Source organism: Chelonia mydas, chromosome 14 (genome assembly GCF_015237465.2).
Source record: "Chelonia mydas isolate rCheMyd1 chromosome 14, rCheMyd1.pri.v2, whole genome shotgun sequence".
Classification (NCBI taxonomy): domain Eukaryota; kingdom Metazoa; phylum Chordata; order Testudines; family Cheloniidae; genus Chelonia; species Chelonia mydas.
In genome coordinates, this window is record NC_051254.2 from 39,211,429 (window position 1) to 39,346,648 (window position 135,220).

Genomic DNA, 135,220 nt, shown 5'->3' on the forward strand with positions numbered 1-135,220 from the left:
GGGTCGGGAGTGAGGGGCACCGGGAGAGCGGGGGGTCAGGGCTGGGCTGGCAGGGGGCTGCGGGTCGGGAGTGAGGGGCACCGGGAGGGCGGGGGGCTGGGCTGGCAGGGGGCTGCGGGTCGGGAGTGAGGGGCACCAGGAGAGCTGGGGGGGAGGGGTCAGGGCTGGGCTGGCAGGGGGCTGCAGGTCGGGAGTGAGGGGCACCGGGAGAGCGGGGGGGGGAGGGGGGATGGGCTGGCAGGGGCTGCGGGTCGGGAGTGAGGGGCACCAGGAGAGCTGGGGGGGAGGGGTCAGGGCTGGGCTGGCAGGGGCTGCGGGTCGGGAGTGAGAGGCACCGGGAGAGCCGCGGGGGGGGGGGGGGGGGATGGGCTGGCAGGGGCTGCAGGTCGGGAGTGAGGGGCACCGGGAGAGCCGCGGGGGGGGGGAGGGGGGATGGGCTGGCAGGGGGCTGCGGGTCGGGAGTGAGGGGCACCGGGAGGGCGGGGGCTGGGCTGGCAGGGGGCTGCGGGTCGGGAGTGAGAGGCACCGGGAGAGCGGGGGGTGGGAGGGGGGATGGGCTGGCAGGGGCTGCGGGTCGGGAGTGAGAGGCACCAGGAGAGTGGGGGGGGAGGGGTCAGGGCTGGGCTGGCAGGGGGCTGCGGGTCGGGAGTGAGGGGCACCGGGAGAGCCGGGGGGGGGGGCTGGGCTGGCAGGGGGCTGCGGGTCGGGAGTGAGGGGCACCGGGAGAGCGGGGGGGGGGGGCTGGGCTGGCAGGGGGCTGCGGGTCGGGAGTGAGGGGCACCAGGAGAGCGGGGGGGGGGGGGCTGGGCTGGCAGGGGGCTGCGGGTCGGGAGTGAGGGGCACCGGGAGAGCCGCGGGGGGGGAGGGGGGATGGGCTGGCAGGGGGCTGCGGGTCGGGAGTGAGGGGCACCGGGAGGGCGGGGGCTGGGCTGGCAGGGGGCTGCGGGTCGGGAGTGAGAGGCACCGGGAGAGCGGGGGGTGGGAGGGGGGATGGGCTGGCAGGGGCTGCGGGTCGGGAGTGAGAGGCACCGGGAGAGCGGGGGGTGGGAGGGGGGATGGGCTGGCAGGGGGCTGCGGGTCGGGAGTGAGGGGCACCAGGAGAGCTGGGGGGGGAGGGGTCAGGGCTGGGCTGGCAGGGGGCTGCGGGTCGGGAGTGAGGGGCACCGGGAGAGCCGGGGGGGGGGGGCTGGGCTGGCAGGGGGCTGCGGGTCGGGAGTGAGGGGCACCGGGAGAGCGGGGGGGGGGGGGGCTGGGCTGGCAGGGGGCTGCGGGTCGGGAGTGAGGGGCACCAGGAGAGTGGGGGGGGAGGGGTCAGGGCTGGGCTGGCAGGGGGCTGCGGGTCGGGAGTGAGGGGCACCAGGAGAGTGGGGGGGGAGGGGTCAGGGCTGGGCTGGCAGGGGGCTGCGGGTCGGGAGTGAGGGGCACCAGGAGAGTGGGGGGGGAGGGGTCAGGGCTGGGCTGGCAGGGGGCTGCGGGTCGGGAGTGAGGGGCACCAGGAGACCTGGGGGGGGAGGGGTCAGGGCTGGGCTGGCAGGGGGCTGCGGGTCGGGAGTGAGGGGCACCAGGAGACCTGGGAGGGGGGGAGGTCAGGGCTGGGCTGGCAGGGGGCTGCGGGTCGGGAGTGAGGGGCACCGGGAGAGCCGGGGGGGGGGGGATGGGCAGGGGCTGGGCTGGCAGGGGGCTGCGGGTCGGGAGTGAGGGGCACCGGGAGAGCGGGGGGGGGGGGCTGGGCTGGCAGGGGGCTGCGGGTCGGGAGTGAGGGGCACCGGGAGAGCGGGGGGGGGGGGGGCTGGGCTGGCAGGGGGCTGCGGGTCGGGAGTGAGGGGCACCGGGAGAGCGGGGGCTGGGGGCTGGGCTGGCAGGGGGCTGCGGGTCGGGAGTGAGGGGCACCAGGAGAGTGGGGGGGGGAGGGGTCAGGGCTGGGCTGGCAGGGGGCTGCGGGTCGGGAGTGAGGGGCACCAGGAGAGCGGGGGGGGGGCTGGGCTGGCAGGGGGCTGCGGGTCGGGAGTGAGGGGCACCAGGAGAGTGGGGGGGGAGGGGTCAGGGCTGGGCTGGCAGGGGGCTGCGGGTCGGGAGTGAGGGGCACCGGGAGAGCGGGGGGGGGGGGGCTGGGCTGGCAGGGGGCTGCGGGTCGGGAGTGAGGGGCACCAGGAGAGCTGGGGGGGGAGGGGTCAGGGCTGGGCTGGCAGGGGGCTGCGGGTCGGGAGTGAGGGGCACCGGGAGAGCGGGGGCGGGGGGGCTGGACTGGCAGGGGGCTGCGGGTCGGGAGTGAGGGGCACCGGGAGAGCGGGGGGGGGGGGGGGATGGGCTGGCAGGGGCTGCGGGTCGGGAGTGAGGGGCACCGGGAGAGCTGGGGGGGGAGGGGTCAGGGCTGGGCTGGCAGGGGCTGCGGGTCGGGAGTGAGGGGCACCGGGAGGGCGGGGGCTGGGCTGGCAGGGGGCTGCGGGTCTCGAGTGAGGGGCACCGGGAGAGCGGGGGGGGGGGATGGGCGGGGGCTGGGCTGGCAGGGGGCTGCGGGTCGGGAGTGAGGGGCACCGGGAGAGCGGGGGGGGGGGATGGGCGGGGGCTGGGCTGGCAGGGGGCTGCGGTTCGGGAGTGAGGGGCACCAGGAGACCTGGGGGGGGAGGGGTCAGGGCTGGGCTGGCAGGGGGCTGCGGGTCGGGAGTGAGGGGCACCGGGAGAGCCGGGGGGGGGGGGCTGGGCTGGCAGGGGGCTGCGGGTCGGGAGTGAGGGGCACCAGGAGACCTGGGGGGGGGAGGGGTCAGGGCTGGGCTGGCAGGGGGCTGCGGGTCGGGAGTGAGGGGCACCGGGAGAGCAGGGGGGGGGGGCTGGGCTGGCAGGGGGCTGCGGTTCGGGAGTGAGGGGCACCAGGAGACCTGGGGGGGGAGGGGTCAGGGCTGGGCTGGCAGGGGGCTGCGGGTCGGGAGTGAGGGGCACCGGGAGAGCGGGGGGGGGGGGCTGGGCTGGCAGGGGGCTGCGGGTCGGGAGTGAGGGGCACCGGGAGAGCTGGGGGGGGAGGGGTCAGGGCTGGGCTGGCAGGGGGCTGCGGGTCGGGAGTGAGGGGCACCGGGAGAGCTGGAGGGGGGGAGGTCAGGGCTGGGCTGGCAGGGGGCTGCGGGTCGGGAGTGAGGGGCACCGGGAGAGCGGGGGGGGGGCTGGGCTGGCAGGGGGCTGCGGGTCGGGAGTGAGGGGCACCGGGAGGGTGGGGGCTGGGCTGGCAGGGGGCTGCGGGTCGGGAGTGAGGGGCACCGGGAGAGCGGGGGGGGGGGGCTGGGCTGGCAGGGGGCTGCGGGTCGGGAGTGAGGGGCACCGGGAGAGCGGGGGGGGGGCTGGGCTAGCAGGGGGCTGCGGGTCGGGAGTGAGGGGCACCGGGAGAGCGGGGGCGGGAGGGCAGAGGCTGGACTGGCGACACTCTGCCTCCCGCTTCCCCTCTACTCCTCTGGAGGACTAGAAGACGCTCTATCCCCCGCCGGGCCGCAGTTGTCTGCTCCGAACGCTCGCACACGTGGGGGGCCGGGGCGGAGGGGAAGCCGCGCAGCTGTGGGGTGAGGGGGGCACAAGGAGACTTGATTAAGGGACAGGGATCAGCCCTTTTTAAGGAGGCACCGGGGGTGGGGGATGCTGGGGGAGGGGAATAATCAGGAGTGGATGATTTATTGAGGAGTCCCCTGGAGGGCTGAGGGGGCATGGATGGGGTGGTGGGGGCAGGGGCAGGGTTGGGGTGAGAGGGGGCTGGGTGGGAGGAGGGTTGCGGGTGTGGTTATGGGAGGCGCTGGGGCACCGGGGGGGGGGGTAGGAGTTATCGGTACTGGGGGTTGTAAATTGATGGAAGTAAAGGTGCCCCCCACCCGTCCCGGTGCCGGAGGGGCTTGGGGGCCTGGCTGAGACCTGTGGTAGCTCAGAGCAGCGCTGGTCAGGGTGCCGCGGGCCACCCAGCTAATCCGGTGGTTTTTCTCGCAGGCAGCCATGGAGCTGGGCACCTCCTGCTTCCAGTCGGACCTGGACTTCTGCCCGGAGTGTGGGACCATCCTGCCCCTGCCAGGCGTCCAGGACAAGGTGACGTGCGTGCGCTGCTCCTTCTCCATTGACGTACGAGGTGAGGGCGGCAGCATCACCCCCCACACACGTACTGGCATTTATCTAGGGGGGCTGAATTCCCCTCTGTCCCCTAGTGAAATCCCTCAGGGAAAGGATGGGGGGGGCAATGGGTTAGAGCAGGGCAGGCTGGAAGTCAGGACTCCTGGGTTCTGTCCCCAGCTCTGGGAGGGGAGTGGGGTCGAGTGCTGGCCCTCTGAGAGACAAGTCTCTGAAGTGCATTAGTTCCTCTGTCTGACGCTCACATCCCTCAATAACGCTCTTCCTCTCCCTGCACAGATTTCGAAGGGAAGGTGGTCCAGTCGTGTGTCGAGTTCAACCGGCTGGGCTCTGTGGCTCTGATGATCATGGACGACGGGCAGGAGGTCAAGGGACCCATGGTGAGTGGGGATTTCTGTGGGTGGGCGGGAAGGAAAACACACGTCAAGAGTCTCCTAACATCCTGCAGCAGGAAGTCCCACTGGTACATTATCACCTGACCTTGACTTATTTCCCTTTTATCCCAGTGGAGGAGTTTTTTGTGGGAGTGGGAGGGAATCTTCATTCCATGGATTTGACTCTGCCTTGGTGATCCTTTCAGATCGACAGGAAGTGCCCCCAGTGTGGTCACGAGGGCATGGTCTATCACACCCGGCAGATGAGATCAGCGGATGAAGGACAGACCGTCTTCTACACCTGTGGCCAGTGCAAGTAAGGCACCGTCCCTTCCCTACTGCCCTCGTGAGAGGGGAAAAATGGGAAAGTTATTGCCCACAGGGGAAGAGACCCGTCCCCAGGTGACCTAGATCTCAGTTGTATTTCCTCATCAGCTAAACCGATCCAGGTTGTTCCCTTAAAATGAGACCTCACGGTTAGCTCAACCCCCCCAAAAAACCAAAGGGAACACCCAGAAAAATAATAATTAACTGTGGTTTCTTGTTGTACAAGGTGTACACAACGTGCTCCCAAGCATTTCAGCTAGTCATATTTATAGGATGATTTTATACGTTACAAAACTCTTCACTAAAATCCAACCCACCCGTTTGTCCCAGTTCCTTTTGTTCTGTACCTTTCCTTATCTTTGTTGTGGATACTGGCATTCCAGGTACCGGTCCATGAAGGGGCCTCCCTGGCTTGCACACAAGGCGTGTATTTTGCGTTTAGCATCAGCAGATAGGAAAATCTAGGTGATGTTACTGCAGGGTATTGTGGGATGTAGCTTAGATTTTTCCCAGAGTGCTGTTCACTCATGCTAAGCCAGGCCTTGGTATAATGTGGTGCACGCTCACCTAACATCTGTGCGTTGGCTGACGTCGGACTGGGTGTGTACAGGGCAACCGAGATTTACTGATTAAAAACCAAAGTGGCCTAAGAACTTGGACAGAGGCTTCTTGTGTGGTCTGGATTTCTTCACGAAGTGCAGAGGGAAATGCAAGAACTCCCCCACACAGCCCTGCCTAGCTGAGTCCCACCTCTGTGCAGGGTTCTTCGCCCTGTCCCGGCTAAGGCTTCCCTCTGGCAGACACGCCCTTCACGCTCCAACCTTCCTAGCTGGCTGCTGCTCCCTGCAGCCTTTCCACCCCTGGGAGCTTGGGGGAGTCTTTGGACTTGTCTACACTTGAAACGCCTACGCTGCAGGAGGGGTTCTCCCATTGGCACGGGGAATCCACCTCCCAGAGAGGCGGTAGCTAGTTGAAGGGAAGAATTTGTCCATCAGTGAAGCGCTGTCTACGCTGGGACTTAGGTCGGCTTAACCATGCTGCTCAGGGGGGATATTTTTCACACCTCTGGGCGACGTAGCTGAGTCGATCTAATTTTCCAGTGTGGGGCAGTTCGTGCATTCCTGCTGCCCACCTTTGAGTCTCTCCTGGCTTCCTTCCTGGAGTGGCCCTTCTTAGCCACATGCCCTGCCTGTCGTGTGACGTAACTCATCAACCTAAGTGGAGAAAAGGAATAAAGTGGGTCGGGATGGGGCTGGCATCCTCTATCTCCTCTTAAATGGAACCCCCGGTCACGCCCAAAGAGCAGCTTATGGGGGGATCTCCATCCCCAGAGGGATTAGGGATACTGGAGGGGAGGAAAGCTTTCCCACAGCAGGTGTGTGGTCTCCCTGTGGCTTTAGCAGCATCCTGCAGCAGGCAGTTCCACAGATCAAAAAAGAAATAAAAAAGTAAAAGCTTCTGCAAAGGATTGACGCTTGGCTTTTGTTGTGCACAGGTTCCAGGAGAAGGAAGACTCATGAATGGAGCAGCACGGGGGCAGGGGGCCATGGACAAGAGAAGACTAGGTGTAACACCCACCCCTCCTTTACCCAGAACAACTTGGCTCACCTCCTAACAAGATCCTTTTCTTGGCTCAGGCCCGGGTCGACCTATTCACTGCCACTGGTGTCTGCAGCACAATGAAGCAAAGGAGGGGCCTGAACACAACCCCGGCCCTGCGGAGGTGACTCCCAAGGGTGTAACCATTGGGGATACCCCATCCCCCTTCCACACCCCCTAGGGGAACCCCAAGTCATGAGCCCCAGGGGATGTATATCCATTTGTGGAGAACTCAAGACTATTTAAGGCTGCTCTGGCAGTTCTGATGCCGGACCCCAGCTGCTGCGTTCTCCGGGGAGAGCCTGTTGGTGTATTGTGCTTTGGGGGGGACGACAAGGGGGGTTTTCTCCCCTCTTTCAGGATCATGGGCTCTGGAGGACAGACCAGCTGGGGAGTCCTGGGTGCATATTTCCAGCCAAGGCAACAACCCCCTCCTCCTAGGAGAAGTAAATAAAACCCTATTTTGTACATGAACTCTGCGTGTGTCACTCTCCTCCTGGGTCTAGAATCACAGATATAGGGGCCCCGTTGTGCCGGGCGCTGCCCAGACACACAGGGAGAGACAGTCCCTGCCCCAGCTGAGATCAGGGCCCCGTTGTGCCGGGCGCTGCACAGACACACAGGGAGAGACAGTCCCTGCCCCAAATAGCAGCCAGTTGGTGGGGGGGGGGGCGGGCACAGAAAAGTAAAAGGACTTGCCTTAAAAGGACATAGAGTCAGGGGCAGAGGCATGAATTGAACCCAGGTGTCCTGAGTTCCCTGTTAAAATATTGACTGCACTTTCCTGCTTCCCCCAATGCTGCCCCCTGTCCCTGCTACTGTCCCTGGTGCTGAGGCTGGCAGAGCCTAGCCCTTCAGGACTAGCCCCCGACTCAGTCCTTCCTCCCGCCACCCCGTCCATTCAGGACTGTCTAGAAAGGGCTGGAGACGGTGGGCAACAGCTGCCTCTCCCGCCCATATGCTGGCTGGGGGCACCCGTTCCCTCCACGCTGCTCCACATCAGAGATCCTCAGGGATTCCCCCCCAGCCCTCCCCCATTCACACTCCCTCACATGGCTCCCCGCTTTCCCCTCCACACCCCTTGCCCCCACTTTTCCCCTCAGCCCCCCATGGCCTTCCCCTCCCGTATCCCCTCTTCACTTAACTCCCCCCCCACAGCTCCCCATTTTCCATCTCCCTGTTCCCACTGAAACCCCCCATCCCCCCAAATATCCCCTTCCCCCTCCTCAGCCCCCCCTTTTGTCCCACACAGGCCTTGTTCCACCTCACAGCTGCCAAGTGCACCCCTCTCCTCCCATGTGCCCCTCTCCTGAATCTCTCCTCCTTCTGCCCCCTCCCCAGCCTTTCTCCACATGATCGCACCTCTCAGCCCATGGTCTTCCACTGCATTGGACCCCTCTTTTTCCCTCCCCGTGACCGCCCCAGAGCCTCCCTTCCCCACATAGTCCTACTTAGCCATGCCCCCTGTATCTCCCCCTCTGAGCCTGCCCACTTCCCCCTTTTGCTCCCGCAAGACCCCCAACTGTATGCCCCTCCCCTTATGCCCACCACTCAGTCCTCCCCTCAGAGTCCCGCTCTCTCTGTGATCCGTCTGTGTTCCCCCTACTGTATTTCCCATACTGCCCCCTCATGAATTCCTCCTTTCCCTATGGCTGCCCCACTGAGCCCCCCCATGGCCTCTCAAGCCCTGCCCCCAGCTGTATTTACACTTCCCCCATGCCCCTCAGTCACTGTCCTCTCACAACCCCTATAGAGCCCCACCCTTTTCGCTCTCTCCACTGTCCCTCTTTCCCCCCTAGCTTCCCCCATGGCTGCCCCACTCAGTTCCTCCCCCCCAGCTGTATCCCCTTGCCCCCCCCTCAAGCTTGGTGCCCCCTCACTAAGCCCCCCTTTCCCTAAGTGCCCCCCCACAGAGGCCTGGCCCCATTGAGTCCCTCTTCCCTTTTTGATCCGCCATGGCCTCCCCACTCAGTACCTGCCCCCCAACTGCATCCCCCTTCCTCCTGTGCCCATCTCAGTCTTTTCCCCCCCCTGAGCCCCCCCCCCTTTCCACATATGTCCCCCCCACTCAGCCCTGGTCCCTCCATTGGGCCCACAGTCTCACTGACCCCCCCGGTATCCCTCTTCCCCCCCCCATGTGCTCCCAATGGTTCCACTGAGCCCCCCACTTCCCCTATGCCACCCACATGTGCCCCTATAGTGCCACTGACCCCCGCAGTGTGTTTCCCTTCCCCTATACCGCACAGACCCACAGAGCCCCCCACTGCATTCCCCTGTGCCCCCAAGTGCCCCCATAGTCCCACTGAGCCCCCCCACTGCATCCCCCTTCCCCTGTGCCCCCATGTGTCCCCCATAATCCCACAGAGCCCCCCACTGCATCCCCCTTCCGCTGTACCCCGCACATGCGCCCCCCATAGTCCCACTGACACCCCCCCCTTGCTGACCCATCACGTGACAGCTCAGGCTGCCGCCCCGAGGGGCCTCCCACCAGCCCCTCCCTGCCTTGGACATGACTCAGGCTAGAATTCTCTCCCGCCCCCTTTTTCTGGCCGCGCATGCGCGCCGCGCCCCCGTACGGCGGAAGCGCGGCGGGGAGAATTCCCTTCCAGAGCCAGAGGAGCGGGGGCGGGGGACAGTGTTCCGGGAACTCGCACCCGGAAGCGGGAAGTAGCGAGCCGCTGGCCGGAAGTGGCGCGCGGCTGGGGGTGGGAGCCCGGCGGTCGCTCGCCGCTGGCTGCTGGGAGAGCAGGGGGCAGCCGCAGCAGCAGCCGGCGGGAGCGAGGCAGGGGCGGTGCGCGGCGCAGACTCTTCCGCCCGGCAACCGGGGCCGCGGCGGGCGGGGGCCGGGTAGCGCCATGGCGGAGGCGACGGCGACACCGGCGGCCGGTGGGGGGGCCCCCAGCACCACCGTCACCGAGACCGTGACCGTCGAGCCGGTGAGCGGGGCCGGGATCGGGGCCCGGGGGGCGGGGGTCAAGATAAAATCCCCGGATTTGGGGGGGAGGCTACAATAATTGGGGGCGGGGGTCAATATAAAATCCCCGGATTTGGGGGGGGGGGGGCTACAGTAATTGGGGGCGGGGGTCAATATCAAATCCCCGGATTTGGGGGGGGGGCTACAGTAATTGGGGGCGGGGGTCAATATCAAATCCCCGGATTTGGGGGGGGGCTACAGTAATTGGGGGCGGGGGTCAATATCAAATCCCCGGATTTGGGGGGGGGCTACAGTAATTGGGGGCGGGGGTCAATATCAAATCCCCGGATTTGGGGGGGGGGCTACAGTAATTGGGGGCGCGGGGGTCAATATAAAATCCCCGGATTTGGGGGGGCTGGTTAATGAAAGATCCCAGGATTTTGGGATGGGGGGGCTGGTTAATGAAAGATCCTAGGATTGGGGGGGCGAGGGGGGCTGGTTAATGAAAGATCCCAGGTTTTGGGGTTGCAAATTTCGCAGCAGTTAATATAAAATCCCAGGGGTTTGGGGCAGGTTTATAAAAAAAAAAAAATTGGGGTGGGGGATGTAAAATCCCAGGGATTGGGGTGTTTGTATATATTTGGGGGGCGTTAATATAAAACCCCAGAGATTTGGTGGGGGGCAATATAAAATACTGGGGTTTGGAAGGGTTTATAACATGCGGGGAGGGTAAATATAAAATCTCAGGGATTTGAGGCTTTTGTAAATTTGGGTTTTTAAAAAATGTAAAATCCCCGGATTTGGGGTTTGTTTGGGTTTTTTTTTTTTTTGATAATTTTAGGGTTATGAAATCTCAGGGATTTGGGGGGTTGTAAATTTTGGGGAGAATTTAATAAATAATCCCAAGTATTTGGGGGTTTTATAAATATTTTTGGAAAGCTTAACATAAAAAACTGAAGGTTTTGTAAAGGGGGGGAATTACACAAAAACCACAGGAATTTTTTTTTTTTAAATAATAATAAAGTAAAATCCTGAAGGCTTGAAAAGTGGGGGTTGCCTGTCCATTTGTTTTAATTTTGGGGAGTGGGGTGATTGTAAAATCACAGCAATTTGAGAGATTAAACATTTGTGGGGCTAATAGAAAATCATGGGGATTTAGAGGTTCTATAAATTTGGGGGGGTTAACACACAATCACTGGGCTGTGTGCGTTTTATTTACATTTGGGGGTGCTTAGTATAAAATCATGGGGATGAGTGGCTTTTTTTTTTTTAGTTTTGGGGATTTCATATAAAATCACACGGATATGGGGGTTTATTTTGGAGGTTAAAATCATGGGAAATTGGGTGTTTTAATTTGAGGGTTTTTTAAAAGATAGAATCAGAGGGATGTGGGTTTTTTTATATTTTATTTTGGGGGGTTAAATATTAAATCACAAGAACGTGGGGAGACTTAATATAAAATCATGGGGATTTGAGCTTGGAGACTTTGCAAGTCTGTGGGATCACAGGGTGGGGGGACTGTGGAGGAAAAATGAGGATTTGAGGGGAAACCACGCATTTTCGTGTGGCTTGGATTTTCACCATTAAAATCAAATCTGGTTTTGATTAAGCAGCCCCCCGGTTCTCTCTTTTAGATGCCAGGTGTTAACTAGCAGTGGGGAGCGTTAGTTAAAAAATTCATTCAGAGGCCCCCAAACTGGCCCCCTGTCCCCACCCGCATGTGCCCCCGCTGGGCGCTTCCATGAGCTCTGTACCCATCGTGGGCGCCACGGTATTGGTTGTCACAGCGACCATGATGCCAGGGAAGCCACGGTAACTGCAGGGTGTGGGAGTCACAGCAACGGTTGCTGTGAAAGGGGGGTTGGCGGTTGCCACGGCAACCATCCCAGCAACAAGAGGGCATGGTACCCAGGGTGACACGGCCATCGTTATGGCGACTGCAGGAAGTGGGAGTGGGGCAACCATCCTAGTAGGAATGGGGCGTGGTGCCCATGGTGACGCTCGTGGTGGCCGTCACAGCGATGACCGTCTGTTGTAGCTATGGCAGCAGCAGCGGGGTGTGGCACTTGTGGTGCCCATCAGACAGCACAGGGCGAGGGACACAGGGAACATGTCTGTCCTGGCAGCCACGGAACATGGTAACCCTGGTGACCGCCACAGCTGGAACAGGGCACAGTAGCCGCGGAAACAGCAGGGCGTGGGAGCCACGGTGCCCCCAAGGCGGTGGTGGAAGGGACACGCTGTGGAGCCGGGCAGCAGCCGGAGGCATTGTGAGAGGGTTTGCCTGAGTGTCATAGAAGAGCGCCCCCTACTGTGCCCCTGTCCCGCTCCCTGCAGCACAGCGCCCCCTAGTGCCGCACTGGGGCCAGCTCCGCCTGCCAGGGGAGAGCGCCCCCTTACTGAGCTCCCCACCCCGTTCCCTGAAGCATAGCGCCCCCGGCTGTCCCAGGTCTCGCCGTACTAATCCAGCCAAGCCATCCGAGGTCTTTCTCCCTGGGTCATCTGTGACCGGCCGTGGTCTGATCCCCCACTCTCGCTCCACCCCCCCACCCCACGGCCCGCAGGAGAACCGCAGCCTGACCATCAAGCTGAGGAAGCGAAAGCCAGATAAGAAGGTGGAATGGTCGAGCGACACTGTGGACAACGAGCACTTGGGCCGTAGGTCGTCCAAATGTGAGTAGTCGGCTCTCCCCTTCCGAGACTCCCCCCCGCCCCCCATCCAGGTACAGAGCCGTTCGCCACATCATTCAGAATGGGGAGCGGAGTGGGGGCTAGTGGTTAGAGCGGGGGAGGCTGGGAGTCAGGACTCCTCGGTTCTCCATCCCTCCGCTTCCTGATTCCACATGCTCAACGCCAAACTCTTCGCCTCAGCATTGCTGATGGATCCCACTCTCTGGGCCAGCCAGTCCCCGGCCCTGGGGCTGAATTGGAGCCCGCGCCCCCCAGAGGGGAAAGGCCCCGTGCCCTCTCCTCACCCCCCTCCCCCCTCCTGAGCCAGCCAGTCCCCACCCTGGGGCCCGATGGGAAGAGAAAAGCCCCATTCCGACTGATCCTCTCGAATCCCCCAAAAGCCAGAATTACACTGTCAGCGGCTCCTGCTAACGGGGTGACGACGTCCCCTCCCCGAGGAATGGAGCCCGCGACTTGCAGGGCTCAGCTGTTTTGCGGAGGGACATGGCCACCTGGGACTTAACGGGGGGGGTGGCGCGGCTCAGGCGCGGGAGAGGTCAGTAAAGGACCCCCAGGTCTCCCAGCCTCCGCTCTGAGAGCCCCAGGCAAATGGTGGAGACACTGACAGCCTGGGCTGGCCCCCACCCCGCCCCCCAGGCCGGGCCACGGGGCTGGGTGCAGGCTGACAGCTGGGGGGCTTCTGACTCCCTCTGTCTCTCTCCACCTCCCCCCCTCCTGCCCCGGTATCACGCCCCTCGCTCTCCCCTCCCCCACCCCCTTGTTCCTCCCCTGTGTCCCCCCACATCCCCCTCTAACCTCCCCTCTCCCCATGGCCCTCCCCTTCTAATCCCCGTGCCCCCCCACATCCCCTTCTAACCTCCCCTTCCCCCATGGTCCCCCCCACATCCCCTTCTAACCCCCCCCCCGTGGCCCTCCTCACATCCCCTTCTAACCTCCCCTCCCCCCATCGCACCCACCCCCATGTAACCTCCCTGCCCCGCCCAGGCTGCTGCATCTACGAGAAGCCGCGGGCCTTCGGCGAGAGCTCCACAGAGAGCGAGGACGAGGAGGACGAGGGCTGCGGCAATGCCCACTGCATCCGGGGCCACAGGAAGGGGGAGCACGGGGGCCGGGGGGGCGGCAGCTCCGGGGGGGGCAAGGGCAGCCCCCGCAAGGCCGAGGCGCCGGACCAGGACCACGCTGCAGCCATGCAGCACTGAGCCCCTCCACCCCGCCGGACTGACCGGGGGACGCGGGCCTGTCCGTCTGTCCGTGAGCCTGCTGGCCTGCGAGCTGCTGTCGTCGGCCATCCCGCCCAGTGCCCCGGCGTGGAATGTACCGAGCCACGGGCCGGCTGCGTCTCTGTGCTTCTCCATTAAACGTCTGTGTCGGTGACCACGAGCGGCCGCGGCCTGCTGCTTTCTGCTGGGGGGCGGGCGGGCGCAGCTCTGCCGGTGCCCCCTGCTCCTGACGCGCTGCCCCCGGCCAGCCCAGCCCTGGGCTCCCCCCCCGAGCTCTGCCGGTGCCCATCACTCCTGACCCACAGCCCCCAGCCAGCCCAGCCCTGGGCTCCACTCCCCCCGAGCTCTGCCGGTGCCCATCGCTCCTGACGCACAGCCCCCTGTCAGCCCTGCCCTTCCCTCCCCCAGCCCTGCTGGTGCCCCTCACTCCTGACCCACAGCCTCGCCCCTCCTTCCCCCAGCCCTGCCGGCGCCCCTCCCTCCCGACCCACAGTCCCGCCCCTCCCTCCCCCAGCTCTGCCGGTGCCTATCACTCCTGACCCACAGCCCCCAGCCAGCCCAGCCCTGGGCTCCACTCCCCCTGAGCTCTGCCGGTGCCCATCGTTCCTGACCCACAGCCCCCTGTCAGCCCTGCCCTTCCCTCCCCCAGCCCTGCTGGTGCCCCTCACTCCCGACCCATGGCCTCGCCCCTCCTTCCCCCAGCCCTGCCGGCGCCCCTCCCTCCCGACCCACAGTCCCGCCCCTCCCTCCCCCAGCTCTGCCGGTGCCTATCACTCCTGACCCACAGCCCCCAGCCAGCCCAGCCCTGGGCACCACTCCCCCCAGGCTCTGCCGGTGCCCATCGCTCTTGACCCACAGCCCCCTGTGAGCCCCGCCCCTCCCTCCCCCAGCCCTGCCGGCGCCCCTCCCTCCCGACCCACAGTCCCGCCCCTCCCTCCCCCAGCCCTGCCGGCGCCCCTCCCTCCCGACCCACAGTCCCGCCCCTCCCTCCCCCAGCCCTGCCGGTGCCCCTCCCTCCCGACCCACAGCCCCGCCCCTCCCTCCCCCAGCGCTGCCAGTGCCCCTCCCTCCCGACCCACAGCCCCGCCCCTCCCTCCCCCAGCCCTGCCAGTGCCCCACGCTCCCGACCCGCAGCCCCCTGCTAGCCCAGCCCTCGGTTTCTCTTCCCTCCCCACAGCTCTGCCAGTGCCCCTCAATCCTCACCTACTGCTATTCCCCCCCCCTCCATCGCAGACACAGCTCTGCCAAGGCCCTGAAATAGAAGCTTTAATCACCCTTATTTTCCCTTTCATAGCTGCAAATGGTGTTGATCATAAAACGTTTACAGTGTCCTGGTAAGAGGACAAACAATCTTTGGCTGTGGCCTTGTTTCCTTCCATGCTTCTTCCTGATGTATAAAGGAGGCTTGTCGGATTTTACCTGGAAAAGGTGTTTTTTTTTCCTGCTTGATTTTTTTATCACTAGAAATCTAAGTGTCGTCTGTCCTGGAAGTCTCTCTAGGTGACTAAAGAACTGGGGTGTTTACAGCAATGCAGATTCCCCGGAAGACAAATGTGCTACATTGATTTGTGTTCAAGTGAACGCTCTTTCTTCGCATTTATCTCAAACACCCCCTAAACAGCTGAGAGAAAAACAGTCATCGTGAAAGAGTCCCTGTTTCTGAATCCCCTTACCTTATCACCTCTCCTGAGCTGCCTCCTGGTTCCTTCGAGGTAACCTCCAGCAAAACCGGGAGGACAAGATGTGGACATCCTGTTATTTTCTAAATTAATAAGAAAAATTATCACCTGTCCCGCGCCAAATAAACCCCTCACCTCGAAAGCTTTCTGTGTACCTCATAATGGGCATGAACTTGACGCTTGATTTCCACATACCCACGCTCTGTGGTTTACCTTCAATAAATATCCGTCCCAGTGAAACAGTCCTGCAGCAGTGAGTTACGCAGTTCCACTGTGTGTCATATGTGGTGGTATTTCCTTTCCTTAGATGCTGCTGTCATGTGTGCAGTGACTCTGGGTGTAATCTCCCAGAGCCGGGAGTGAGGTCTTGTGGTTAGAGCATAGAGGTTGGGATCTAGCACTCCTGGGTTCTTTACCCAGTTCTGGGAGGGGAGTGGGTCTCGGAGTAAGAGCAGCATGTTTTCATTTAGCCCTTTTTGTGCTTGTAAATGCCTCACTTAACCCTCCCCTCTCTGCATCTCTTCTTTCCCGGATCAGTTGGTGTTGGGGCTGCCTCTACCTGATCTTTCTGCTAGCTCTGACAGTTAGACACTGTGTCCCCCAAAGGTGGAATGTCACTGCTAATATGCCTCTATTCTCAATCCAAAGGCCTCCAGCAGATCATACATCTGCAGTGGAAATGCAGCCACCTCTGGAGTGGAGCACAGCCGCGCTGTAGCAGCAACACTGTGCAGGGGTCGCGGGCCAATGTGGAAATGCGGCCCACTCTGGGGTGGGGGATGGCAGCTGGGTGACAGCCAGGCAGCAGTACACAAGAGGAATTGATCACCCTGCCCTGAAAGGCAGCTGGCTCACGCTGCCTCTTTGCAACAGCGAGGAGAGTCAGATGCCATGGCCCAAGCTGATAGTGGGCCGAGGCCCTGATGTGGGGCTTTTGTCACAGGCGCTAAGGGCCGTGGTTTTGCTTCATTAAATAACTACAGCCTGAAGCAGAACAGCGCCCCCTCCAGGCAGAGTGGGGGGTTGCGGGCAGTGTTGAACGGGAGTGTTTGGTCAGCTCTTTCTTCAGTGGCTGGGTGGGGGGCCTGGGAGGCAGGACTCCTGGGTTCTATCCTCAGCTCCAGAAAGGGAGTGGGGTCTAGTAGATTAGAGCAGAGCGGGCTGGGTGTCAGGACTCCTGGGTTCTCTTTCATACCAGAGTCTGCTGCTGAAATCTCAGCCGGCACACAGGGATGGCCGCACCCAACCCACTGGCGATCCCAGAAAGACCAGGGCAGCGCGGGCCTGGGTGCCCCCACTCCGTCCCTTTGGCAGTCCCCTCTGTGTGGCTGGTGGGCAGCTGAATGAGGGCTGCCGGGCCCCACCTGGGGACGCCGTGCTCCCAGGATCTGACTCCTTGCTTGGGAAGTGGAAAGGCGCAAAGAGGAAGACACTGGTATGCAGTGTCTGGGCCAGGGCTGGAGCTGTCGGGCGCTCCCAGGTGCCCACCGACCCGCAGAGCTGTTGTGTCCAGCCTTGGGGCAGAAGGGGATAACAGAGGCAGGATCGCACAGTGCACTGGGGCAGGGGTAGCTCTCCTCCACATCAGCTTTGTCACCCTCTGGTGCCTGCCCCATATACCAGCTTCTTGGAGCTGGGTCAGCGGCTTGGGCGTTGGGGGGAGTGCGAATGAGCGGCCGCTTTCCTCCCGGAGCAGCAGAGGCTCCCAGATCGTTGTTCCGCACCCGGGACGCGGAGGGGAATCCCAACACTAGCTGGAAGGAGCTGGAGCCCTGCCCCAGACCTGGCTTCGTCCCAGCCCCTCTCACCTCAGCTCCTGCTGATACAGGCCCAAGCCTGGGGTAACAGGAACAAGCCAGGTGGGGCTGCCCATCTGCCCGCAGCCAGGCTGATGGGAACTCCCAGGAAAAACAGCCTGGAAGAGGGAAGCTGTCATTATCCTGGCATGAGCCGGCCCCCAGGGACGGGATTCTGTGCGTGCAGCAAAGAGTTGCCTTTTATGGAGGAATTCCCCGAGAGTTTGATTTGCCAAGCGGTTGGGGAGGTCGGAGAGACTCAGGACTCCTGGGTTCTCTCCCCGGCTCGGGGAGGGGAATGGGGTCTAGTACGTTAGAGCGGGCGGAGCTGGGAGCCAGGATGCCTGGGTTCTATTCCTGGCTCTGGGAGGGGAGTGGGGTCTAGTGGGTTAGAGCAGGGGGGCTGAGAGCCAGGATGCCTGGGTTCCATTTACTGTTAGTCATTTCCTCTCTCTCAGCCTCAGTTGACTCTCTTGTTAGTGACTCACCCCTAGCTGTAAATACTTAGGCCCAGAGCTTCAAGGGTTTGGGGCCACTCTCTCCCACTGAAACCAATGAGAGTTAGGGGCCATGCTCGTTGCCATGTTCCCGTGCAGCTGCTGACCGCTTGCAGCAATCCCAGGCCCGCTGTCTCCGTCTGGGGACAGCGCAGGCACCAGCTTGTCCGATTAGACTCCAGCACGCAACTCCGTACCGCGGCACCGAGGGGTGTTGATAGTGAAAACAGCCGGTTGTACGAGATCCAAGAGCCAGCGAGTACAGCGAATGGATCTGCCCGGCTGCATATTCAACAAAATCATAACCATGCTGTCTAGCGACCAAACTTAACAGACCAACCACGTTTCCCTTGCCCCAAAGGGCTTTTGCCCAAGTTTCAGGATGATCCTGTTTTTTCATGACGAATCACACTGCTCCGTTATTTCCTAGGTGCACGGTAAAGGGGTGGCATCCCCTAATATCCCCCAAAGTTCAATGTCGGCCCCTAGTCGGGATCCCCCCTTCCCCGTCCATTCTCCAGTGCCACCTCTCCCTGTGGCCTTTGTGTGTAAGTGGAGCCCTCATTGTGTGGGCTGACCGCAGAGAGGTGATTTTGCCGGCATTGAGCTTGTGAGCTCTGCTTTGCCACCGACGGTCAGGACAGATTGTCAGCAGCCATCCGAAACGCCTCGGCAAGTGTCTGTGCCAATACCTCACGCCGCTATTCATGACCAGCGTGGCCCGCGTTTTCATTTAACACCTCCCATGACAGTCTTGGGTGAGCCAGGTGGCACATGCCAGGCGTGGGAAATTCTCTTGCCCGCTGGCATAGAGGGGTTTCGGGGGCACACCACAGTCTTCAAAAGAAAACCTAAGAGCGAAGGACTGGTTGGCTCATGTTTCCCGGAAGACTTTATTTTTTCCCCTTGTGCTCAATAATAATAATAATTAATAATAATTCATCACAATAGAGGCCTCCACTGGACTAAATACAAAGTTAGCAAAACAAACTCCAGGGGCAGCCACACAAGAATACAACACAGCTGCGGCGGGGAGCAGCAGGGAAAACTCTGGTGAGACGAGAGAGCAGACGGCATGAAAATACTCAGTGGGGTAGGGGATCGGGATACGGGCCGACCTCATTTGGCCCCAAGCTGCGGCAGGGGGGACTGGCTGGTTCGGGGACTAGGATACAGGGCCTTTCCCCTCTATGGGACACTGGCTCAGATCTGGACCAGGGCTGGCTGGCTCAGGGGGGCAGGGAGTGGGACATGGAACCTTTCCCCTCTAATCTTGTCCCAGGATCTGATCCGGCCCAGGACAGGGAGACCAGCTGGCTCGGGGGGTTGGTGGGGAATGGGACATGGGGCCTTTCCCCTGTGTGGGGCGCCGGCTCCGATCGTTAGCCCCAGACTGTTCCTCCCAGCTGTGCTCCGTAAGATGGGCCAGTGGGTCCCATTTCTTCTGCATCTGTCCCCAGGGCTGATCCACCAACATTCAGCTTGTCCCAGTCCCCCAGAGGGGGGACCCCTCCAGGCGCGGGACTGAGGCCTATCCACAGGGAGCCACTGTATGGGCCTAGCTCTGCTACCTGTGGCTGGAGGAGACACCCTAGCTGCCCGGCATGACCTGGGAGCACGTTGAATCTCTCAGGGGTGGTCCGGGAGCCAGGGCTGCTCTCCAAGGCCCAGGTGGACGGTCCTGATATTGTCCGAGAGGCTCAGGTCAGAGTGGACGGTTTGGGGAGGGTCCGGCGTCACGTTAGCTGCAGAGAGAGAGGGAGGGTATGGACGATAATCACCCCAAAGGGACCTATAGGCTTGTTATGCTAGGGACACTTGCCCAGTGCTGAGATGCAGCCACCTCTGGGGTGGGAGAGCTGGGGAACAGCCCCACAGCAATGCTGCACAGGGACTGTGCCCCCAGCGCTGAGCTGCAGCCACCCCTGGGTGGGTGGGTGGGAACAGCCGCACAGAAATGCTTCCTTGGGGTCATTCACCAGCACGGAGATGCAGCCATCTCTGGGGTGGGAGGTAGCTGCAGCATGACACTCCACAGGGATCACTCACCCAAAGCTGAGATGCAGCTACTTCTGGGGTTGGGGAGGTAGCTGCCCCGTGACAATCCACAGGGGGATCGCTCCCTTACAGCTGAGATGCAGCTACTTCTGGGTGGGGGCGCTGCCGCTGGTTAAGCGTGGCGCGGCAGTTGAGGACAGGGAGCGCAGAAGGATCTTGTATGTCACGGCAACAGCTGGGAGAATTCATGGCGGTGGAATTAAATCGGCTGGAATCCAGTATCAGTGGCCCGGCTTTGAGGGGAAAGCAGCTTTAATAACCCTGAGCGGCTTTATGGCCGAACGGCGTCAGGGCGCCCCCTAGCGTCGCACTGCGGAATTGGGGTCTGCACTGAGTGGGAGAGGAAAGCGCCCCCTACTGGGCTTCTGTCCACTCCCCGTGGCACAGGCTTGTGCCACTCTCACCACGCTCCATCACTGGCCCTGGGACCATCAGCTGTTGGCACTGCCTCCCCTATTAAGCTCCCTTCCGCATTCTCTAGGGCCGGAGGTCCCCCCATGGAGGGTGTGCTTGGATTGTGGCCATTCCTCCCTGTCACGCTCACACCTGGGGGAAATCATAGATCGGGGCCTTGGGGGCAGGTGAATGGTGGCCAGTGATAGAGCCATCTGTGCCAGGCCCTGTGCCCTGCCAACTTACACCATGCAGGAGAAGAAAGGGGCAGTCACTATCTGCAGATTTTCCCGACACCCTGGTGGAGAGAAAACAGAGAGAGACGTCATTAGACTCAGGGTAGAGTGGGCCATCGGCCATGGGACAGGAGCTGTTGGACAGAGCTGGGGGATATTTTTCGGTAGAAACTTTTTTGGGGGGAAAAAATGCAGATTTGGCAAAACTACCGCGTCGTGGATTTGCAAGTGTTTCGCCGAATTCTTCATTTTGGAAACTAAAGTCAAAATTCACGTCAATTTCTCTGAATTGTTTGTGTCGAAAGAAAAACAAGCAATTCCCTCCCCCCCCCCCAAATTGTGTCAGTTTAGCTGGACTGTTTATTTTGGGGGGAGAGGGGGAGAAACAAATTTCAAAAAAAAGTGTCCATTTTTTGGTAGGAAATAACTTTTCACTTCTTACGTTTCTTTCCTTTTAGTTTTAATAAAATTCAAGAATAGTTTTAAAAGGGTCATAATTGAAACATAATGTTTTGCTTTCCTCAGAATGATCCCCCCCCCCACTTTTGGCTTCACTGAACATTTCAAAAACTTTTGGTTTCCACGCCACCCGAAACAAATGGTTTTTAACTTTTCAAAAGGGCTAAAAGGGGTGCCAATTTAGCTGAATTGTTCACTTCCGAATTTCAAAAACCAAATACAAAAAAAGAAACAAATCCACACGAAAAAGCCATAAACTCCACGTTTCAGCGTTTGGGTTGGAAACGATGTTTCATTTAATCCGTTCCTTTCTTTTTCTTTTTTTAAAAAAAAATTCCAAACCAAGGTTTAAAAAGGTCAAGATGAAAACAAAATGGTTTGCTCAAAATGAATTTCCGTCCCCTCCCCTCAAACACACTTTTTGCTTCACCGAACATTTAAAAAACTTTCGGTTTCCACTTGCCCTGAAACCATTTTTTGGTGGACTGTTTGAATTTGCTCATGAATTGCAAACTCCATTATTCGCCCAGCTCTGCCATTGGATCCCGGCCTGTTAGCCAAGAATGTTTCCTACGGTTTATTCTCCAGGACCTCATCCACTCGAGGGACGAGCCTGAGGCAGGACAACTCCACCAGGGCTAGGGCTGGCTTGTCCCCTCCTGTCTATTCTCCATTTCTGTTGCTGGGATGCCACGTCCCCCAGGGATGCTGCACACGCACACACCCCGTGAATCCGCAGGAGCTCAGAGCCCCAGACCAGCAGCCCCTGGAGACTGGAGGTCTCTGTATTGACCCAGAGGGGGCACAGCCTAGGCGCCCACAGAGAAAGCACCTAGCACAACCCCCAGATGGGTCTCGACTCTGAACCAGCTCAGTGATGAAGTCTCATAACCGCTCTGGAGAAACTGAGGCACAGAAAGGGGAAGTGAAGGAAGAGAATCTCCCCTTCCCCCTCCCACTCTAACCACTAGACCCCACTCCCCTCCCACAGCTGGGGATAGACCCCAAGACTCCTGACTCCCAGCTCGTCTGCTATAACCCACTAGACCCCAGTCCCCTCCCACAGCTGAGGATAGAACCCAGGAGTTCTGGCTCCCCAGCCAAAGGCTAGAGCCAAGCAAGGGCCATGCCCCATTAATTCCTCTTTCTGGGGCTGCCAGTTGGGGCATATTGGTGGATCCTAGGATACCAGCTCTAGTCCCCCTAGGAAAGGCACCCAGGGGAAAAGCCAATGGGACGGGGCTGAGGGCTGAGGAAGAGCTGAGCCCAAAGGAGGCTGCCTAGATATTTTACAGCTCAGATCCTCAGCTGCAGGAGAATCCCCTCTTCACTCCCAGCTGTACGGGGAGTATGCAACACAGCTCCAGTTCCACCCACCTGGAGGCAGTGTTCAGGCATATAAGCAACTTCCAGGCTAAGGGAGGTTGTGTGGTAGTCCAGGGCCTACCCAGAGCCCCCTTTTTGCCCATAGAGCAAGTGGAGGGGTGGAGAGACCATAGCTTCCCTCCTCCACCCAGGGCCTTATACACAAAAACCAAATCCACCCATGGGACTGAGCCCCTGAGACCTGCAGATAAAGACAAGCAGCAAGCGGGCCACCCTCAAAGATGCCAGGAGGGCTTGGAGGCCAGCTTCAAGCTATGCAGGTCACAGTGGTGTCTGCCCAGGAGGCCATCAAGAACAAGCCATGGTGTCATCCTACCTCCGTGCTAGGGACTGAGGTTTCATGGACAGCAGGTATAATAGGCCAGGGGGCCAGAAGCGGCGGGGTAGGGGTGGGGCCTTGGGTGGAAGAGGAGGGGCTGGGGGGCTAGCCTCCCCAAAGGGGAGGTTCACGTGTAGCCCATGGGGGCTTTGTCTTCTACAGGCACCCATTACCCCCTACCCCCCGTCCTTATTTTTCACACTTGCTATCTGGACGCCACAGACCCAGGCGGTAACAGTGTGTGGGGCTGGGTCCAGTCAGGCTCCGTGCCCCAGAACAGGGTCAGGAAGACGGCAGAGGGGAAATGAGCCCGCAAGGGAAGGGGGTGAGGGGAAAGCTTGGCCAGGGAAGAGGAGCTGGGCTTGCTGGGCCCGGCCCAAGCCGCCCAGGGCACGTGGTTGAGGCTGACGTGCCCAGGTTGGCTGGTGCCAGGAGGAGATATTGACGTGGCCGGCTCGTAAATTCCAGGAGGCTGAGTGGGGCTGGAATGGCTCGTGCGTGCGGTGAGCCGAGGTCTGTGATGAGCCGGGGAAGGATGCGGTGGGACGAGCCTGGACAGTTGCGTAGGCGGGTCGCGGTGGCTGAGGACAGGATTCCCACATGCCCCGGGGGCTGCTGATTAATTCACGAGGACAGGGCCCCACGGCGTGGCGTGTGTTTACAGTCAGCGCCTTGGCCTGGCCCGCTGCCATTGCCAGGTGAACAGCACGTGGGCACCGAGCCCAGCTGCATGTGCAGTCACGTGCTTACAGCAGGGGAGGGCTGGGAGCCAGGACTCCTGGGTTCTAGCCCCAGCTCTGGGAGAGAAGCAGGGGTGAGCGGGTTGGCATGAGTGGGGCCAGGAGCCAGGACTCCTGGGTTCTAGCCCCAGCTCTGGGAGAGGAGCAGGGGTGACTGGGTTGGCATGAGTGGGGCCGGGAGCCAGGACTCCTGGGTTCTAGCCCCAGCTCTGGGAGAGGAGCAGGGGTGAGCGGGTTGGCATAAGTGGGGCCGGGAGCCAGGACTCCTGGGTTCTAGCCCCAGCTCTGGGAGAGGAGCAGGGGTGAGCGGGTTGGCATGAGTGGGGCCGGGAGCCAGGACTCCTGGGTTCTAGCCCCAGCTCTGGGAGAGGAGCAGGGGTGAGCGGGTTGGCATGAGTGGGGCCGGGAGCCAGGACTCCTGGGTTCTAGCCCCAGCTCTGGGAGAGGAGCAGGGGTGAGCAGGTTGGCATGAGTGGGGCCGGGAGCCAGGACTCCTGGGTTCTAGCCCCAGCTCTGGGAGAGGAGTAGGGGTGAGCGGGTTGGCATGAGTGGGGCCGGGAGCCAGGACTCCTGGGTTCTAGCCCCAGCTCTGGGAGAGGAGCAGGGGTGAGCGGGTTGGCATGAGTGGGGCCGGGAGCCAGGACTCCTGGGTTCTAGCCCCAGCCCTGGGTGGGCAGTGAGGCCTAGTGGTGTGGCGCTGTCCCATCACCTTTAAGGCTGGATGGCTGGGGGGGAGCCCCAGTACCCAAAAGGAAACCACAGCTAGAGACTTGTTCACTAGCCCAGTGGCTCTCAACCTTTCCAGGCGACTGTTCCCCTTTCAGGAGGCTGATTTGTCTGGCGTACCCCCAAGTCTCCCCTCACTTCAAAACGACGTGGTCACAAAATCAGAAGTAAAAATACAAATGTCACAGCCACTGTGAGTGCTGATGCTCTCATTTTTACCATAAGAAATCAACGGGAATAGAAACGTTTCAGTGTATCGTCTATAGAGCAGGATAAACCAGTCACTGTCTGTATGACACTTTCGTTTGTCCTGACTTCACTAGTGTTTTTTATGCAGCCTGTTGTCAAACTAGGTTTATATCTAGAGGAGCTGATGTACCCCCTGGAAGACCTCGGCGTACCCCGAGGGGTACGCATACCCCTGGTTGAGAGCCACTGGGTGAGTGAATTAGAAATGAAGGGGGTCGGGCTGGGCAGTCAGGATCTTGGATGGGTCGGTCCCCCCTGACTATATTTCCATTTCCCCAGGGACCGGGGTGGCTGCTGGGCTACTCTGGGAGGCAGTGAGAGGGGTCCTGTGTGTAGGGAGCACTGAAATAACAGACCCGTAACCTTCCCAGCCTGCCCGCCACATAATGGACACCCTGCATGGGAATCGGCCTATCGTATGGGGCCCATCTAGCCCGGTATCCCGCCTCCCTGCCATCCACATCAGACCAACGGGGCCCATTCAGCATCCGTTAGCGGCCCTGCGGTGGGTGCCTCCGAGGGAGCTGTCGAAACCTCCCCCAACCCCCCAGTGCACCTCCCAGCGCAAGACCAGCCCCTGGGGAACCTGGGAGCCGCTATTTGCTTTGTGCAGCGCCTGGCGCGATGCGGGGGGATGGGTGAGACCTCCAGGCAGAACCACAGCACGGGGGCGGGGACGGGTGGAACTGGAGGACGGACACGAGCTGGAGCCAAGCCAGCCCCACTGCTTAGAGTGGGACGGAGCCCCCTTGCTTCCCAAGCCAGGGGGGTGGGGCGGGGCGGTAACTGTTACAGCCCTCACAGGGGACCCAGCTGTAACAGCTCCTACCTTTAGCCCTGAAGCTTCTTGGTTCAATCCCCAGCATTTGCCCGTTGCACGCGGATCAGCCCCCAGGCAGGGGCTCCTAGCCTTCCCCCCACCCGCCCCCAGAACCTCTGTCTTCCCCCTCCCAGGGTCTCTGGGTGCCTCCTCTTCTTCCATATCAGCATATCAGCAACCACCATGGAGGGGAGCTCTACGCTCCCTCTCCCCACAGCAAGGTTCCCAGTTGCCCCCCCGCAGGGTACTGGTGGCTCTGGGGGCACCTGTTCCCTCATTTCCCACCCCCATGGCAAGGGCTTTTATGCCCCCAGTTCTCCCCCACATGGTTGGAGCTCTGTGTGTCCCCATACCAGATGCTTCCAATCCCCCCCCCCCGCCCCCGAAAACAGAAGTTCTTGGCACCCTCTTCTTCCCCCCCCGCCCATGGCAAGGGTGTTGTGTGCCCTCCATTCTCCTCTCCCTGCCCCTCAGACCAGGAGCCGCTCTAGGAATTATTGGGGGGCAGTTCTCCGGCCTGTGCTCTACAGAAGCTCAAACCAGCTCATCACAATGACCCCTTCTGACCTTGGAATCAAAGAGTCACGTCTCCCCCCAGCCTCCCCCCGCCCACACCAGGAGTTCTGCGTGCCCCCCCTTCCCCCATGCCAGAGTCTCCAATTCTCCCCCCACCCTCCATAGCAGGGTCTCTGTGGACCCCTCTTACCCACCATCCCAGGGTCCCCCACTCTCTCCATGCCTGTATTATTAAAGAAAACAACACAGCAACCCTACCAAAACAAGACACTGCCCTGCACAAACGTCTCCCCTGTTGGGGGGGCGGGGCGGTGGCTGGGAGAATGAACAGCCGGTGACAGATGTGTCGGTGCGTTGAGTCATGCACGACGGTTAGGTGCTCCGCTCCCCAGCAATGAGAGCTATACTGGACCCTATATTATAATCCTAATAGCCCCTCGCACGTGTGCTTTTCATCTTCAGAGCTCAAAGCGCTTCGCAAAGGAGGTCAGGATCATTAGCTCCATTTTAGAGCTGGGGAAACTGAGGTTCGGGAGAGGGGCATGCCCAAGGCCACTGGCAGAGCCAGAAAAAAAGCCCAGGGGTCCTGTGGCCCAGCCCAGTGCTTTGTCTCCCAGGCCACCCTCCCGTGCACAGATTAGAATCCTGCAGCAGGGCGTCCCGCGGGTTAACCAGCCACCTACCTGCCCCTCTGGCATGACAGACACTGGGATCCAGCCGCCGCGCTGCCGGCGGCGCTTGGGCACCAGGGCCTCCTGGGCCGTCTTGGCTTTGAGGTTCTGGGCGATCTTGACCTCCACGGCCAGTTTGACGTGGGTGCGCAGGCTGCGCCGCTCGAAGACCTGCTGGCACTGGGGGCAGGACAGCACCCCCGCCCTCTCCCGTTCCCACTGGCCCGTGATGCAGGCTCGGCAGTAGCTGTGGTCACAGTCCAACAGCACCGGGTCCTTGAAGGGACCCCTGCAGATCGGGCAGATGGTGGAGCGCTGCAACTCTGCCACCGGTCCCCGGCCTTCCATGGCTCCTTTCCCTTCGCTCGGGCGAATCCTTCCCCTTTATGCAGGGTGTGGGCGGAGAGGGAGGAGCGTCCCCCCGGGGAAGGAGAGGCTCCAGGTAAACATCCCCTTGCGTAACCGGCTGGTTCTTCCACTCCGCCAGCTTCTCTCCCTGGCAGGAATGTGCCACCGGTAGAATGTGGGCTTGACTGGTTCTGCAAAGGTGTTTTGATCTTGGGGGGAGGGGGGGAGGCTGGAAGCCAGGATTCTTGGGTTCAGTCCCCAGCTCGGGGAGCAGAGGGGAGTGGAGTGGGGTCTAGTGGGTTAGAGCAGGGGAGGCTGGGAGTTAGGACTCCTGGGTTCTGTGTCCAGCCCTGAGAAGGGAGTGCAATCTAATGGGATAGATGAGAAACTGAGTCACAGGTGCCTAGATGCTTGGTAAACAGTGAGAAGGGGAAGTAGAACCCAAGGGTCCTGACTCCCATGTGCCACCATGCTCTAACCACTAGACCAGCTTGCCCCTGCTAGAACTGGGGATAGACACCCAGCCCCCCACCAGCTCTAGTCATGAGACCCCCACCGGCAGGCAACTGGGAGCCAGGACTCCTGGGTTCTGTCCCCAGCACTAAGAAGGGCGTGCAAGCTAGTGGGATAGAACTGGCAGGGGGTTGAGAGTCAGGATTCCTGGGTTCTATCTTTGGCTGTGCTGCTAACTCGCTGAGTGACTTTAGGCAAGTTCCGGTGCCTCAGTTTCCCCAGTGAAAAGAGGCTTATCATGATGCTGCCCCGCGTAGTGGGGAGACGCTGCACTGATCTTGGGGACAGGCTAGGCCCGGCCCAAATGTACAATGGCTGTCTGGGGCACAGGCAGGGCAAAGAGCCCGGAGGTCACCACTGTAACTAGTGAAAGGGCCAAGCCTTCAGGGCAGGAAATGCCAAGCCGGGCAAAGAGCTGGGGAGAATCCAGCAAGCTCCAGCCAACCCTGGAGAGGAAGAGACAGATCAAAGCTTGACAGCAAGGCGGAGCTCATGAAAGGCACCTCATCTCTGCTCTGGGCAGATGCTTGTTAATTACATTCCCCAAGAGGGAGGGGAATGTTTGCCCCACTGTACCAAAGGAGAAACTGAGTCACAGATGTCTAGCTGCTTGTTAAACAGTGAGGAGGGGAAGTAGAACCCAAGGATCCTGATGCCCATCATGCTCTCTAACCACTAGACCAGCTTGCCCCTGCTAGAACTGAGGATAGAACCCAGGAGTCCTGACTCCCAGCCCCCACCAGCTCTAGTAGCGAGACCCCCACACCCGTGCCAGAGCTGGGGACAGAACCCAGGAGTCCTGACATCCAGGCCTTGCCCCCTTGCTACAACCATTGTCTGTTCTTCATAAGCCAGTCTTGGGAGACAAATTTTAAAGAGGCGCAGGCACAGAGAGCTACGTTATTACCCTAATTTCAATATGCTATTTCAATATGGTGATGAATATGTGATTTATGAAAGCACTGTTGGGGCCCCGGCTGAGATCAGGGCCCCGTTGGGCCAGGCACTGCACAGACACACAGGGAGAGACAGTCCCTGCCCCGGCTGAGATCAGGGCCCCATTGTGCCGGGCACTGCCCAGATACACAGGGAGAGACAGTCCCTGCCCCGGTTGAGATCAGGGCCCCATTGTGCCAGGCGCTGCACAGACACACAGCGAGAGACAGTCCCTGCCCCAGCTGAGATCAGGGCCCCGTTGCGCCAGGCGCTGCAGAGATGACAAAGATCTTCCCATCTATAGCGAGCAACTGAAGTTGAGGGAGTGACTTGGAGGGCGTCCAGAAAGCAGGGAGATGTGGGAAGAGAAACACACCCACCCTCTGACAGAGGGGCTATTGCCCTCCCCTGATCCCAACGCTCTTAGATGATATCGTATTCAAAACACGCAGGAAAAAAAGTCCCCTCCTTCGAGCCGGAATCGAACCAGCGACCTAAGGATGACTCTGTTCACACTCTACAGTCCTCCGCTCTACCAGCTGAGCTATCGAAGGAATAGGAATATTTCTTTCTGTCACTCTTCTTCATGGTGTCTGCCTGTCCACCTAGGCACTAACTTTTTTGCCTGGCTTTTGGTTCCGATCCTGCTCCCCTTCCTCCTCATCTGTCTCTCTTCCTTCCCTCCATCCCTTGCGAGACACAGAGGCAGAAAGCAAATGATCACGGTTTTCAAGTACATAAAAGGTTGTTACAAGGAGGAGGGCGAAGCATTGTTCTTCTTAACCTCTGAGGATAGGACAAGAAGCAATGGGCTTAAATTGCAGCAAGGGGGGTTTAGGTTGGACATTAGGAAAAACGCCCTAAGTGTCAGGGTGGTTAAGCACTGGAATAAATTGCCCCGGGAGGTTGTGGAATCTCCATCATTGGAGGTTTTAAGAGCAGGTTAGACAAACCCCTCTCATGGATGGTCTAGATAATAGTTAGTCCTGCCTTGAGCGCAGGGTACTGGACTAGATGACCCCTCGAGGTCCCTTCCAGATGTCCCATGACTGTATAAAAAGACCATCTTTCCCAGAGCGAGATGTGACAAACAAACACCCTCCTTCCCCATCGAATCCCGTCGAACACACTCCCAGCGGCACGCTTTAGAAACGATCCATTTGCAACCCGTCGTCCGTGGACCCCGGTGATGTCTAAGGGCTCTGCGAATGGTTGTCATAACCATACTACTGTGGTGGGTAATCGGCCGCCTGTGGGCTATGTCTAAGGTTCCCAAAGGGGTCCCCGCCCCTTTATTCGAAACGATTGAGGGGGTCTGCGACGGAAACCGCACACCCCGAAAGGATGAACTCAACGGAGAAACACACTGGGCTCACCGCAGCCAATTCCGGCAACTCCACCTCCGGGCGGATGCACCGCGGGCCACACAGCGGAGCCAGATTACAAAGCACGGTGTCCGGTCCCCTCAGTGGGCGGAAGATGGTGAAAGAGGAGAGTAGGGTGCCCAGATGTCCCCCATATCAGGGCTTTGTGTTATATTTGCAACTATACCCCCCCCCCACACACACACTGAAAAAAGTGCCCTGATTTTTCACACTTGCTCTCTGGTCACCCTAGAGATGGAAGGACGGAGGAAATAGAGAAAGAGAGGGAAGGGGGCAGACCGGATGAGAGAAACAGACGGTGACACGCACACCCAGGCGCCCCTTCTGATCTGCGGTTTGCTAGGCAGGTGGAGTGAAGGGCTGGGGCTCTCTTACACCGGCAGACCTTGGACCCAGACACACCCTCTCCCGGCCAGCCCTGCCAGGTGTACACACTAAGAGGTGCCATTCACAGCCCCAAGCAACTCCCTTCGATAGCTCAGCTGGTAGAGCGGAGGACTGTAGGGCGCAGGCAGAGTCATCCTTAGGTCGCTGGTTCGATTCCGGCTCGAAGGAAAGAGAAGTCCTGTTTTGCCGGAGGGGATTTGGGGGCTGAAGCTGCTGCAGGGAGAAGGGGACGGCGGGGGGGGCGTGGTGAGGCGGGGGGGCTGGAGGCGAGCACACGCGGAGCAATAGGGGCCCCGCGTCGCAGCCGGAGCGGCGCAGGCGCAGACGCTGGCAGGGAGATGGCAACACACCCGGTCTCGCTGCGGCAGACGCCGCTAGACACACGCCGAGACGTTGGCACGGAGAGCTGGCAGTCCTCACACACGCACGAGCAACGCACATGCTGAGGAATGTACGCACTGACACATACATGGCAATTTACACGCACACACGCACTGAGCAACGCACACACCGACATACAGAGCAACGCACACACTGACACACACACAGAGCAATACACAGATTGACACACAACAACGTGCACACAGAGCTATGCACACATTGACAAACACAAGGAGTGACACACTGACACACACACTGAAAAACAAACGGAGCAATGCACACACATACGCACATACAGCTGTGCACACACAGACACACACAGAGAGCAATGCACACACTGACACACACACAGGAACACATACACTGACACACACAGAGCAATGCAATGCACACACTAACACACACAAAGAGCAATTCACACACAGCGATGCACACACTGACACACAGACAGAGCACCACACACACTGACACACACACAGACACTGACACACACACAGAGTAACGCACACACTGACACACACACACTGACATACACACAGCAATGCACACACTGACACATACGCACTGATGCACACACTGACACACACACAGCAACACACACATTAACACATACACACTGACACACACAGAGCAACGCATACACTGACACACACAGAACAATGCACCTACTGACACACATATTGACACACACACAGAGCAATGCACACACTGACACACACATGCATTGACACACACACAGAGCAATGCACACACTGACACACACACGCATTGACACACACATAGAGCAATGCACACACTGACACACATATAGCAATGCACATACTGACATACATAGAGCAACCCACACACTGACACACACAGAGCAACGCACACACTGACACACACACACACTGACGCGCACACACAGCGACGTATACACTGACAAACACACACAGAGAGCAATACACACTGACACACACAGAAAGAGCAATGCACAAACTGACACACACACAGAGCAATGCACACACGGACACACACACACAAATAGCAACACACATGGGCACAGAGATGGCAATACGCAGCCACGCTGGTGCACACACAAACACACATTTCCACAGAGAGACGGAGCATGCTAGCCACACACACTGGGCACGGATCTGGCAGTACACACTCGGGCAGCAATGCACACACACAGAGTAATGCAAATTCTCACACACACACAGATCTGGCACTGCACATAGACATGCTGGCACAGACACAATGACCCACACAGCCACCATAATACACACACACAGAGACACCCGCAGTGATTGTGTCAGTGTGTGTGAACATGAGCGTGCAAGACAGCAACACACACACATTTGCTGATACAGATAGAGCCAGTGCCCCCTAGAAGGGAAAGGCCCCCATCCCATCTCCCTCCCGCCCAGCCAGCCAGTTGCCCGGCTCTGGGGCCAGAACAGAGCCAGCGCCCCCTAGAGGGGAAAGCTGCCCCCCTCGACCCAACCCTGTCGTTCCTCGTTAGCAGCATCCAGCACCAGGCATCCAGCGGGGATGTTGTAACACGCTAGGCGGTGCCAGGGCCGATTTCGTAATCAGCCCCGGAGCGTGACGAAGGTCGCGGGGGCGTCTGGTCCAGGACATTCCATCCGGACAGTGCCAGCTCCCCACGCGTTCCTTGAATTCTTCCTCCCGACCGACCGGTGGGGCAAGGCCAGGAAAAACACGCAGAGCGGCTTTGAGACGTGACCAGCCCAGGCCAACCAGTTTAGAGGGGGCCCCCGCCTGGGACAGGTCCCCATCCCTCTTTGCCCTGCTCTGGGGAGATTCCCCCCACCTCCCCGTGACCTGGCATCCCGATATTACTAGGACCATCCCAATATTAGGGGCTTTGTCTTATATACACACCTATACCCCCCTCCTCAAAGTGTCCCAATTTGTCACATTCGCTATCTGGCCTGCTCACCCTCCCCTTGCCCCCCACCATCCGCAGCTGCACACCCAGTTTGCATCACGGAGCTACCCCAAGGCTGATCCCATCTCAGTGAAGTAATACAGTGACAAATCAGACCCCGCCCTGAGACCAAGGCCCTCTGGCTAGCTCCCCGCTCCAGAAGGGGTGCACAGCCTTCCCCGGGCTTGCCCGTTTGCCATCAGGACGGGAGTCGCATGACCAATGCCAGGTCGTACCTGAGAGCAGGGTCATGGCTGCCGAAGAGCAGGTTGAAAACAGGGGTGGGGAGAAAGGGGGGGCAGTTTGACACACAGGAGGGAAATGCCGGATTTCATCGAAATGTCAAAATTGCAAACCCAAATGGCAACCGTTGTTCAGCTTTCCGGCAATTGAAAACAAAATATTTGTTTTGGCTGAAAAGTTGTGGGTTTTGTTGGTGGTGGTGGTGGTTTTTGGGGGGGGAGGGTTAATTTGTTTGGTTCTGTGTGTGATGAAAACAAAAGGTTTGGGGGCTGCTGATTTCAGCCAAGGTCTGTGTAGCACTTGGCCCAATGGGGACCCCAATCTCGGTTGGGGTCAGTGCAGTGCCTGGCCCAACGGGGGCCCCGATCTCAGTCGGGGTCCGGGCAGTGCTGAGCCCAATGGGGGCCCCCATCTCGGTCGGGGTCCATGCAATGCCCAGCCCAGCGGCAACCCCGATCTTGGTCAGGGTCTGTGGAGTGCCCTGAGGATAGAACCCCGAGTCCTGACTCCCAGCCCCCCAACCACTAGACCCCACTCCCATGCATAGCCCAGTCCAAGTGCTAACATAACACACATATCACTAGACCAGTACGTGGACCATGGGCCAAATCCAGACCCCTCAGATGCTTTAGAACGGGCGTCAAAATGTTTTTATTTCGTCTTACTACCATTTTTATTGTTATTTTTTGTATTATTTTCTCTGGAGCCTGGCTCTTGCCTGGACCTTGACCAAAACATTTGGACCTTGACAAAAAATAATGGACTATCCACGCACTGGACCCTAAACACGGAAGGTACGTAAATTACCCCAAGCCTCCTTCTAACAATAACAGGCCTGGGGCCATCTGGACTCGTTCCCACTTGAGCATCTGGTGGTTTTTATTCTCTTCAGCCCCCCTTCCCCGCCCAGCGCCATCTTCCGTAAAGGAACCGGAAAGAGGGGCCCGACAGACCGCGACGGCCCTGGGTGCTCGGGACTGCACGTCCATCCTGGCTTCGCGTCCCGGGCTGCCAGGTGTCCCACGCCCCAGACGCTCATGCTGTTCAGGGAGCAATTATGCTGATTAATAATAACATCTTGCGCTGCTACAGGACCTTTTAGTCTCGGGACCGCCCATAGTTTTACAAATGCTCATTAAGCCAATTAGCACGGTGCAGCCTTACCAGGGAGGAAAGGGCTCAGGATGGGGAAACTGAGATGTTAATTGAATGACAGCTTTGGGAATATGACCCAGGAGTCCTGCCTCCTACCCCACCCCCGCTCTAACCCATTAGACTCCACTCCCCTCCCAGAGCTGGAGCGAGAACCCTACTCAAGATTTCTTTGTTTACGCATCCTAGGTTCGCATTACCCCTTTTGGCCATTGTGTCGCACCAGGAGCTTGTGTTCAACGGGTTATCCACCACGACCTGCTTCCCAGGTTCGAGTCCCCCATCCTGTAAGTACGGCCTGCACCCCTGTTTCTAGATGTTTACATTTTGCTGTATTAAAATATACGTTGTTTGCTTGGGCCCAGTCTACAAAATCGCTCCGTATCAGTAACCGGTCCTCTTCATTATTTACCACACCCCTAATGTTTGTGTCATTTGTAAACCTGACCCATGATGATTTTATGTTTTCTTCCAGCTCATTGATAAAAGTCTTAAATTAGAGCAGGCCCAAGAACCAATCCCAGCAGAACCCCATTGGAAACACCCCCGCACGATGATCATTCCGTTTACAGTTACATTTGGGGAATGTGGGTTCAATTTCTGCTCCACCACAGATGACCTTGGGCAAGTCACTTAAGCCTCTCTGTGTTTCACTTCTGGATAATGGCACTGCCCGACCTCCCAGGGGTGCTCAGATAGCAGGAAAAGGGGGTACGTCAGAGACCCGGAGAATGGGGCAGCACTGTGTTGTATAATGGGACGAAGGCGTTGCATCTCTCAGAGCCTCGTAGAACAGCTCCACGGATGATTTCCCTCACTTGGAGAGTCGCACAGGATAGGCCAGAACGTCCGGGTTCCTCTCCACTTCGCTGACCCTTGCCTGGATGTTATTCACCAGGTACCGGGCCTCGCCATTTCTGTCGGAGTAACGGTTCAATGCCAGGACAAGTTTTCTGACATACTTCTGAACGATTCTGTAGGTAGAGGAGGGAGAAATGGGGGTGGGTGGGTTCACCAGACAGAATTTCCAGTGTAAGACATTGTCAAAAACACACTTATGCTGCATCCCTCTCCGCTAGTGATGGCTACACATACAGGATAACAACCTATTACTACTACCACCTAATGGAGCCCAGCCTTTAGCTGGAGTGGCAGAGGTCGGTGCCGCATTGCTAATTATCGTAGGTTCAAGCACGCTGTGGGATTTCTTAGAAAAGGAATCTCTCATACGCTGATCAGAGCTCATCAGAACTGACCCAAACCCAGTGCCCAACTTGGGTGGTGGCTGGGGGGAGGGGAGGGGGAGATTTCCATCCCAATTTCTTCCCAAATTCCTTCATCTCTGTGATTCACTGGTAACTACATGTGAAAGCGGCACCCCCTAGTGGCTGCAGTGCATAATGCAATAGAAGGGGCTGCCTGATGAATAAAGCTAGGTGGGAATCCAATTTACCGTTTCAGGGGAAATGCCGTGAGTTTGAAATTTGTTGCTGTTCTGAAATGAAAACAACCAAAAAAATTTCAACATTTCCTGCCAAATGGAAAAACTGTTTCAGGCCAATAAAAACATTCTGTTCATTTATATTATTAATTAAATTAAATTATAAAATTATAATTATATTATATTAACATAAGAACGGCCACACTGGGTCAGACCAAAGGTCCATCTAGCCCAGTGTCCTGTCTTCCAGCTTCAGAGGGAATGAACAGAACAGGGACTCCTCAAGTGATCCTTCCCCTGTCGTCCATTCCCAGTTTATGGCAAACAGAGGCTAGGGACACCATCCCTGCCCATCCTGGCTAATAGCCATCAACGGACCTATCCTCCATAACCTTATCTAGTTCTTTTTCTAACCCTGTTATAGTCTTGGCCTTCACAACGTCCCCTGGCAAAGAGTTCCACAGATTGACTGTGCGTTGTGTGAAGAAATACTTCCTTTTGTTTGTTTTAAACCTGTTTTAAAACACAGGACCTTGACAGATGAGAGAATTGGCCTGAAATCAGCAAGATGAAATTCAATAAAGACAAGGGCAAAATGCTTAGGAAGGAAAAATCAAATGCACCACTACAAAGTGGGGACGGCTGACAAGGGCCTGGGATTTCCAGTGGATCGCACATTGCATATGAGCCAGCAGTGTGACGGCAGCTGTGAGGAAGGCTAATATCGTTCTGGGGTGTATTAACAGGAGTGCGTACGTAAGACACGGGAGGTCGTTGTCCCGCTCTGCTCCGCACTGGGGAGGCCTCAGCTGGAATCCGGTGTCCAGTTCTGGGCACCGTGCTTTAAGAAAGATCTGGGGAAATTGGAGAGGATCCAGACGAGAGCAACAAACAGGATCAGAGGTTTAGAAAACCTGACCTAGAAGGAAAGGTTAAAAAAAACCTGGGTGTTTTTACAGCTTTCCAATGCAGGGGTTCTCAACCTGTTCCCTTCTGGCTTCGGCTTCAGCCCGGGTGGCGGGGCTCGGGGCCCCAGGCTTCAGTCCTGAGGCAGGGCCAGATTCACTTTTTGTGGGCCCGGCGCCAAATATGGGCACCCCTGGGGGCAATGGAGCTGGTGCAGAGAGGTCGGTCCCCGGAACGAGGGGCCAGCCGGGAGCGATGGGGCATAGCATGGCGGGGGCGTCCCCGCTCCGTCCAGCCCAGCCCAGTGCGAGGGCAAACTGGCAGTTGCCAGATGCACAGTGGCCTGCCCGGCCCTGTGCTGCCAGTGTGCCCCTTGGCCTTGGAGGTGGGCCCATGCTGTGCCACACATCCCCCCCCCCTCGCAACACCCCACCCCCGACTCCCTAAGGCCAGAGCCCCCCCCGACCCAATATGCCCAGCGCCCCCCTCACACCCTCCCACAAATGCACAGCACCCTGCACAACACCACCCCTGCCCAGTGCCCCCCTGCCCAGAGTGGCCTCACCGCAACTGCCCAGCACCCCACACAGAACCCCCATTCCCTAGTGGCCCGACACACACAGATCTTCCCCGCCCCCTCACAGCCCAGCACCCCCCTCCCCAGTCTCCTCCAAGCCCCACGTCCCCACCCCCTGCCTCCCCGCCGCACTCACCAGCCCTGCTGGGGGGCGACTGTGTCTGTCGGCCTCAGCCGGCAGCGTGGCCAGGTCTGGTCTGGTTCCCGGGCCGGGAATCGCTGCGGCCCCTCGGGAGTGGTGAGAACAGCCAGGCCAGGGCTTGCCCCGGCCGGGCTCCCTCAGGACCCACTTGCCTGGAGGGGCCCAGCCAAGCCCCCCTCACTGCTCCCCCCCAAACTGCCCGAGGCTGGCCAGGCTTCTGCACCAGTCCCAGGTGGCTCAGCTCTGGGAAGACGGGGGGGGCTCCACAGGTGGTGGGAAGCAGAGACTGCCCGGAGCCGGAGGTGCACTGGGGTCCGGCCAGGGGGCAGAGAGGAGCCGGCGGGTGGGGCCAGGGAGCGGAGCCCTTGGCGGGCCGGCCAAGAGGAGCAAGCGGGGGGCAGGTGGGGAGCCAGGGGGTTGGCGGGGTTTCGGGGCGCAGTGCAAGCAGAGCAGGCCGGGGCCCCTTCCAAGCATGGGCCCGGCTCCATGTCGCCATTGTGAACCCGGCACTGGCCCCAGGCGGTGGGGTTTCGGCTTCCTGCCCTGGGCCCAGGCGAGTCTAATGCCGGCCTTGCTTGGCGGCCCCCCTGAAACCTGCTCACACCCCCCAAGGGGGCCCCAGACCCCTGGTTGAGGACTATTCCAACGTATTCAGGCCCGACTTCTCCCGGCCCTGCGTTTCTCTGACGCTATAAGCTCCGAGCGAGCCCTGGCGTGCGTCTCCCCTCTTCCCGTTTCGGGGGCAGGCGGGACCCTCTGGGCGGGCGGGGAAGCCCTCCAACGAAGCCCCAGAGCGGGCGCAAAGATTGGCCGGCGTGGCGCAGCGCTCGGCTCGCCCTTCCGGCCGGGACCCCAGGGGGAGCGGCTGCCCTTCTCCCCCCTGATCGCTCTCCACCTCGAAGGGGACCCCGACCGACGGGGCCGTGGCCCCGGGGGGAGGCTGGGGGGTAGGGTGGGCCCAACCCTTGCAGGATGGCCCTGGAGCCGCCGGGAACGAAAGGTTCGTGGTTCACCCAGGATCATGTCCTGTGGGGAAAGCTCCTCCAGGGACTGGGCTCCTGCCTGGCTCGCGGCTCTGTCCCCGGGGTTGGGGAGCCTGGGGATGGGGTGTCCCCCCCCCCCTTGGCTGTCCCCACTAGAGGGCCCTGGTTATTGCACGAGCTGCAGCGTTTCTTCCTTGCACTCGCTGCTACCTCCGGGGGTTGAGTTTCCTGGGCGAGACGGATGCAGCCGCAGTTCCGGGAGCCAGCCCGGGGTTGAGCCGCTGCTGGCCGGGGTGGGGGGAGCCCCCTCCGCGCCCAGCCCTGGGGTGGGGGGGCTTTCTCCGGGCTCTGCCCGCACCAGCCCCTGAGCCGGAGCCTGCAGGTGATGGGGAGACCTGGGGGCGGGCGGGCGGGGGGGGAAGCGCTGGGGCCGGGGGCAGCAAACCCGCCCAGGAATCAGAGGCCAAGTCTCCCAGGCAGAGGGGGAAGGAGACAAAAAAGCGGGGGGGGAGGCAGAAAAAAAAAGGGGGGGCGGAGTCAGAAGGGGGGAAAGATACGCCCAGTCCCCCCCAAATCTGCCCCGGCCCATTGGCATCACCCTGGACAGACTGACTGTCCTGGGGACAAGCTGAAGAGCTGAGAGAGGAAAAGCCAGTTCCTGCCCCCAGCCCGATCTAGGGGATTGGAGGGGGGGGATGCGCTGCTTTGTGGGGGACAGTGCCAGGGAAAATCCCCCAGAACCGCCCCTTTGATTCGGCCCTTTTCTAGCGTTTGCCTCGGAGACACTGTTCCTTGGCACGGGGTCCCCGGTGGGTTTCGTCCTGCTGGGAGGGGCCGGGTCTGCGCTGGAAGAAAGAGACCCGGCGTTGGGGTCTTAAAAACGTCCAGCAAGGAACAGACAAGGAATTGCCAGGCTGAGCCGGAGCAGGGGCCTTTGTGGCGCCACCAGCCGCTCCAGAAAACCGCCTAGCGCAGTGGGTGCTCGACCCTTTTCCTCATTTGCGGACCCCCTAAAAAATTTCAAATGCAGGTGTGGATCCCTTTGGAAATCTTAGACGTAGTCTGCAGTACCCCTGGGGGTCTGCAGAGCACAGGTTGAGAACCAGTGGTCTATGGTAACGACAACCTTTCGCAGACCCCTTAGACATAGTCTGTGGAGCCCCAGGGATCTGCGGACCACCGGTTGAGAACCACTGGCCTACCAGACAATGGTGGACTCAGGTGCCTCCCTATCCCTCTTAGCCAGGGGTTAGTGCAAGTCCTGAAGGATTCGGGGTTAGATCCCGTCCCAACCACCGGCTTATGTCGGTCATCCTTCCACACTGTATAAAAATGCGCGTATAGTATTACGAAGATTGAAGTCTGGACAGCTGGATCTGACGGCATAAACCTAAAGACCCAGCTTCCGTAGCTCATAATCTGTGGCTGACAGGGTGAAGCCAATTAGGGGGATGGGGCAAAATCACTGTTGTTAGCCTGCAATATATACTGTTTGAGGCATTGGCTGTTGCACAGTGCAGTCCCTAGAGGGAGACAAAAACACATATGGTATTAACCTTGGGAACAGAGGAATTGGCTGTTGCACCGTGCAGCCACTAGATGGAGACAAAAAACTTACGTGGTGTTAGCCTTGGGTACACTGAGGCACTGGCTGTTGCACGGTGCAGCCACTAGAGGGAGACAGAAACCCCACCTCGTGTTCTCCTGGGTTAGACATCCCAGAGTGGGAGGATGGGAACAGAGTAGTTCCAAAAAAATTTCCAAGAGAACATTTTCCCACTGGAAAATGCCATTTCTTCGACATCAAAACATTCTGCGGGAACTTGTCGGTTTCTGCAGAAATTTCATTTCGGAACGACTGGTTTTTTCCCACGTTTATTTGGTTTTCTGTTCTATTATAAAGAACAATAGAACACACCATTTAAAAAAGCCCAAATCAAATTGAAACATTTCAGTTTTATTGAAATAAGACATTTTGGTTGCCCCGACAGAAGGCGATTTTTGTTTTGTTTTTTTTTTAAACAGGACATGTGGACATTTTTCTCCTTGCGGAATGAAAGCCAGATTTCAAAATCCCAGGATTTCCCTTGAAACGGAAATTCTGGTGCCCACCCAGCTCGAGTTGGGATGCCCACCTAGTCCCCCCCAAAACAGGGGAATTGCTGATTTCAGGAACCGCCACCAGATTCCAGAGCAAAGCAGCCAGCCTGCCACCCTGAGCTGGTGGGATTTTCCAGGGAGCAGCTGGTACTGAGTGGGGGGTGCTTCTTTTTTCCCCCAGGAGCTGGTAGCTTTCCATGAGGAGTCAGCGCCTCTCTGCAGGGTGCAGCAGGCTGGCGGAGAGCCCTCCGCAGGGACGCCATGCAGGAGAATTATGAGACGCTGATATCTCTGGGTAAGGATTCACTCTCCCTCGCTTAGTGGTTTGTCTGATAGGCCTGAAGGAACGTGAGCGCCTTGGATTTCTGCAGGGAGAAGATCAGCCCCTAGAGATCCCATGAGAGACAGAGAGAGAGAGACCGTTTTCCACACCACACACCCCTCTTCTCCCTGAGGGACATTCAGAAACAGCCAAGTTGCTAACCTCCCCAGAGACTTCAGTGGGGGCAGAAGGGCTGTAGGTACTTGTGCTTCACAGTGGCTAGCAGGTTTGCACCTCTGGCTAGCAAGTATCCGCTCAGTTTTCCCCAGCCCTGCCTCCTTACAGATTTCCCCTTGTCTCTGCACCTGGAGAATCCAAGCCAGAGATCTTTCCCCTGCAGAGTTCTTTTAGGGTGCGTCTACACTGCGCATTGAGCCCGGGCTCTGACTCTGGTTTCAGCCCAAGCCCCTCTTCTGTCTGCACACAAATCATTCTGACTCGGGTCGGTGAGCACGCAGGACCGAGGACCCTACTTAGATGGGTGAGAGGCCGAGTCCCGCTGTGGCCCGAGGCCAAGCCCTGTCGTTTTGCAGTGTGGACACAGCTCAAGCCGCAGACCTGAGCGCAGTGTGGACGTGTTGCCCCGGCTCTGAGACCCGGGGCTAGCAACTGTAAGCCCAGATTTACAATGCAGTGCAGACACTCAAGCGCCGACTTGGAAACACCACGTTCAGAAGGCAGGATCCAGATTGACAGTGTGATGTGGATATGCCGTGAGCACTTGCTGTTTGAGCAAGCCTGGTGCAGTGGTGAGGGTCTTCGCGTTGGGTGGGGGAAACCAGCCTTCGATTCCCTGCTCTGCCATGGACTGTGTGTGCGTGATCTTGGGTAAGTCACTTAGGGAACGTCTACATGGCCAACGACAGCCCGCCCCCGTCCCTAAGCTTCAGAGCCGAAGCTCCGACCTGAACGTCTACATGGCTATTTTCAGCGCCGGAGTGGAGTCTGTCAGCCTGGGCTCTGGGACTCACTGCCGCGGACTGCTGCTTGCAGTGTAGACGCACCCTTAGTGTTTCTGGACCTCAGGTTCTGGTCTGTAACACGGGGATAACAGCTCTGCCCTATATTTAGGGCCCGACCAAATTCACAGCCGTGAAAAATATGTCACGGACCATGAAATCTGGACTTCTGTGCGCTTTTACTCTATGCTGTTTGGTGAAAGTATACAAAAGTACACAATGTTTCTCAAACTGGGGGTCCCCACCCAAAAGGCTATTATGTGGGGGGGGTCACGGTATTGCCACCCTTCCTTCTGTGCTGCTGCTGACAGCAGTGCTGCCTTCAGAGCTGAGTACCCAGCCAACAGCTGCTGCTCTCCGGCCCCCCAGCTCTGACAACAGCACAGAAGGAAGGGTGGCAATACCGTGACCCCCCTACAATAGATTTGCGACCCCCTTTTGGGTCGGGACCCCCAGTTTGAGAAACGCTGAGCCTGAAGGGCTTGGCGTGTTTCTATTTTGCCGTTTTTAACTACCTAGTCATGTTTGGTTACAGCACCGTGAAATTTAAGATTTAAATATCTGAAACTGTGACATGCAAGATTTTTAAAATGTTATGGCTGTGAAATTTACGCAAATGGGCCATGAATTTGGCAGGGCCCTACCGATATAGAGGACAATACGTTATTCACCGACAGCAGTCAAATCCTGTCTGTGTCGGAAAACATCAATTTCATCGCACATGCACAAAGCAAGGAAAATCTATTTCATAAGAACATAAGAACGGCCCTACTGGGTCAGACCGAAGGTCCATCTAGCCCAGTGTCCTGTCTTCCCACAGTGGCCAATGCCAGGTGCCCCAGAGGGAATGAACAGAACAGGTCATCATCAAATGATCCATCCCCTGTCACCCATTCCCAGCTTCTGGCAAACAGAGGATTTCCAGTGATAATCATCAAAATTCGCGGCTGGACAAAGCAAGGAAAATGCCGCTGGAGAACTTAGTAGAGTTTGATTTAAGGCAATTTACTTGGTAGATTCCTAGGCCAGACGAGACCACTGTAAACATTTCGTCTGACCTCCTGTCTAATACAAGCCAGAGAACTCCCCGAAATAATTCCTAGAGCAAGATCTGATGTGAGGTTGACCATTTGTGTGTTAACCATTATAAAACTTTAACTTTCTGAATCGCAATGTCTACTGTCATTAGAGAATTATTGTCGGGGGTCGCCCCCCATAATTTCCCACAACCGTGGGCACTGAAATTGGTGATAATTTTTAAAAATGCTTAAAAATAAACCTGGGTGTTCTCCATCAAAATGATACCAAAATAAAAATTGAATTCTCCCAAAGCCAATTAGAGACTGAAAGGAGCTCAGATGCTGTGGCAATAAGGAGCCACGTAAGAGAGATCTGAAGTCCATGGAAAGTCAGTGGTCATGCAGCAGACCCTGCACTGTTGATCTATCTTCTTTCGCCTTGCGCTGCTTTTGCTAAGGGAGGGGGAGCTGGGCTGGTGGTTGTCCCAAGCAAGACCGTCCCGGCCTGCGGTGCGTCTAATCGCCGTCTCATCCGTTTCTTGTTAGCAGAAGAGATGGCCATCAGCATGCCGCGGATCACCGCGATGGCCGAATCCCACCGCAGGGAGCTGGTGTCGGGTAAGTCCCTGCAAGTCAGAGATGACGAGAGATTTGCAAAAGTTGTTAGTGACTTAGGAGGGTGGGGGCCCCAATTTGAGCCACCTCTCAAGGAGGCCTGAAAGCCCCGAGCAGAGCTGGATTAAATGTCTCGGATTAACTTTTTGTGGAGGAAAACTACAGCGGCAGCGACCCCAAAGCGTTGTGCGAATTGGTGCCTGTTGCGGCCGAAAAAAGATAAAAAAAATTCTGGAAAATTGAAGTGTTTTGACTTTTTCCCAAACGAAACTGTTCAATTTTCCGCTTCGAGAGGACATTTTGTTTCAAACGTCTCCTTTTCCTTAAGCGAACAAACAAGTCAGCAAAACCGTTCCAGAACGGTCAAAATCCAAACCCAAGGGTTGGCGTTTGGTCAAAAGGAAATGTTGCGTTCGACCCCAAATGAATGGGGTTTTTACCGTTTTGGTTTCCCCAAAATTCAAAAAAAAAAAAGTAAATCATTTTTGGTTCGACCCGAGACGATGTTTTCCCCCCTCAATTTCTTTGGAACAGCCGGTGAACCAAAAGATCTGTATTCACCCAGCCGCCCTCTGCCCTTTAAGGGATGTCAGGTTCTGGTTGTCCCAGTAATGACGAGTGGCTCTTGCTACTTAAAGCCAACGGGATTTTGTACTTGATCTGTTGGCTGAGGGGCTTCCATGGGGAAGGCTTTCGCCCAGCTGAATAATTCAGCCTGGAATTTCCAAAAAATCCTGACGGATTCCTGTGTCCAGATCCCACAGGATTTGGGCCCACAATGGCCATCTGCTGCCTTGGGCTTTGAAAGGGAGTTAGGGAAAAGATACTGGATTTGTATCATTTTCCCTTTGCGTCTTTCTGATCCGTCTACCTAGGTCAAGGTGTCAAATGCATGTCGTGGAGATGGTCCAATCCCCTTCTAATCATGGACCATGTGCTGGAGTCAATCCATGTCTCTCACTGTGTCTCTGTGCAGTGCCTGGCACGATGGGGCCCTGATCCCAGCTGGGGCAGGGACTGTCTCCCGCTGTTTGTCTGTGCAGCGCCCGGCACAACGGGGCCCTGATCTCAGTTAGAGCCTCTATGTACTGCTGTAAAACAATCAACCCAGCCTGATTAGTATCCCATCAAAACTTAATCTGTCCTCTTCTCTCCTCCTGCCAGCGGGATTTCCGATTTCTAAACCTGACCTGCTCTCCTGGATGGAACGAGGGGAAGAACCATGGGTCCCAGATCTCCAGGCCTCTGAGGACAGGGAGATCCCGAGAAGTAGCAGCCCAGGTGAGCAGGAGTAAAGCCAAGGAGAAAACCACATACGAGTGAAATATTTAGACTGTGAGCTTTTGGGGGCAGGGGCAGTCTCTTGCTGTGTGTCTGTGCAACACCGGGCCCAACGGGGCCCTGATCTCAGCTGGGGCAGGGACTGTCTCTCCCTGTGTGTCTGGGCAGTGCCCGGCCCAACGGGGCCCTGATCTCAGCTGGGGCAGGGACTGTCTCTCGCTGCGTGTCTGTGCAGCGTCCGGCACAACGGGGCCCTGATCTCACTCAGTTTCTCTAGGTTCTGCAGTGGGGAGATCCTCCTCCCTCGTGACTCACATCTGGATTCTCTTTCCCTGTAGGCGAAGGGTCAGCGAGCGAAGAGGAGGAGGAGGAAGAGGAAGAGGAGGAGCAGCCACCAGGATCTCCTGGGAAAACAGAGCCGCAGGGGACATCCCCGGACAAAGAGGAGGTGGAGAATCCCAGCCCGGGGCCGGATGGGAAGCTCCAGAACTTGGATGGGAAGAATCAGGACAAACCTGCAGGCCAGACGGTAGTCCCCAAGCAGCCGCCGGCACCCGCGGGGGTGGACAAGGCATTTCGCTGCGCCGAGTGCGGGAAGACCTTCAGCCAGCGGTCCAACCTGGTCCGGCACCAGCGCCTCCACGCCACAGACAAGCCCCACAAGTGCCCCGAGTGCGAGAAGAGCTTCAGCGAGCCGGCGGCGCTGGCCCGGCACCAGAAGTCCCACGCGGCCGGGAAGCCCTTCCAGTGCGGGGACTGCGGGAAGGGCTTCAACTGGAGCTCCCACCTGGAGCGGCACCGGCGCATCCACACCGGCGAGCGGCCCTACGAGTGCGAGGACTGCGGGAAGGGCTTCAGCGTCAGCTCCCACCTGGAGCGGCACCGCCGGGTCCACACCGGCGAGCGGCCCTACAAATGCGAGGAGTGCGGCAAGCGCTTCACCGTCAGCTCCACCCTGACCCAGCACCGCCGGGTCCACGCCGCCGACAAGCCTCACCGGTGCCAGGACTGCGGCAAAGCCTTCGGGCTGGGCGCTGCCCTCCTGGCCCACCAGCGGAAGCACCGGGGGGAGAAACCTTTCCAGTGCCCCGAGTGCGGCAAAGCCTTCAGCTTCACCTCCCACCTGGAGCGGCACCGGCGTGTCCACACCGGGGAGCGGCCCTTCCAGTGCGACGACTGCGGGAAGAGCTTCAGCCGCAGCTCCCACCTTTACCGGCACCGGCGCGTCCACACCGGGGAGAAGCCGCGGAAATGCGCCGACTGCGGGAAGAGCTACCACCTCAGCGCCGCCACCGTGGCCCAGCTCCAGGCCGCGCCTGCCGGCAGCGGGAGGGATCCCACCAAGTGTGCCGACTGCGGGCGCCGGCGCGTGCCGCCGCCGGTCACCGTGCCAGAGCCCCCCCCGGCGCCTTTGGGCTGCGCAAATAAGCCCCACAAGTGCCCCGAGTGCGGGAAGGGCTTCGGACAGAGCTCCTCGCTGGTGAAGCACCAGCGGATCCACACCGGCGAGCGGCCCTTCCAGTGCGGCGAGTGTGGCAAACGCTTCGGCTGGTGCTCGGCCCTCATCAAGCACCGGCGCATCCATACCGGGGAGCGGCCGTACCGCTGCGGTGACTGCGGGAAGGCTTTCAGTGTCAGCTCCCACCTCGACCGGCACCAGCGCGTCCACGCCGGCGACAAGCCACACCGCTGCCCTGAGTGTGGGAAAGGCTATGGCGAGCCGGCGGCGCTGGCCAAGCACCAGAAATCCCACGCCGCCGGGAAGCCCTTCCAGTGCGGGGACTGTGGGAAGGGCTTCGCTTGGAGCTCCCACCTGGAGCGGCACCGGCGCATCCACACCGGGGAGCGGCCCTACGAGTGCGGGGACTGCGGGAAAGGCTTCAGCGTCAGCTCCCACCTGGAGCGGCACCGCCGGGTCCACACCGGCGAGCGGCCCTACAAATGCGACGAGTGCGGCAAGGCCTTTGCCGTCAGTTCCACCCTGGCCCAACACCAGAGGGTCCACTCCGGCGGCCGGCCCCACCGCTGCAAGGACTGCGGGAAGCGGTTCGCGGCGGGGGCCCAGCTGCTGGCCCACCAGCGGGCCCACCGGGGCGAAAAGCCCTACCCCTGTGGTGTCTGCGGCAAGAGCTTCGGCTTCATCTCCCACCTGGAGCGGCACCGGCGCGTCCACACCGGCGAGAAGCCGTACAAGTGCCCCGACTGCGGCAAGGCCTTCAGCCGCAGCTCCCACCGCAACCGCCACCAGCGCGCCCACGCCACCACCGCCCAACACCGGCCCTTTAAGGGAGGGGGCGTGGCTGAGGCCGAGAAAGGCTCCGCCCCCTCTGTCCCGACCAAACCACAGAGAGGCCCGGCCGCCGCCACCGGTGCCGAGGCTGCCCTCTCCCTCCTGCCAACCTGGTGGGCGGAAGGGGAGAGAAGGAGCAGCCAGCCCCCGGCCTGGGCGGAGGACGCCACAGCAGCATCCGTGCCCTTCCCCCACGCTGCCGGGGGGCTGCGGGGATGGGGCATGAAAGCCTTCCCTGCCCCGGACGTGGCTCCCACCCCATGGCGGCTGGGGGATGGCAGCTCAGGCTGGGCGTCCGCCCTGCCCCAGGAGGCCTGGCCCCAGCTGCCGCCCACTTCCTAACCAGCCTCCCGTCCTTCTCCGGAGCTGTTTACCGGGGCCAGTGGCTTCCCGCCCCCTTCCCAAAACGGGGGGACGGGCAGCAGGCCCTCCTCTCTAGACTGGCAGGCCCCCAGGAAGGGGACAGACAGTGGGTGCTCCTGGCAGCTGTTGGGCGCTAACCCAGCCACCCCACAGGGCAGGGAGACAGCCTGACCAACGAGAGGTGGTCTCCCGCCACGCACGCACCCACCCACTCCCTGTCCCATGGCCGCCCCTGGCCTGAGGATGCGTCACCCCAGAGAGCCCAGGCTCACCCCCGGATCCCATGCCTGAGGGGGATGGGAACCAGAGCCAGAGGGGAGGAGGTCACTTGAGTAGTGGGGAGGCGTGGGGGGTGAGAATTTGCAGGGGAGGGGGGTGAATTAAGCACCTGGAGCACAAAGGAGGAGGTGAGGACGAGGTGCTGGGAGGAGGCTGCATTGTGCGTTTTGGGGGGTAGGGTTGCCACCAGTCCGGTTTTCACCCAGACAGTCTGGCTTTTGGCTTGCGTGTCTGGGTGCCATTTGACAGGCCCTGATGGCCGTTTTTTTTAATGGTGGGGGGAAGAGGCGGAGCAGGGGTGTGGGACATCAAGGAAAGAGGTGAAGAAGTGGGCGGGGCCTTGGGGGAAGAGACGGAGAAAGGGGAGGGGCCTTGGGGGAAGAGGCAGAGAAGGGGGCAGGACCTTGGGGAAGAAGCCAAGCAAGGGGTGGGGCTTCAGGGGTCCAGTTACCAGCCATTAGAAAGGTGGTCAACTTATTGGGGGGGCTGGCAGAGGTGCGGACTTGTATTTGGGGAACTGGGTGGGGATGGTTGATGAGGGGTGCAGGCGGCTGGGGTGCTAGCAGGGCCAAGGAGAGCCTGCCTCTTGACTGAGCATTGTGGGAAGGAAGAATCTCATCTCCACACTCAGCTCAGCGTCACATTTGTACCATTCCCCCCCCCCCCCCTGCAACCTGAGTGCCCCTTTTATATGATTCCCCAAAATCCTGAGTGGTACATTTATACTGTTCCCCAATAGCCCCCCACACTGTCACATTTGTACCGTTAGGCGGGTGATCATTCACATTTCTGATTCAGGGGACGTTTCACAGGAGGCTCCAGGATTTTCGCCGGCACCAACACTGACAATTGAGCATGGGAGGCAGAGACCCCCACGGGGGAAGCAAGTGAGACCCCGATCTCATTACCAACATGAGAGACAGTCAGGAGTGAAAGGAGGAGAGGTAGGGAGGCTGGATCTGGGACAAGTCCAGGTTTGCTCTTTGGAAGTCAGTGTCTGAGCACTCGTTGCACGGGTGAGAAGCCAGAAATATCTGGGGTGGCAGGTGCTGATCTCTGTGTCTACAAATGATGCTGCAGAAGGACTAAAGGGGGGTGTCTCCCCCCAGTTCCTCAAGAGGGCAAATCTGACCTGAGAAGGAAGCCAGAAGAGAGAATAGTCCAGGCCGCATCAGAACCCAGGCCAATCCCCTCCACTGAAGCCGCAGAAAGGCCTGACAGCCCAGCTGTTGTCCAGGTGGGGACAACAGAGACCCTGTCTGTCACACTCACCCCCACAGGTACACTCGCACCAAGGGGCTAGAACTGGGATTGGAGACAGAGACTCTGCTGGAACCTGTCCCCTGTCTGGGAGAGCGGCTGCCAGCAGAGAAGGAGTTAACATTACAATGTCCTGTAACTGTAACAACTGATTCCTTACCTCTCACTAAACCCAGATCCTGGGATTTCCTGGGGCTGGGTCATTTGGTTTTAGAACTCGATTCATTTGTCTGTCTGTTTGCTTGTCATTCCTTTTAACTTAGTAAGGCTCTTTACTGTTTGGGGTGACGGGACCTAGGATCAGCCATGGACTCTGATATCTTTCCCCTGTAAATGCAGCCCGCCTGGATCGGGATCAGTGCATTCGGCTTGGGCAGAAGGGTTCTTTAATTTTATTTCTTGCTTTTCACTAGCTGTAATAAAGTAGCACTTACATTTCCAACATTCCCAGAGTCCGGAGTCCTCTGTTCTGAAAAAACTTGAGTCACAATGGGCCTTAGATGGGGTGCAGGAGTCTCCCAAAAAGTCAAGACTTTATACTTAGATTGTAAACTCCTTGAGGCAGGGACTATCTGGTCTCTGTTTTGTACAGCGCCTGGCACAGCGGGGTCGTGGTCCGTGACTGAGGTTCACAGGCACTGTAATAATATAAATAATCAATGATAGTATTAATTTGATTTCAATTAGAGAATGAGAAAAGTTTCATATGGAAAAACAAATCCTTAACTCATTTGAGTTAAGGTTCTATTTTTTTTCCTCCTCTTGGACATTCTGAGGCCAGAGTTAAGGTTCTTTTTCTTTTCTCCCCTTTGGAGTTACTAAGATCAGAGTTAATTTTTCTCCTGCCGAAGTCAGGGTTAAGGTGGCTTGCTAGTTTCAATGTGCAATACGCAATATTTGATTTGAGTGACTCTCTGAGCCATGTGGATATTTCACTATTTAGATGCTCTTCTTTTCATCCTTCCATGCCATTGTTTTAAATCTCTAGGGGTTTAATTGACTGCCGAGGTTTTTTTTTTTTTTTAACAGGAAGGAGCAACTTTAATTTGATGTTAACTCAGATTTTTGATTCTTGATGAGAATAAAATGCCATCATAGGGTATCAACCTACGATATCAAGTATAGATGTGAGATGTGTAAATCTATACCTGTGTGTATTCCCCTACAAATAAATACGATTCATAGTTTCTCTGGCCAGAAGGGACCATTGGGATAATCTAATCTAACCTCCTTTTATACCACAGGCCAGAGTATTCTGCCAGAATAATTCCTAGAGCATATTTGGTGGAATAATTTAGGGTATTAATTTTGGGTACCTCATGCTCCTTTCCTACCAATGCCCTCAATAAAGATGAAGCGACTCAGCAAATAAGGTTACCTGAATTTCCTGTAGGTTTGCTGGTTGGCAAGGGGAAACTAAACGGGCCCAGGTAGGTTTGTTTGTTTGTTTGTTTGTTTGTTTGTTTGTTTGTTCTGGGAGCAGAGCAAGAGAAGTTTGTGAGCAGATGAGCTGCCTGAAAAGGGAACTACTTATATTGGGCTAAAACCGCAAGGCTGAGGCGGAAACAGGTGGATGAGAACAGAACTGATGAAGCTGGACTAGACGAGGCTATTAAAGTGGGGGGGGTGGGGGTTCGAATGTTAGTTGGAGCGGACCTGTGTGAAAACTGCTCCGGTGAGGTCTGGCGGAGAGCAGGTTGATTCGGTGGCGTCCGGCTCTGCTTTACATAAAGCCCCGGCGGGCGGGAGAGCGAGTGCAGTAGTGAGAATGAGCGGGGAGCGGCGGGGTGGTTTGGCCGCGGTAGGGGAGCGGCTGGCGGCTATTGCCCGCAGCGCGGTGGCGGCGGGAGTGGAGCTGCGAGCCGCGTTGCAGGAGGAAGGACCGGTGGCGGTAGCTGTAGCGGCGGAGCCCGAAGGCGGCCAGGCGCTGCAGCCGGAGAAGATTGAGGCGAGCTCGTCCGTATTGGTTAGGCTGGGTGAGCTCAGGCTGAAACCGCTGAGGAGTGGGGGCGCAGAGCGGGAACCAGGTACTTAAAGGGGGTTGGGGAAAACTCGGGGGTTTCTGCTGGGGATCAGGGTACAGTGAAGTACACAGTAGAGGCAGTTTAGTAGGGTAGGGCTCTCTAGATTGCTAGGGGAGTTTTAAAGAGAACGTGGTTTGGTAAGCGTTACTCCTCTATGGAGCTTGTCAGTACAGTTCTGAATAGATTGTCATCTTCGGTTTAGTTTGTTTTATTTATCTTAGGTTCATTTTTTTGCAGTTAGGATCAGCCCTTCACCAAACACCTATGATCTTAATTCTGTGTGTTTTTTCTTTTACTCTTTTTTTTGGGGGGGGGGGGGGGGGGGATAGAAGTGGGTTGTTTTTTCTGTTCTTTAACATTGCTTTGTAAAGAAACGTCCTATCTTTCTGCTCCTAGGGATTTACTGCCTAGGTGGGGTTTCGTGATAGTATTTTTCAGGTACTAAATAAAAACATATTGAAAGTAGACTGGGGATTCTCAAACCTCACTGCACCACAACCCCCTTCTGACAACAAAAATTTCTGTGTGACCCACAGGAGAGGGGACTGAAGCCTGAGCCCACCCAAGCTCTGCTGCCGTGGGGGAGGGGACAGAGTCCCAGAGGTTCAGCCCCAGGGTGCCTATAAGCTGAGCCCCACGGCCTAGGGCGGCTTCTGCTTTGGCCCTGGGCAGTGGATAGGGTTGCCAACCCACCAGGAGTAGCCTGGAGTCTCCCGGAATTAAAGATAAATCTTTAATTAAAGATTGTCATGTGATGACATCTCCAGGAATATATCCAACTGAAATTGGTAACCCTAGTGGTGGGGATTGGCCTTCGACCCTGTACCCCAGCAAGCCTAAGTCAGCTCTGGTGACCCCATTAAAATGGGGTCCTGACCAACAGTTTGAGAACCACTGAGGTAGACAATCCGGGACTGTTGGTTCTGAGCTGTGGGGTGGAGATTCTGCAACAAGAGCTGTTCCAGCTTTGTGGATTAGTATGGTTGGTGTTCAGGAGTTTAGTACCTTATTCCTGTCTCCCGTTTTTGCTTTGCACACGTTTCTGTTTGTTTGTAATAGAAGCATATAGTGCTGTAAGTCGCACTTTTGATTAAAATGGGCCTTGAGGGAGTCTTCTTAAATAGATTTTGTTTCCACATACAAAAAATTCTGTATTCTAAGTTTGTTTCAGCCCAGGAGAACTAGGAGGAATTAGCAGCTCAGCATCCGATCAGTGAGAGTCCGGGGTACTCGAAGGTACAATACTCTTCAGTATGTGATTTGCTCTGTAGTGATTGCTCCCTGAAAAAAAATAGTTTTGGCTGCTGTAGGAGCCTTGTTTTAACTGCTGTGGATTCTCTAACAAGTGTCTCAGCTTGGGTTTCCTTGCAGCCCGCAGATCTGCTAAGCAGGAAGATGATAAAAGCAAGTCCCAAGAGGAACTTATCCCAGCAACCACTCCTGCACCCGGGCAGTGGGAGGAGGTGTTTGCCTTGGAGGCTCCCTCTACCATCCAGCAAGATGTGAACCAAGAGATGGGCATGTTGGCACTAGGTGAGCTGTGCAAAAAACTGAATTTATGCTGTTTAAAGGGGTTCAGATTAATGGAAGGAGGGCGAGGAAGTGCAGCTACTCCTCTCTGCTGAAAGCAAAGTGAGAATACTCACTCTGTAGTCCAGGAGTCCCTAGACTAGAGGTGCTGATTATGACTCTCCTTTTCTAGTTGCTATAATCAGCAAAAAGATGATTCATGCCTCTAGGTGCTTTCAAATTAAGTAGAAGATAAGATTGGTGGTGGGGCAAAAAGGACTGGTAAGAAGTGACTACAAGCTGAGAAGATTATGGTCCGTGTGGGCCCGGATCTCTGGCCAAACTGCTTTTTCCCACGATGCACTAGTCTTCCATCATGGGAGTCCTGTGCTGTGGTGCATCCTGGGAAAAGTAGCTTGACTCGTAGAGGAGAATGGGGATATGCGAAAACTGAAGTACAACTCTCATGACGCACTGCCAGCATTTCTAAATCAAAGTAGTTTGGTTCTTGACTTTTTGTCAAAAATTTCAGGGAGGGCGGAGACCATTTTCCAATGAGCTCTACAAGGGGTGTGTATATTCTACTAGATTTTCTTTGGCAAAGGGGAAACTTGTGTTCTATTAGATATGGGTATTCTTCCTTTTGTTTAGAAACTATTGTGAAAAACCAGGAGGCAATGAGGTCGCTGATGGCTGAGCTGGTGCAAAGCATGGGCGCTGTGGAGCAGAGGATCCGTAACATAGAGCAAGAGATGGGGCTGATCACTAGATTCACCCAGGAGCTAAATGAATTGGGTGAAGACAACTGGACTTGAAGGTGCTCATGACTTGCCCCGGGTCAGGTGCAAAACTAACTGCCCTGTTCCACATTTCACTACAGCCCCCATGGCCGTTGATCTGGGCTATAATAGTTCTTTATTGACTCTTCAATCTGCGTGTTAGGGATGAGTTTTTGTGAAGCATCTAGAGAAGTTGTTAACCAGTTCTTATGGGAGTGAGGCAGCTAAGATGCAGAGTGATTTTGCAAAAGCACTTACCTTAACAAATTAATCGGTTCTTTTGTAAGATGTGTGCAGGTTTCGAAAATGCTGAAATCTCCATTCGCTGCATTGGTAGACTTAGAAGCCTCCAAGTTGTAGAGCTTCGGAGTCAGTTGCTTCTCCTTTTCCCTAGTTGCCAAGATATTGATGGGTTCCCTAACAAAGGTTGTTGTCCCCAAAGCAAAACCATTCCCTCACTGGGTAGATTATTCTTCCTCTCACATAGGCATCAACTGATCTGGTCTCTTGGAATCCTGCCTCGGTCTAAATATCCTGATGCACAATGAACAAACAGTGGGCTGCATTAAAGGAACAAATCTATTTATCTTCTCATGAACTTCTGCAGATTGTGGTTGTATTTATAATAAAGGAAGCTTTTAGTCTCCTACCAATAACAAACAACACGAGGGATTTGTGCACGTTCCAGCTCTGTCGACCACTTTCACATTCGCTTAGAGATCCCTACAGATGGATACCTGAAAATAAAGCAGTGGCCGTTAATCTCTATTTGATCGGGGGCTCTGTTCAGTTTTTTAGCATTCAGGCGTGGAATGTAGATGCACCTGAAATGCTCATGGGGCTGGAATATTCAACTATTCTGGATTGGAAGGCTGGATAATTTTTTGTCTGACCGTAAGTCATTCAAGCAGCCTTGGCATATACCAGTGTAACAGACTTTCACTGCTACTACACGTTTTAGTCTGTATTTCCACTAATACCTGCTCTGCTTCTGGTAACCTGAATTGTTTATAGCAGATCAAATACTAGTTAAAATTCCTTGGTCAATAACTGATTTTTGGGAATTTATAAAACATGTTAGTCCATTAATATTAGGCCAGTGATAGAAGTAGTTGATGAATTTAAAACAATAAAATGTATGAGATAAATTGATTGCTTTATTAGTAAACCATATTTAATGAGGTCTAGGGGCACAGATCAGCTGGTGTAAATTTTCATGGCTTAATGTAGCTCTGGTAGCCTATACTAGGTGAGGATCTGCCCTACTGTCTTAAGAACACATGTTTAAAAAAAGGCTTGTTTTAGACGCAAGCCCCAGTCTCTGGTTTCTCTAAGAGAAAGTTTGGGATGGGTGGCTCTGAAGAGGAGCGGAGGCTGGTGGTTCTTGCCTGGCAGAAAAGTCTGCACTTTTCTATTTATATGAATGTATTTATTCCCTTTCTCCTGTTCTAATGCTTTTGGACAGAAAGTGATCTGTGTTTTACGTTTGCATAACTAAATTGGACCATGATCACGTTCACTGCACCGTAGTAAATGTTCAGCTGATGGAAAAAAATTGAGTCATTTGATTTCTCTCTCGCGCTTCCTAGCAAGCAAAGTAGATTCTTGGGGTGCAACAGCCCCTGTTCTGCAATTCCTACCAACAGGAGGTAACCCCACTGCCATTGACTGGGGAGAGTTTGGATAGAAGTAGTCATGGCATCAGTTGGGGTACATGACATTTAAGATTTGCTTGTTTGGGAAGCTATGGCACTATAGGCTAAGGTGTGAATTTAAACCAGTGTAGCTAAATTGGTATAAATCCCTGTGTGGACACTTTTATACCAGAATAAGTGTCCACACTGGCAGTTACACTGATGTAGTTAAATTGGTGTAACTTCTGTCCAGACAAACCCTAAGGAAAAAAGTCCAGCTAAACAACTGCTGAAAATTTCAATTTTCAGCAAGTTCTGTAGTTTAAGCCCATTAAGTCAGTGAGCCCTGGTGCATAATTTGTGTGTGTAGCCAGGGAAGAGTTAAGAACCTTCATGAAAACATCATTGTCCAGTAGATATGATTCAGGACTGACAGAGCCAGGTCTTCCAGTGATTTGCTGCATAACCTTGGATAAGTCACTTTTCCTTTCTGTAATATGGGAATAGGGACACTGCGATGAAAGCTCTTAGCTGTAATTCACAGGCAGGGTATGCTGACCCTTAATCTATATCGAGATGGGACTCTTGTTAAGTTTTGGCCTGAATTACTTCCTGTGGCAATGAATTCCACAGTCTTTCACACATGATTAAAAGTATTTCCTTTGATCCGTTTTGGATTTCCTACATTTTAATTTTAGTGAAGGCACTAATATTTAGTTCACGGTAAGGTGGGGTGTGAATCTACCCCATGCTAGCCTGCCATGGACTATGTCCACGTGGACCCAGCTGATGTGCATTAGTAGTTAATGTGCTTTGATTAGTCCTGTTTCAACGAGGACTATTTGAAAACACATTAACAAACTTAACGCACATCAGCATGGTCTACATGAAGAGAGTTCCTAGCAGGTTAATGTGGGGTGTGTACACACACTCTCTCTTACTGTGAATCAGCTGGTTCGTGTAGACCAGGCCTGACATCTAGTCTACGCTACAGACCTATATCGGTATAACCACATTGCTCAGGGGTATGAAAAATCCACACTGTTGAGTAACATAGTTATATTGATCTAACCCTGTGTATAGACAGCGCTATGTCGATGGGGGAGCTTCTGGCATTGACATGGCTACCACCTCTTAGGGAGGCGGATTAACTACGCCAACAGGAGCCTTCTCCTGTTGGCATGGGAGCAGCTGCACTGAACGCTACAGCTGCACAGCTGCATGTGTGCAATGTTTTAAATGCAGACCTGCCCTCAGTGTCCCCTTGCTCACCTGCTCTCTCCCTTCTCCATTTTAGTCATTGCTATGGCTTTTTATCATGTCCCCTCTTATTCTTTTCCTCTAAGGTTTTGTCTACATGTGAAAGCTACTCTGGCATAAGGTAAGGAGTGAATTTTAAAATTCACAATAGCTGTTCCCGAATTGCTGTGTGTGGACACTTATTCCAGAAGAAGAGTACGTTTTTCTGGTTTAGTTTAATCTACTTCAAAAATGGATTCAGCTAATTCAAATCCCCCTCGAAAGTGGATTAAACTAAACCAGAAAAAGGGGTGCTTATTCCAGATTCAGTGTCCACACATGAAGGAATTCAAGCATAGCTATTCTAGAATAACTCCAGCTGCAGAAAAGCCCTACACTGAACCATTCCAATCTTTAATCTCTGTCAAATTCTGGCTTTAAATTCTGTTCAGGTTCTTGAATCATAAATGTAGTAGAGTGCCTTCCACTTCATTTCACTTGTCCTCTCCCCCAGCAAAGGACTCTGGACAGGTGGAAAACCCAGTTCGATACTTTTACTGCTGAGGCCAGTCACAAATTAATCATGCTACTCTGTATTATCCAGCCCCACCCCTCACCATCCCCACCCAGAGCAGCAAGGTGACATCAAACTAGAGGGCCAGATTTCTGGGGGTATGTCTACAGAGCAGCTTAACATCCGTGGCTGGCCTATGCTGGCTGGTTCAGACTGCGGGGCTATTTTATTGCTATGTAGACTTCTGGGCTCAGGATGGAGCCTGGGCTCTAGGACCCTGATGAATGGGAGGGTCCCAGAGCTCAGGTCCCAGCCTGAGCCCAGAAGGCTACACAGCAATGAAACAGTCCTATGAGCCTGAGCTGGGTGTTTTGCAACTGTGTAGACATACCCTGAGAAGACCTGGGATGGGGAGAGAGTTAGGGCTTGCTGGTGGTGATGGTGGGTGGGATTAGTAAAGCAGGTGAGTCCCTCACCCCAGGAAATTGCTCTTGCTAAGGGAGGGAGTCTAGGGCACCTTCAGTTTTAAGGTTGCCTGAAGAGGGTTGAGACCTGGAGCATTGATTAAGCATCCAACTTCTGCAGTGGGGAGGCAGTGCTGGGGATGGAATTGGACCTAATTTCCTACCCACCTCTGATACCAAAGGGGGCAGCCCAGGGAATGAATCTCCCCTGGGGAGGGGAGGGATCTTGAGTCCCAGAAGAGGGAACAACCAAGGTTGTGGGTATTTTCTCTTCTCCATCCTATGCTTAGCCTGCAGGGCTGCAGCAAGGTCTCAGCGGCCGACCAGAGTCACGGATCAGCTAGAGATGGGCTGCTGCTACATTGGGACTCACCCCGTGAGAGGAGCTGAATGTCACCAATATCACTCCCATCAGTCAGGGTTATCCCCACATGGAGTCTCTGAAGTGTCATAAGCTGACCTGGGCAACATTTTTTGTTGGAAACTTCTTTTCTCTGTGAAAAATGCAGATCCACTAAGTTCAAAATGTTTTGCAATTTTTTCTGTTTCATTGAATTGTTCCAGCTGATTTCTCCCCCCCCCCCCCCCAAAAAAAAAAAAATCTGGAAGCCAAAAGATTCAACATCTTCAAATCAGAATTATTTTTGGTTTTGACCTTTCCTTCCATTTAATTTTAAAAAGGATGTTAAAGCCGTTCTGAATCCTGATGAAAGATTTCATGTAGCACAAAAGAGTTCAACTCAAGATTTTTATTTTAAACTTTTCTATTCCCCCCCCCCCCCCCATTTTTGTAACATTGTGTTTTGGGGGCACTCAACATGGTTGGTTTTTTTTGTTGTTGTTGTTTTGAATTGCCACCTCACTGAAAAAGCCCTTACCTGCCCCGTTCCAGTCATGAGTGCTGAGCTCCAAGCAAAGCTTTACCAGTAGCTGGGGGGTGGCATTAACAAGGTTTCTCTTGCAGGTGGATCCTCTGATGCTTAATGAGGGCAGAGCTGTCCCCAAAGCTTCTCTCGCACTCAGGGCAGTGATAGGGCTTCTCTCCCGAGTGGGTTCTCCAGTGCTGAGCCAGGTGCGACTTCTGATTGAAGCTTTTCCCACACTCGGGGCATTTATAGGGTCGCTCTCCTGTATGAGTCCGGCGATGTGTGGTCAGGGACGAACGGGCCGTGAAGCCCTTCCCGCAGTCAGCGCACTTGTAGGGTCTCTCCCCGGTGTGGACCCGGCAGTGCTGGGCCAGATGGGACCTCACCGCGAATCCTTTCCCACACTCGGCACATTTGTAGGGTCGCTCGCCTGTGTGAGTCCGGCTGTGCTGAGAGAGGTGGGCACTGCGGGCAAATCCTTTCCCACACTCAGGGCATTTGTAGGGTTTCTGGCCCCTGTGGGTGCCCTGATGCTCCAGGAGGTTGGAGCTGACATTGAAGCTCTTCCCGCAGTCAGGGCATTTGTAGGGCCGCTCCCCTTTGTGCAGCCGCTGGTGGGCAATCAGGGCTGAGCTCTCATTGAAGCTCCTCTCGCACTCAGTGCATTTGTAGGGCTTCTGCCCCGTGTGGATCCTCTGATGTTTAATGAGGTTGGAGCTGACGTTAAAGCTCTTCCCACAATCGGTGCATTTATAGGGTCTCTCTCCAGAGTGGATCCGCTGATGCACCACCAGGACTGAGCTGACCCGGAAGCTCTTCCCGCATTCAGGGCATTTGTAGGGGCGCTCGCCTGTGTGGCTCCTCTGATGTGCCACCAGGCGGGAACTGACCCCAAAGCCCTTCCCGCAGTCAGTGCAGCGATAGGGTTCCTCTCCCGAGTGTGTCCCCCGGTGCTGGGTCAAGTGAGCCAGCTGCGTGAAGCCTCTCCCACAGTCAGGGCATATATAGGGGCGCTCCCCCGTGTGGATCCTCAGGTGGGCCCTAAGGGTTGAGCGCCGGTTGAAGGTTTTCCCACAGTCAGGGCACCGGTGGCATTTCTCTCCCTTGCAGGCGCTCCACTGGACATCAGGTTGGGCACTCTCGATGAAGCCTTCCCTAGACCCATTACCTTCCCCTTCTCTCTGCTGCACCCAGAGTTGCCTTACATCTTCTCCTGGGGGAAAAGATTTATCCTCTCTCCCCCCTGGAAGATTTCCTTCCTCCTCTTTCTCCCACCCGCCCTGACTCTCGCTGGCTTCTCTCAGGCAAATGTGCCCCTCTGCTTTCTCAGCTTCTGCTGACTCAGGGCTTCCCCACAGCAGATTTGCCTCCTCGTTCACACTTGTTGCCATCCCTGGTTTACGGAGAGAATCCACGTATAAGACATTCCCCGCCAACTGGGGGAGGAAAAGGGGGGGGGGAAAAAACCCAATTCCTATGTGGAATTCTCTGCCCCCTGCTATGCAGGTCAGGTTAGATGATCCCTTCTGGCTTTAGAATCTGTTATACTGAGATAATGTATTGGGGAACTTGGACAAAACCACCTCCCAGTCCTTCACTGGAGGGGACCCGTCCTGCTTTGCTTCCCTTCCCATCTCAATAGGCAGAGTGAGGGTTGGTAGCTGCTTTCAGGCAGAAAGCGTAAAAAGCCCCAGGCAACATTTGCCCTGAAGCGAGGACAGGTGTTGTTTGCAACACCTGTCAGGGATGGTCTAGATAATACTTAGTCCTGCCATGAGTGCAGGGGACTGGACTAGAGGACCTCTCGAGGTCCCTTCCAGTTCTATGATGAGCTACCTGAGAAGGGCAGACCTGGAAAAACTCACGAGGGCTCAGTGCGAATCCCAGTGCTGGCCTTCTCTCCCAGATGGTCTCTGAGCTGGTTTAACTGGTTCTTCACCTGGGCTGGTGCCTCTCCTGGAGATCCAGTGCCCACAGCTCTTCCCCTGGCTCCATGCAGATCAGGTCAGGTTTAAGGATGGGGAATCCTGCTCCAGGGAGAGAGAACAGGCGAGATCAGGGTTGGTTACAGATTCCTGGGGTCCATTACACAGAAGGTGCCAGGATTTTAAGCCTCGCCACTATGTTTGTCAGAGAGAACATGTAACATGAAGCAGATGGGAAATGCCCATGGAGATGCCCTTTGGCAAAGCGCAGCATGCGGGAGCTGATGTACAATGGTGCAAGTAAGGGATTCAGGGATTGCCACACACGGTTGGGAGTTAGTGATTCAGCCCAGCACAAGGATTAAATCTCTTGGCCATTTCTAACCCCCTGCCCAGCCCGACAAGAGGTCCCTAGAAGCCTGGCCTACTGCTCTCCCTGGGTATGTCCTCAGAGTTAAAAAAAAGAGATGTGTTCGTAACTGGGGTTAAAAAGCAGTGCAAATGCAGCAACTCGGCCTTTGACTGGGGTTAGCAGTTCAAGTTGCACCCCAGGCTTTAGGAACAGGATGTTCTCCATTGCCGTTACCCATAGGAACGGCAAACAAGCTATGTTTGACTAGGGCCATGCTTGAAAACTAGTTTCCCTTTTGTGTTCTGGGAGTGTATAACACCATATAGCTACCCAGTTAACCCAAAAGTGTCACAGACAGAGAGAGGTTGTTGGGTTTTAATTGAATTTTTGTGAGTGAATCCAAATTAAGAACACAACTCTTTTTTGCAGTGGAGACATACCCTCAGTGCCTCAGGTTGTTAAAAGGAATTGCCGCCCACCCCTGACGCTTGAATGCCACGATTTGCTTCTCCCTTTGCTCTCTGTTCACACCAACTTCAATGGAACCACTCCATGGCTTGGATTACACTTAAGAGTTAGTTTGGTGTAGCTTTGTCGGTCCGGGGTGTGGAAAAAAACCCTATGCCAACCTAACGCACTGTGTAGACACAGCTGTCAATGGAAGAATGCTTCTGGTGATGTAATGTGGGGAGGGGGGGTTCCTACACTGATGGAAAACTCCCTTCCATTGTTGCAGGCTGCGTCTACACTACAGAGTTATGCCTGTTTAGCTATAACGATGTAGTCTAGACATATCCCCAATTTACATCAGTGCAGTTGAGATCAGAATCAGGCCCCAAGTACTACACAGGCCCAGCCTGTGTAAAGACTTGTCTATATTAGAGTTAGTTAATTGATTGCTAATTAGCACAAAGTTATTAACACCGTTGTAAAGGCTATCCCTTATGGTCCCTTCCCAGGATACAAACTTAACACGGTTTAGGCTGTTGGTGTGCTGAGAACACCACCGATCATGCTGGCCGCTTTTGTCTTATTGTTTCCTTGTATTCATCTGTCTGTCTCTTGTCTTATACGCAGGCCTAGTCTACACTGGAAGAAGTGTACTAGATAATTCTCCCAGGATAAGCGTCTCCACACAGGAAGCTATTCTGGGGTATTTATTCTGGTCAAATTCCTCACGTAGACAAACCCTTAACCACAGCCTGCTGACCTGATACTGATCACATCTTGTCCCTGTCCGCATTGACTACAGAGTAGTCCAAGATCATGTTCTAACAGTGCCCTAAGACAAGCTCAGGGGGAGCTCGGGGCAGGGTACTCCCTGCTGAGGGGTCTCTCCAGACCAAACCAGATCATGCACTGGACCAAGAGTTTTCTTGTCAAGAACCCTCAAAGGGCAACACCTGCAATGACAAGATGATTTTCCAAGGCAGGTGCATACCTAGTACAAGTCGCCACCTGGCCATGTATCTATCCCCCCTTCTTTTCTCTCAGTGTCCACACAGAATTGATCCCCGCATCCGAGGAAATGTTCGGAGAAATCAGGGGCTGCACAAAAGTTAGGGTGATTCAATTCAGCTTCTCTGCAACTTCCTTTCTTCCCCCAGCATTCGGAGTGACTCTTAGCTCTTAATAGGGTCCCATTGCCCTTGTATATAAGCACCTCACAAACTTTAATGCATTGCCAGGGCTTACATTCAGCTGGAGCTGACCGGAACAGCTCTGGTAATTATTTTCAAACCAGTGGGAGTCCCAGCACCTCCCATGGGACTAAAGGCTCGACCCCCTCCCCAGCACCTTCCGCGGAGCAGAAGCCCTGGGGCTCTGGGAAATACTCGGAGAATTTAGGCCCTGTGTATTTCCCATTGCTACACCCCTGGGAGGTGGGCAAGATTTGTAAAGGAATTTAGGCATCTAATTCCCAAGGTCACATGCAGCCTATGACGGAGCAGGGAACTCCTGAGCCCCAAACTGGTGCTATAACCACTGGGCCACCCTTCCTCGTGTCCTAATTATCCTCCTCTCTCTGCTCCCCCTAATCTCCGGAACCGCTGGATTAGTTGTCCCCAGATTCACACTGCTAACTCTACCCTCAGCCCTCATGATGCGCAGCGATTTTCAAGACAACCTGAGCACACGTGAGGATTTTAGAGCACTTTGAAAAATCAGCTCTTTGACAAAACCATCTAGCCACATGTGACACAACGCTGCTGGTACCTGTGACCAGGCCTGCTCCACGGCCTCCGTTCATCTGTCTCCTGCCTGTCGTCCTCTCCGATTGCAAACTCACTGGGGCCACAATTTGCGCCACGCTACATCGGAGGGGCCCGTACGCTAGGCACTGTACAAACTCTGGCCCTGATCCTGGGAAGACTCACGTAAATAAACAGAGATTTCTGTTGATTTCAACAAGCACACCTCGCCTGAGTTAACAGATGCTGGGGCCAGAGTCTTCACAGGAGTAGGGCTGGAGTTTATGTGGTGCCTCCCAAAACGGAGCCCTAACTGACCATAGCACAAGTAATTCAAACAGTGGCTTATCACCTCCCTTGCCACTGGGCATTAGCAGGAGAGAGAAAAAGGACACATTTTCTCATTGATGCTTTATGCATTTGTGCAGGTAGGGTAACCAGATGTCCCGATTTTATAGGGACAATCCCGATATTTGGGGGTTTTCTCCTATACTGGCACGTGTTACCTGCACACGCCTGTCCCAGTTTTTCACACTTGCTAGCTGGTCACCTGAGGTACAGTGCTTAGACACCAAGGAGATAATCGCTGGAGAGCGGTGGGTCTCAACCCGTGGGCTGCTGACAGCCAATCAGTTGTGACATCCTCCGGGCCATACAGGTAGTGTATATATTGTGTGGATGCGGCCCACTTAACGTAACACACAGAGAGCTGCTTATACAGCTCACAGTGGTAAATAGGTTGAGATCCATTGCTCTAGAGGGGTGGTACACGGATAAATTAGCAGACTAGGAGCTATGGAAAATAATTATAGAGTGATGGATTTGTCATCACCAATCAATAAGGATTTAGAGAAAGACACAAGTGAATGGATCTAGGAGTTGGGAACCTCTCTCCCCATTTATGGCTCCTGCTCTGGTTTCTCCTCCCCATTGGCCTGGGAGGCTAATTTGTAATGAAAGAGGTGCCGGGACTCAAGCAGTTTTTTTACATGCATAACTGACGTGGCAAGCCCAGAGGTGCTGGGGCTCTGAACTGCCAGGCCCGGAGGTGCCGTGCCGGGGCTCTGAACTGCCAGGCCCGGAGGTGCCGTGCCGGGGCTCTGAACTGCCAGGCCTGGAGGTGTCGGGGCTTTGAACTGCCAGGCCCGGAGGTGCCGTGCTGGGGCTCTGAACTGCCAAGCCCAGAGGTGCCGGGGCTCTGAACTGCCAGGCCCAGAGGTGCCGTGCCAGGGCTCTGAACTGCCAGGCCCGGAGGTGCTAGGGCTCATCCCGGTGCAAATTAAGCACTGGCTGACCCATTCCCATGGCTCTTTGCTTGCGGGACTGGGAATGTGTGTCGGTGACGGCCGCAGATCTGGGACTGGCAGAGACATGGAGAGCAGAGATACAGGGGTGGGGGAGTGAGATGAGGAGTCGCTTTCCTGCCTGGCCCCAGCCCTTTCCCCCAGGTCTCCCCATCACCTGCAGGCTCCGGCTCAGGAGCTGGTGTCAGCAGAGCCTTGGGGCTGGTTCCAGCCACCGGAGAAAGTCCCCACCCGGGCTGGGCACAGAGGGGGCTTGGATGAAGGTCTCCCCCTGGCCCACACCCCACTGAGGGGGCAGCAGCTGCTCAGTCGCAGCTGCATCCGTGTCAGCCAGGAAACTTGTGCTGAACCGAGGAGAAAGAGAGACAAGGAGCGAGGGAGCCGCCTCCCCTTAGCACAGCCAGAGCCCTCTGGTGGGGACAGCTTTGGAGCTGCAGACAGAAACCCTAATCCTATGGAAGTAGGGACTGTGTTGATGCCACCTCTGAATGACAAGGCACATTCTTATGAGCCAACAGGTGATGCTTTTCCTAAGAGGAGCCCAGGCATCGCCAGACTGGCTCAGCCTTGAGGTCCTTCTAGTTCGGTCTCTGCTAGTGGCTGGTCCCAGATGCATCAGAGGAAGGGCTCAGAAACCTGCAGGAGCAGATGCGAGGTAATAATAATACCATGCTCCTAAATCGCTCTTTTCTGTGGCTGGTCATCTTGGTCTCTTAATAGTTAGAGGCCCTGTCCCAGCCATCTTGACACTTTTTGGGGGGCAAAACCGGGAATTTGCCGTCAGTTGGAAAGAGCAAACCGGACAAATGCATAGTTTGGCCCCCCCAAATGGGGCGCAACCCCTAGCGGGGTGTGGAGGAACAGGGTGGGGTGGGGGGAGAGCAGCAACACCAGCCCCATGTGGCAGGGCGGGCTCAGGAGAGCGGCTTGGGATGGGATGGCCCTGCGTGCAGGCGGGCGGCAGGGGGTCTCGGGCTGGCCCTGCACGTCGGGAGAGGGAGAGGGGGCCTCGGGCCACCCCCACCTGCAGGGGTTGACGGGGGGCTCAGACCAGCCCCGCACACGGGGGGAGGGGGCCCTCGGGCCGACCCCGTGGGGTGTCCCGTTTTCTAAGCCAGAACCACCATAACACTGGCTACTCTTGATCTCCGTATCCGTATCCGTGACAGACCGACCAGGGAGCCCAAGGGAACGCCGCTGCTCAGCGTGATAGGCTGTGGTCTCCGCACACCTGCAGCCTCAGTGCTGGCAAGCGTTTTGCAGGTCCCAGGGCACATGAGAGGCTCAGGGAGGGTTTTGCAGGAGGGTAAGGCGGTGGCTCAGTGGGTGTTAACAGTGTGAACACACTAACCCAGGAGATGATTTGTGAATGGAACAGGTGGGTGATGGAGCCTGCACCACATGGGCCCCCCCCCCGGAGTCAGGAGTGGCAGCAATCTGAGAGTTTGCACCTGCAGGGATGGCTCCGGGGCAGGGGCTGGGACCCCACCTGTGTTGAAAGGAAGTAACGGGGCGGGGGGCACAGAGCTGTTAACGCTCATGGACGGGAACCCTTCTGGGCTGTGGTCTGTCCCGGGGAGGGGATAGGGCGAGCAGATAGCAAGTGTGAAAAATGGGGACGGGGGTGGGGTAATAGGTGCCTGTATAAGACAAAGCCCCAAATATTGGGACTTTCCCTATAAAGCCAGGACATCTGGGCACCCCTAGGAGGAGCGAGGGAAGAGAGTTTTCCTCTCTGCCCCCACTAGAGGGCTCTGGGTTACAGCTCAAAGCAAGGCTGGGCTAATTCCCGTCTCTCTCCCTTGGCCACGAGTTTCCTGCTGCGATCTGATCAAGAGATGACTAAACTTCCTGGGTTGGACAGGGCCGGTACAGCTGGGGAGCAGCTGGAGAGAGATTGAAGCAGGCTACCTCTAGGCCCAGCTGAGAGTAGGGAACTGGCCTCCTAGGGCAGCCCTGGAACAACTCCTGCAGGTGATGGGGAGACCTGGGGGAAAGGGCTGGGGCCGGGCAGGAAAGTGACTCTGCACCAACAGCCCCATCTCTGCTCCCCCCTCTGCAAGTCCCAGGGCTGCTGCCCTCCCTGACCCACTCTGGGTCTCAGCTACGGGAGAGCAAACACCCCAAGGGCCTGGGCCAGGGACCAAATCTCCCGGCCAGAGGGGAAAGGGAAAGAGATCTGACTGGGCAGCAGGAGCAATAAGTGGAGAGGGTGGTTCCCAGCTGCCCTACCCGCCCAGATCTGCTCCCTGCGTCATCCCTGGCCCAACTGGCTTTCCTGGGGACGAGGTGTCTGAGCAGAGAGAGGACAAATCAGTTCTGGCTCTCATTAGTCAGGGGCTGGGCCGCAGGGAAAGGAATTCCTCCAAAGCTGCTCCTTGGAACCTGCTCTAGCTGGAGCGCACAGCGGAACAGACAGGTAGGGTTGGGTTGAAATTGTGAAGCCAGTTGTCCAGTTACTTACAACAGTGGGTCTCAACCAGGGGTACGTGACCCGCCTAGGGGTACTCCGAGATCTTTAAGGGAGGATGTCAGCTCCTCTAGATATTTGCCTAGTTTTACAACAGGCTACATAAAAAGCACTAGCAAAGTTTAGTGCAAACTAAAATTTCAGACAGACAATGTACCTGTTCATACTGCTCTATAGACGATACACTGAAATGTAAGGACAATATTTATATTCCAGTCGATTCATTTTATAATTATTATTATATGGTAGAAATGAGAAAGTCAGCAATTTTAGAGTACTAGCGTGCTGTGACCCTTTTTTATTGTTATGTCTGATTTTGTGAGCAAGTCATTTTCCAGTGAGGTGAAACTTGGGGTACGCAAGACAAATCAGACTCCTGGAAGGGGTACAGTAGTCTGGAAAGGTTGAGAGCCACAGGCTTACACCACGCTCAATGCTACTAGCTGGGCCTCAGCTCTGATCCAGGCTGGCACTACCTAGGTTCATCTTTTGGGCTGAAGGTCTCTGCCCAGGAGGTGAATTTAGTATGGCAAAGTTTGAGGATAAAACCTCTGAGCCCGTTCCTGAGAAGCGGCCAGAGGGGCGGCGCAAGTTACAACTGTGTCAGTTTTTCAACACTTCCGTTACCTTTGGACAACGAATTTTATGTTTGGCAGGGTGAGAATTTCCAAGTCAGACACGCTTCTCGCTGTAGGCTCATAAACACCGGTTCTGGTACAGCTTCGTCGTCAGAGGTGAATAAAAGATTAATGTGCAGACACACTGAGCTTCTTTCCCCCTTTGATCAGAATTGTTTCCTCACTTAGGGGTCAGTTCTGTGAACACTCACATACAGATTGAGTCTAAGCATGTCAGGGGTCCCACATGCAGGCTAATCCTCTTAGCCTTTGTTCTGAGCAGGGGCCGTGGAGGTGGGGAGCATTACGTTTTGCCATCTGAAGAGTGTTGTCAGAGTTTGACCAATTCCAGCACCTTTGGGGATGGAAATTTTACATTCGACGGAAAGAGAATTCCTAGGTCAGGCGCTTTCCTCTCTGTTGCCTGGTGAAAATCTGTTTGGATGCAGATTTGTTATGAGAGTGGAGTGAATGTCTCTTGTGCGGGAACACGGATTATTTCCACCCGTGATAAGGTTTGTTTCCTCACAGAGGAACTGAGCCCGGTAACACGCACACCCATTTGTTTGGGACTGTGCGAACGGTCCCTTTAACGTTGTTAAATTTAAGGAGAGAGTTTGAAAATCTCTCAGTCCTGGTGTGGGAGCGGCGTTGTGCTGAAATAAAAAGACACAGGCCAGGATCTTTAAATTCAGGAGCCTAAATTTAGGTTCCTGAATCCATATTCAGGCCCCTGGGTAAGTGGCCTATTATCAAAAGTTCTGGGCACTCAGAACTGAACCCCAGCGACGCCCGCTCGGGACTTGTAAAAACCAGGATTCTTATTCAGGATACAGCTCGAGGAGGCGAACTTTAGGATGGTATTTGAGGCAATCACGTCTCGTGCGTTACGTCCAAACGGCACAGTCTAGAATTTCTGTCTGCAGGGAGCGTGCGAAAGGGAAATGGGTGTGAAATGGACTCAAGCCGCTGCTGAAACTTCCCCATTTGCGCTTCTCGCCTGACAGGCTGCAGAAGAACGTGTTTCACTCCAGGTTGTCCGGTCCTCCTTGAGGGCAGGAAAAGGGAATGGCTACAGCAAAAAGTGACCTTCGAGGAGGTAGCTATGTATTTCACCGCGGAGGAGTGGGCTCTGCTGGACCCCGCTCAGAGCGCCCTCTAAAGGGACGTCATGCAGGAGAATTATGAGAATGTGACCTGGCTGGGTAAGTCACCATGAGCATTTCCCATCTACTCGGGTTGCAGGTCCTCACTGGCCAACATAGGGCTGGGATCTTCCCAGTATCGTCTGTGTAACGAGGAAACCGGGAATCTGTAACCAGCCCTGATCGCTCCGGTTCTCTCTTCCCCTGGGCAGGATTCCCCATTCCTAAACCTGACCGGATCTCCCGCATGGAGCGAGGGGAACAGCTGTGGGTGCAGCAAGCTTCCCTCCCTTCCCCCATCCTCTGTGCCATGGTATCGAGGCTGAAGCTCGTTAGTTGCCAGCTGTGGGGAGGAGTTTGGGGAAGATTCTGCTGCTGACTATTCAGCTGATCCAAAAGCTTCTGCCGGTGTGACAAACCCTTGCCGATCCCCTTTCCCCAGGGCCCCTCCCTCTCTTGCACAGGGCGTGACTCATGCTGGGTTCTCTCCTTCCCGCAGCAGGTGATGGGACGAACAGTGAGACCAAGGAGGAGAATCCCCAGCAGGGAGGCCCTGAGTTGGCAGACCCACATGGGACATTCTCGGGAAGGTCCCAGGGGAACCTTTGCCAGGGAGGAGCTAGCGAGATTCAGGGCAGGTCGGAGGAGCAGCAAGGAAACCTGCCCGGGGAGAGAGAGAGGGTAAATCCTCTCCTGAAAAGGGATGTTTCAAGAAACTCAAAGAGCTCCTGGACCTTAAGGGGAAGCACAACAGAGGGACGGGAAAAGCAGGCACTGAACTTGGGCAGGGCTCACAAGAGATGCTGCATCTGGGAACCCACCTGGAAGAGGCATCCCGTAGATGTGGGGAAAGCCCCCAGCAAAACTCAGTGCTTCCACAACATCAGAGCATAGCCTTCGCCATCCAGCAGAGAATCCTCTCGAGGCAGAAACCTTGCCAGTGCCCCGACTGCGGGAGAGGTTTTGTTTGGAGCTCGACCCTCATGGCACATCAGAGGCTCCACACAGGAGAGAGGCCCTACAAATACCCCGACCTGCAGAGGAACCCTTTCCAGTGTCCAGAATCCAGGAAATGCTTTGCCGAGAACTCGGCCCAGACGAAGCACCAGCAATTCCACCCCGGAGAGAGTCCCTACGCGTGCCCAGACTGCGGGAAAGGATTCAGCCTCGCGATGCACCGGAGGGTCCACATAGGCAAGCGCCCCTTTTTGTGTCCTGACTGTGGAATGGGCTTCAACCAGAGAGCCAAGCTCACCGTGCACCAGAGGGCCCATGAGGGGGAGCGACCCAATTGCAGGAAAAGCTTCGGCCGGCGGGCACCCCTGGGTCAGCCCAGAAGGGCCCACTGTGGGGAAAAGCCCTGCGTCTGCGCCAGCTCTGGGAAAAGATTCAACGTCTCGGCCCTAATCGAGCACTGGCGGGGCCACATGGGAGAGAGGCCCGACAAACGCCACGAGGGCGGGAAAAGCTTCGGCCGGCGCTCCGACCTGGCCCAGCGCTCTCCGGCCCCAGAGGAGAGGCCCCGCAGCAAAGGTACAGCCCTGCCAAAACACCGGGTGGCAGAGAGACCCTACCACTGCCTCGACTGTGGCAGGACCTTCAGCAGACGCTCTAACCTGCTCTCCCACCAGCGAGCAGCCCTACAGGTGTTCATGTTGCGGGAAAGGCTTTGGCCTATGTTTCAACCTTGCAATTCATGGGAGAGTCCATGCCGGCAATTGACGCAATTCATGACCCCACTGAGGCAGCAGCTTCAACCAGAGATCCGACCTTGTAGTGCACTGGAGACTCCACGTCAATCAGTCTTCAGAAGAGCAAGTTGGAAAATAGGGTTTTCTTTTGGGTTATTTTTCCCTCCATGGAAAATTTTAACTTTTCAGGGAAATTTCTAACGCTAAAACTTTTTGGCCAACAACGGAAATATTTGCCGCGGTGCCTCATTGGAGTTGTGGTTCACGTATGCTCCCATTCTCCTCTCTAGGCCCGTCTCCCTGGTCAGCCTGCCTCTCCCATGATACACCATGGTCTCCCCTCTTGATTTCAATGGGATGTAGGCACTTCTCTGCGTTATATTCTAGGCATACATGGCGAGACGTTCAATAAATAAAAGCATAAATCCTCTCAGTGGAAGGTTGCCGTGTAACACAACTACATTTTGTAGAATTCAGTACGCTCACACACCACAAACCAAAAACAGAGAGAGACAAAGCAGGCTGCTCTCTGAGACAGAGAGGAACAACTCACCCTTGCGCTAAGCTGGCTTTCTCCGGACTGACTCTGACTGGTTGCTTCCCTAGAGCCCCTAGCCTGCTTGCAGGACCAGAAACCCCCACCACATCTGAAGTGATAGCTTGCCCTCCCAGCGCAGTCCTTGATGCACCACAATCTGTATCTTGAGGTCCTTAGGAGCTGACAAAGAGGTTGCAGTTCAAAAGACCAGGGGTAACAGCTGGATGAGGCAAACCAGCAGGTCGGATGGGGGGTGAGAAATCTAACGGGATGCACATGGTCCTCAGCCAGCTGGGAGCAGAGCTCACAGCTGCCAGGCTGCAGTCGCCTGTCTCCACCACGGCAGAGGAGAGGCGTGAGTCAGGGCGAGCCGGTGGCTTTGCAGATCACGCCTGGGAACTTTTCCCCACTTGCGAGGGATGGCAGGAGACCAAGCACAATTAAGAAAATTTTCTCCCCTCCAGGGAGAAAATTCAGGGGCTGGCTGCTAATGACCGCCCTGGGGGTTCCAGTGACTGATACAGCCACCGCAAGCAGGGGCGTAGCCCAGCAGGGAGGGGGTCTAAACCCGGGCTTTCTTGTGGCCAGGTGGAACCTCACCCGGCTCACTGCCAGGTGGGACAGGTTGGATTGACTTTACATTTGATTGATTTTACATTTGATTCAGCCCCCACCACCCTGAAATGCTGCAGCTGACCGTACCCAGGAAGGAACCTGCATGAGACAAGCCCCACCCAATGGGCTGGGAATCCAGATGCCCCCCGCAGCCACCATCACTGAAGCCAGAGTGTGAAGAGGACTCTGTCACCCCACTGGGCATCCCCTTTATCTGCCTTGTCCTGCATGGGGATGACAGACTGTCCCCCCCCACAAGAAGATAATTAAAGTCTCAGCTGGGATCAGCGCCCCTGACCCTGCAGAAACCAGTCTTTTCCTGGGAGGGCGGCTGCCAGTAGAGAAGGGCTTAACACGATGACACCCTGTAACCATGGCTCCCGCTAAACCCTGATCCCGGGATTTCCTTGAGTAGCGGGATCGCAGTGTCTCCTCCCCCCAGTGGATCCGTGCTTTTCCATCCCCTTAGAAAGGCTGATGGCTGGGGTGGCCCCATGGGCTTGGTTCTGCCTGAAATGGGCCGGGCTGAGCCAGGCTGTGGGCTGCGAGTTGGGGGCAGGGGGCGATGGGTCATTGGGGTCCTCACACTCCTGGAGTCCTGTGCCCTAAAGGAAGAGGGGCCACCCCAATGGGCCTGGGTTGGGCTGAAACGGGGCCTCTGGGAAAGTCTCTCTGGGACTGGAGTTTCGAACCCTGGATCCTGGCTGGGCTTGGCCCTTCCCACCCTGCAGGGCCCTAGAACCCTAGGTCCGAGCCTGAGAGATTTGTGTGTAGACAGAAGGGTTGGGGCTCAAACCTGAGTCTGCACCAGGGCTTCCATTGCAGTGTAGAGACAGCACTAGGGATCCATTTGGTTCCATGTTTTGTTGCTCCTCTCGGCCAAGCGAAAAGCACCCGCTGCAGGCCTCTTGCATAGCTCCAAGCTCCCCATGAGCTCCCCTCCTCCTCATGCTCCATGTACCCTCATTCCCCCGTGCCAGGAAATCTGTATGCACCCCCTATCCCGGGTCTCTGGAGGCTCCCCATCCCCTTCCTGCCATTCCCGTAGTCAGACAAATGCCAGCCAGTCGAACCTTAGACCGTGCTGTGCTCAGCCAATTAAGGGCCCACCCGGCCATCATGGAGGTCAGCAGCCGAACAGGAACGGAGCCCAGCTGTCCTGGGCCCAACCCAACGCCCTGACCGCCAGACCCTGCGGCTTAGCCCTCAATGTGATGCCCCATCTTCCCCGCTTGGTTATCCATCCCTCCCTGATCCCTGCCGCCGCCCACCACCTCCCAGGGGAGCTAATTAGAGCACCGAGGAGCCTGCTTCTTGGAGTAGCACCCCACTGCGCTAGGTGCTGTACAAAATAAAGAGCCCCCACCCCCAAAGGGACAGCAGTCGAAGAGCCAGCTGTCGCAGCTCGGGGCAACTGCACCTGTCTTGCCCCTTAGCAGTTTGGCAAGGGCCCCCACATTCAACCTTCTGCCCCCGCCGGCCCCTGTCTTGGGTCCGTGTCTCTCTCCCTTCTGAGTGGGATGTTCCCAGACATAGGTGCCGATTCTGTGGGTGCTCCAAGACTCAAGCAGGGCCGGATTAGTCTTTTGTGGGCCCTGGCACCCTGCCCCTCTTCTGCCCCTTCCCCTGAGGCCCCAGCCCCTGCTCCGCTCCTTTGCCCCACGGCCCTGCCCCACTCAGCCTCTTCCCCCACAGGCCCCGCTCACTGCTTGCACGGGGTGGGAGGGGCAGAGAGAAGCACCCGCCGGCAAACCCAAAAGCCGGAGCCCGTGTTCCCAGGCCGAACACTTCCCTGTGTAATTCCCAGAAAAGTCAGACTGCCGAACACGCGCGGCGGGTTTAATCCACCGGGGAGGCTGCTGCCGAACGCCAGTTACGGGGTTCGGCAGGGGACGTTTTTGCTTATTATTAGGCCCCATGCAGGTTCCGGGGCGGTGGAGGAATGTGCTATTCAGCTTCCTGGGTTCATCAGCAATGGCCCTGGACTCCAGAGAGATTACTGATGAACCCGGGAAGTGGAGGAACACAGGCCGCCTCCTCGGACACCCCGGGAACCTACATGGCGTCTATCGAAAGCTCAGGTTCTTCGTCCAGAAGAGAAGAGACGAGAGCTTTTCCCACGGGGCAACTCGGGGTCTGGCGACGTGTGGCGCAGCTGGGGCGGTGGGGGGGCTCTTCTGGGCGCGGGAGGGGGGCTCAGGGCTACCGCTGGCCCAGGGCTTCTCTGGTCGCATGGTGGGGGAGGGGCTCCTCCAGGCCGGGGGGGTGGGGCGGAAGGGGCAGACGGGGGCTCCACCCATGCTGGGGGGCCTGCTTGGTTTCCCCCTCCGGGATCGTACCCAATGGAATTGCCCAGCTATAAAAGGTACCACACCGCACTTCCTGTGTAAGCCTATTTTATTCCACTGCAGAGGAAACAGTCAAACCAATCACAGAGCCCTGCACGCATGTGAATAAGCTCCACAGATTTGACCCCCACTCCCATATGGGCTCTGGTAGGAGAAGTCCTTCAGAGCCCCACCCAAGAGGTCTCAGGGGCTTCAAGTTCATCATAGCTTCGGCTCACAACAAGCCCGCTTCTGCCACATTTAGTTCACCCTTTATACAGTCCAGGGGTTGCTCAGCTGGAGTTTCCAGGTGCGGGTAATTAGCAGACAACTGGTTTCTCTCCCCAGGGCTTACCTTCCAAAGGGTGGCATGCACTTCCCTCACCCGCAGGGATTTCCTGAAAATCTGCTTTACACCCATTGCAAAAAGTTCCTTCCAAGTGCAGCATATGTCCCAGCAGTTGTATTAATCCTGTCTTCTTGATAATGGAGTTCCAAACAATCCCACTGTAGCACAGAAACATTTGCATTTGTAACTCCATTTGCATAAACCCCAGAGGTGTTAAACAGAAATTCAGTAAGGTTTGTCCGGGATTTCATAGGTCGTCGCCTGTATCCAAGGGTAACAGCCAAAAGTATTGCCCAGCCCTTAATCAGCTGGCCCAGTGTGGACTCTCTGGTGAGCGGTGAGATTGGACTTCCGGCTGAAGCCCTTCCCGCAGTCGGGACACGGGTAGGGTCGCTCGCCTGTGTGGACTCTCTGGTGTGATTTGAGGTGGGAGCTCCGGCTGAAGCCCTTCCCGCAGTCGGGACACGGGTAGGGTCGCTCGCCCGTGTGGACTCTCCGGTGAGCCGTGAGGCTGGAGCTCTGGCTGAAGCCCTTCCCGCAGTCGGGGCACGCGTAGGGTCGCTCGCCCGTGTGGACTCTCCGGTGCACCATCAGGTTGAAACGTACGCTGAAGCCCTTCCCGCAGTCCAGGCACTTGTAGGGCTGCTCACCTGTGTGGTTACTCCGGTGGGCCAGCAGGTCTGTGCTCCGGCTGAACGTCCTGCCGCAGTCGAGGCAGCGGTAGGGTCTCTCCGCCACGCGGCGCTCCGGCAGGGCCGTGAGGTCCGTGCAGCTGCCCCCGTGGTCTTGGCCGGGTTTCCCTCCTGAGTGGACCCAGGCATGCTGGGCCAGGTTGGAGTGCTGGCGGAAGCTTTTCCCACACTCCTTGCATTTGTAGGGTCTCTCCCCGGTGTGGATCCGCCGGTGCTTGATCAAGGTGGAGCTCTCCGTGAATCTTCTCCCACAGTCGGCACAGACATAGGGCTTTTCCCCGGAGTGTGTCCTCTGGTGCTGCACCAGGTGCGCCCGCCATCTGAAGCCTTTCCCACACTCGGTGCACTGGTAGGGCCGCTCCCCCGTGTGGGTGCGCTGGTGTTGGATCAGGGTTACAGTGTCGTCGAAGTCCTTCCCGCAGTATGTGCAGATGCAGGGCCGTTCCGTGCAGTGGGTCCGGCTGTTCTTGGCCAGGTGGGCGTTCTGGCTGAAGCTTTTCCCACACTCGGCGTATTTGTAGGGTCTGCCTCGCAGGTGGGTCCTCTCATGCTGCACCAGATGCGCCTTCTGGCTGAAGCTCTTCCCGCACTCGGTGCATTTGTAGGGTCTCTCGCCCGTGTGGCTCCGGTGGTGAGTGCTCAGGGCCGTTTTGGTTCTGAAGCCCTTCCCGCAGTCGGGACACAGGTAGGGTCGCTCACCCGTGTGGACTCTCTGGTGCAATTTGAGGTGGGAGCTCCGGCTGAAGCCCTTCCCACAGTCGGGACACAGGTAGGGTCGCTCGCCCGTGTGTACTCTCCGGTGAGCCGTGAGGCTGGAGCTCTGGCTGAAGCCCTTCCCGCAGTCGGGGCATGGATAAGGTCGCTCGCCCGTGTGGACTCTCCGGTGCACCATCAGGTTGAAGCGTACGCTGAAGCCCTTCCCGCAGTCGGGGCATGCATAGGGTCGCTCGCCTGTGTGGACTCTCCGGTGCACCATCAGGTTGAAGCGTATGCTGAAGCCCTTCCCGCAGTCCAGGCACTTGTAGGATTGCTCACCCGTGTGGGTGCTCCGGTGGGCCAGCAGGTCCGTGCTCCGGCTAAACGTCCTGCCGCAGTCGAGGCAGCGGTAGGGTCTCTCTGCTGTGTGACGCTCCGGCAGGGCCATACCATCGGGTCCCTCCTCGTGAGGCAGGTATGAGCGCAGACGGACACTTTCCCTACCCTCAGCACTTTGACGGAGTCTCTGCCCCGAGTGGCAGCGCTGGTGTTTGGTCAGGTTCCAGGTCTTGACGAAGCTCTTCCCGCAGTCAGCACAGACGCAGGGCTTGACCCCAGTGTGGATCCCCTGGTGCCGCACCAGATGCGACCGCTGCACGAAGCCTTTCCCACAGTCGGGGCACTTGTAGGGCCACTCCGCCATGTGGGATCTCTGGTGCCGGAGGAGGAGGGCCTTGCTGGGGAAACATTTCCTACACTTGGGGCATGCAAAAGGCTCCCCTGGGAAATGCGTGGCCTGGTGCTCCAGGAGCTTGGACCTGACACGGAAGGCTTTCCCGCAAGCGAGGCATTTATAGGGGCACTCGCCTGAGTGGAGTCTGCGATGCCTCGTAAGGTTGGAGCTGTCAGCGAAGCCTTTCCCGCAATCGGGGCATTTGTAGGGTCTCTCTCCCGTATGGAGCCTCTGATGTGCAATGAGGGTCGACCTCCGATCAAAGCTTCTCCCACAGTCGGGGCACTGGCAGGGTTTCTGCCCCGAGAGGATTCTCTGCTGGATGGTGCGGGCTGCGCTGGGGTTGGAGCTTTTCCCATCCTTGTGCACCGTCTGATGTCTCAGAAGATGTGATCTCCAGCGGAAGCTTTTCCCACAGTGGAGACATCGATGGGGGGTCCCACTCGGATGTTGTGGAGGCGCCGAGCTCTGCCGGGGGCTTCCCCCACATCTGTGGGATGTGTCTTCTGGGGGGGTTCCCGGACAGAGCATCTCTCGTGAGCCCTGCCCACGTTCAGCGCCTGCATTTCCCGTCCCTCTGTTGTGCTTCCCCTTAAGGTCCAGCAGCAATTTGAGTTTCTTGAAACATCCCTCTTCAGGAGAGGATTTACCCTCTCTCTCCCCGGGCAGGTTTCCCCGCTGCTCCTCCGACCTGCCCTGAATCTCGCTAGCTCCTCCCTGGCAAACGTTCCCCTGGGACCTTCCCGAGAATGCCCCGTGTGGTTCTGCCGACTCAGGGCCTCCCTGCTGGGGATTCTCCTCCTCGGTCTCACTGGCTGTCCCATCACCTGCTGCGGGAAGGAGAGAACCCAGCATGAGTCACGCCCTGTGCAAGAGAGGGAGGGGCCCTGGGGAAAGGGGATCGGCAAGGGTTTGTCACACCGGCAGAAGCTTTTGGATCAGCTGAAGAGTCAGCAGCGGAATCTTCCCCAAACTCCTCCCCACAGCTGGCAACTAACGAGCTTCAGCCTCGATACCATGGCACAGAGGATGGGGGAAGGGAGGGAATAGCTGCTTGCTGCACCCACAGCTGTTCCCCTCGCTCCATGCGGGAGATCCGGTCAGGTTTAGGGATGGGGAATCCTGCCCAGGGGAAGAGAGAACCGGAGCGATCAGGACTGGTTACAGATTCCCGGTTTCCTCGTTACACAGACGATACTGAGAAGATCCCAGCCCTATGTTGGCCGGCGAGGACCTGCAACCCGAGTAGGTGGAAAATGCTCATGGCGACTTACCCAGCCAGGTCACATTCTCATAATTCTCCTGCATGACGTCCCTGTAGAGGGCTCTCTGAGCGGGGTCCAGCAGAGCCCACTCCTCCGTGGTGAAATACACAGCCACCTCCTCGAAGGTCACTGCTTTTGCTGCAGCCATTCCCTTTTCCTGCCCTCAAGGAGGACCGGACAACCTGGAGTGAAACACGGACGTTCTTCTGCAGCCTGTCAGGTGAGAAGCGCAAATGGGGAAGTTTCAGCAGCGGCTTGAGTCCATTTCACACTCATTTCCCTTTCGCACGCTCCCTGCAGACAGAAATTCTAGACTGTGCCGTTCGGACGTAACGCACGAGACGTGATTGCCTCAAATACCATCCTAAAGTTCGCCTCCTCGAGCTGTATCCTGAATAAGAATCCTGGTTTTTACAAGTCCCGAGCGTGCATCGCTGGGGTTCAGTTCTGAGTGCCCAGAACTTTTGATAATAGGCCAGTTACCCAGGGGCCTGAATATGGATTCAGGATCCTAAATTTAGGCTCCTGAATTTAAAGATCCCGGCCTGTGTCTTTTTATTTCAGCACAACGCCACTCCCACACCAGGACTGAGAGATTTTCAAACTCTCTCCTTAAATTTAACGTTAATGGGACCGTTCGCACAGTCCCAAACAAATGGGTGTGCGCGTTACTGGGCTCAGCTCCTCCGTGAGGAAACAAACCTTATCAAGGACGGAAATAATCTGTGTTCCCGCACAAGAGACATTCACTCCACTCTCATGATAAATCTGCATCCAAATCGATTTTCACCAGACGACAGAGAGGAAAGCGCCTGACCTAGGAATCCTCTCTCTGTCAAATGTAAAATTTCCATCCCCAAAGGTGCTGGAATTGGTCAAACTCTGACAGCACTCTTCAAATGGCAAAACGTAATGCTCCCCACCTGCACGGCCCCTGCTCAGAACAAAGGCTAAGAGGTTTAGCCTCAAATGCTCCAAAATAAATTCACCTGTTATTATTAATTATTATTATTATTATTATTATTATCAACATTTATTATTTTTATTAGCAAAGCACCTGGGGACTCCAGGCATGGACCGGGGCCCCCCCTGTGTTAGGTGCTGTCCAACGACAAAATCAAATGCTACTCCCTACCCCACAGACCTTCCTGTCTAAAACGACCCAGACAGACACAGTGTGTGGAAGGGGTGCAACACACAAGCGGAGCGAACAACGTGGTCGTGGCAAACGGCAAGCTAGTACCATGGTGGGTTGTTGTTTTTTGTAGAGGAGGGGTCAGTTAGGCGGGGATCAGCTAAATGGAAAGGAAAGGGGAGGGGAGGGGCGAGGAATAGAGAGGCACGGAGCGATGCTGAGATGAAGAGACTGTGTGCATGGCTTAGGGATGTAAAAGGTTAACCGGTCAACTGGTAAGCATTAGGCTTACCGGTTAACAAACCTTAACCGTTAACCCTGGCGGCTCCATGCCGGGCCGGCGGGAGGGATCCCAGCCCCGGCCACGATGGCTGGAGCAGCCCCAGCTGCGTCGGGCTGGCCAGCCAGAGGGACCACACCATCAGCCGCACTGGCCGGACCCCAGCCCTGGTCGCATCGACGGGACCCCAGCCCCGGCCGGGTCGGAGCGAGCCCCCAGCCTCCCCCGCCCCCATGCTAGGCCCCCCGGAGCTACTTTGGTTAACGGTTAACCGGTTAAATGATATAATTTTAATAGTTTAACTGGTTAACTTTTTAAACCACTATTTACATCCCTAGTATTGCTACACTGCATCCAGCTATGGCATTGCAGTTAAGCTGCCACTTCCTACATCTCTGGAACGTTTTTTTGTTTTGTTTTTTTCCCCATCGCTGTCGTCCCTCCACCTCTCCGAGGGGAGGTAGCTAGGTCGGGGGATCAATCATTCCGTCGACCTAGCCGCGTCCGCACCAGGAGTTAGGTCAACCTCACTACAGTGCTGAGGGAGTGACAATTTTTAAGTGTAGACCAGGCAGGAAAGGAATGGGAGGGTTGCAGCAATCAGCCAGCCAGCACAGGGCAGAGCAAGTCCAATTGCGGCTGTAGAAAGCTGTCGAAAGTTCTCAGAGGGCTAGTCCGGTGAAGACACTCTGTGCCGATGGGAGGGAGAGCTCTTCCATTGCCATAGAGTTACCACGTGGCTCATATTTGACTGGCCTGGCCAGTTTCTTTTATGGATTTGCTAGTTGTCAGAAAAATAAGTCAATCTGCCAGGTTTTTGGTTTCTGTACATGGGTCTAAAGATTTTCATTTTATTCTCACAATACACCGGGCTATCCACTGTTGAAAGTTTCTGTGTCCAGCTGAAGGTGCTGCAGCGTTCCCATCTGTATTTCCCGCAGTTTAAGCAATAACAGATCAAAACCGTGGAAAATACAGCAGCTGTCTGCCCATCCATACGCAAGCGCAGCGCACAGGTGTGAGAAATCGGGTACGGGTAGGGCCCTACCAAATTCACGGCCATGAAAAACGCGTCACGGACCGTGAAATCTGGTCTCCCTCCGTGAAATCGGTATCGTGTAGGGTAAAAGCACACAAAAGACCAGATTTCACGGCGGAACCAGCATTTCTCAAATTGGGGGTCCTAACCCACAAGGGAGTTGCACAGCGGTCGCAAGGTTATTTTAGGGGGGGGGGGGTCAGGGTATTGCCACCCTTACTTTTGCATTGCTGCCTTCGGAGCTGGGGGGCCAGGAAGCAGCAGCCATTGGCCGGCCGCCCAGCTCTGAAGGCTGCGCCCTGCCAGAAGCAGCGCAGAAGTAAGGGGGGCAATCCCGTACCTGCCAGCCGTCCTGCGGCTGGTGGCCGTCAGAGCTGAGTTCCCGGCCAGCAGCCGCCGTCTCCAGCTGCCCGCCTCTGAAGGCAGCGCAGAAGTACGGGTAGCAGCACCGCAACCCCCCCCTACAATAACCTTGCGACCCCCCCACAGCTCCTTTTTGGGTCAGGACCCCAACAATTACGGCACCGTGAAATTTCAGATTGAAATAGTTGAAATCACTAAATGTACGATTTTTTAAAATCCTAGGACCGTGAAATTGACCAAAATGGACGGTGAATTTGGTAGGGCCCTAGGCATGAATCACTATAAGTGACAGTTGAAAGGGGGTGGGGGTTGCGGAGTTGCCTTGTGGCTGGGGGCTGCATGCTGGATTTTTTTTGGGGGGGGGGAGAGATTTCAAAGGTGGTAATCATAGAATATCAGGGTTGGAAGGGACCTCAGGAGGTCATCTAGTAGTCCAACCCCCTGCAAGAAGCAGGACCAATCCCCAATTTTTGCCCCAGATCCCTAAATGGCCCCCTCAAGGATTGAACTTACAACGCTGGGTTTAGCAGGCCAATGCTCAAACCACTGAGCTATCCCTCCCCTGGGAGCGATATGTCTGCATAATAATTCCACCTCCCCAACAGGCTGGCAACTAGGTGGCCCCTACCTGCGGCTCATGTGGCTTGCAGCCTCGTGCCCCCAGAGTATGGGGGGCAGGGGGAGGGGGGTCTCTCCCCCACGTGCGATTGCTGAGCCGAGGGTTGGCCCCAGCTGGGCCATATTTTCCCCTGGATAGAGACTTTCAGCCCTACAGGGATGCGGGAACAATTTGTACAGCGTGCGGGGCGGGGGGGGGGGCTGAAAGCCATTGAAGCAAACTGCAAACCCTGCAGATGATGGGAACGCCTTCAAGCCGAGGGGTGCGGCAGCAGCCCCCCTAGTTCCAGCGCCTATGGGGGAAGCCCCCCGACATGGTCCCCTGCCCCTCAGCACCCCACCAGGGTCTCATAGAATATCAGAGTTGGAAGGGACCTCAGGAGGTCATCTAGTCCAACCCCCTGCTCAAAGCAGGACCAGTCCCCAACGTTTGCCCCAGATCCCCAAATGGCCCCCTCAAGGATTGAACTCACAACCCTGGGTTTAGCAGGCCAATGCTCAAACCACTGAGTTATCCCTCCCCTCACTCAGCAAGGGCAGCAACTGGCTTCTCCTCTCTCTGCTCCTCACCTTGATCCCAGGAGGGTCAGTCTGCCCAGGGACGCTGCAGCGATGGATCCGGGCAGGGCTGGGAGCTGGGATCCTCCCGCCCCACTTCTTGCTCCTGCTGCCCCTGCCAGTCTCTCTCCCCTCTCCATCCCCTGGAGGCTCAGCGGGCAGAGCCCGGGGCTGCCTCCAGCCACCGCACAGAGTCCCCACCCCGGGCTGGGCACAGAGGGGGCTTTGAGGAGGGGTTTCTCCGGCTCCCCCCGGGGTGGCTACCGAAGGGGCAGCACCCAGCGGCTCCCTCCTCAGCCGGGAAGTTCAGCCCCAGATCTGCTGCTCACAGGAAACCCAGGGAGAAAGAGACAGAGAGAGGGAGGCAGCAGGCTCCCAGCCCTGAGCAATATACCAGAGCCCTCTAGTGGGGACAGCTGCAGAAACCTCGCCCCAAGATTGCAGCCCACAAGCGGGTCTGTCTGTTGGGAAAGCACCCCCCCCCAGGGACTTCCCCCTTGTGCGGGCCCTAGAAATGCCCTGGCTCGGTGGTAGCCAAGGTGGGGGAGGTGATATCTTGGACTGGATCAACTTCTGCTGGGGAGAGAGACAGTCTTCCCAGCTTACACAGAGCCCTGCCTCAGGGCTGGGGAACTAAGCAGAGCATCACAGCTAAACGCAAGGTGGGACACTTGGGCCGAGATCAGGAGCTCGCAAACATTAAGCGGCCCTTTAAATGGGGTTGCCAAGGCTGGTGTTAGACTTGCTGGGGCCTAGGGCCGAAGCCAAAGCCTGAGCCCCATTGGCCAGGGCACAAGCTTTTGGGCTTCAGCTTTGGCCCCGGGGCGGCAGGGCAGGACTCGGGTGGGCTCCGGCTTCGATCCCCCCTCCTGGGGTCGTGTAGTAATTTTTGTGCTCAGAAGGCGGGTCACGGTGCAATGAAGTTTGAGAACCTGTGGCCCAGATGAGAGGGCCAGAGAGACAGCGGGAGCACAGGGAGATAGGTAATGATCAGCCAGAATTATAATTCGCACAGGTATATATGCCTGGCAATGGATAGCTGGGGACATGTGGGGCTAGACTTGTCTGGGGGATCAGTGGACCAATAGACAGATCTGGGTGTTGTGTAATTATTCTAGTTGCTCAGCACGGGAGTGCACTAAATTTCTCAATCCAGGCTTGGTAGAACTGGGTTTTTACTGGTTTATAATTTGAATGGATAATACCCATGTTTATTTTTAAGCAGTTTTCTCTCTTTAAATTTTCATGGTTCCAGAGGGTCAGACAATGGAGGGGGGGTGGTTCATTGTAGAATGACACGAAGATTCAAAAAGTCCAAGTTTTAGTACCATTAAAACACCAGCCGTCACCATCCCATGTTGTAATATGCCAAATAAATGGCCCTAAATCAAATTCGACTAAGCTGCCAAGAGGCATGTTTCTTACTTTGCCTTGCGGTACCTTTCAGTTGTTATCCATGGGGAGATTGGTTCATGGGTTTGTGCCTGGGTGGTGAAATCCACGTTGACTGATGTTTACAGGTGAGCCTCTAACTAATCCTTCCAAGCCTACCTCAATTCCTTGCCCAAATGACCCCACATTTGGATCACTAATCAGGGCACCAGAACAGGGGGGGCTAGAGGGCCGTGGCCCTCCCACTTTTTACTGTCCATAAGGGTGAGCGGGGAGGGGAGGGTGTCTTGGGGGAAGAGACAGTGCAGGGACAGGTTCTGGGGCAGAACGGGTGGTGCAAAGGCAGAGCCTGGGGGAGGAATGGGCCATGTGAGGGTGGGGGACCAGGGAGAAGAGGCAGTGCGGGGGTGGGGCCTCGGGGGGGCGGTGCAGCGCATAGGCCACGGTTTGGACCCATGTGGCCCCCCACTTTTAGGGCATTTCCGCTGCTCCCGTCACTGATCATGAAGCATGTGAGTGAGGAGTGCTGTGCTGCATTTTCTCCTCCCCTTTCCCCCCCACAGCATATCGCCCCCTCTGTCCCATTTCCAGCTCACCCTCCCCTTCCCGCCCCATTTAGTCACTAGCAGTTCAGAAGCCAGGTATGCACAGGTGTGTTGGTAGAACCTGTGACCTCGAAGAAAAGTGGGTTTGTTTTGGTTGGGGGGGGGCAGTATCTCAGTAATCTCATGCTCAAATGACCTGACATTTGAGTCACCTACCCTCTCCTGGGCCCCCGTAAGGCACAGCAAATTGCAGGACAATCTGGGTAGGCACACGAATTTGGGGGATGCCTAGGGCTTATCTACACTTGAAATGCTCTTGCAGCTGCAGTTAAAACTCCGGTTTCAGAGTAGCAGCCATGTTAGTCTGTATTCGCAAAAAGAAAAGGAGGACTTGTGGCACCTTAGAGACTAACCAATTTATTTGAGCGTAAGCTTTCGTGAGCTCACGAAAGCTTATGCTCAAATAAATTGGTTAGTCTCTAAGGTGCCACAAGTACTCCTTTTCTTTTTAGTTAAAACTCTGTACGTCCTGTAAGCTCCTCTGTCTGCCCATACTCAAGCTCAGTGTAACCCTTTGCAGGTCATGAGCTTTAGGTCTGGTCGACCCAGATACTTTGCTCAAGAGTGTGAAAAAGCCACCTCCCTAGCAACACATTTCGCCCGACGTAGCCCCCGGGGTTGACAGTGCTAGGCCGGGTTACGTCTGCATGGAAAATTAAGCCCGGGCTTGTAGTCTTGGTGTTTGTGGACAGGTGGCACCTGGGCTTGCAGCGTCCACACTGCATTGTAAACCTGGCCTTATGATTGCCAGACCTGGGTCTCCCCAAGACGTAGGCCTTCTGACTCAGATTTGCAGCTTGAGCCATGTCCACACTGCAAAATGACAGGGCTTGGACCCGAGTCATAGCGGGACTTGGGCTCTCACCCACCCCCACAGCGAGGTCCTAGGACTTGGATCCAGAGTGCTTGCTGAGCCGAGTCAGACTGATTTGTGTGTGGACAGAAAAGGGGGCTTGGACTCAACCCTGCGTCAGAGCCCGGGCTTAGTGTGGAGTGTGGACATCAGGCTGGTCTACGCTAGGAAATTGGTCGGTATAACTCAGGGGTGTGAAAAATCCACTCCCCTGAGTGATGCCGTTAAACCGACCTAAGCCCCAGCCTGGCCAGCGCTAGGTCGAAAGGAGAATTAGCTACTGGGGGTGTACTGTCCCAAATTGCTACCTGACATCATTTGCTACTGAGGGTGTGTACTGAGCATGCTCAGTAACATCTGCTGAAGCCGCTCGCTGCCCTCACCCTGCCCTTACTTGGCACCAGATTCTTCTGACTGCTTTTTACAGGGGCTAGAAAGGGGCAAAGTGGAGGAGGCGGGTGGCCAGGGGGTGGAAATTGACTGGCCCGGGGTGGAGGTAGGGGTGGGGGTCAAGCAGCTGGAGGCAGGGTAGCAACTTGTGACAGAGCATGGGGTGCGTGGAGGGGGGGGGGAGGTGTCTCTCCTCCACATGGGGTTGCTGGGCCGAGGGTTGGCCCCAGCCGGGCCCCATTCCCCCTGGATAGAGACTTTCAGTCCTACAGGGGGGCTGGAACAATTTGTACAGTGGGGGGGGGGGGGGCGGAGAGCCATTGACCCAAACTGCAAACCCTGCATATGATGGGAACCGCTTCAAGCCAGGGGGGGCGGCAGCAGCCCCCCCCCCCAGTCCAGCACCTCTGGGAGCTTGGGAAGGGGGGGGGTCCCCAGAGCTGTCCCCGCGAGTGGGCTCTGGGTCTGGCTCAGGGACGGGAGGCGGCAGCGCTCTCCCGCTCCCCCGGCCGGGTGTTTCCTGTGATCAGCAGATCAGGGGGCTGAACTTCCCGGGTTAGCGGCTGCTGCTTCCGTAGCGCCGAGCCAGGCCCCCGCTGTGCCCAGCCCGGGTGGGGACCGTCTGCGGCGGCTGCCACCCGCCCCGGGCTCTGCCCGCACCAGCCCCCGGGGCCGGAGCCTGCAGGTGATGGGGGGACCCGGGGGAAAGGGCCGGGGCCGGGCAGGACAGTGACTCTGCACCCAGGGCCCCTGCTCGCCCCAGGGGATCCTGCGAGTCCCAGAGCTGCTGCCCCCCCAGCCCCCCGCCGCCCCCAGGCTCTCAGCCGCTGATCCAGCGCGGGGAGAGCGAACTCCCCCGGGAACAGGACAATCTCCCAGGCAGAGGGGGAAGGAGACAGAAAAGTGGGGGGTGAGGGGGGGGGAGTGGGAGGGGCAGCCGGAGCAATAAGTGGGGAAGGAGGTTCCCAGCTCCCAGCCTTGGCCAAATCCATCCCTGGGCAGAGCTGACTTTCCTGGGACCCAGGTGAGGAGCTGGGAGAGGAAAAGCCAGGTCCTGTCTTGCCTGAGTCCTGGGGGACAGTGTCGGGGGGGGGGGGGGGATCCCCCAAAGCGGCCCCTTTGACTCGGCTCTTTGCTGGCGTTTGGCACTGGGTGGGTTCGGTGCTGCTGGGAAGGGCCGGGGCTGCGCTGGGATAAAGTGACCCAGCTTGGCCCAGTCCATCTGTCTGCAGGGAGAGAGTGGGGGGTGGCGGGGATTCGGGGAGTGATATGGACTCAGGCCCCACCCCAGTCGCCTTACTCCACCCTGGCACGCTGCCGAATAACGGCCACAATTCACTCTGCATCCTCTCACTCTTTGGGGGACAAACTTTCTGGGACTCGGCTCATCTGAGGCCGTATTGTTTGGAAGAGACAAAAGCCAGAGGAGGCAGAAATGTCCCCATCTGTGGGATTGGGGAGCAGCTCCCCAAAGTACCCAGTTCCATTCAGGAGGGGGAGTCTAACCAATCAGCACTCCTGGGAATGGCGTATGGGGTTTTGGGGGAGGCTGGGATCGCCCCAGGAGCAGCAGGTGCTGAGCAGGGCTCTCTTGTTCTTTCAGCTGCTTTAAAGGAGCCGGCTGCGTGTTCCCGATGGAGAAGTGGCTCTTCCTAGATCCTCGGCAGAGGGCCCTGTACAGAGATGTCATGCAGGAGAGCTATGAGACCCTGATGTCCCTCAGTAAGGAACTGTCTGCCTTCAGTTATGGGATGGTCTGCCCTGGCTGGGATGATTTAGTTGCGGATTGGTCCTGCTTTGAGCAGGGGGTTGGACTAGACGACCTCCTGAGTTCCCTTCCAACCCTGATATTCTATGATTCTATGAAGTTGCCTTATACGCTGGGGCTGTGCATGGTGCTGGTCAGCATGAGTAAGAGCAGCTCCGAGGCTGCTCTAAGTTACTCTTTGCTTCTCATGGACCGCTGTGCTCCCTAGGATGCAAAGAACAGCTCTGCCTTAGTGACCGGAGTCCCACAGTCCTCACAAAGCACCTTTGAAATCGGTAGGAGTTTTGTCTTGTCCCCCTGCAGCTCTGGTACTGGCCACCGTCCGAGATAGGCTCTTGGGCTAGATGGACCATTGCTCTGCCCCGGTTTGGCCGTGCTTATGTTGGGTGAATACTGCAAGGATGAATTAGTCATAATATTTGATTTTGTGTCACCTCGGGCGTAACAGATCAGAAGCCAGCCCTACCTCGTAGGACACGAAATGCTTTGGAAAAATTCCATTGAAATCGACATTTCCCCAGTGGGGGAAACGTCAGTTTTGACAGAACCCCATTTTCCAATGAAAACGTTTCTACCAGCTCAGTTCATTCGAGATTGTGGCTTCATTGGTGGGCACGAAGGGGCGGAGTTAAGGGCTGGCTTCAAGCGGGCGCTCAAGCACTGAGGCCATGGAGGTTCCATAAGGCTTTGACTCGAAAAAAGCAAAACCGCGGCTCTGCCCCAGTCTGGCTTGTGAGCGCGTCATGGTTCAGCTGTAGGGCTGGATTCACGACGAGCTTTGTTTTCATTTCATTTCCGAGGTTGTGGTTTGGTTTTGTTTAAGGAGAAGCAGGTTCGATTACCAAGGCTTGCACAGAACTGCAAATAGAGCTCACGGATTAGAGAAAGGGGGTGAATTGGTGGGTAGGGTTTTGGGCTGGGATTTAAGAGTGCTGGGTTCATAGATTCATAGATATTAAGGTCAGAAGGGAGCATTATGATCATCTAGTCTGACCTCCTGCAGAATGCAGGCCACAGAATCTCACCCACCCACTCCTGCAATAAACCTCTCACCTATGTCAGAGCTATTGAAGTCCTCAAATCATGGTTTAAAGACTTCAAGGTGCAGAGAATCCTCCAGCAAGTGACCTGTGCCCCATGTTACAGAGGAAGGCGAAAAACCCCAAAGGCCTCTTCCAATCTGCCCTGGAGGAAAATTCGTTCCCGACCCCAAATATGGCGATCAGCTGAACCTGGAGCATATGGGCAAGATTCACCAGCCAGATACCCAGGAAAGAATTCTCTGTAGTAACTCAGATCCTACCCCATCTAACAGCCCATCACAAGCCATTGGGCCTATTTACCATGAATATTTAAAGATCAATTAATTGTCAGAATCATGTTATCCTATCATACCATCTCCTCCATAAACTTATCGAGTTTAATCTTGAAGCCAGATAGGTCTTTTGCCCCCACTGCTTCCCTTGGAAGGCTATTCCAAAACTTCACTCCTCTGATGGTTAGAAACCTTCGTCTAATTTCAAGTATAAACTTCCCAATGGCCAGGTTATATCCATTTGTTCTTGTGTCCACATTGGTACTGAGCTTAAATAATTCCTCTCCCTCTCTGATATTTATCCCTCTGATATATTTATAGAGAGCAATCATATCTCCCCTCAACCTTCTTTTGGTTAGGCTAAACAAGCCAAACTCCTTGAATCTCCTTTCATAAGACAAATTTTCCATTCCTCGGATCATCCTAGTAGCCCTTCTCTGTACCTGTTCCAGTTTGAATTAATCCTTCTTAAACATGGTAGACCAGAACTGCACACAGTACTCCAGGTGAGGTCTCACCAGTGCCTTGTATAACAGTACTAACACCTCCTCTGCCACAGCCTTCCTGTGTGACCATGGCCAAGTCACTGCATCTCTCTGGACCTTAGTTTCCCCATCTGTAAAACAGGTATAATGAACCTTGCTTGTCTGTTTAGTTTGTAAACTCTTGTGGGAAGGAACTGACTCTCAGTTTGTGTCTGTGCGGCATATGGCACAATGCGGCCCTGATCTCAGCTGGGGCAGGGACTGTCTCTCCCTGTGTGTCTGGGCAGCACCCGGCACAATGGGTCCCTGATCTCAGCTGGGGCAGGGCCTGTCTCTCATGTGTCTGTGCAGCACCCGGCCCAACGGGACCCTGTAACACACATAATAGTAACAAGTGCTATATAGCAGAACTGCTGAGTGTCTTGAACTCTGCCATCTTCAAATGCGGCCATCAGCAGGTGATTTGCCCCGTGCCTCCTGAGTACCCAGGACAATTCATCCCTTCATATTAACTGGACAACTTGTGTCCTTAAAGCCCGGAGCTCAGGATTCCCCCCTCCTTAACGCTGGCTGACCCCGGGGTGCTGCATATGGGCCATGGAGCCATACCAAGGATGCTTCACGGGTGGGGCAGCTGCATGTGGCAGGGGCCATAGGTGCCCTGCTCACGCGTCTAAGGAACACAGCTTGCCTCAGGAAATCCCGAGGGATCAACCCAGTAGCAGTACTGGGGCCAGCCAATAGGGGGAGACAAGCTCACACACTGCACCAGGCCCAGCTGGTGAGAAGGCAGGAGAGACAGGCCAGGAGGTGGGGTGGGGTGGGACTGGGAAAGCCCACGCTGGGTGGGAGGTGGCGGCTGATGCAGAGTATTAAGGAGGCTGTCAGGCGAATGGCTTGACAAACCCTAACCTCTCCCCTCTTTTATCCCCCTACCCGTGCGCAGAATATCCCATCCCTAAACCGGACGTGATCTCCCGGCTGGAGCAAGGGGAAGAGCCGTGGGTCCCCCCGGATCTCCAGGGCTCTGGGGGAAGAGACCTCCCGAGAGACGCCAGCCCAGGTGAGGAAACCCGTTCGACCAGCTCAGAAACCATCGGGGAGCAAAGTCGGGAGCTGGCTTTCCCAAGGAAGCCCCCCTGGGAGCTCTCCCACTTCCGGCTCAGCACCTTGGCTTGACGGCCAAGCTTTTCGGGGGGCCCTTCCACTCAACACGACAGTGTCTGCAATGACTTTGGGATGCCACGTCCGCTTGATTCCAAAGTTTCGGGGCGTGTTCTTGGCACAAGCGGTCAGAACCCGATCCACTTTGGGGAAAATCAGACAACCGAAAATGGGGGGGTGGGGGGGAGACGAGGTACACGGAGCCCCTGCCAGCTGAGGAGCCCAGCCAAGATTCCAGCACCTCTGCAGTTGTCTGTTGATCAAGCCGCTGGTTGATGGTGCCGTGAGCGCTTTCTAACATAACTACTGCCTGGTTTCCTCTCTGCCCGTCCTCCCACTGGCCCCCGGAATGACTTCTCTCCCGGACAGAAAGAAGAGGGGCATTCACAGCCTCTAGAAAAGGGGGCATAGCAAGATTGGGGATGCACACAGAGCCCTTGGCACAGTGGGAACAGGGAGTATGGGGGGAAGGGAGGAGTGAGGAGAGGGGGTGGGGAGTCCCTGCAGTGCCCCGCCGGCACATGGCTTGGCTTACATCTGGACTCTCTCCTTACCCCAGGGACAGCGAGCGAGACCGAAGGGGAGGCTCCACAGATAGGAGGCCCTGAGACGGCATCATCGGGAAGCAGCGGGGGGAAGGTGGCCCGCAATGCCAAAGGGGGCAAAGCCGGCAGGTCCGGAGGCCAGCAAGGAAAGCCGCCGGGGAAGAGACAGGGCAGAGAAGCTCCATGCAACGGAGGCTTCAAGAAAGTCCGGGATGGAGCAGCCCCGCGGAGAGGCCGACTGGGGGAGAGCCCCGAAGCCAGGCTCAGTGTAGACGGTAGCAGGCAACTTCCTGCAGGAGAGGCGCCTTCTCTGTGCCCGGAGTGCGGGGAGAGCTTTACGGAGAGCTCCGCCCTCCTTACCCACCAGAGATCCCACGCGGGGCAGGGCTCCTACCCGTGCCCGGAGTGTGGGGAGAGCTTCATCGAGAGCTCCGCCCTCCTTACGCACCAGCGGTCCCACGCGGGGCAGGAGCCCGGCCCGCGCCGCCGTCCCCAGGCCCCCGGTGGGAAGCGTTACCGCTGCTCAGAGTGTGGGGAGCGCTTCCGGGTGGGCTCCCACCTGGCCACCCACCTGCGCCTCCACACCGGGATCAAGCCCTTCCAGTGCGCCGACTGCGGGAAGGGCTTCGACTGGGGCTCACACTACGCCCGGCACCGGCGGCTGCACACCGGCGAGCGGCCCTTCCAGTGCGCCGACTGCGGGAAATGTTTCGGGCGCAGCTCCCACCTCTACCGGCACCAGCGGGCCCACGCCGGCGGGAAGCCCCTGGAGTGCCCGGACTGCGGCAAGGCCTTCAACAGCAGCGCCTTCTTCCACAAGCACCAGCGGGCCCACGCAGCCCCCCGGCAGCCCCACCGCTGCCCCGAGTGTGGGGAGAGCTTCCCCCGCAGCGCCGCTCTGGCCCGGCACCGCCGGAGCCACCGGGGAGACAAACCCTTCCGGTGCGGGGACTGCGGGAAAGGCTTTGCCTGGAGCTCCCACCTGGAGCGGCACCGGCGCGTCCACACCGGCGAGCGGCCCCACACCTGCGGGGAGTGCGGGGAGGCCTTCAGCCAGAGCGCCCACCTGGTGAAACACAAGCGGGTGCACACAGGCGAGAGGCCCTACGGGTGCCCGGACTGCGGGAAGAGCTTTGGGGACAGCTCGGCACTGGCCAAACACCGGGGGTGCCACGCCGGCGGGGAGAGACGCCGCCTGGCTGCGCGACGCCCAGCGGCAGAGAGACCCCATCAGTGCGGTGACTGTGGGAAAAGTTTTGCTCGGAGCGCGGCGCTGGTGAGGCACCGGAAAAGCCACACCGAAAGGCAGCCCGACAGTGGGGAGAGCTCAGCCCAGACGAGCCCCGCGGGGGAGAACTCCCCCCGTCCCTGCCCTGACTGCGGGAAAAACTTCCCTCGAGGCTCCCAGCTGGACAGACACCGGCGCCTCCTCCACACAGCGGGTCAGCCCCACCAGTGCCCACAGAGCGCAGCGCTGACCAAGCATCGCTGGGGCAACAGACCCTTCCGGTGCGGAGACTGCGGGAAAGCCTTTGCCTGGAGCTCGCACCTGGCGCGGCACCGGCGCGTCCACACCGGCACACGGCCCCACACCTGCGGGGAGTGCGGGGAGGCCTTCAGCCAGAGCGCCCACCTGGTGAAACACAAGCGGGTGCACGCAGGCCAGCAGAAGAGCTCTGGGCACAGCTCGGCGCTGGCCAAGCACCGGGCTGGCAGAGAGGACACATCCCACGGCTCCGGCGACTGCGGGAAAAGTTTCAGCTGCATCACGGACCTCGACCAGCACCGGCCTTCCCACGCGGCGGAGAAACCCTACCGGTGCGGGGACTGTGGGAAAAGCTTCAGCCAGGCACCGGCGCTGGCTAGGCACCGGCGGCTCCACGCCGCTGGGGGGAAACCCTTCCGCTGCGCCGACTGCGGGAAGGGCTTCGCCTGGAGTTCCCACTGGGAGCGGCACCGGCGCGTCCACACCGGCGAAAAGCCTTTCCAGTGCGCCGACTGCGGGAAATGCTTCGGGCGTAGCTCCCATCTCTACCGGCATCAGAGGAACCACCCCGGAGAGAAACCCTCCTCCCAAGGGGCTGAGTAAGGGGGAACGCGACCACCAGGAAGGGACCCTAATGAGACAACAGGGAAACCAACCCCAGGAACCTTCCTGCCAAAGGTGCAACTAAGAGGGAAGGTGTCTGCTAGGGATGAGATAACAAGGAGTCCACCTGGGAGAGGAACCCCTTTGAGTTTGATCCATATTAGGCATCGGGGAATCCTCTCAGGGCTAAGAATTCCAATCCACACGCTAACTGGGGCTAATGTTCGTCCGTCAGGCGTGTTCGGCTGCACCCAGCCGCTGATCAGTGAGCCCCTAGTGGCCGGCACGCCATGAAGAGGAATCTCCTCCTCTCACCCAAGTTGGATGGGAAGCAGCAAAGGGAGGGAGGGAGGGGAGGTGCTGTCACTTTCCCTAAACCACATCGACCCCTGACATCCACCCTCACGCACGCCCTCTCCCTGGTCTCTATCTCCCCTCCGCTGGGCAGGCGTCAGGGCTGCCTCCCGCTCGTCCGTGGATGAAATAAAGGCTTGAGAGAGAAACTTGTCGCACAGAACAATCCATGACCCATTGGTGGTTTCAGAGGAGGCACTGGACAGAAGTTGGGGAAAGACAGAGGTGCCGCTTCTCAGCGGGCAGCACCCAGCACTCAGGCACTCCGGAGGAGAGGAGGCCAGGCTGCAAAGGTCGAAAAGGAGAACGCCTGGAAATGGGAGGCAGAACAGACCCATGGGACTCACTGCTGCAGGATAAGGGCCCATTTCGGGATGGTTTCCGGCAAGCGTTCACAGGCTAAGGGCTCTAAGTCTCAGGAGCAAGCGGGGCTGGATGCCACATTTACATCGTCCTCCAGTAGACCGAGCATCACATTTATACCACTCCCCATTAGCCGGAATGCCAGGTTTATACCATTAGCCAGAGTGTCACATTTATTCCATTCCCCTTTAGCCAGTGTCACATTTATATCATTCCCCATTAGCCGGAGTGTCACGTTTACATCATTCCCCATTAGCCGGAGTGTCACGTTTACACCATTCCCTGTTAGCCGGAATACCACATTTTATACCGTTCCCCATTAGCTCAGCGATTCTTCGAGCTGCTGTGTCAGGAAACGTTTCAAAGCAGGATCCAGGATTTTCACCAGAACCGACGTTGGTAGTCGAGTCTGGGAGACAAGAGGCTGAAATGGGGGGGAAGGAAGCTAGATCTTGATCCCTTGAGTGGTTCCTGATGCAGTCAGGAGGAGGGAGGCGGGAGCTGGTCGAAATGCTGGGATTGAACCGGGGACAGCCAGAGTTAAAAGCATGAGTAGTCTGCTACAGCTTGATTTAAAGCTTTGAGTCTGGTTGTGTCACAACTCATGCCTTGTGGATTGGCACAGAGGGCGACTGGGAATGAACACTCACCCAGTGGATTACATAGGGACACCGCCAGGTTTGTTGTTGGGGACCTGGTGACTGAGAACCGTTAACTCAATGCAGGGGCGAGAGGCAGGAAACCTCTCGGGGGCCGGCTGGAGCGTGGGAAGGGCTGGGAGGCCATCCCAGGAGAAGTAACCCCGTAATTCTTAGGGGATGACCCTGAGCGGAACTGAGAAGGAAGCTGGGGGAGATGACGCTCCTTCGTGGGTCCTGAATCCAGGCCGGGTCCCGTCACTTAGCGCAGCTGGTCACCTATCCTGGGTGGGGATGACAGAGACTGTCTGTGTCCCATTCACCCCCACAAACCTGCCCAGAGGGGCATAAAAGCCTCAACTGGGATTTGAGACCTGGAGGCTGCTATGACTTGCCCCCTGCTGATGAGGCCACCTGCTGTCCTATCCAGTCCCGCTAGCAATTGGATTACTGAACTCCACTTTCTCTGGGCATTTGAATTGTTGCCTATTAGAAAACAGTGAAGCCTAGCAGGTCTGTAAATCAGGAGACCCGGGCAAGACAGGTACCCCGCCCTAGGGGGCAGCATGCTCCAGCTAGAGCTCTGGTAGCAGGACACCTGGGTTCCAGGGGCACAAGCACAGGGCGGGTCAGGGGGCCATGGACCTCTCACTTTTTATCAGCCCGGGGAGGGGCAGAGAAGAGTGACAAGGGGGGCGGAGTTTGGGGGGGAAGAGGCAGGGCGGGAGCAGGGCCTCAGGGGGAAGGGGTGATGCAAGGCCAAGGCGGGGGTCAGGGAGAAGGGGCAGCATGGAGGTGGGGCCTCATGGGAAGGGGCGGTGTGGGGGCAGGAGCTCAGGGAGAAGGAGTGTCGTGGGGGCTGGGCCTCAGGGGGAAGGGGAATGTCGGAGAAAATGAACCATTGTGCTATCGATTCGTCATTAAAATAATATTTCTCCATTTGCTACATTGGTTTTTAAAAACTCCCCCTGTAATTGTTGTCTTCTCAGGTTCGACAGTGCAGGGCAAACAGTATTTAAAAGTGTGGGATTTTTTCCAGAATTAGGTTGTTGGGGTTTTTTTCCCTCTTAAGTCTTCAGGAAAAGGTTAACGACAAATACATGGGAAATAATGCAGCAGGCAAGTGGATCATGGTATAAAATAAAGGGGTGGAATGAGACATTTGTTTAATCATTTGCAGTGTTGTTGTAGCCGTATCGGTCCTAGGATGTTAGAGAGATCATGTATCTCGTACTTGTCTCTCACCTTCATTTCATTTCAGTTAATTCAGTTTAGCTTAATTCGCTTCTGATAGAGGTCACTTTAATTCTTAATAAGAGCGTCCGCACAGGGATTTAATGAGGTTCCACTAATCCATTTTAAAAGTGAATTTGGATTCTTTTTTTTTCTCAGTGTCCCCATGTCACGCAATCTGTTGAAAACGCTCCCCAGAGAGAACCGGAGAGCAGAGACTGGGACTGTTTACTGTTTGGGTTTTGTTTCATATATTTTTCATTTCTTTAATAATAAAGTAGTTGTTTGTTTGCTTGTCTTTAATTGTGCCTTCCGCTAAGACATGCGGAGAAGAGCCCCATGAGACCGAAACAGCGTGTGTGTGTCACATCCCAAACGGAGAGGCAGAGACAGTTATTAAGATTTGGCTCCCACCACATTTCGCTAGAGACTATGATTTTTTTAAGAGCCAGTTGCGGGCCCCACTCTCACGGTAAGGGGAGGTCAGGCTGGAGGCAGGGGGGTAAATGCAGGTGCGAGGCTGAGGTGTACCAGCAGTGGGCACTGTGTGGGCAAGAGGAACTTGCCCAGCTGCTGCACCCGCACTGGGGACTGACCCTAGACACACACGCTCATACACACATGGACTTCAGCCTTGCACTGGCAGGGATCCCCTCTAGGGGTCAGAAGGGAGTTGCGGCTCTGGGACCGGGTCTGCTCCCGACCACCCTGCTGAGTCCACCAACCCCGGGGGGCTGGGCAGGGCTGGTGGGAGATGCAGCTACCCCATTAACAACTGGGGCCACACACCCCACAAACCCAGTGTCAACCCGGCCACTGAGTCACACTCACCCCCACCCCCATTCAGATCTGGTCCCCATGCCCAGCACAACCCCCCCAGTGCGGGATAAACAGCCTCCCAGAAATAGGAATAGAACCCAAGAGTCCTGGCTTCCCTATGCTCTAACCACTAGACCCCACTCCCCAGAGCTGGGGATAGAACCCAGGAGTCCTGGCTCCCCTCCACTCTAACCACTAGACCCCACTCCCTCCCCAGAGCTGTGGATAGAACCCAAGAGTCCTGAATCCCAGCCCCCACCCCCCGCTTCTAAACACGAGACCCACACCACTCCCCTCCCAGAGCTGGGGAGAGAACCCAGGAGTCCCTTTAGAAGAGGAGGTGAGTTTCCTAAGGGGGTCTGCCTCACGCTGGCTAACTACAAGCCGTCAAGAACACTATCCCCGATAATGTCACGGCTAACCTGGTGGCTGAACTTTGTGACTTTGTCCTTACCCATAACTATTTTACATTTGGGGACAATGTATACCTTCAAATCAGCGGCACTGCTATGGGTACCCGCATGGCCCCACAGTATGCCAACATTTTTATGGCTGACTTAGAACAACGCTTCCTCAGCTCTCATCCCCTAACGCCCCTACTCTACTTGCGCTATATTGATGACATCTTCATCATCTGGACCCATGGAAAAGAAGCACTTGAGGAATTCCACCATGATTTCAACAATTTCCATCCCACCATCAACCTCAGCCTGGTCCAGTCCACACAAGAGATCCTCTTCCTGGACACTACAGTGCTAATAAACGATGGTCACATAAACACCACCCTATACCGGAAACCTACTGACCGCTATGCCTACCTACATGCCTCCAGCTTTCACCCTGACCACACCACACGATCCATTGTCTACAGCCAAGCTCTGCGATACAACCGCATTTGCTCCAACCCCTCAGACAGAGACAAACACCTACAAGATCTCTATCAAGCATTCTTACAACTACAATACCCACCTGCAGAAGTGAAGAAACAGATTGATAGGGCCAGAAGAGTTCCCAGAAGTCACCTACTACAGGACAGGCCTAACAAAGAAAATAACAGAACGCCACTAGCCATCACCTTCAGCCCCCAACTAAAACCCCTCCAATGCATTATTAACGATCTACAACCTATCCTGAAGGACGACCCATCACTCTCACAAATCTTGGGAGACAGGCCAGTCCTTGCCTACAGACAGCCCCCCAACCTGAAGCAAATACTCACCAGCAACCACATACCACACAACAGAACCACTAACCCAGGAACCTATCCTTGCAACAAAGCCCGTTGCCAACTGTGTCCACATATCTATTCAGGGGACACCGTCACAGGGCCTAATAACATCAGCCACACTATCAGAGGCTCGTTCACCTGCACATCCACCAATATGATATATGCCATCATGTGCCAGCAATGCCCCTCTGCCATGGACATTGGTCAAACTGGACAGTCTCTACATAAAAGAATAAATGGACACAAATCAGATGTCAAGAATTATTCATAAACCAGTCGGAGAACACTTCAATCTCTCTGGTCACGCGATTACAGACATGAAAGTTGCGATATTACAACAGAAGAACTTCAAATCCAGACTCCAGCGAGAGACTGTTGAATTGGAATTCATTTGCAAATTGGATACAATTAACTTAGGCTTGAATAGAGACTGGGAGTGGCTAAGTCATTATGCAAGGTAACCTATTTCCCCTTAAAAAGAAAAGGAGTACTTGTGGCACCTTAGAGACTAACCAATTTATTTGAGCATAAGCTTTCGTGAGCTACAGCTCACTTCATCGTATGCATCCGATGAAGTGAGCTGTAGCTCACGAAAGCTTATGCTCAAATAAATTGGTTAGTCTCTAAGGTGCCGCAAGTACTCATTTTCTTTTTGCGAATACAGACTAACACGGCTGTTACTCTGAAACCTATTTCCCCTTGTTTGTTCCTACCCCCCCCCCCCCACTACGTTCTTGTTAAACCCTGGATTTGTGCTGGAAATGGCCCACCTTGATTATCATTCACATTGTAAAGAGAGTGATCACTTTAGATAAGCTATTACCAGCAGGATAGTGGGGTGGGGGGAGAGAAAACCTTTTGTAGCGGTAAACACCCATTTTTTCATGGTTTGTATGTATAAAAAGATCTTCTGTACTTTCCACAGTATGCATCCGATGAAGTGAGCTGTAGCTCACGAAAGCTTATGCTCAAATAAATTGGTTAGTCTCTAAGGTGCCACAAGTACTCCTTTTCTTTTTGCGAATACAGACTAACAAGGCTGCTACTCTGAAACCTGGCTAATTGGTTTATTATGCTTATAAAGCCTGGCAGAATCTCTGCCCCTCCCTTTCCCATTTGGGCAGTGCGTCACAGGGAGGAAAGGAAATCGAAAGCTAAGCAGAGGGGAAAGCCAGCTTCTTCTCTGCTTGCTGCTAAGCTGCACATCAGGGACCCAGGAGCCGCATCAGAACTGGTAGGTCTGGGATTCGTACCCCCTACCCCCACCATCCTGCTTCTCTCCTGTCTTCTCCTCGCACTAAGAAAAATACCTTTCCTCCTCCCCAAGATGTGGGGATTTCCCACTTTCTCCCCTGGTCTGGATCCTGCCCCCTCTGTCCTTGTCTCCCCTTCCTGTGCCCCCCTTCTTTCTCTCTTCCCCCACTGCAGGACCCTCCCCGCTCCAGCCTCAGTGACATGCCCAGCATCCTTCCCACTGGCCCTGGACCCAGTTGGAGTGGGACTGAGAGGCAAAACCTGCCCCACTACCCCTCCCAACCTTCCCAAGAGGCAGTGGTACAAGGCCCCCCTTCTGCACCACAGGGGTGACAGGAGCCCCTCTCCCGCAGTACTGAACTCAGCAGCTAGGGTGTTCCTGCTTGGGTAGGGGGTTGGGCCAGCTATGCTCTTCCTCACAGCGCTCCGGCCCCAGGTACTTAATGACCTATAGAGATACAGGGGGCAGCTTCCTGCTGTCGGAGCATTAGGCTCAGGCTCTCAGCAGACTCAGGCAGAAGTCACTGCATCAGTTGCACCTGAGAAAGCATCTCTCCCTCTCAGATCAATGGGCTCAGGCTCTGGGCAAACTCAGGCAGACATACCCAGAGGACACATTTGGGAGGGTTTCTTCACAATCATTAGGGCTAGACACTTTCTTTTTGTTCTGAATGAAAGCTGAGATTAGAGATGTGAGGGTCTGGGAGAAAAAAACCTGTAAACGTCTGGGAAAAAATAGAAGGGGGTCCATTTTTTTCCTGACGTGTGGGAGAATTGGAAATTTGGGGGAAATTGAAAAGAAAATGTTACATAAAATAGTTATTCTCGGAATTAACAGTGGAAGAAGAGGGAAAATCTTGAGGTATGCTAGCCTTTCCAAGAAAACAGCAGCTGTTTAAGTTACATTATACTGGTTCATAGGATGGCTAGTTTTGTCTGCAGTCACGGCACTTACTGTAGGTATGACGATAATGCACGATTAAAGAATCTGGTGACGTTGCTATACAGTTTGGCTATATAGCCGGACTTTTTCTTCTGTATCAACATGATAATGTCAGGTCAGGTCTGTTTATCAGGGGTTCTCAAACTGGGGGTCGTGACCCTTCAGCGGTCACAAGGTGGTTACATAGGGGTCGTGAGCTGTCAGCTCTGTGGGGCTGACAGCACCGAGCCCCCATTAAATTAAATTGCCCCCCCTTTTTAATTTATAAGTGGGGGGGGTCAGAGGCTTGCTGTGTGAAAGGATCACTAATACAAAAAGTTTGAAAATCACTGATTTCCATACTATTTCTGAACACGACGATACAGCCTTTGACCACATTTTTTCTCTTTGATTTAAAGAGACACGGTTTCTTTCCAAACGCCTATCAGGACCCGCGTCCTGAAAAGGTGGGACCTGGATTGGGGTACCCTCTGTCACCCCAATCTCTGTCCCCAAGAAGTCAGCTGTGTGCCTGGTCCCCTCTGGGTGGTCAGTTACACAGGTCCCTCTCAAAACCTGAGTCCCAGGCTGGGTGCCTGGGTGCACAGATGTTGAATTAGCCATTCGATCCTGGGCCTCCTCTCCCAAGTGACCTGTGAGGAGACATTCATGAGCCTCCGCTATTCCTTCCCCTTGAGGCTGGCGAGGCAAAGCCAATCGCTTACAGGATTGCTCATTTCCTACAGCACCTCAACCTTTCCAGACGACTGTCCCCCTTTCAGGAGTCTGATCTGTCTTGCCAACCCCCAAGTTTCACCTCACTTAAAAACGACGTCCTTACAGAATCAGACATAACAATACAGACCCGTCACAGCCACTAGCACTGGAAAATTGCTGCCTTTCTCATAGAATTATAAAATAAAGCAATTGGGAGATAAATATCGTACGTCCCTTTCAGTGTGTAGCATACGGAGCAGTATGAACAAGTCATGGTCTGTCTGAAATTTTAGTTTGCACTGACTTCACTAGGGCTTTTTAATTAGCCTCTTGTAAAATGCGGCAAGTATCCAGAGGAGTTGATGTAATCCCTGGAAGAGCCCCTGGTTGAGAATCACTATCTTACGTGACATGCTTTGTATGAAATAGGACATAATTATATGACAGGAGTGAATATGGGGGTTCCAGGGTGCTGCTTTGAGGTACAGAGTGCCACACACCCCACCCCCCCAGCCAGGCCTGTGAGGATGGGGGCAACTCAGCAGAGGGGTGGCCTCCCCCGGCATTTTGGGGGGGGGGCTCGTCCTGGCTACTGTCACCCTGTAAGAACTTAAATTAAAACCAATCATAATTGGGACAAACAGGTTAAAAAATAAAAACTGATTTTTTTCCCTATCGAAATTCGAAAATTTAAAAATAAAACATTGAATTCTGCCACGACCGGGATTAGCACAGCCCAGCATCAAGCACCTGTGCGAGAGCGAACAGCAGATGCTTTCCGGCTTAAACATACCCCTGCCCAGCCTGCCCAGCCTCCCAGTGGAGATGAACCTGTTGGCACCTTGAATGATTTATCTCCCGGACAAATAATGGGTGTGGCAGCAAAGCAGGAGTTCACTCAGCCTCTGGCATGCAGGGGATAATGGGGTTCCCTGCTTTGGGATGGGGGGGTGCAGTACACAGCACTCCTGGTGGAGGGAAAGTGGGGGACCCTGGTATGAAGAATGCAGGGCAGACCGATCCCTGGGCACTGGGGGGAGGGGCGATGGCAGGGCACACAGAGCCCATGGCATGGGGAGCGAGGGGGGATGGGGGCAGACAGAGCCCGTGGCACAGGGAGTGAGGGGGGATGGGGGTAGATGGAGCCCGTAGCACGGGGACCGAGGGGGGATGGGACACAGTGAGCCCCTAGCATTGAGGTGAGAATGGGGGGGAGCTGGAAGTCGGGGACGGGGGAATAAGGGTGACACTGGGGGAAGATCTGGGTGAGCAGCAGGGAAATAGAGGAAGCTGGGGGCGGGGGAGGAATGGAGCTCCAGGAGCGTGCCCCCCCCTTCCCAATAGTCCACATATTGCACGGTGTTATTAGTAGAGAAGGCAGGTCAACGAATGCAGCTGGCACCCGGAGCAGACAACAGGGGGCTGGGCTGGCCTTTTGTTCCTGGGGGCGCTCAGTCCAGAGTCAGGGCCTGGCCCCTGGAAAAGTTCTGGCTCCCGCCCAGATCAGTTTTACCCTTATCGCCTGGCTCCACGCCCTGCCCGGTTACTCAGTCGTGTCTGGCTGCACGTCCCACGTGTTCCAGGGCCTGCCCCAGCCTGGCACAGGTGCTGCGTCCCTGGCAGCAAATCACAGGCTAAGCGGACAGAGCAACAGACGCCAGGTTTCCCGGCGGCGAAGGAGCTGGTTGGTCATGGGGCTTGTACCCTGTCCCCCCTCCCACCCCGCATCTCTCCAGCCCCCTCCTAACTCCCCTGAGAAAGTTACCTTTCCTCCTTCACCCCCAAATGTGAGAATTTCCACGCTCCCATCCCCTGTCTGCCCTCCATCCACCAGGCTTTCTCTCTTCCTCTGCTTTAGGATCGCCCCACCCCAACCGTGGGATTTCCAAGAGTCACCCTCCTTCCCCCGCGCTTCCCGCCCCAGTAACTGGGTACAGTTAACACCAGGCAACACTGAGCTGTGAGGCTGGGGAAAGGGGTGTGTGTGTGTGTGTGTGTGTGTGTGTGTGTGTGTGTGTGTGTGTGTGTGTGTGTGTGTGTGTGTGTGTGTGTGTGTGTGTGTGTGTGTGCGAGCGCGCGCTCTTCCTGGCTCTGGGAGGGGAGTGAGGTCTACTGGTTAAAGCAGGGGGGACTGGGAGTCAGGACTCCTGGGTTCTAGCTCCAGCTTTGGGACTAGATTGGGTTCTAATAGCGAGAGATATACACTATAACAGGGGTTCTCAAACTGGGGGTCGGGACCCCGCAGGGGGTTGTGAGGTTATTACATGGGGGGGAGGGGGGTCGCGAGCTGTCAGCCTCCGCCCCAAACCCCACTTTGCCTCCAGCATTTATGATGGTGTTAAATATATTTTAAAGTGTTTTTAATGTGTAAGGGGGGGTTGCACGCAGGGGCTTGCTATGCGAAAGGGGTCACCAGTACAAAAGTTTGAGAACGACTTCACTATATGCATGTACAGTGCTTAGTCAAATAAGCCCTCCCTCTTGGGTGGGGTCTGTAGGCAGTGCTGCAGGTATAGAGAATACAAGAAATTGGAAGATAATGGGATTCCTTATCAACATGCTGTCCCTTCACACCCTTCTCCCCGCAAATGGGTAGTGGTATTTCCCAGGCTCCACCCACAACCAAAACCCCATCCACTCACAACACCAGTACAAACTGCTTCTCGCAGAGGGAAGTGTGGATCGTCAGACCATGCTAGTTCCTCTCTGTTCTTACATGCTTTAATCACCAACGTGTTTGAAAGGTAGTCACTAGGGTTCAGAGTCAACGTTCCACTGTGGTGAAGGCAGCAGCCTCTCCGCACAACTGGCCCGGGCTGCCTACAGACTTAGGCATCACTGCTTTGGTTACACCGACTCCACGTTTGGGATGTTTTCTTCGCTGCCGTGAGGGCTAGAAACAAACTTTTTTCTTTTGCATGAAAGCTGAGATACTGCAGCACAGTGGGACTCCACCCCCACCCCCCACTCCCTTAATCCACAATCTCCCCCACAATGCATCGATTTATTTCAGTTCTTGGCAGCTTTCAACCAGGAGGTCGGAGAATTTCTGTGCCGGCTGTGAAGAAACCTTTGGCCTCAGCATGGAATTCGCCGTTGAATGCGGCAAGGAAGTGACCCCAATAGACGTCCTCATGAAAAAGAAGGAGCTGGAGGAGAAGGGGCTGATGACGGAGGGTTTGGCTGCCTGCTTCAGCCAGGCTATAGATCTGGTGGCCCAGCAGGACCCCAAGCAGTACTGGCTCTGGGAGAATGCCAGGATCATCATCCAAGGAGACGGATGCTGGCTGGAGTTCAGGACAGGAGACGCCAGCCAACACCTGTTGGTGTGGTACGACCAGCACAAAAAGGAGGTTCAAGTCTCCTCCCCGTCCTAGGCTGGGAAGCAATCATGCTGGCTGGTCCCCGGGCCTTGGTCCCTCTCCTTGCTGCCCCTAAATAAATGCCCGTGACACCTCCCAACTGGAATCGGCTTCTGTGTGTGTAACTGCAGCCTGCCAGCCACACTTGGGTTACACTCTGGCTCTCACCAGCCTTGGTTTTACTGCAGGATGACCCCAACGCACTCCCAGTCTTAGATTTCCCCCCCCACCCCATTTCCCCCGAAATGTATGTCCTGTACTGCCCAGCCCTCTCCTGGATAATACAAAGTCAGTTTTTCTTTAATAGAAAGAATATGCACACAACCTGCCATCCCAAATGGAGTTTCCCAGACACTTCAATTTAAACACACTGGATTAGATAAAACAATACAAGTTTATTAACTACAAAGAGAGAGAGTTTCAGGGAGTAGACGTCATGAGGCATAAAAGTGAGAAATGGTTACAAGAAAAATACAGATAAAACTCAACTAAATGCCTAACTTAACAAACTTTGTTAAATTTGAAGCTCATCACATGCTCTCAATAGTCTTACTGGCCAAACTTCTTAGGTCAGGACCCCAGCCCGAGTTCAACAGCTGCTTCCTTTGTTCCGTGTGGTGCAGTGAATCCATGGACAGAGAGAAAGGAAAGAGAAGGGGTATTTGTCCCTCATTTTCATAGTGTCAACCCCTCTGTTAGAAAACATTTCCAGCTGAGATGCAGGAGGCAAAGAGTGTGCAAGAAAGGATGTTTCCTGCTGTTCCTTTTCTCCCCTTCCTGCACGATGCCTCTGATTGCTGCTTAAATGCAAATGAAGCAGAGCATCCGTTCCTTTGTTTAGTACAGACCTGTTTCCCAACTTCTGTTTGGGCAGGGCTGTGGTTTGGAAAAATGTGTTAACAAGACCATACACCAGCATCTTAAACTTCACATATGCTATTGCCACACATATTTTATCAGGACAATAATGTCCAGCAAATTATGAGTTTCCAAATGATACCTCACAAGGTCTACTTTGTACAAAGATTATTATAACAGTGTGCAAGGGGTGAATACAGGGGTAGTCTGTCGCAAGGGGAGAGGGCCCCTGCCTCCTGCAGCCCACCATCCCCTAGCACTGTTCTAGGGTTTTGGGGTCAGCACTGACTGTGAGGGGAGAGTGCCTCCTACTGAATCCCCTGCTACCTGCAGTTCAGTGCCCCCTAGCACTGTTCTGCATATCCCACCCCATTCCCTGCAGCACAGCACCCCCTAGCAGTGCCCTGGGGCATTGGGGTCACCACTGACTGTGAGGGAAGCGTGCCCCCTTTAAATACACATATTGCTATATATGTGTGTCAGAGAAGGTGGGTCAAAGACATATACCTGGCCCCTGGAGCAGAAGGGGAGGTAGGATTGGGGTGGCTCTTACTTCCTGGGGGAGTTTGCTCCACAGTCTGGGACCAGCCACCTGAGAAAGCCCTGTCTCCTGCCTGGAGCAGCTGTCCCCCTATCAGACAGTTCTGCAGAGCCTGAGGTGTGGTCTTCCTTCCCGAGCTTCAGGCGATGTTTGAAATGTCTCATGCAGGCCTGGTTGCTTGAGCAGCCCGAAAAGGGGGATCCCATTGTTTCTCTCCCATCAGCCTCAGATTTCTGCATCACCGCTCAGGACGGGAGGCCGTGCAGGACTCGGGATCTAGTTCCTATCCTAAGGGGAAAAGGGGCAGTAAGGAAAGGGAGAGATTGGAAGAGAGGAGTGTGTGTTGGGAAGAGAAATGAATGTGAGAGGAAACATGCGAGAATGAAAGAAAGTCTCAGTAGCATATGGAATTTAATTCCCTTTGCTCTAACCCACTGAACCCCACTCACCTCCCCAAGCTGGGGCTAGAACCCAGGTGTGCTGGATCTTTACCCCCCCTGCTTTAACCCGCTGGATCTCACTCCCCGCCCAGACCTGGGAAGAGAAACTAGGAGCCCTGGCTCCCAGCCCCCGTGCTCTAACCCACAACACCCCACTCTTCTCACAGAAACAGGGACAGAATCCTGGAATCTGGACTCTCAGCCTCGTAGGCCAACCACCAAGACAAACCCTTCCATTAGAGGAGTGACCTTGCAGGCCTGGCCTCTCCCCACAGCCCCAGCCCCAACTTCTGCTTACAGAGACAGCTGTGCCTTTCCCTTCCCTTAAAGAAGATGGTCACAGAATCCTTGTAACCATCTCCCCCGCCCTGCTCTGCTCCAGGGCCCAGAGGCAGCCAGCCGGACCGCAGTGGGAAGAGGGGTATGGGCTGGATAGAACTGAGCCACATACACTGGTGTCCTGGCCCTTTGGGGGCTGGCATAGGGTGACCGGTGGGGGCTCTCCCCAAGCCCTGGGGAAGGAGCTGGCATCCACATGCATGAGCCAACCTCAAGTCACCTGAGTGCTGCAGATGAGTGTCCCTAGAATTGGGGTCAGAGCAGGGGGAGAGTCTGGGAGCCAGGACTCCTGGGTTCTATCCCCAGCTCTGGGAGGGGAGTGGGGCCTAGTGGTTAGAGCAGGATGGGCTGGACACCAGGACTCTTGGGTTCTACCCCCAGCTCTGGGAGGGGAGTGGGGCCTAGTTGTTAGAGCAGGGGGGCCTGGGAGCCAGGATTCTTGGGGTCAGTGGGGCATAGGGGATGGGGTCTCTGGTACATTCTCTGTTTCTGCGTCTCTCTTTCTCTCTCTGGTTCGTGAACTGGAGAACAACACGTGGGCCTGATTCCCCGCAGAGAACAGCCCCAGATGCTGCCAGGAGTGGAGCCACCTTTCATGGGACACCGGGGAGGGATTTGGGACCAGACAGGCCCTGGAGGCAAAGCTCACCTCTGCCCCCTGGAGGGGGAATCCTTTGCAAGGGCAGAGCTGAGGAGCACCAGCAGGGGGGCGCTGTGTGCAATCACAGAGGCCGATCCCATGCTGGGTGAGGATCGGACCCTCCGCATGTCTTCAGCTCCTGCGCTTCACCCTCTCCCCCTGCAGGAGGCGCTGCCCACGCCACACCCACTCATGCAGAGTGAGGAAGCTCTCCCAGAGGGGGGCGGCACATTGGCCGGGGTGTGCACCCACGGCCTGAACATGCTGGAGCTGCTGCGGCTGAAGAACGGGGCAGAGAGGCTGGGGCCCATGACGGAGGGGCTGGCCGCCTGCTTCAGCCGGGCCATGGAACTGGTGCAGAAGCGGCCCGTGGAGCCCTGGACCGGCATCCGGCTCGTCCTGCAGAGTGACGGGAAGTGGCTGGAGCTCCGCGCCGGCCAGATCAAGCAGACGCTGCTGGTCTGGTACGACCCCCACACCGGCACTGTGAGGGAACACCGCATGGGAGCCCCGCGCTGGGGCTTCTGTCCTGCGCCTCCTAGCGCCATGGCAAAATAAAACACCCTGCATCCCAGATCTCGCTCCTTTCTCCTTGTTCCGCCGAGCATTTCAGATCCGCTCCCTTCCCCTCCCAGGGTGAAGAATCAGGCTCCACTGCAGAGACGCACTCGGGGGGCGGCTCTGAGGCAGAAGGGAGGCCGGAAGTGTGACTCCTCAAACCCTGGCTCTGCCGTAGACTCTCTGCGTGACCCCATTAAAGGCAGATTAAGGTCTCCTGGGGCCCTGGGACGGAGCAAGTGGGGCCCTGCCCCTTCCTCCTGCGGCCATGCCCCCATTCTGCTCCTTCTGCTTGCAGCCCCGCCCACAGCCTCGCCCCTTCTACCTGCGGTCTCGCCCACAGCCCACCCCATTCTGCTCCCTCCACCTGTGGCCCCGCCCATGGCCACACCCCATTCTGCCTCTTCCCCCATAGCCCTGCCTTCTGCTCGCTCCTTTCCGCTGCGCCCCCCCTCCACCCCCCCCAGCAGCTTGCACACCAGAGAAGCTCTCTTCCCTGGAGCCACAGTTGGGAGTGAGAGCTCCTCCAGCCACGGGGCCACAGCGGGTGGGGGAGAGATTTTTCCCGGGGCCCCAAATTGGCTGGGGCCCCGTGGGCCCATGCAGTAATCCACCACTGGGGTGACCTTGCCCAAGTCAGTACGTGTCTGTAAAATGGGGAGAATGAACCTGCCTGTGTCCATTTAGACTGCAGGGTTTTCAGGGCAGGGATCGTCTCGTGCTGATATCGGTTGCCGCCGATAGGTGCCTCTGAAATTTGTGCAACAGCAGTCCTGGAGGGAGGGGAAACCATCCCAGACATTAAAAACCAGAGGTCCCAGGTGAGGAAAGAGCTGGGGGAGCGGAGATGACTCGTTAATTAAAGCACATAAGTGTCTCTGGGAGAAACTGCCACAAGCAATGTTCTAAAATGTACCTGTTTGGCTTCCTTACAGAGCCCATTAAACAGCTGCTTTTGCCACACTCAGAGGCCCCAGCTGAGATCAGGGCCCCGTAGTGTTGGGCGCTGCCCAGACACACAGCAAGAGACAGTCCCTGCCCCAGCTGAGATCCGGGCCTCGTAGTGCTGGGTGCTGTCCAGACACACAGCGAGAGACAGTCTAAATACAGACAGGGTTGGGGAGGCGTATTAACCTCATTTTCCACCTGGGAAATTTCTTTTGTTAATGGTTCAAACCCCTTTCCACCCTCCTGCAATGAATAGCTGAGAAAGGTCCCAGGCTGCATGAGCGTCCTCTAGCAAGCGTTCCCCCAGCGCCATGGAGCTGAGATATGACACTCCTTCTCCTATTTATACGGGAAAAAAACAAGGAGGAAAAACATCCATTGGGGCCTTTAATCTCTGCTCCATGCACCAGTCCCCAGTGCTCTGAACACAGCTCAGGAGACTTGAGAATTAAGAACATAACAACGGCCATACTGGGTGAGACCAAAAGTCCATCTAGTCCAGGATCCTGTCTTCCCACAGTGGCCAGTGCCAGGTGCCCCAGAGGGAATGAACAGAACAGGTGATCATCAAGTGATCCATCCCCTGTCACCCATTCCCAGCTTCTGGCAAACAGAGGCTAGGGCCACCATCCCTGCCCATCCTGGCTAGTAGCCATTGATGGACCCATCCTCCATGAATGTATCTAGTTCTTTTTTGAACCCTGTTATAGTCTTGTCCTTCACAACATCCCCTGGCAAGGAGTTCCACAGGTTGACTGTGTGAAGAAATACTTTCTGTGTTTGTTTTAAGCCTGCTGCCTATTAATTTCATTGGGTGACCCCTAGTTTTTGTGTTAGGAGATGGAGTAAATAATGAGAAGGAGTAAATATTCTCTCCTGGGTTGGACTAGTGAGGGCTGGGAGCCAGGACTCCTGGCTTCTGTGCCCAGCTCTAGGAGGGAATGGGGTCAAGTGGTTAGAGCGGGAAGGGACTGGGAGACAGGACTCCTGGGTTCTGTCTCCAGCTCTGGGAGGCGAGCGGGTTAGAGCAGTGGGGGTTGAGAGCTAGGACTCCTGGGTTCTAGCCCCAGCTCTGGGAGGGGTACAGGGTACTTCTCCCTGCTCTGTGCCTCAGTTTCCCCTTCTGGAGCATGGGAACAATCCTGTTTATCCACTCTGTGTGTGTGTGTGTTTGAGAAGCAGTTTCTCCTGCTCAGTTGACAGTGTCAGGGGAAAGAGACAAAGACCTGTGTGTGGGGGGGGAGAGGTTGCTCCATCCTGCTTGCGTCTGGGCCAGGGCCAAAGCCCTTGGGAGCTGAAGGTCAATAGCTGGGAGCTGTGTGTGTAGGGCAGAGGAGGCAGATAAGCTGGCGTCCCAGCCTTGGGGAGGCTGGACTAGGGTATGGAGGAAGGAGCTGGCATCCACGGGCTAGGAGCCCAGCTGAGCGTCACAGAGGGATTAGAGTTGTGGGGGGAATGGGACACATCATCTGACTTTGCACCTCTTCAGCTGCCCCCTGCCCGACTCTTCTCAATTTCTCCATCACCAACCACGTAAAGGCGACGGGACAGATCCCCCACGGGAGTCGCTTGCCCCGGATCCACTGACCTTGGACTCATAGACTTTAAGGTCAGAAGGCACGGGTGGCATGTGAACCCCCATTTTGGGGAGGCCAGGCCCTGGCCCTGCCCCTTCCACCTGAGGCCCCAGCCGCTCTGACCCCCGGGCTACCGGCCGGCCTGAGCACCGGCCCAACCTCCAGGACACAGGCCCAAGTGTGAAGCATGGGCGGGGCCACAGCCCGGGTCCTGATCCTCTAGTCTGACCTCCTGCCCATCGCAGGCCACAGAACCTCGCCCACCCACTCCTGTGATAGACCTGAACCTTTGGCTCAGTTCCTGGCATCCTCAAATCATGACTGACAGGCTTCAAGTGGCAGAGAATCCACCACTGACACGGGTTTAAACCTGTGAGTGCCCCCCCCGGCCCTCCCAGGCTGCAGAGGGAGGCTGCAATGTACACAAGGTGGCAAACTGGCCCTGGATTTCTAGCATCAGCCTCTGGTTAGCGGGCATCGGATCTGTTAGGAGCTTGGCTCTCCGTAGGTTGCTAGATGGGTCCACTGGTCTGATCTAGGGAGGCGGGATACCAGGCTAGATGGGCCTATGGGTCTGACCCAGGATGGTGATGGGGGAGGATATCAGGGTGGTGTGAGAGGGTGGGGGTGGATGTGCCCCTGGTTCTGATCTGGGGCAAAAAGGAGGTGGGGGAATACCGGGCTAGATGGGCCTATGGGTCTGATCCAGGGTGGTAGGGAGGAGGGGTGATACCAGATTGACGAGGGTGGCATGGGGCCAGGATGCTGGGCTGGATGGGCCCATGGATCTGACCAGGGGGAGCCAAAACCCATGTATTTCCCACCTTGTCATCTAGGGGGAGGGGATCGAACAGCTGATCTGGCCCCAGAACCTGGGAGCAAACTGATCACCGACCTCCATCAGAACCGAACTCAGCAGAGGGCACACGGCCCCCACCCGAGACGCCGCAGACCCCGGGTAGAGCACCCCATGGAAGACGTGGTTAACTGCAGTGAAGACCTGAGCCAGACCGAAGTGCTGAGGAAGAAGAATGAGCTGGAGAAGAAGGGGCTGATGACGGAGGGGCTGGCTGCCTGCTTCAGCCGGGCCATGGAGCTGCTGCAGAGCCCCCAGCCTGTCTGGATGTGGCTGGGTCGGGAAAGCAGGCTCATCTTGCAGAGCGACGGGTGCTGGGTGGAGTTCAAGGTCGGAAACGCCCAGTTGATCCTGCTGGTGTGGTACGACCCCCACAAGAAGGAGGTTCAGGTCTCCCAGCCCTAAGAGGGGAGGGGATCAGTCCACCCATCAGACCCCTAGGCTCTTTGTGCGAATAAAGGCCCTTGGACCGCTTGAATCTGCCCATTGCTTCTTGCTGATGTTTTTGTAGGGCTCCCTGCAGCACAGCGCTCCCCTGGTGCCATTGGGGTCAGCACTGACTGCAAGGGGAGAGCGTCCCCTACTGAGTCCCAGCAGCACAGCGCCCCCTGGTGCTACTGGGGTCAGTGGTGCCCTGCAGGGGATAGCACCCCAGATCTCTCCCATCCCCTTGCCGGGGACAAGAACATTCCAGATTCCCTCCCTCAGTCTCAGTACATCCCATCCACCAGCGCTACCCTCGGCAAAGCCAGGAACAGCTGGGGGCGGGCCAGGCCGACCAAGGGCACAGGGTGGGACTGGTGGCTCACCTGGGGGGGGCGGGGCGGAGAGAATTAGTGGCAGAGGGGAGGTGGGTGGCAAGTATGAATCAGCCACAGTGTGTGTGAGAGGGCAGGAGCATGAGCCTTAAGGGCAATTTCTTGCAGCAAGGAGTACCACAGGTTAACAGCATCTGCATTGCACAGAAGCGTGTTAACTCCCAGGATTGGGGTGGGGGAGGATGGGGATCTCTGACTCAGGTCCCAGGGATAGAGCCCACACCTTCACAACTGCCACCCCTGCATATATATACAAAGCACTCCAATGCAGAGCCCTTACACACACACACACACACACACACAAACACACACAGCTCTTCTATCATACACACACACACACACACACACACACGCACGCTGTCCCCCCTCTTTGGGGGGGGGGACACACCAGGGTTCTGTCTCCAGACTAAACATAAGAACATAAGAACGGCCACACTGGGTCAGACCAAAGGACCATCCAACCCAGTGTCCTGTCTTCCTACAGTGGCCAACGCCAGCTGCCCCAGAGGGAATGAACAGAACAGGGAATCATCAAGTGATCCATCCCCTGAATACGCTTTAATGCACTCGGGGTGGAGGAGTTGCAGAGGGAGGGTCAATCCATGGATTCCCAGGGGGTTTATTAGCAGGATCCTCGTTAACGAATTGGCAGGCGCTAACAGGAACTGGATGCTCTTGTCTGCAGGGAGGGTTCCCCCCATCAGGGGATTTGTAAGTGCTCAGCTCTTCATTCACAGCCCCCCGGGCTGGGCACGTCCTGGCTCTGCTCCTGTGAGACACACAGCGAGTGGGGTTAACAGCAGTGGGGATGAGCTCAGACTATGCAGGGTTTTGTCTACTTGCAAACGGGAGGGGAGACCTGCAGGGGAAACCAGGCGCTGCGCGGGCTCGGTGTGGGACGCTCGCCCCCTACAGTCAGTGCTAATCCCCGTGCACTAGGGGGCGCTTTGCTGCAAAGAGCGGCATGGGGGGCTCAGCAGGGGGCTGTCCCTGCACGGTCAGGGCTCCCCCCCAGTGCTATATTCTAGCAGTAGGGGATGCTGTGCTGGTGGAGTTCCCGTGTCTCCCAGCACCTGTGAACCCCGGTGTCCAACGTGCAAGATTCTCTTCTGCCTCCCAGAAGAGGCCCCCTGGCACACAGGATTCCTAGTAACTATTGGATTCTTCTTCGCTCCCTGTGCTACACAGTTACACAGCGGCCGCGCCCCTCCCCAGAGCCAGCTATGTTTCTTTCTGTCATTGCCTCTTTTCTCTTCCATGCCATTACGGGCCACCTGCCCAGAGCCCCCACTGTCATTGGATCCATCCCTCCACCCCCACTTACCCTGCTGGGAATCCCTCTCTGAGCTCAAGCCCCCTCCGCTGGAATGGCGACACATTGGGTTGGGCTGAAACAGGAAACACGGGTGTCATTGTCCTCCTGGAGGGGCCGAGCAAGTGAAGATGGATCAGAACCTGTGGCTTCCCACAGCAGATGGGTTCTGGAGTTCCCAGGGGATGCGAGAACTACCCCAGGCAGGAGAATGGACCATCTCGAGGAGCCCAGAAGATCCCCTGGAAATGGGAATGTATTCCAGGGTCCTAGTGGCACCCTCTATGGGGTGCCAGCTCCAATCCAACCCCAGGGGTGGGGGGATTTGCCTGGCTCAGAGGGAGGGGGACATGGGGCCTTTCCCCTCTAGGGTTGCTGTCTCTCACCCCACTGATGCTCACCTGTGGGGCTCAGCTTCTTTACAAGCAGTGATGCCAAGATGCTGCAGCGTTGGGTGAGGGGCATCTTCTCAACCTCAGATGACTCTAGTCCAATGAGAAAAAAGTTCTGTTTTATGGGTCGTAGAGGGGCCACTGCTCTCTCTTGAAGGGGATCCTAGGGAGAAATTCAACAGAGCACACAGAGTTAGTACCCGGGCTTGGCAGGGACAGGAACGGGCTCTGGCCAGAGTCTGTCTCCTGGAGGCAGGGGTCATTAGGAGCCAATTTGCAAAGTTCGGCCCCTTTCCAAAATGGCTGCCGTCCCCTATTGTTCCCAATGAGAGTGAAGCCGGAGGCTGCTCTCAGTTAAGATGGCTGCTTCCACTTGTTCTCCTTATATGGGGTGACACTACAGATTGCCCTTAATAAAGATAATGGCTATCTCCCATTGATCTTGATGACATTGAAGCCACAGGCTGCCATGAGTCATGATGGCTGCCATTGGCCTACAGCCCTTTCTAAAGGCAGACTGCCCCTAGGAAAGATGGCCACTGTTTCCCACTGTTTCCAATGGGACTGAAGCCAGGCTTCCCTCAGGGAACATGGGCTGACAGACATAGGAAGAAGCAGTGTGGCAGTCTGAACAATATGGATGAGGGCGACGGAGAAGCACACTGCAGTGTTAGTGATCATGGAAGCGCAGATAGGAAGATCTAAACTGGAAGGCAGTCTGAAGCCATCATTTGCCCTCACTTAAGATGGCCCCTCTCACTTGTCCTTCTAAACAGGATGATGTCACATGCTGCCCTAACTAAAAATGGCTACCATCTCCCACTGCGCTCAATGAAATTGTTGCCACAAGCTGCCCTGAGTTGGCTGCCATTTTACTACTGCCCTATGCTTACCCAGTTCATCCCATTTACCCTTTTTATAAATTGGTACAACATTTGATATCGTCCAGTCTTGTGGAACTTTCCCGCTGCTCCAAGATGTACTGAAAATCAACATAGGCAGGCCAGCAAGCTCCTCAGCCAGCTCTTTTAAAACACTTGGGTGTAAATTATCTGGACCTGCTGATTTAGAAATGTCTAAGTTTAGTAGCCTCTGTTTAACATCCTCCCAAGACTCTAGTGGAATAGAAAGAGTGTTATCATCCCTATGCAATAAGACTATATCATCTGTTTTTTTCCCCAAATACAGAACAGAATTATTTACTGAACACGTCTACCTTTTCTGCATTACTATTGATAATTCTGCCGTTTCCACCTAATAATAAATGGACCAATCCCATTATCAGGATTCTTTTTATTCCTAATATATTCAAACAACTCCTTATTGTCCCCAACTCTGCTGGCCACAAATTTCTCCATGTGTCTCTTTGCTTCCCTTATCAGATGTCTACAATTCCTAATGTCTGATTTATATTCATTACTATCAACCGTCCCTTTTTTCCATGTATTGGATATTATTTTTTTAATTTTCCCAACTGCTTTCACTTCCCTAATCTGAGAATCAATGGTTCCAAGCTGGATGGTTAGGACTAGAATGGGGGACATTGAAGACATTTTGTTGAGGTTTTGCTTGCTTATTTTTAGTGCAAGGGAGTATGTCTTCTTATCTATCCCACGATGTATGCTTAAAAGTTATGTTGCCACAATTGTCTCAGTCAGAGATGTGAAAAAACCACACACCTGACTGCCACAGCTGTGCTGACCTAGCCCCTAGGGGAGCTGTAGTTATATTGATGGAAAGATGCTTTTGTCAATGTTGGTCCCGATTTGTTGGGCAGCTGATGTTCCTCCCCAGCTGGAGCAACCCCGTTTGCTGCTGCAGGTTGTATCAACATGATGAGCTGACGTAGCCATGCCCGTAGAGTGTTTGTAGCATAAACATCCCCTGAGTTTGTGTGGCAGGGCTGGGAAAGGGCAGGCAGAGCTTTGAGGTCATTCACTACTCGCTGAAAACCTTGTTTCCTTGAATGAGGATGGGCGTATTCATAGGACCAGCGACATCCTGATGTGGGAAGAAGGGAATTATCGCTAACCTGGAATCAGGGGGCTCAGATTTTACCTCCCTGAAGTAAGTTCAGCTCTAGGTCAGGGGCTTCAACCAAAGAGATTATCTATTTTTCAAAGGGACCCCTTCTTTGCCATGGCATTGAGCATATTCCTGCATATTGTGGACACCTGGCCAAAGAGTTAGAGCTGCTCTCACGGTCTGGATCCGGGGCACAAGAGGATTCTGGGGGATTCCCTTACCCGCTCCAGGGGTACACCGCGAAGTACTGCATCACCCTGCGGCTCAGCCCCACCTCGGCCTCCATGGGCGTGTGGCTGGCTCCTCCCACGGATGCCAGGGTCCTGAACAGGTAGGGCAGTTCAGAGCCTTGCGGTACCCCCGTCCACCCAGATGTGGACAAACCGCTGCTGTGATGGGTGAAGTAGTAGGCATACACGGGACTGCCGGTCTCCACCTCTCGCCCAGCCATCTCGGCTACTGGACACACAATGAAGTAGTCACCAAGGATTTGATCCATGGCCCATCGGTACCGTGCTTCACCCCGCCCCTTTTCCTCCTGGCTGTACCGCAGTGCCACGGCCCGGACGGCCTCTTCTGGTGCCTCTGGAACTATCATCCTCACCACCTGCAGCAGCTCGTCCCAGCTGATGGAGCTGGCGTTCTCCACATTGAATCTGGAGCCAGCATAGATTACTATGCAGGAGCCTTCGTTGGCGTTGATGCCGGTCAGGATGGGCATAGGCTGGCTCTGCTTAGCCTGCAGGAGTCTTGATGGTGTATCAGGAAGAAAATCCCCATCTCCTGTCGGCACAAAGGGAAACCCCAGCTGCTTCCTGCAACGCAAGATGGCGAACTCGTGTTTGGGGAACTCCCCTGCTGCCTTCCCCTGCAGGCAGCCCACCAGGGCGGTCTCATCTCTATCGGTGCAGCCCAGCAACTGGCCCAGCCTCTGGCCTCTCTCCTTGGCCTCCTCCAGGAAACTCCATACCTATGGTGCTGTCAGGGCTCCGCTCTGTGGCACAGCGCGGGTGAAGAGGGGCTGGCTCCTCGGGGAGAGTAGGTGGAAGTCCACTGAGGAACCGCCAGCGCACTGGCCAACAAGCATCAAACGAGCTGGGTCCCCACCGAAGGCGGCCGCGTTGTCCCACAGCCAGCCCAGCGCCAGGCGCTCATCCCACAGGCCGGCGTTCCCTGGGGCAGCTGGGGGCAGAGACAGGAAGCCCAGCGCCCCCAGCCGGTAGTTCATGGAGGCCACAATCACGTTCTTGGTGGCGGCTAAGAAGCACCCATCGCAGACGTCGAGGGAGGCTGCACCAGAGACAAAAGCCATGCCATGGATCCAGACGAGGACGGGGGCTGGCTCACGGGGCCGGGGATGGGGCACCCAAATGTTGAGGAAGAGGCAGTCCTCGGACTGCAGTATTTTGGATTTGCAAATATAGGCACCAGGGTAACCAGTAAGTGGAGGCTGGAGGCAGGCGTTGCCGAAGCTGGTGGCCTCCAGGACATGGCTCCAGGGCTGGTGGGGTATTGGCTTCTGGAAGCACAAGGCCCCCACGGGGGGCTCGGCCTAGGGGATGCCCAGGAAGGCTGTGATTGTGTCGGAGCCGGCCGGGAGGCGCTTGCCCCGGATGGGGCCACTGGTGGTGAGCACCGCAGTGCCGTTGTCATCGGAGCCAAGAGCTGGGGCCCGCCAGGGAGAGGAGGAGCAGGCAGGGGAGCGCAGGGAGGAGTCCCAGCATCACGGCAGCTGGAAGGGAAACCCCCCCCCAGAGGAAGTTATAGGGAACGGGATCTGGGGTCTTTCCCCTCTAGGGGGCGCTGGCTCCCATCCAGTCCCAGCCACCCAAATCCAGACAGCTGTGGGAGCGCCCCATATCAGCCTTGATCCCCTTTCGAAAATACAGCATCTGGTCAGCCACCCCGTTCTCCCAGTCCCAGATCTGTGTCATCCCTGACTCCCAGGCCTCCTGCTCTAACCCATTAGGCCTCACTCCCCACCCAGAGCTGGGGATAAAACCCAAGAGTCCTGCCTCCCAGCCCCTTGCTCTAACCACTAGACCCCATTCTCCTGTAGGCCTGGCTTGACATGAATAATTGGACATGGGTGAGGCCTCATCTCTTGGGAGACAGGATTAGGGAGGTAAATAAATCAGCAGGCTGGAAGCAGAAAGTCTGTCTGAGCTGAAATAAGGGGGAACCCGCAGGGAGCCATTTACAATGGGCATGATAAAAATGGACAAGAGAAGCCTGGAACGTAAGATGAGGGAAAGAGTAAGTCGTCCAATGACAGTGCATGGACAGTGCATGCTGCAGAGGGATTTGTTCCTGCAAAGTGACGGAGCCAGTCCCAAAATACAGGATGCAATGTGTCACGAATGCCGAGTAACGTGTAAATGTCTACAAAGGAAGAGGTTCGCTGCGTAGCTTTGGGTGTGGGGTAGGCCCTACGCCCGCCCTCTACGCTTGAGTCTGATCAACTAAGCGTAGCTTTGCTGTGTGCCAAATACAGGGACCAGAGCAACCAGACTGGAGTGGAACTGAGTTCTTGGGGAACAGAGTGGAAGAGGTTGTGGAGTGACCACAACGTCCGCTCCCACAACTGGGGATAGAACCCAGCTCCCACCCCTGCTCTAAACCACTAGACCCCACTCCCCTCCCGGAGCTGGGGATAGAACCCGGAAATCCTGTCTCCCAGCCCACACTGCTCTCACCAATTGATCCCACTCCCCTCCCAGAGCTGGGATTAGAACCTAGGTGTCCTGCCTGAAGTTGCCTTTCACAGCGTCTGCCAGAATTGTATCCCTGAGCCCAGCAGCTGTGACCCCGGGCTCTCCTTGGGCAGATGCTCTCTCGGGGATCCTTGCTGATTCGGTTGGGTGCCAGGAGGAGGCAGGCAATGGGCTCAGTAGTGAGAATTCACTGCACAGCCAGGAGGAAACAACCAAAGGCAGAGAAGGCAGATCAAATGCTCCTTCCCTTGCTGTCCCTGGCTCTGGGACAGGAGAGGGATCTAGTGGGTTACAGCAGGGGGGGCCGGGTACCAGGACTCTTCGGTTCAATCCCCAACTCTGGAAGGGGAGTGGGGTCTAGTGGGTTAGAGCGGTGGGGACGGGGACCGGGACTCCTGGGTTCTATGCCCAGCTCTGAGAATGGGATCTGTGGAGAGGGTATCAAGTGAGTAATTACTAAGAGTGATCCCAATTCTAGCTGTTATTCCACTTCCTCCACTCCCTTTCCCCCTCTGTTCAAGTCTATATTTATGTAGCTGGCTCTGGATGGGAACCAGCACCCCCTAGGGGGAAAGGCCCCATACCTTTCCCAATAACTCCCTCGCGGGGACGGGCCAGTGTTTCCTTCCAGCTGCTGTGATGCTTGGACTCCTTCCCATGCTCCTCTGCCTGCTCCTCCTTTCCCTGCCGGGCCCCAGCTCTGGTTCCAATGATGATGGCACCGTGGTGCTCACCACCACCGGCCCCATCCGGGGCAAGCGCCTCCCGGTCAGCTCCAGAAGAGTGACAGTCTTCTTGGGCATCCCCTACGCTGAGCCCCCTGTGGGGGCCTTGCGCTTCCAGAAGCCAATTCCCCACCAGCCCTGGAGCCACGTCCTGGAGGCCACCAGCTTCGGCAGTGCCTGCCTCCAGCCTCCACTTACTGGTTACCCTGAGGCTGAAACGTTCACACCCAAAACGCCGCAGTCCGAAGACTGCCTCTTCCTCAACATCTGGGTATCCCATCCCCGGCCCCACACACCGGTCCCTGTCATTGTTTGGATCCATGGCCGGGGGTTCTTCTCAGGTGCAGCCTCACTAGACCTCGATAATGGGAGCTTCTTAGCTGCCACCACAAAAGTGATTGTGACCTCCATGAACTACCAGCTGGGGGCTCTGGGCTTCCTGTCCCTGCCCCCGGACACCACGGGGAATGCCGGCCTGTGGGACCAGCGCTTGGCAATGCACTGGCTGCGGGACAATGCAGCCGCCTTCGGCGGGGACCCAGCCCATTTCATATTCGCTGAACAGGATGCTGGGGCTGCGTCCGTCGGCTTCCACCTTCTCTCCCCAGGGAGCCAGCCCCTCTTCACCAGCACCGTCCTGGTGAGTGGCACCCTGAACACACCATGGGCTTAGATTTCACTTGAGGAGGCCAAGGAGAGAGGCCAGAGGCTGGGCCGGCAACTGGGCTGCTCCAATGGTAACAGCATGGCCCTTGTGGGCTGCCTGCAGGGGAAGAAAGCAGGGGAATTCCCCAAACACGAGTTCTCCGTCTTGAGCCGCAAGAAGCAGCTGGGATTGCCCTTTGTGCTAACACCAGACCGGGATTTCCTCCCTGATACACCACCAAGACTCTTGCAGGCTGAGCACAGCCAGCCGATGCCCATCGTGGCCGGTTTCGCCGCCAGTGAAGGCTCCGACATATTGCTATTTGCTGCCCCGAGATTCAACTTGGAGAATTCCAGCAACATCGGCTGGGAGGAGCTGCTGTATGTTGTGAGGCTGATAGCGCCCGGGGCACCAGAAGAGGCCGTCCAGGCCATGGCACAGAGATACAGCCAGGAGGGGGAGGAGCAGGGGGAAGGGCAGTACCGATGGGCCATGGATCAAATCTTTGGTGACTACGTCTTTGTGTGCCCGGTAGCAGAGGTGGCTAGGCGAGAGGCAGAGGCCGGCAGTCCTGTCTACACCTACCACTTCACCCACCGCACTAGCAGCTTGACTGTACCTGAGTGGACAGGGGTGCCACCTGGCTCTGAGCTGCCCTACCTGTTCAGAACCCCGGCATCCGTGGTAGGAGCCAACCACACGGAGGCTGAGGTAGCGCTGAGCCACAAGGTGATGCAGTATGCTGAGGTGTTTGACAGCGCCGGGTAAGGAAATCCCTCACATTCCTCTTGTCCCCCTGAGCCAGACCATGAGAGCCTCTGTAACTCTTTGGCCAGGTGTCCGCAGCATCTGGAAAAACCCGGCTCAATGCCATGGCAAAGAAAGGGTCTCTTTGAAAAATAGTTAACCTATTTGGGTGAAGCCCAGATCTAGAGCTGAAATTACTTCAGGGAGGTAAAATCTGAGCCCTCTAGTTACAGGTTAGGGATAATTCTCTTCTTCCCGCATCAGGATGTCGCTGGTCCTACGAACACACCCATCCTCATTCAAGGAAACAAGGTTTTCAGCTCGTAGTGAATGACCTCAAAGCTCTGCCTGCCCTTTCCCAGCCCTGCCGCACAAACGCAGGGGATGTTTATGCTACAAACACTCTACGGGCATGGCTACGTCAGCTCATCCTGTCGATACAACCTGCGGCAGCAAACGGGGTTGCTCCAGTAATTGGGAAGAATCACCTTCCCAGAAAACAGGAGCTACATTGACAAAGGCATCTTTCCATCATCATAACTACAGCTCCCCTAGGGGCTAGGTCAGCACAGCCGTGGCAGTCAGGGGTGCGGTTTTTTCACATCTCTGCCTGAGGAAACTGTGGCGATGTAACTGTTAAGCACACATTAGAGCATAGATAAAAAAAGACCTGCTCCCTTGCATGAAAAATAAACAAGCAAAACCCCAAAAGAAACCTCTTCAGCATTCTCCGTTCTGGTTATAGCCGCCCAGCTTGGGCCAATTTCTTCCCAGATTAGGGAAGGGAAGGCAGCTGTAAAAAACAAAAACATAATATACCACACATGGAAGAAAGCACAGGTTGACAGTAATGAATATAAATCAGACATTAGGAATTATAGAAAATTGATAAGGGAAGCAAAGAGACACACAGAGAAATCTATGTCCAGTAGAATTTAGGACAATAAGGAGTTCTCTGAATATATTAGGAATAAAAAGAATCCTTACAATAGGATTGGTCCTTTAGAAGGTGGACATGGCAGAATTATCGATAGAAATGCAGAAAAGGCAAAAGCGTTCAATAAATAATTCTGTTCTGTTTTTGGGGGGAAACCAGATGATATAGTCTCATTGTATGGGGATGACAACACTCTCCATTCCACTAGTATCTCTGGAGGCCACCTTTCCTAGGGACAACCTGGCTGCCATGTGCAAGGGCTGTAGGCAAATGGCAGCTGACTCAGGGCAGCTTGTGGCTTCAATCTCCCTGATCACAGTGAGATATGGTGGTCATTTTTTTGTAAGGGCAGCATCCTAGTTGAAAGGACAAGTGAGAGACGCCATCTTAAGTGAGAGCAACACTAGACACTCCCTTCCAGTTCAGATCCTCCTATCTATGCCCCCACATTCCCTGTCCATGCTCCCCCCCCCCACGCCCCGCATGTTGCTCTGCTCCCCAAACTGCCCTGTCCGGTCTGTGAGCACAAAGGATGCCCATCTTTGCTGAGAGAAGCCTGGCTTCGGATCCATTGCAAACAATGGAAAACAGTGGCCATCTTCCCTAGGGGAAGTCTCATTTTACAAAGGGTCGTAGGCCAATGGCAGCCATTATTACTCAGGGCCGCCTGTGGCTTCAATTTCATGGAAAACAACGGAATAAAGTGGCCATGTTTATAAAGGGCAACCTGTAGCATCACCCCATATGAAAAGAACGGGAGGCAGCACCCATCTTAACTGAGGGCAGCCTCTGGCTCCACTCTCATTTGCAACAACATGGGATGGCAGCCATTTTGGAAAGAGGCCAAACTTTTCAAGTTGGCTCCTAATCACCCCTGCATCTGGGATGTTAGACACCAGCTGGGGCACCTTCCTGTCCCCACCAAGCCACAGTACTAACCTCAGTGGGGCATGTTCATTTTCCATGCAGGAAACCCATGGTGGGAGAGGGCAGCGGGAAGCAGTGGCCCACCTACGACCCCGCAAAGCAGAACTTTGAGCGCATCAGCCTGAAGCCGCCCAAAGCTGAGAGGGCATTACCCGCCTCATGCTGTGAATTCTTGGCATCACTGCTGTCAGAGAAACCAAAGGTCCCAGGTGAGCATCAGCAGGATGAGAGGATGGCAGCCCTAGAGGGGAAAGGCCCCATCTCTCCCCACCCCTCTCAGCCATCCAGGCCCCCAACCCTTGGGCTGGATTGGAGATGGCTCCCCTCCAGAAGCAAAAGATCCCAGCTCACATTCCCTTTTCCATGGGATCTTCTGGTCTCCTAGAGATGCTCCATTCTCCTGTCTGGGGGAGAACTTGCATATCCTGGGAACTCCAGATCCCATCTGCTGTGGGGCAGCCCCAGGTTCTACCCCATCTTCTCTTGCTCAGCTCCTCTGGGTAGGAAGATGACAACCTTGTTTCCTCTCCATCGGCTCCCCACGGAGCCCCCATTTCAGGGGAGGAGGCATGAGCTCAGACAGAGGGATTCCCGGTGGGTGGCTGGGGATGAAGCGATGGATCCGAGGACACTGCAGGCTGAGGGTAAGTGTCCTGTAATGACACAGAAGAGAACGGTGGCAAAGAAAGAATGACATACAGCTGGCTCTCGGGAGGGATGCAGCCACTGTGTAACTGTGTAAGACAGGGATTCAAGGAGAATCCAATAGTCACTGGGAATCCTGTGTGCCAGGAGGCCGCTTATGGGAGGCAGAACAGAAGCTTGCACGTTGGACCCTGGGGTCACAGATGCTGCAAAACACGGGAACTCTAGCAGAACAGCGTCCCCTACTGCTAGAATATATTACTGGGGGGCACTAAATGTGGGGGGACAGCCCCCTCCTGACTCCCCCCCCATGCCGCTCTTTGCAGAAAAGCACCCCCTAGTGCACGGAGATTAGCATTGACCGTAAGAGATGAGCATCCCATACTGAGCCTGTGCAGCACCTGGTTTCCTCTGCAGATCTCCTCTCCTGTTTACAAGTAGACAAACCCCCGCAGAGTCTGAGCTCCTCCCCACTGCTGTTAACCCCACTCATTGTGTGTTCCACAGGAGCAGACCTGCCCAGCCTGGGGGGCCGTGACTGAAGAGCTGAGCAATTACAATCCCCTTATGGGGGGAACCCTCCATGCAGACCAGAGGATCCAGTTCCTGTTAGTGCCTGCCAATTCATTAACGAGGATCCTGCTGCTGGGAATCCATGGATTGACCCTCCCTCTGCAATTCCTCCACCCCCAGTGCATTAAAGCATATTCAGTCTGGAGACAGACCCTGGTGCGTGAGGTTGATTAGCTGCTCCTGAGCAGGAGAGAGAGAGAGTGTTGGTGCGATGGGAGTTGTGCTGAGATAATGGGGAACAAAGATTACATCGGGGGTAAATGCTGCTCTGGTGTTTGAAGAGGCAAATGACAAAGTGCAGAGATCACACTCTGCACCCAGAGATATGGAACGCAGGAGTCCTGACTCCCAGCCTCTCCGGTCTAACCAACTAGACCCCAATGCCCTCCAAGGTCTGCGATAGAACCCAGGCGTCTTGACTCCCAGCTCACAGGTCTCTAACCCTTAAACCCCCTCTCGGCCTCAGACAGGGGATAACACCCAGGAGTCCTAACTCCCAGCCCCCCTCTGCTCTAACCGCTAGATATCACTCTCCCCTCAGTCCTTGGGAGAGAACCCAGGAATCCTGACCCCCGGCCTCTCTGCTCTAACCCACTAGCCCCAATCCCCTCCTGGATGGTGCTCACTGGACTGTGAGGAAGAACTGTACACACCAAGGAGTCAAAGGAAATTGGTGGTTTATTGATGACATTTGTGGGCCACTATACAATACAAGCCACAGAGACAGATGTTTTCTCAGCCAGCTGGCAGGGTATGGGGAGTTGGCGAAGTGGGTATAGGGACAAGGAGAGTGCCCCAAATGCACACAGCACCTACTCCCCATGACCCCATTCCCTGCACAGATCTCCTCTGAGGGGCAGGGACTCTTGGTCCAATCATTCCTCAGCCTCCCTGCTCAGGAACTGGTGGAGTTTGGGACAGGGGCCCTGGCCCACCTGGGGGTTGGGCTGAGCTTCCACAACTCAGTGCACACTGATGGGAATGACAAAATCTGGAACCAGAGCCCTTGAGAGAGTAAGGGTTACGGGCTTAAGAGTTAGAGTCAGGTCGTCAGATTTGGGGAGCCAGGTTATAATTAGGGTGTTAGGGTTGGGAAATGGAGCTCAGGGGTTGCAGGTCCTGTTGGCTGTTAGGGTTAAGTATTAGTATTAATACATGTGTGAGTGTAAGTGTAGACATTGACCCAGGGAGCCAGGACCGGGCTTCATGGACAATAAACCTGGCTGAGCACCTTCGCCACCGGACTGAGCCTGTGGTCTTCGTTTACGAGTAACATCGAGCTCTGCTGAATGAACATGCTGCAGTATCTTCGAAGGACATTGCAGCTCCCAGGACAGAAGCACCGAGTGGCCTGAACGGGGTTACTAATGACGATCCCACCTTCGGCACTTAACCATGCTGGGTAGGGCTATCGAGGTCTGCGGAACCGGCGATCTGCGCAGAGCTGCACAGGGCACGGAAAGAACACGCACACACAAGTCAACTGATTACCCAACGTGTGACTTGTTTGGATCAACAGAAGAACGAACAGGATGAGGAGGCATTAAATTAGCCCCAGGGAAAAAATTCACCTGATATCTATTCACTCCTGACACACAAGCCCCTGGCTATCCCCTCACTGCCCTGGGCTTCCCCCGTCCCCTCAGCTCCACCGACGCTCCTCAATCCCAATCTGATCCCCCTGCTATCACAGCGCTGGGCTCCATCCCTCTCCCCCAGCTCTGCCGATCACCATCAGTCTCCTCTGCAGCCCCTGCCCCATCCAAGCCCTCACTTCTCCCCACTCCCCACAGGTCCTGAGCCACAGCCCCTTGATTTCCCAGCTGTGGGCTCCCCCCCTCCACAGCTCTGCCAGTTCTCCGCAATCCCACCCAGCAGAAACTCCCCTCCTCTCTTGCTGCCCCAAATATCTATGCTAAGTCTCCTTAGCGATATTAGGCTTGGAAGGATTCCAATACATCGGTACACGTCATAATACATCGATTTCACTGCGCACACACAATCTGATGGAAAAATATTTCCATTGATAATCAATGAAATCTACAGATACTCAAAATAAGGAAAATCCCGCTTGAAAATGTATTGAAGTTCAACTTACTTTATATCTTTTGAGGGGGGGGTTGACAATTGATCTTTTACAGTGCATGAAACTTTAACTTATTGGCTCTCACCTGCCATTAAATAATTGTCTGACCTCCCCCAGAATTTCCCAAAAGCTGAAATTAATAAAAATTGAAAAAAAATCCTTTAAAACGAACTTCGATATTATCCATCAAAATTATACAGAAATAAACATTGACTTCTGCCACGCCAAAGTAATATGCAGTCAGCGTTCTGCCATGACTCACTCAACTTGGGTCAACAGTGACCAACTTGTGACTAGTGGTGGCAACTAGAAGAAACAAAACCCCTATTGCCAAATGAGGTTAAGAAGCAGCCCAGGACCTTCGGGCAATTTCAGACCCACTCCCACCCTCCCAGGAGGAACAAAGATGCCCAGAGCTGTCATTAATGATCCTGACTCAATCACATGATGTCAGAACCAGGATCTCGCCTGGAGCGGCTCTCCCAAGCTAAGAGGGCTGCAACAAGGGCAGGATTTGAAAAGGAGACCTCGGAAAGTCTGCAGATGCTACAGGGAGCTGGGCAGCGGTGCTGTCCCCAGACAGGTTTCAGAGGGGTAGCTTTCAGATGTGTATCAGCAAAAACAACAAGGAGTCCTTGTGGCATCTTAGAGACTAACCAATGTATTTGGGCATAAGCTTTCGTGGGCTATAACCCACTTCATCAGATGCATGGAGTGAAAATACAGTAGGCAGGTATAAATATACAGCACCTGAAAAGATGGGAGTTGCCTTACCAAGCGCGGGGTCAGTACTAACGAGGCCAGTTCAATCAAGTTTACAAGAAGGCGTGTGGCATTTGGATGTGCCCTACTGAAGGGACGCATGCACTCACTAGGGGGTCCTCTCCCCTCACAGTCTGTGCTGACCTCCATACCCCAGCGTGGCATTAGGGGGATCCATGCAGCAGGGAGGGGTGTGGGGACTCACTAGGGGGCACCCTCCCCTTGGAGTCGGTGCAGACCCAAATGCCCCAGACTGGGGCTGGGCTACAGCAAGTGCTCACCTGCTCATTAGTCATAAGCCCCGCTTGTCACTGAACATCCCCCGGCACTATCCTTCAGGGTGGGGAATGCGCCTGGGTCCCCTGGCTAAACACCCCCTTTACTTCTTCCATTTTGCCCCCTACCCAACAATCAACACTCTGCTTTCTTTGGACACAGGATCCCCAGTTCATTTCCTGTTACCCAGCTGCCCCTCCGCAAAGGTGGCTGCAATTCAGGGATCACGGCCCTTCAGGCCCTAGACCTCTCACCCTGTGAACCCAACTGGATCTCTGTTCCCAAAGCCCTTGACTCCTCCCCTGCAGCTCCACCCAGTCGGCCCCAATCCTCCTTCCCCCGTGTGTGCACAGCCCAATGAGAACATGGATTTGAGGATAAATAAGTCCCCGTGGCTGCTCCCTGACTGTTAATCTTGCCATCTGAGGCATCCACCCAGCTCCCATTCCTGCTGAGACGCAAGACACGACTGTGAGTGTGCCAAGGAGAAGGGCAGGTGAGTCCGTGCTACCTGGGGCCCCACTGGCTCAGGGATAGGGACAGAGGGGTCCAGGGAGTGAATGAAGTGGAAGAACAGCGGGAATTGGGATCACTCTAGGCAATTACCCACCTAATACCCTTTCTACAGACCCCATTCTCAGAGCTGGGGAGAGAACCCAAGGAGTCCTGCCTTTCAGCACCCCCTGCTCCCACTCACTGGTCCCCACTGCCTTCCCAGAGCATAAGAACATAAGAATGGCCCTACTAGGTCAGACCAAAGGTCCATCTAGCCCAGACCGCTGGGGGACACCACTATTTACCATTTATTCCTATCCTTTCTCTCCTATCTTTTAACCAGTTACTAATCCATGACAGCACGTTCGCTCTTAATCCGTGGCAGCTTTCTTTGCATAAGACCCTTTGGTGAGGGACCTTGTGAAAGGCTTTCTGAAAATCTAAGTACACTATATCCGCTGGATCCCCTTGGACCACATGCTTGTTGACCACCTCAAAGAATTCGAGTAGATTAGTGAGGCATGATTTCCCTTTCCTAAAACCTTGCTGACTCTTCCTCAACAAATTGTGTTCATCTATATGTCTGACAATATTGTTCTTGATTATAGTTTCAGCCAGTTTGCCCAGTACCAGGACTCTTCACTCCGGTCCCACAGTGGTATAACCCACCATACCCCACTCCCTATCCAGAACCAGTGATAGAACCCAGGAGCTCTGGCTCCTGACCCACAGTGGTATAACCCACCATACCCCATTCCTTTCCCAGACCTGGGGATAGAACCCAGGAGCCCTGGCTCCCAGAGCCCGACACTCTAGCCCACTAGACCCCACTCCCTTCCCAAAGCTGAGGATAAAACCCAGGAGTCCTCAATCCCAGCCTCCCTCCCATCTCTAACCACTAGATCCCACTCCCCTCCCAGAATGAGAGTCAGGATTGATGCAGAGCAGGGAACACAGCAGGGAGCCAGAGCATGGGTGGAAAGGACCAGGGGGGTCTATTTGCTAAAGGGGATCCATGCTGACGTAGGGAGCATCCTCCTGCTGTCTGGATTTAGGTGGCTGGGACTGGATAGGACCCAGCACCTCGTAGAGGGGAGAGACCATGTATCCCGTTCCCTATAACTCCCTCTGGGGGGGTTTCCCTTCCAGCTGCCACGATGCTGGGACTCCTCCCCGCTTTCCCCTACCTGCTGCTCCTCTCCCTGCTGGGCTCCAGCTCTGGTTCCGATGACGATGGCACCGTGGTGCTCACCACCAACGGCCCCATCCGTGGCAAGCGCCTCCAGGTCGGCTCCAGCACAGTGACAGCATTCCTGGGCATCCCCTACGCCGAGCCCCCCGTGGGGGCCTTGCGTTTCCAGAAGCCAATTCCCCACCAGCCCTGGAGCCACATCCTGGAAGCCTCTAGCTTTGGCAATGTGTGCCACCAGCCTCCGCTCACTGGTTACCCTCACACTGAAATATGGACATCCAAAGTGCCACAGTCTGAGGACTGCCTCTTCCTCAATGTCTGGGTGCCCCATCCCCGTCCCTCTCCGCCAGCCGCCATCGTCACCTGGATCCACGGTGGTGGGTTCTTCACAGGGGCAGCCTCACTCGACATCTATGATGGGCGCTTCTTAGCTGCCACCGAGAACCTGATCGTGGCTTCCATGAACTACCGGCTGGGGGCGCTGGGCTTCCTGTCCCTGCCCCCGGCGGCCCCGGGGAACGCCGGACTGTGGGACCAGCGCCTTGCGATGCGCTGGCTGCGGGACAACGCGGCCGCCTTCGGTGGGGACCCGGCCCATTTCTTACTCTTCGGCCAGGATGCTGGGGCTCAATCAGTCGGCTTCCACCTCCTCTCCCCGGGGAGCCGGCCCCTCTTCACCAGGGCCGGACTTCAGAGCGGAGCCCCGAACGCACCATGGGCTTGGATTTCACTTGAAGAGGCCAAGGAGAGAGGCCAGAGGCTGGGCCAGCTGCTGGGCTGCTCCAATGGTAACAACACCGCTCTGGTGGGCTGCCTGCAGGGGAAGGAACCCGGGGAGTTCCCCAAACACCAGTTCTCCGTCTTGAACCACAAGAAGCAGCTGGGGCTCCCCTTTGTGCCGACACCAGATGGGGATTTCCTCCCTGATACACCACCAAGACTCCTGCAGGCCAGGCACGGCCAGCCAATACCCATCGGGCTTGGTTTCACCACCAACGAAGGATCCTACATATTATACTTTGCTTTCCCCAGCTTCAACCTGGAGAATGCCAGCTCCATCGGCCGGGAGGAGCTGCTGCAGGTGGTGAGGCTGATAGTGCCAGGGGTGCCAGATGAGGCCATCCAAGCCATGGCACGGTGGTACATCCAGGAAGCGGAGGAGCAGGGAGAGGCACAGTACCGATGGGCCATGGAACAAATCGCTGGTGACTATTTCGTTGTGTGCCCGGTACTGGAGATGGCAAGGCAAGAGGCAGAGGCTGGAAATCCTGTGTACACCTACCACTTCGCCCACCGCAGCAGTGGCTTGTCTCTACCTGAATGGATGGGGGTGCCACACGGCTCTGAGCTCCCCTACGTGTTCGGGACCCTGGCATCCGTGGTAGGATCCAACCACACAGAGGCTGAGGTAGCGCTGAGCCGCAGGGTGATGCAGTACCTTGCGGTGTACGCCTGGAGCGGGTAAGGCAATCCCCCACAATCCTCTTGTCCCCCGATCCAGAAGACTGGGAGAAAGCTAATGCCATGCCAATTTATAAGAAGGTTAAATGGGATCACCTGGGTAATTATAGGGTCTTGATCAATTGGAAAAGGTCCAGAGAAGAGCCACGAGAATGTCTAAGGGATTAGAAACCTTGCCTTATAGCCATAGACTCAAGGATCTCAATCTATGTAGTTTAACTAAGAGAAGGTTAAGGGGCCTGTCATAAATATAAAGGGAAGGGTAACAACCTTCCTGTATGCAGTACTATAAAATCCCTCCTGGCCAGAGGCACAAAATCCTTTTCCCTCTAAAGGGTTAAGAAGCTCAGGTAACCTGGCTGGAAGCAACCAATCCAACTCCATTAGAATCTGTAAGTACAAGCGAGGGAATGCGTTAGCTTATTTTTGTTTTGGCTTGTGATTTTCTCTGTTCTGAGAGGAAAGTGTAGTCCTGGTTTTCTTTTTGTAACCTAAAAGTTTGGCCCAGAAGGAAATCCTCTGTGTTTTTGAATCTATTGTTACCCTGTAAAGTTATTTTCCATCCTGATTTTACAGAGGTGATTTTTACCTTCTTTTTTTTTAAATAAAATCCTTCTTTTAAGAACTGATTTCTCTATTGTCCTAAGACCCAGGGCTTTGGGTCTGTGATCACTTTGTAACCAATTGGTTAGGATATTATTCTCAAGCCTCCCCAGGAAAGGGGGTGTAAGGCTTGGGGGGATATTTTGGGGAATAGGAACTCCAAGTCGTCCTTTCCCTAATTCTTTGTTAAATCACTTGGTGGTGGCAGCTTACCCTGATAGGGCAGCATCCTCGTTGAAAGGACAAGTGAGAGACGCCATTTTAAGTAAGAGCAAAACTAGACACTCCCTTCCAGTTCAGATCCTCCTATCTATGCCCCCACATTCCCTGGCCATGCCCCCCCCCCGCACCCCGTATGTTGCTCTGCTCCCCAAACTGCTCTGTCCTGTCTGTGAGCACAAAGGATGTCCATCTTTGCTGAGGGAAGCCTGGCTTCGGACCCATTGCAAACAATGGAAAACAGTGGCCATCTTCCCTAGGGGAAGTCTCATTTTACAATGGCAGCCATTATTACTCAGGGCCGCCTGTGGCTTCAATTTCATGGAGAACAACGGAATAAAGTGGCCAAGTTTATAAAGGGCAACCTGTAGCATCACCCCATATGAAAAGACTGGGAGGCAGCACCCATCTTAACTGAGGGCAGCCTCTGGCTCCACTCTCATTTGCAACAACATGGGATGGCAGCCATTTTGGAAAGAGGCCAAACTTTTCAAGTTGGCTCCTAATCACCCCTGCATCTGGGATGTTAGACACCAGCTGGGGCACCTTCCTGTCCCCACCAAGCCACAGTACTAACCTCAGTGGGGCATGTTCATTTTCCATGCAGGAAACCCATGGTGGGAGAGGGCAGCGGGAAGCAGTGGCCCACCTACGACCCCGCAAAGCAGAACGTTGAGCGTATCAGCCTGAAGCCGCCCAAACCTGAGAGGGCATTACCCGCCACACGCTGTGAATTCTTGGCATCACTGCTGTCAGAGAAACCAAAGGTCCCAGGTGAGCATCAGCAGCATGAGAGGATGGCAGCCCTAGAGGGGAAAGGCCCCGTCTCTCCCCACCCCTCTCAGCCATCCAGGCCCCCAACCCTTGGGCTGGATTGGAGATGGCTCCCCTCCAGAAGCAAAAGATCCCAGCTCACATTCCCTTTTCCATGGGATCTTCTGGTCTCCTAGAGATGCTCCATTCTCCTGTCTGGGGGAGAACTTGCATATCCTGGGAACTCCAGATCCCATCTGCTGTGGGGCAGCCCCAGGTTCTACCCCATCTTCTCTTGCTCAGCTCCTCTGGGTAGGAAGATGACAACCTTGTTTCCTCTCCATCGGCTCCCCACATAGCCCCCATTTCAGGGGAGGAGGCATGAGCTCAGACAGAGGAATTCCCGGTAGGGTGGCCGGGGATGAAGAGACGGATCCGAGGACACTGAGGGTAAGTGGCCTCTAATGACACAGAAGAGAACGGTGGCAAAGAAAGAATGACATACAGCTGGCTCTCGGGAGGGATGCAGCCACTGTGTAACTGTGTAAGACAGGGATTCAAGGAGAATCCAATAGTCACTGGGAATCCTGTGTGCCAGGAGGCCGCTTATGGGAGGCAGAACAGAAGCTTGCACGTTGGACCCTGGGGTCACAGATGCTGCAAAACACGGGAACTCTAGCAGAACAGCGTCCCCTACTGCTAGAATATATTACTGGGGGGCACTAAATGTGGGGGGACAGCCCCCTCCTGACTCCCCCCCCATGCCGCTCTTTGCAGAAAAGCACCCCCTAGTGCACGGAGATTAGCACTGACCGTAAGAGATGAGCATCCCATACTGAGCCTGTGCAGCACCTGGTTTCCTCTGCAGATCTCCTCTCCTGTTTACAAGTAGACAAACCCCCGCAGCGTCTGAGCTCCTCCCCACTGCTGTTAACCCCACTCATTGTGTGTTCCACAGGAGCAGACCTGCCCAGCCTGGGGGGCCGTGACTGAAGAGCTGAGCAATTACAATCCCCTTATGGGGGGAACCCTCCATGCAGACCAGAGGATCCAGTTCCTGTTAGTGCCTGCCAATTCATTAACGAGGATCCTGCTGCTGGGAATCCATGGATTCACCCTCCCTCTGCAATCCCTCCACCCCCAGTGCATTAAAGCATATTCAGTCTGGAGACAGACCCTGGTGCGTGAGGTTGATTAGCTGCTCCTGTGCAGGAGAGAGAGAGAGTGTTGGTGCGATGGGAGTTGTGCTGAGATAATGGGGAACAAAGATTACATCGGGGGTAAATGCTGCTCTGGTGTTTGAAGAGGCAAATGACAAAGTGCAGAGATCACACTCTGCACCCAGAGATATGGAACGCAGGAGTCCTGACTCCCAGCCTCTCCGGTCTAACCAACTAGACCCCAATGCCCTCCAAGGTCTGCGATAGAACCCAGGCGTCTTGACTCCCAGCTCACAGGTCTCTAACCCTTAGACCCCCTCTCGGCCTCAGACAGGGGATAACACCCAGGAGTCCTAACTCCCAGCCCCCCTCTGCTCTAACCACTAGATCCCACTCTCCTCCCAGTCCTTGGGAGAGAACCCAGGAATCCCGACCCCCGGCCTCTCTGCTCTAACCCACTACCCCCAATCCCCTCCTGAATGGTGCTCACTGGACTATGAGGAAGAACTGTACACACCAAGGAGTCGAAGGAAATTGGTGGTTTATTGATGACATTTGTGGGCCACTATACAATACAAGCCACAGAGACAGATGTTTTCTCAGCCAGCTGGCAGGGTATGGGGAGTTGGCGAAGTGGGTATAGGGACAAGGGGAGTGCCCCAAATGCACACAGCACCCACTCCCCATGACCCCATTCCCTGCACAGATCTCCTCTGAGGGGCAGGGACTCTGTGGTCCTCAGCCTCCCTGCTCAGGAACTGGTGGAGTTTGGGACAGGGGCCCTGGCCCACCTGGGGGTTGGGCTGAGCCTCCACAACTCAGTGCACACTGATAGGAATGACAAAATCTGGAACCAGAGCCCTCGAGAGAGTAAAGGCCCCATGTCCCTTTCCCCAACCCCTGAACCAGCTGGTTCCCCCTTCTCTGCCCCTCCCCACATCAGATCCAGCCTCCCCTAGAGGGGAAAGGCCCCTGTTCAACCACCTAATCATTGTCCCAGTAACCGGGGCTGGTGGCGCAAACCCCTAGAGCACAGGCGCTTGGCACAACTCTTGCAAAACGCCCATCCACTGGAAGGGCAAGCCCCCCACATCCTGACTTCCAGCATGCCCTATGGCTCAGTTCTCTCAGTTCAACTCAGACCTCAGTTGAAGAAGCATTGAACCATCATTTCTCCCATCGTTAACTGCTGTATCTATTATTATTTGTCCAGCTCTGACAGGGTGAGTGGCACTTTGCACACGGGCTGGACTTGGCCGTGCTGGGTTTACAATCTGGATAGACAAGGAAAGAAGTGGGGTTGGGCTTGGGACTGGCTCAGACCTAAAATCTGGGGTCTGAAGCCAGCTATGGTAGTGAGGAGAGCTGAGGGGTGGGGAGATGAGGAGTAGGTTTAAGGGTTACGGGCTTAAGAGTTAGAGTCAGGTAGTCAGATTTGGGGAGCCAGGTTATAATTAGGGTGTTAGGGTTGGGAAATGGAGCTCAGGGGTTGCAGGTCCTGTTGGCTGTTAGGGTTAAGTATTAGTATTAATACATGTGTGAGTGTAAGTGTAGACATTGACCCAGGGAGCCAGGACCGGGCTTCATGGACAATAAACCTGGCTGAGCACCTTCGCCACCGGACTGAGCCTGTGGTCTTCGTTTACGAGTAACATCGAGCTCTGCTGAATGAACATGCTGCAGTATCTTCGAAGGACATTGCAGCTCCCAGGACAGAAGCACCGAGTGGCCTGAACGGGGTTACTAATGACGATCCCACCTTCGGCACTTAACCATGCTGGGTAGGGCTATCGAGGTCTGCGGAACCGGCGATCTGCGCAGAGCTGCACAGGGCACGGAAAGAACACGCACACACAAGTCAACTGATTACCCAACGTGTGACTTGTTTGGATCAACAGAAGAACGAACAGGATGAGGAGGCATTAAATTAGCCCCAGGGAAAAAATTCACCTGATATCTATTCACTCCTGACACACAAGCCCCTGGCTATCCCCTCACTGCCCTGGGCTTCCCCCGTCCCCACAGGTCCACCGACGCTCCTCAATCCCAATCTGATCCCCCTGCTATCACGGCTCTGGGCTCCATCCCTCTCCCCCAGCTCTGCCGATCACCATCAGTCTCCTCTGCAGCCCCTGCCCCATCCAAGCCCTCACTTCTCCCCACTCCCCACAGGTCCTGAGCCACAGCCCCTTGATTTCCCAGCTGTGGGCTCCCCCCCTCCACAGCTCTGCCAGTTCTCCGCAATCCCACCCAGCAGAAACTCCCCTCCTCTCTTGCTGCCCCAAATATCTATGCTAAGTCTCCTTAGCGATATTAGGCTTGGAAGGATTCCAATACATCGGTACACGTCATAATACATCGATTGCACTGCGCACACACAATCTGATGGAAAAATATTTCCATTGATAATCAATGAAATCTACAGATACTCAAAATAAGGAAAATCCCGCTTGAAAATGTATTGAAGTTCAACTTACTTTATATCTTTTGAGAGGGGGGGTTGACAATTGATCTTTTACAGTGCATGAAACTTTAACTTATTGGCTCTCACCTGCCATTAAATAATTGTCTGACCTGCCCCCAGAATTTCCCAAAAGCTGAAATTAATAAAAATTGAAAAAAAATCCTTTAAAACGAACTTCGATATTATCCATCAAAATTATAAAGAAATAAACATTGACTTCTGCCACGCCAAAGTAATATGCAGTCAGCGTTCTGCCATGACTCACTCAACTTGGGTCAACAGTGACCAACTTGTGACTAGTGGTGGCAACTAGAAGAAACAAAACCCCTATTGCCAAATGAGGTTAAGAAGCAGCCCAGGACCTTCGGGCAATTTCAGACCCACTCCCACCCTCCCAGGAGGAACAAAGATGCCCAGAGCTGTCATTAATGATCCTGACTCAATCACATGATGTCAGAACCAGGATCTCGCCTGGAGCGGCTCTCCCAAGCTAAGAGGGCTGCAGCAAGGGCAGGATTTGAAAAGGAGACCTCGGAAAGTCTGCAGATGCTACAGGGAGCTGGGCAGCGGTGCTGTCCCCAGACAGGTTTCAGAGGGGTAGCTTTCAGATGTGTATCAGCAAAAACAACAAGGAGTCCTTGTGGCATCTTAGAGACTAACCAATGTATTTGGGCATAAGCTTTCGTGGGCTATAACCCACTTCATCAGATGCATGGAGTGAAAATACAGTAGGCAGGTATAAATATACAGCACCTGAAAAGATGGGAGTTGCCTTACCAAGCGCGGGGTCAGTACTAACGAGGCCAATTCAATCAAGTTGACAAGAAGGCGTGTGGCATTTGGATGTGCCCTACTGAAGGGACGCATGCACTCACTAGGGGGTCCTCTCCCCTCACAGTCTGTGCTGACCTCCATACCCCAGCGTGGCATTAGGGGGATCAATGCAGCAGGGAGGGGTGTGGGGACTCACTAGGGGGCACCCTCCCCTTGGAGTCGGTGCAGACCCAAATGCCCCAGACTGGGGCTGGGCTACAGCAAGTGCTTACCTGCTCATTAGCCATAAGCCCCGCTTGTCACTGAACATCCCCCGGCACTATCCTTCAGGGTGGGGAATGCGCCTGGGTCCCCTGGCTAAACACCCCCCTTACTTCTTCCATTTTGCCCCCTACCCAACAATCAACACTCTGCTTTCTTTGGACACAGGATCCCCAGTTCATTTCCTGTTACCCAGCTGCCCCTCCGCAAAGGTGGCTGCAATTCAGGGATCACGGCCCTTCAGGCCCTAGACCTCTCACCCTGTGAACCCAACTGGATCTCTGTTCCCAAAGCCCTTGACTCCTCCCCTGCAGCTCCACCCAGTCGGCCCCAATCCTCCTTCCCCCGTGTGTGCACAGCCCAATGAGAACATGGATTAGAGGATAAATAAGTCCCCGTGGCTGCTCCCTGACTGTTAATCTTGCCATCTGAGGCATCCACCCAGCTCCCATTCCTGCTGAGACGCAAGACACGACTGTGAGTGTGCCAAGGAGAAGGGCAGGTGAGTCTGTGCTACCCGGGGTCCCACTGGCTCAGGGATAGGGACAGAGGGAGTGAATGAAGTGGAAGAACAGCGGGAATTGGGATCACTCTAGGCAGTTACCTACCTAATACCCTTTCTACAGACCCCATTCCCAGAGCTGGGGAGAGAACCCAAGCAGTCCTGCCTCCCAGCACCCCCTGCTCTCACTCACTGGTCCCCACTGCCTTCCCAGAGCATAAGAACATAAAAATGGCCCTACTGGGTCAGACCAAAGGTCCATCTAGCCCAGACCGCTGGGGGACACCACTATTTACCATTTATTCCTATCCTTTCCCTCCTATCTTTTAACCAGTTACTAATCCATGAGAGCACGTTCGCTCTTATCCCATGGCAGCTTTCTTTGCATAAGAGCCTTTGGTGAGGGACCTTGTGAAAGGCTTTCTGAAAATCTAAGTACACTATATCCGCTGGATCCCCTTGGTGCTTGTTGACCACCTCAAAGAATTCTAGTAGATTAGTGAGGCATTATTTCCCTTTACTAAAACCTTGCAGACTCTTCCTCGACAAATTATGTTCATCTATATGTCTGACAATATTGTTCTTGATTATAGTTTCAGCCAGTTTGCCCAGTACCAGGACTCTTCACTCCGGTCCCACAGTGGTATAACCCACCATACCCCACTCCCTATCTAGAACCAGTGATAGAACCCAGGAGCTCTGGCTCCTGACCCACAGTGGTATAACCCACCATACCCCATTCCTTTCCCAGACCTGGGGATAGAACCCAGGAGCCCTGGCTCCCAGAGCCCGACACTCTAGCCCACTAGACCCCACTCCCTTCCCAAAGCTGAGGATAAAACCCAGGAGTCCTCAATCCCAGCCTCCCTCCCATCTCTAACCACTAGATCCCAGTCCCCTCCCAGAATGAGAGTCAGGATTGATGCAGAGCAGGGAACACAGAAGCCAGAGCATGGGTGGAAAGGACCAGGGGGCTCTATTTGCTAAAGGGGATCCATGCTGACGTAGGGAGCATCCTCCTGCTGTCTGGATTTAGGTGGCTGGGACTGGATGGGACCCAGCACCTCGTAGAGGGGAGAGACCATGTATCCCGTTCCCTATAACTCCCTCTGGGGGGGTTTCCCTTCCAGCTGCCACGATGCTGGGACTCCTCCCCGCTTTCCCCTACCTGCTGCTCCTCTCCCTGCTGGGCTCCAGCTCTGGTTCCGATGACGATGGCACCGTGGTGCTCACCACCAACGGCCCCATCCGTGGCAAGCGCCTCCAGGTCGGCTCCAGCACAGTGACAGCATTCCTGGGCATCCCCTACGCCGAGCCCCCTGTGGGGGCCTTGCGTTTCCAGAAGCCAATTCCCCACCAGCCCTGGAGCCACATCCTGGAAGCCTCTAGCTTTGGCAATGTGTGCCACCAGCCTCCGCTCACTGGTTACCCTCACACTGAAACATGGACATCCAAAGTGCCACAGTCTGAGGACTGCCTCTTCCTCAATGTCTGGGTGCCCCATCCCCGTCCCTCTCCGCCAGCCGCCATCGTCACCTGGATCCACGGTGGTGGGTTCTTCACAGGGGCAGCCTCACTCGACATCTATGATGGGCGCTTCTTAGCTGCCACCAAGAACCTGATCGTGGCTTCCATGAACTACCGGCTGGGGGCGCTGGGCTTCCTGTCCCTGCCCCCGGCGGCCCCGGGGAACGCCGGCCTATGGGACCAGCGCCTTGCGATGCGCTGGCTGCGGGACAACGCGGCCGCCTTCGGTGGGGACCCGGCCCATTTCTTACTCTTCGGCCAGGATGCTGGGGCTCGATCAGTCGGCTTCCACCTCCTCTCCCCGGGGAGCCGGCCCCTCTTCACCAGGGCCGCACTTCAGAGCGGAGCCCCGAACGCACCATGGGCTTGGATTTCACTTGAAGAGGCCAAGGAGAGAGGCCAGAGGCTGGGCCAGCTGCTGGGCTGCTCCAATGGTAACAACACCGCTCTGGTGGGCT

At 55.7% G+C, this 135,220-nt stretch overlaps 11 protein-coding genes, 2 non-coding genes and 1 pseudogene across 33 annotated transcripts in view; 9 read left to right on the forward strand and 5 right to left on the reverse strand.

The window, feature by feature from the left end:
• Positions 1–3,394: 3,394 nt before the first annotated feature.
• POLR1H (RNA polymerase I subunit H) lies at positions 3,395–6,869 on the forward strand. Its single transcript, XM_037914028.2, has 5 exons — positions 3,395–3,545; positions 3,961–4,096; positions 4,375–4,475; positions 4,676–4,785; positions 6,292–6,869. Exons 2-5 carry the CDS (start codon positions 3,967–3,969, stop codon positions 6,314–6,316), a joined length of 366 nt encoding a protein of 121 aa, XP_037769956.1. The 5' UTR covers positions 3,395–3,545; positions 3,961–3,966; the 3' UTR covers positions 6,317–6,869.
• Positions 6,870–8,995: 2,126 nt separating this feature from the next.
• PPP1R11 (protein phosphatase 1 regulatory inhibitor subunit 11) lies at positions 8,996–13,380 on the forward strand. The gene is made up of 3 exons (XM_037914027.2): positions 8,996–9,331; positions 11,874–11,982; positions 12,985–13,380. Exons 1-3 carry the CDS (start codon positions 9,251–9,253, stop codon positions 13,197–13,199), a joined length of 405 nt encoding a protein of 134 aa, XP_037769955.1. The 5' UTR covers positions 8,996–9,250; the 3' UTR covers positions 13,200–13,380.
• A 4,678-nt stretch (positions 13,381–18,058) lies between these two features.
• On the reverse strand, positions 18,059–26,180 carry LOC114022095 (RING finger protein 39). Its single transcript, XM_027832822.3, has 3 exons — positions 25,778–26,180; positions 19,890–19,941; positions 18,059–18,937 (listed from the first exon to the last, which is right to left on the reverse strand). The coding sequence occupies exons 1-2, from the start codon at positions 26,111–26,113 to the stop codon at positions 19,918–19,920; spliced, it is 360 nt and encodes a 119-aa protein (XP_027688623.2). The 5' UTR covers positions 26,114–26,180; the 3' UTR covers positions 18,059–18,937; positions 19,890–19,917.
• Positions 26,181–28,028: 1,848 nt separating this feature from the next.
• TRNAY-GUA lies at positions 28,029–28,116 on the reverse strand. The gene is given in 2 exon segments: positions 28,029–28,064; positions 28,080–28,116. It is a non-coding gene; the product is annotated as a tRNA-Tyr (tRNA).
• A 1,298-nt stretch (positions 28,117–29,414) lies between these two features.
• Positions 29,415–29,502, forward strand: TRNAY-GUA. Its single transcript is given in 2 exon segments — positions 29,415–29,451; positions 29,467–29,502. It is a non-coding gene; the product is annotated as a tRNA-Tyr (tRNA).
• A 7,770-nt stretch (positions 29,503–37,272) lies between these two features.
• LOC102938066 (zinc finger protein 345) lies at positions 37,273–48,024 on the forward strand. Of its 7 annotated transcripts, none has more exons than XM_037913982.2 (5): positions 37,273–37,474; positions 39,374–39,487; positions 42,039–42,110; positions 43,272–43,388; positions 43,727–48,024. In XM_037913982.2, exons 2-5 carry the CDS (start codon positions 39,454–39,456, stop codon positions 46,018–46,020), a joined length of 2,517 nt encoding a protein of 838 aa, XP_037769910.1. In that variant the 5' UTR covers positions 37,273–37,474; positions 39,374–39,453; the 3' UTR covers positions 46,021–48,024. The 7 variants fall into 7 exon arrangements, with proteins under 7 accessions (XP_037769910.1, XP_043383951.1, XP_037769913.1 ...); XM_043528016.1 differs by having other exon boundaries at positions 37,319–37,474; positions 39,374–40,342; XM_037913985.2 differs by having other exon boundaries at positions 37,319–37,474; positions 42,042–42,110.
• Positions 48,025–55,161: 7,137 nt separating this feature from the next.
• LOC122461323 (zinc finger protein 501-like) lies at positions 55,162–79,653 on the reverse strand. 4 transcript variants are annotated; one of them, XM_043528228.1, is made up of 3 exons: positions 62,540–62,760; positions 58,475–58,636; positions 55,162–58,002 (listed from the first exon to the last, which is right to left on the reverse strand). In XM_043528228.1, exon 3 carries the CDS (start codon positions 57,998–58,000, stop codon positions 56,687–56,689), a length of 1,314 nt encoding a protein of 437 aa, XP_043384163.1. In that variant the 5' UTR covers positions 58,001–58,002; positions 58,475–58,636; positions 62,540–62,760; the 3' UTR covers positions 55,162–56,686. The 4 variants fall into 4 exon arrangements, with proteins under 4 accessions (XP_043384163.1, XP_043384162.1, XP_037769939.1 ...); XM_043528227.1 differs by adding an exon at positions 60,328–60,434 and having other exon boundaries at positions 55,162–58,636; positions 62,540–62,758; XM_037914011.2 differs by lacking the exon at positions 62,540–62,760 and adding an exon at positions 79,526–79,653 and having other exon boundaries at positions 55,162–58,636.
• On the forward strand, positions 64,193–71,605 carry LOC102936053 (zinc finger protein 345-like). 8 transcript variants are annotated; one of them, XM_043528239.1, is made up of 4 exons: positions 64,193–64,356; positions 65,509–65,586; positions 66,396–66,674; positions 67,114–71,605. In XM_043528239.1, exon 4 carries the CDS (start codon positions 67,415–67,417, stop codon positions 68,504–68,506), a length of 1,092 nt encoding a protein of 363 aa, XP_043384174.1. In that variant the 5' UTR covers positions 64,193–64,356; positions 65,509–65,586; positions 66,396–66,674; positions 67,114–67,414; the 3' UTR covers positions 68,507–71,605. The 8 variants fall into 8 exon arrangements, with proteins under 8 accessions (XP_043384174.1, XP_043384177.1, XP_043384171.1 ...); XM_043528242.1 differs by having other exon boundaries at positions 64,194–64,356; positions 66,477–66,674; XM_043528240.1 differs by lacking the exon at positions 64,193–64,356 and adding an exon at positions 64,363–64,801.
• Positions 71,838–79,662, reverse strand: LOC102932715 (zinc finger protein 271). 3 transcript variants are annotated; one of them, XM_043528006.1, is made up of 3 exons: positions 79,526–79,662; positions 75,530–75,733; positions 71,838–75,085 (listed from the first exon to the last, which is right to left on the reverse strand). In XM_043528006.1, exons 2-3 carry the CDS (start codon positions 75,666–75,668, stop codon positions 72,435–72,437), a joined length of 2,790 nt encoding a protein of 929 aa, XP_043383941.1. In that variant the 5' UTR covers positions 75,669–75,733; positions 79,526–79,662; the 3' UTR covers positions 71,838–72,434. The 3 variants fall into 3 exon arrangements, with proteins under 3 accessions (XP_043383941.1, XP_043383943.1, XP_043383942.1); XM_043528008.1 differs by having other exon boundaries at positions 71,838–75,082; positions 75,530–75,814; positions 79,526–79,644; XM_043528007.1 differs by having other exon boundaries at positions 75,530–75,814; positions 79,526–79,644.
• A 3,208-nt stretch (positions 79,663–82,870) lies between these two features.
• On the forward strand, positions 82,871–92,997 carry LOC102932941 (zinc finger protein 497). 3 transcript variants are annotated; one of them, XM_043528036.1, is made up of 5 exons: positions 82,871–82,916; positions 84,357–84,475; positions 87,268–87,384; positions 88,045–89,124; positions 89,692–92,161. In XM_043528036.1, exons 1-5 carry the CDS (start codon positions 82,912–82,914, stop codon positions 90,117–90,119), a joined length of 1,749 nt encoding a protein of 582 aa, XP_043383971.1. In that variant the 5' UTR covers positions 82,871–82,911; the 3' UTR covers positions 90,120–92,161. The 3 variants fall into 3 exon arrangements, with proteins under 3 accessions (XP_043383971.1, XP_043383970.1, XP_037770290.1); XM_043528035.1 differs by having other exon boundaries at positions 88,045–92,997; XM_037914362.2 differs by lacking the exon at positions 82,871–82,916 and adding an exon at positions 83,295–83,438 and having other exon boundaries at positions 88,045–92,997.
• Positions 92,998–109,315: 16,318 nt separating this feature from the next.
• LOC102933169 lies at positions 109,316–114,037 on the reverse strand (annotated as a pseudogene).
• A 1,629-nt stretch (positions 114,038–115,666) lies between these two features.
• Positions 115,667–120,674, forward strand: LOC102933397 (acetylcholinesterase). Its single transcript, XM_037914361.2, is given in 3 exon segments — positions 115,667–117,162; positions 119,052–119,218; positions 120,162–120,674. Coding segments are annotated over 3 exon segments (1,698 nt in total). The 3' UTR covers positions 120,197–120,674.
• Positions 120,675–125,003: 4,329 nt separating this feature from the next.
• LOC119567613 (acetylcholinesterase-like) lies at positions 125,004–129,564 on the forward strand. Its single transcript, XM_037914198.2, has 3 exons — positions 125,004–126,499; positions 127,929–128,095; positions 129,033–129,564. The coding sequence occupies exons 1-3, from the start codon at positions 125,004–125,006 to the stop codon at positions 129,065–129,067; spliced, it is 1,698 nt and encodes a 565-aa protein (XP_037770126.1). The 3' UTR covers positions 129,068–129,564.
• A 4,806-nt stretch (positions 129,565–134,370) lies between these two features.
• The window catches only part of LOC119567474 (acetylcholinesterase-like), a 4,068-nt gene continuing 3,218 nt past the window's right edge, over positions 134,371–135,220 (forward strand). Inside the window, exon 1 of the mRNA XM_037913414.2 lies at positions 134,371–135,220. This exon is cut by the window's right edge and continues 649 nt beyond it. Coding sequence (XP_037769342.1) covers positions 134,374–135,220 — 847 coding nt within the window. The 5' untranslated portion in view covers positions 134,371–134,373.

Bases quoted from the DNA above. Each gene is read 5' to 3' on its own strand.
- LOC114022095 (XM_027832822.3), bottom strand. From the start codon at position 26,113: ATGGAAGGCCGGGGACCGGTGGCAGAGTTGCAGCGCTCCACCATCTGC. The intron at 19,942-25,777 runs GTAGGTGGCTGG...TCTCTCCACCAG, and splicing joins CTGTCATGCCAGAGGGGCAG to GGTGTCGGGAAAATCTGCAG.
- LOC102932941 (XM_043528035.1), top strand. The intron at 84,476-87,267 runs GTAAGGAACTGT...ACCCGTGCGCAG, and splicing joins TGAGACCCTGATGTCCCTCA to AATATCCCATCCCTAAACCG. The intron at 87,385-88,044 runs GTGAGGAAACCC...TCCTTACCCCAG, and splicing joins CCCGAGAGACGCCAGCCCAG to GGACAGCGAGCGAGACCGAA.
- LOC102932715 (XM_043528006.1), bottom strand. From the start codon at position 75,668: ATGGCTGCAGCAAAAGCAGTGACCTTCGAGGAGGTGGCTGTGTATTTC. The intron at 75,086-75,529 runs GTAAGTCGCCAT...TCCTTCCCGCAG, and splicing joins TGAGAATGTGACCTGGCTGG to CAGGTGATGGGACAGCCAGT.
- LOC102936053 (XM_043528239.1), top strand. From the start codon at position 67,415: ATGCTGCATCTGGGAACCCACCTGGAAGAGGCATCCCGTAGATGTGGG.
- LOC102938066 (XM_037913982.2), top strand. From the start codon at position 39,454: ATGCAGGAGAATTATGAGACGCTGATATCTCTGG. The intron at 42,111-43,271 runs GTAAGTCCCTGC...TCCTCCTGCCAG, and splicing joins CCGCAGGGAGCTGGTGTCGG to CGGGATTTCCGATTTCTAAA. The intron at 43,389-43,726 runs GTGAGCAGGAGT...CTTTCCCTGTAG, and splicing joins CCCGAGAAGTAGCAGCCCAG to GCGAAGGGTCAGCGAGCGAA.
- PPP1R11 (XM_037914027.2), top strand. From the start codon at position 9,251: ATGGCGGAGGCGACGGCGACACCGGCGGCCGGTGGGGGGGCCCCCAGC. The intron at 9,332-11,873 runs GTGAGCGGGGCC...CACGGCCCGCAG, and splicing joins AGACCGTGACCGTCGAGCCG to GAGAACCGCAGCCTGACCAT. The intron at 11,983-12,984 runs GTGAGTAGTCGG...TGCCCCGCCCAG, and splicing joins GGGCCGTAGGTCGTCCAAAT to GCTGCTGCATCTACGAGAAG.
- POLR1H (XM_037914028.2), top strand. From the start codon at position 3,967: ATGGAGCTGGGCACCTCCTGCTTCCAGTCGGACCTGGACTTCTGCCCG. The intron at 4,097-4,374 runs GTGAGGGCGGCA...CTCCCTGCACAG, and splicing joins CTTCTCCATTGACGTACGAG to ATTTCGAAGGGAAGGTGGTC. The intron at 4,786-6,291 runs GTAAGGCACCGT...TGTTGTGCACAG, and splicing joins TACACCTGTGGCCAGTGCAA to GTTCCAGGAGAAGGAAGACT.
- LOC119567613 (XM_037914198.2), top strand. From the start codon at position 125,004: ATGCTGGGACTCCTCCCCGCTTTCCCCTACCTGCTGCTCCTCTCCCTG. The intron at 126,500-127,928 runs GTAAGGCAATCC...TTTTCCATGCAG, and splicing joins GCGGTGTACGCCTGGAGCGG to GAAACCCATGGTGGGAGAGG. The intron at 128,096-129,032 runs GTGAGCATCAGC...TGTGTTCCACAG, and splicing joins AGAGAAACCAAAGGTCCCAG to GAGCAGACCTGCCCAGCCTG.
- LOC122461323 (XM_037914011.2), bottom strand. From the start codon at position 58,000: ATGGCAACAAGTGTGAACGAGGAGGCAAATCTGCTGTGGGGAAGCCCT.